Source organism: Gymnogyps californianus, chromosome 5 (assembly GCF_018139145.2).
Source record: "Gymnogyps californianus isolate 813 chromosome 5, ASM1813914v2, whole genome shotgun sequence".
In the NCBI taxonomy this organism is placed as follows: domain Eukaryota; kingdom Metazoa; phylum Chordata; class Aves; order Accipitriformes; family Cathartidae; genus Gymnogyps; species Gymnogyps californianus.
In genome coordinates this window covers 69253201-69397379 of record NC_059475.1, presented here as the reverse complement: position 1 = coordinate 69397379, position 144179 = coordinate 69253201, and the positions used below count along the sequence as shown (strand labels likewise).

The following is a 144179-nucleotide window of genomic DNA, read 5'->3' as shown; positions in this document are numbered from 1 at the left end:
CAGTGGAATTCCCCTGGAGTCTGAAGGTAAATTCCCTTCCTCTTTGAAGTGCGTCCTATTTTTTATTGGCATGCATAATGCCTGCTTTCACAGTTTCCACTCATCTGAATGAGTTTAACAGCTCGCCTGAGTGCAAGATAAAAGGTTTGGAAATTCAGAAAGCATTTTACAAAATGTTTTCTTTTATTATGCAGTAAGTTTAGGGAATGAGAAGCTTTTGAGCAAAGCGAGGTACTAAAGGAAGCGCAGACAGACGAGAAGCAAACCGAGACAGCATTGCAGAGGCACTTCCAGCAATCTTCTCTGAGGTCTCTGGTCTTTGGTCCACAGCAAAGCGCAGAGAAAACTTTTTCTATGCCTTTCCCCATAACTCCAATCAGAGCCTTTGAATTTTACAGCGCAAGATTAAATAGTAGTTGAGCCTTAATGAACCCAGACAGTATCGTTCACTTGTCCTGCCCATAGACTAAGGGATTAATCTGGAAAGCTGGAACAGACCTTGAGAGATCACTTCCCGGGGCTGCAGACCGCTTCGCTGCACAGAAAAGGCCATTTCAGCAGCTGGCAGGGCAGAGCCAAGCGGCAAACTCAAGGGAGGATTTTAGCCTCTGTTTAAAACGCTTGAGGAGCATCTTGCCTGCTCTCCACCAGCAGAAACTTTGTGGTGGGAGAGATGGAAACGCTGTCGACAAGTCTGAGTCGGGTGAAGGATGGAGGGAGGGCAGGGGAGGAGGACTTGGCACAGGGGAACGGCAAGCACAGGTCAAAAAGCAAAATGCAGCCATATCTCCAAAGACTACCTGCCAGAGCACATCTGCTTTAACACTCCTGAATGAAGTGGAATTGCTCCATTTCACTTACAACCAGTTAAATAACAGAGTGGTGCTGTCTGCTGTGTTTAAACACGACCATAAAAGCAGATTAATGCAAAGCCAACCAACAACATCCAATTTTACTTCAAAAATACCATATCTGTTCCTTAAACAATGACAACTCCACTGTAACAACATTATTCATTTCTTAATCTCGCCGTGTCATATTTTTCAAGACCTTGGTTAGGTAAACCACAGCTTGGCACTCCCGGGGACTGTAGATTCTCCTTAGTCAGCTGCCAGAACCAGTGACCCTGCACATCAATAAGCACATCTGCTTACAGGACTATAATATTTGTTTCTTGTCACCAGATTTTCTGATGCAGCTCACAATGAACTTTATTTTTTCTTACCCACACATCACTATCTTCTCCAAAACAAAACAAAAAAAAAAAAAAAACCCACACCAAACCTCCACAAACCTCCCAAATAGCTTGTATGGGGTAAATGCCCCAACTATGCCAAACTGTGCATAAATTCTGTTATTTGGGAAAATTCCTGGAGTTTAAAAATGCTTCTCTGCTTTTCCCGGGAAAAATGAACAATACAGATACCTAATAGCTTTAAAGGGACTCTGTGGACTCAGCTTTCTTTGTAAAGATACTTCCATAGGTTTTGCTAGGTATTTTTTCCTTAAGTTTCAATTACTGAAGCAGATATATTTTGTAGGGATGTGAACCACTCTTGCAAGCAGATGCCCAAGCGGCTACATTGCAGCTAGAGTAATAAATATGCAGAGCAGCTTCACATATTGATTTCAGACCGTGGGAGAAGAGTGCATCAGCATAGCCTGCAGATATTAAAAACACTTTTGTTGTCAAATTCAAAGCCCAGGCAGCTATTGTCGCATCTTCGAGGGCTTTTGGCCTGCACAGCCAGACTCACAGCTCGCTGTTTGGCTGGGAGCCCGCGCAGGGTATTTGAGCCTTTCCTCGAAGAATAACACAGACTCAGCCTTGGGGCTGCGTTCTCCTAACCCCATGGAGCAGAGCTCCTGGAGGGAGTCATGGGTCCAGCACTGAGGAGGAGACCAAAGGTTACCTATATGGGATGGCCAAGTGCTGCCAACACAGGGACAAGTCCATCTGGGAGCCACCAGGTTTCCCTCCACCCCAGCGCACCTCCTGCGAGGAGATGCCACCTTCCCACAGGGTAACGGCCTCCTCGCCAACGCCACTGCGCTCCCCTTGCATCCAGACACCCAATGCAAGATGCTGCTTCAACAACTTGCTCTAGAAACTTTGGTGTGACTGTAAAAAAAAAAAAAACAACCCACAAACAAAAGACCACTTACAAGCTCAGTGCTGAAGCAGTGTTAGGTGCTTTGCTAGACTCAATCAAGGTGTTTAGCTTGTTGCACAACAGTGTTTTAGGCTTCATGGATAACAAAAATATCATAAGGCACTGACTGCTTGGAAAAAAGAATATTAATACTATTTAAAACTATATAATTTTTAGCATTCTCTAAATCTAATTCTTATTTTTTTTTATCAGGCACTTCAAGATTGCACAAAGGGTGGGAGCAAGTCAGAGCAGTGCTCCGTAGTTGATGATCCCACGGGGCTCGTCACTCACAAAGCTGTACCAAGACCCGAAAGTTTTCTGTCATTGATGTGTAACATCTTTGCTGCCGTGCTGGTGCTCCTTAGTGCAATGGGATGCTGCAAGATTTGGCACCCAGGGACATTCAGTAGTGTCCATCTCGCATACGCCGCTTAGCAAAACGCGTGCTCCAGGGGGAGCTGGGAAGTCTGAACACTTTGTTTAAACTAAGAGAGTTTGTTTGATGTGGAAAATTCTCCAGAGATGATGGTGAGAAAAAAGAAGAGGAAGGAAAGAGGTAAATAATTTGGAAGATTAATTGGGGGGGGGGGGCGGAAATCACTGCCTTAGACTTAGAGAAATAGTAATTTATAGTCATTCATTTTAATAAACGTGTTTTGGGGAGTAAGAAAGGATCTATGAATCAAGAGACTTTGGTTTTCCTCTCAGTTTTGGCATGTACTTTTCTGAGGAATCATGTTTTGAGGAAGTGACTTCCCTAACTGCATTAACCTTCATCTGTACGCGAGATGCTATAAAAGACAAACTCACACAAATGCTGGTAACCTACATTCCTTCAGGTCTGTGTCCTAAGATCCAAAAATGGGTGGCTCAGAGAAAAGTATTATCTTGAATTATTATTTGCCAAAGGGAGAAGACTGGTTCTACGCAGAGCACACTAGAAAGCTTAGTTCCCCGCAGAGGTCTTCAAAGCTAAAATCCCCAGAATTAGGCATGAGCAGGAAAGGAGGAGGAAAAAACAGTGGTCCAGGTAGTGGCTTTACGACATCCACAAGTGTCATCCACTGAGTGACACCCAGTTGATTACTGTGTTATAATGATGTTATTTCACAGTCACAATCAAGTTATTCCTCTCCCATCTCAAGCAATAATCCAGCCAAAAAGTTTGAGTTAAGACATGAGGTAATATTATTTCTTAGAAATATACTTCCCAATTTCCTACACTTTAGCTGCTTTTGCACTGAAGAGCAGGAAATAAGTCAATTTCTCACAGAGCTTAAGTATCACGGAGATTTAAACCACCGAGAATCTCATACAACGTATTAGAGAAAAAAATTGTATGGATGTATACATTTGTGTCTGTATAAATGTAATTTATACAAATGTATATTAAACACATGTTGTTAAATAACACACAAGACCCTCATCAATCAGCGTGTGAAGCACGTAGGCAGAGCTGTCGGACCTCTAAGGCCACGCTCCCTGCATACAGCGTTTCCCTCCAAGCTTGTCCTGGTTTCGGCTAGGACAGAGTTAATTTTCTTCCTAGTAGCTGGTATAGTGCTGTGTTTTGGATTTAGTAGGAAAAAATGTTGATAACACACTGATGGTTTTAGTTGTTGCTAAGTAGTGTTTATACTAAGTCAAGGATTTTTCAGCTTCTCATGCCCAGCCAGCAAGAAGGCTGGAGGGGCACAAGAAGCTGGGAGGGGACACAGCCAGGACAGCTGACCCAACTGGCCAAAGGGATATTCCATACCATATGACATCATGCCCAGTATATAAACTGGGGGAGCTGACTGGGAGGGGGATCACGGCTCGGGAACTAACTGGGCATCGGTCAACGAGTGGTGAGCAATTGCATTGTGCACCACTTGCTTTGTATAGTTTAATTCTTTTAGTATTACTATTGTCATATTATTATTATCATTAGCATTGTTTTTCATTCCTTTCTGTCCTATTAAACTGTCTTTATCTCAACTCACGAGGTTTGGTTTTTTTTTTCCTGATTCTCTCCCCCATCCCAGGGGTGGGGGGGCAGTGAGCGAGCGGCTGCGTGGTGCTTAGCTGCCGGCTGGGGTTAAACCACGACAGAGCTACAACCATCCCAGCTGCCCCGCGGCAGACATAGGGAAGGTGTCCGAGCACTTGTCCTTAACACTCTGCCAAGCTCCAGCAATACCTGTGAGCAACCTCAGCCATTACCGTGCCCCTTCCTCCACCTGCATCAGGCCCTTTCTGGGACCCTTACCTTGCCATCTACAAACTTGGAAAATAGAGATATCCATTTTTCCCTTCTTTGAAAAGCAAAAGAAGCTGTTACTGCGCTGTGACCGTGTGGGTTACAACAGCCCACTCTCCTTCCCGGTACTGGAGAAGCACTTCTATCTGTTACTGGGAACACGAGGGGCAGCCTTCTGCCAGCAAACATGTACATCAGATGCGACTCTGCTCCTGTTCAGTGTAGAGTAAACGCATCAAAAGGCAAATGACGCAGACCCTGTGCCAAGAGAGGAATCGGTGTATGCAGAAGGGTCAGGAAAGCACCGGAGAGCTCTTTCCAGGAGGACAGTCCCTTGCAACAGGAGCAGAAACAACGCTGTGCAATTAACCCATCTAACATGACTTGCACAGTTTTGCCCAGACCGTTTATCAGTCTTTCAAACAATTTCTAGACATGGTTCCCAAGACCGTTTTTAAAGGTCTATATGTGCCCACCCTGTTTTGGGGGCTAAAAATGCTCAGTAATATGGCCAACCCGGCTCAATCAACTTCAAGGCCAAAGAAATGTCACAAGCGCATCTTACTACTAGTAAAATGATGGCCTTAGGTCCCGGGGACGACAGGTTAAAAGTTTTAGCCAAGCCCTTCAGCACTCAACTTCTGCCAACAAAGTATTCTTACAGGCTGAAAATTGTTCATAGAAAATATGCAAAAAGTGGAAGTAGCTGTGCAGCACAGTTTACAGAACAGTAATGAACAAAAGGGACCTTCAAAGGTTTTATTCCCATTTTACCACAATCTGTAGTGTACCTAGGGAAAAAAAGGTATAAAATAAATCACCAAATGTTGCTGGAGTGCTAAGTGACACATTACACAGTGATTGTGACTTGCAAAGTCTTTTTACGGAGCCGTTCATCTCCTATCAAAGGATTGTCTCACAAATCAACACCCAAGATAACTGTAATCTTCCTATTTAATGTGCATTTATGCAGCCATATGTGGACACTTCCTCTCCACCCCCAAGACTATCAGCAAATGCACCTGTTTAACATAAATGCAACAGCATTTTCACAAGTTCTGTACAATGAAAGCTTTTGTGTTCTTTGAGTGCTGGCAAAAGACTGTGAGACATTTTGAAAAAAAGAAAAGCGGCAATAAATTTTTCATAGAAATTCATAATGAGTTCTGCTTGGTAGCTGTTAACATGGGCAATATGGATCTTGCTTTATTCAGCAGCTCCTTTCTAAGTTGTAAAACACCATGTGTGACAGCAAATGCATGAATAGTGAGGTACCACGGAAAAGACAGCAAAACCCAACCACCTTCTGACTGCTCACAACAAGCAAAGCCTCTGCCCTCTCAACGCACAGGCTCTCAACTACTGCCCCTCCATGGGGTCAGTCCCTTACGGCTACGTTGTGCTGGAAAAGGCATATTCAACACAGCTTAATGCAAACTTGTCGAGAAGAAAAAGTTTGAACAGCCTCTGCAAGTCTGCGATTCCTCCTTTCCCTCACGCTGCATGTACACCATGCTAGGATCTCATCTCATGGGCTTCAAGACTCAGGGAGGTTCAACTTTTGCCTGAGACGAGCAACAGGAGGGAGTTATTTTATCACTTTTTCCACCTCCTTGATGAATTAAATCCCCCTATGGAAAATTACAAAGGAAGATACACCCATAGATTCTTCTTCACTTGCCTGAGCATTTACACTGTGATTCTCTTAAAAGAGCATAATAAAGACATACAACCAGAGAAAGATATAGGAAAGAGAAAGACTAATATGACCAGATGGCTTTTTGTAGCTTTTAGAGACGAGTCAGAGTGCATTTCATATAATGACAAATGGACAGAGCAGCCAAGTAATGACTTCTTTGTGCCCAGAATTCAAATGCTGGTCCTTTGAGGCTGTTTGCTCGAGCGCTCAAGTGTGGGCTGCTCTTTTTGTTGGACAATTCCTTCAATAATACAGAAAAAAAGAAAAAAGGGAACACAGAGCTACATAAAAAAACAGCATTAAAGGGAAAAGGCAGGCAGATGGACAGGAGAAAAATGCAATGCTGTATAAAAGAGCGTTTTTCTTAGCAACACTGACCATCGCTATTTCTTGCCTATGTCTACCAATTGTTTTGGCTCTGCCATGGCTCCATGCACTCCCTGTCTGCTGCAGGTAGTGGTTCTGCTTCTCTGCCCTCGCGTGGCCTCTTTGGGCTGAAACGCCCTTGTTCAGCATTTATGTACATCTCGGACACGAACACAAACTCCTTGGGCCTCCGCCAAAAGCCCTGTCTTTTATTTATAAATCAGTTTAATGGTTGTTTAATTATTCTTGGGGGTGGGAAGGGAAACATTTGTGTCCTGTGACAAGCACTGTGTGTCTGGGAAGAGAAAGCAGAAAGGTGAATCCTGGTGTATCTGAAGAAAATAATAGTAACTGGAAGCAACAGCTGAAAGCAACTGACAGGACTCTGATTTCATTTATCCCCGAAAATTCAGAGAATAACTGCTTTCAGCACAGCTATTGCCTTGAATACACGCTGCCAGCTGGCAAGCTGAGTGGGCAATTCATTACATGAAATTCTGGATTTCTTCTGCAGCTTGACAAATGGAGCACGCATCGTACACCAGTGCCAGGAAACATAATTCCCATTAAAAGGGAAGGGGAAAGTACCTGTAACTTTATGGAAAGCATATAATTTGTGACTGAACTGGACTTTGCTTTGTACCCTCTCATTGCCTGCTCACAGCCCAGGGCTCTAGGACTGGATTTGCATGCAGGTTTCATATGGGAGGGAAAAATATAATTATATGTACATCTAGATTTCCTGCTAATCTAAATATGGCCTGACAAAGGCTCCGGCAGGACAGTCAGGCGATTCAGAAATTTTATTATCTGGTTTAGGCATACAATTGCTTTTTTGCACATAGGGGCATAGGCATGTAAATCTGCGCCCTTTGGCAAAACATGGAAGTAGAAGTCTTATTTAAAACAGCAGCATTTTTGAGCCAAGAGGTCACATTCCTTCAGCTTCTCCCAAGCCTCTCAAAATGCTTCTGCAGACAAAGGTGTTTCCTGCGCCATGCTTAAATGTTCTGTTTGTGTTAAAGTCAAAGCCAGTGGGAATTAATCCCTAGTTTTACATCCTATTGTACCCAGCCCAAATTCAACTCAAGTCCCAAGTCCAAGACCCACCTAAAGCAAGCGAAAAACTGAACTTGCAGCTTATCTGAGCAAGACTAGTAAGGCAAGGAAAGCAAAGGAAAACTTTCCCCTGGTGTTTCCATAGGAAGAACTGCAACGGCAGTCCAACTTGCAGCCCAACCACGGTAAGACAGCCTGGGAAAGATAAAGCTACTTTCTCTGGATTTTAAGGAGTTAGCAGGGAACACAGAACATTTTCTACCTTTAAGAGAGCCCAAAAGTTACAAGTTCTGCCATTTGCTTTCCTCAGTGCAAATTCCCACACACACCCCCCAAAACAATAACCTCCTTTGCGTTAAATTCAATGAATTTGCTTTTTTCTTAAAGATTAGTTTTCTTAAAAACATGGCAATGCTGATTAGAGCTAAAATGCACTATGCGCAAAATTTTGCTTCTCCCCTACCACCAGTCTGACTTGTGTCTGAGGGACAGCATCCAGGATGTCCTCAACTGTGTAACCTCTTATTATCTAATTATTCTACATTACATGATCACCAAATGAGCTGGGCCAGTCACAACAAGGTCAAATCCACCTGGGACAGGGCAGAAGTGCATAGGGACACCAGAATAGGGAAGAAACAAGACAGTGCAATCCTCCTCCTCCTCGCGTTAGCACAACATGTTCAGATGCCCCCGTTGAGCAGCTCAGAGCTGACCCATTGGGCGCTGCCTCCTGCCCTGGACACCCAGCATTTTGCCTCCAAAAAAAAAAAAAAAAAAAAAGGGAAAAGGAACCAGTAGGCTATAAAGCCTTCACCTTCACTAACTAATACATGGCTAGCACCCATGGCTTGCCTGGCATTACAGAGAGCAAAACCCACCTCCTCTCCCTCTAGCCATGTGTCGTGGTTTAACCCCAGCCGGCAGCTAAGCACCACGCAGCCGCTCGCTCACTGCCCCCCCACCCCTGGGATGGGGGAGAGAATCAGGAAAAAAAAAACCAAACCTCGTGAGTTGAGATAAAGACAGTTTAATAGGACAGAAAGGAATGAAAAACAATGATAATGATAATAATATGACAATAGTAATACTAAAAGAATTAAACTATACAAAGCAAGTGGTGCACAATGCAATTGCTCACCACTCGTTGACCGATGCCCAGTTAGTTCCCGAGCCGCGATCCCCCCTCCCAGCCAACTCCCCCCAGTTTATATACTGGGCATGATGTCATATGGTATGGAATATCCCTTTGGCCAGTTGGGGTCAACTGTCCTGGCTGTGTGCCCTCCCAGCTTCTTGTGCCCCTCCAGCCTTCTTGCTGGCTGGGCACGAGAAGCTGAAAAATCCTTGACTTAGTATAAACACTACTTAGCAACAACTGAAAACATCAGAGTGTTACCAACATTCTTTTCCTACTAAATCCAAAACACAGCACTATACCAGCTACTAGGAAGAAAATTAACTCTGTCCTAGCTGAAACCAGGACACCATGGAGAAGTTTGACGCCTGGTTTGAGCCTGTCATGCCAGCTCTCTTGACAGCCGATGGAGAGGTGAAATGAGTCACTCCCGGCAGGCACCTTGCAAGGACCTATATATATAAAAGGGGATGAGTCACTGCCTGGCTGTGCCCCCATGGAGAGCCTCGCGCAGACCGAGCACTCGCCTCTCGTCACTGATGTCAGCCGGGAGGAATGACATCAGCAGAGCCAGGATCGGCCCCGCAGCAGTAACCCAACAGCACGGACTGGTGCACAGCGCTGCCTGACAGCCCCCACGCTGGCTTTTTGGGGGCTGCTGTTAGAGTCATAAGCATGAAGGCAAGTTGCAATTGCACAGGTACAGAGGGAAAACAGTCGTGTGTGATGAGAGAGGAGCCGTTGTGGTTGGCGCAATCATCTACACGGTACGTCTTGGGGCAGGGCCAGTAGTGGAGCTTCAAAGGTGCTCCCATCAAAGCAGGCAGTGCAAAGACAAGGGAGACTCAACAAGGAGAGACGTTTCCACGAGCCATTTGTCAACATCTCCATCCCCAGCCACCACCAAGGAGATTCCTGTGCTGGACTGATTGAGGGCTGGTTTAAACTGAGCAGCTGAGTAATCATAACAGCAGCAAGGAGTTACCCGTCCCTCATTATCTTCCTCTGCTGCAGCCAGTGTGCACCTCTTCTCCAGCTCATCAAGACAAATGAGAAAAATACCTTTGCAGTCTTTTTTTATCTGAATAGAGGTTTCACCAGTGATTAGGTTTAGCTAGTGAATGCATTTTAAAACTGTAGAAACAAACCATGCAGGAAAGAAAAGAAAGAAAGAAAAAAAACCCCATGGTCCAAGTCTTTAATTAAATGAGCAGTTTCTGTTCCTGGGCATGAGGGAGAATCACCAGCCCATGTCCAAGGAAGTGCAGTCCAGATGCAGTAACATATTCTCAGTATCAAGAAACTTAAAGTGAAACCAAACTCATGGTTACAGAGTTCACAACATGGTCTCTGCTGGCTTTAAGCCCACCTGCAGCATAATAGACAGGAGCCTGTATACCACAAGCAAAGTATCATTTGTGCACTGACTCACACTTTTCTACATCTTTCCAGACTGCTGATGGATGCCCAAAGTCCCACATGGCTGGATATACAAAAATGCCCCAAAACTGAGCATTTTCACAGCTGAAGGTCAGGCATACCAGCCTGGCTGCAAGGTCTGCGCTAAGCACAATGCACAGAGCTGCCGACCTGGTGATGGCCACGCTGAGCCCCACCGACCAGCACTTGGGCAGAGGCTGGAGCACTTGCATGGGCTGGTAGGTGTGAGCAGGGAGCAGACAAAGCGTGTGCTGTGCACCATAGCAAACCCTGAAGTCTGCTGGCAAGACAAATGGAAACGCAGTACCACTCCCTTCACACAACCTCAGAGAAATGAATTTTCCCTCATGTCCAGGGCGGCAACATCCATATTGCCATTGCAATACTTGCCATTACAATACTGTCTCTGCCTCAACCTCCCTTTCAAAGTTACTACGTATCATAGCTGCTGCTGCCTTCTTGCACCAAACGTTTTAGCCGTCATTTTGCAGGCTCTTTCATTAAGCACTTCTGTTGATGTTGCAAGAAATAATCACACACTATTACCAGCCCTAGTCACAACACGCAGCCACACACTCCTTTTTCCATCAACAAACTGATTTCATAGCAACAACAACATCTGCGCTTCAGCCTTTCAAACACAGGGACAATTACCATATCATTTCGCTGCTTGCAAGGGAGAAGGCAAAGAGGGGCCAGCTAGGCTGGGGACGTCAGCACGTGGGCAAGGTGCCTGGTGGGGACACCAGAAAAGAGGCCACCTCCTTCTGGAGAGGGATGGATTGTGGCTCACACCTCATTCCCAAACACCTGCGTGTCAGTGCAAGCAGCAGCACCCAGTGCAGGGGGATCTGGATTCACCCCAACCATTCGAGGGCCCAGACTCCATTAGTAGATGCACAAGCACACTGCGTGGCACCGCTGCCTGAGCCCGTGGTCCTGTAACCTGGCTGCCCGTGCAAATCACGACGTTGGGCAGCAGCCACGACGCCCAGCAGGAGCGCAGGAAGAATCACTGATGGCCCCGAAGTTGCATTGTATTCGGCAAACTCAAATACGTTGCTTTGCTTCACAGCCCTGCAAGCCCAAACAAGGTTTTATACATGGTGACCTGCACGTGCATCAGAAACCCCCCAGACTCCAAAGCTTCTCCTATTTCAGGAGGATGAAACACTGCCAAATTACTGCAGCTCGGTGAGCTGCCACCCAGCACCTGAGCCATTAAGGCCGTTTGCGTGCATCCCCTCAGATCACGAGAAAGCCGGGTAATTTCAACATAGCGGAATTCTTGCTCTTTGCAGCTTATGCCATGGGAAATTACCTCTCTCTGCTGCGAGCTTAACATTCACACGCAAGCAGCAACTGAGGCTCTGCTGATACACGATGACTTGTTAAACTCTAATTTAATTGCACATCTGCCTACTCTTACTTAGGGCTGCAATAGTTGTGTGCTGCCTATTTTACACATTTGTGTTTGTAGATGCTTGTTAGTGCAGCAGGAAAGACAAGCTAGGGCATTTTCTTTCTTTTTCCCTCCCCAATCGAGTTAGGGCTTCTGAAATCTTAGAAAAGCCTTGCAAAGCCCCAGTTAATGATTTTCACTTTAATCACAAAGGTTCACCAGAAAGGTACTCAAGCAAAAAGCCTTAATCATCAGAACTAATCTAACACAAATGAAGACTCCAGCTTTGCTTTGAAAGGCATCACACCTTTAGACAGTCACAAAAAAAACCCACAAAGCATGCACTTGCTTCCACAACCTACATCTCTTCATGTTACGGCAAATTATTTATTAATGCCCCCCAAAAAAGAGGGGGCCAGATCTGAAGAGAAGCAAAAGGCACTTGTTGGAGTCAGATGATGGAAGCGGGAGGTACAGCTACAGAAAAACAAGTCATGCAGATTTTTGAGAGCAGAAGGAGCCATTGCAATACTCCAACCTGTCTATCTGTCATGGCCTGGACATGTGGGTTTGAGCTGACCCACAAATAAAGAGTCAGAAATCACCTGTGCTTAGGCCACTGCCACTTACCTCCCAGGCAGTGCCTTCCTGTCCCTCCATAGCTGTCCCACCACACCCAGCCACCAGCTCTGCCTCGAGCCCACCAACACTTTCCATACTAAAATGTGGGATTTACCCACAAAACTTTCCCAAACCCCTTAGCCTTCCCAGGCCTGCTAATTCCCACCCACTACTCAAAATATCCACAGGCCCTACCTACTCCAAAGCAATATGACTGCACAGAATTTCCCCTTTCCTCCAAGGTGCAAAGTTTCCCCTTCCCCTCCTCCGAGCCTTTCCTTCCTCTACCAAGACAGCTGCAGGCCTGCACAGACCCTCCCATCTTATTAATCAGGTATTGAGATAATTATGTCCCTATAGTTTCCTCCCGCATAATCTGCTCCCAACAGTATCTGAATCTCTTGTTTATTCTCTAATTTTCTTACCCTTTCTCTCCCAGTGAGAAAGAGTTAAAGAAAGTTCCTTCCCGAACTCAGCTCCATTTCTGACCCTCTCCCATCCTTTTCTCACTTCCCCCCCAGGAGGTGGCAGGCCTCAAGTTTTTACCCCTTCTGAGCTGAAATGTCTCTCTTAAGTCTTTCATGCATCCAGATTTTCCCAGACCCTGCCAGTTTTGCAAATCCAGCCATCCCAGAGGAGTGGCCCCAGCCAGTTTCCTGAGGAAACCTCATCCAAACATCTGTCAGGTATTTGTAGATCAGATCAACGTAAAAGACTCCTGCAAACACACGGCAAGGTCCCAGTCTGAGAGTCCCCCCCTTGCCAGGGTGCTGTGCATGCCAGTGGCTCCATCAGGAGGTCCCACAGTGGAAAAAGGGATGCCGGAGTTTACTGCTCCCTCTCTTCTATGTGATATCCTCTTCTCTTGTCAAATTAACTGTGCCTGCAAATTTTCTTGTCCTGACATGGTCTCTTAACAAGCTTCAAGTTTTAATCAAGATCGGAATTTTCTCAGTCATTATTCTCCCTTCCTGATTGTTCGGGGTTTTCTCCCTATTAAGCTAAAACCATGCATTCATGCAGTAAACAACCCTCTAACCAGGTCAATGCACTTTATTCATTAATTATTCCAGAGCTCTGCTGCAGTCAGATTGATTCACTTTTCCTCCCATTTTCAGTCTCCCTGCTCCCCTTTTCAAGCAAGGAAAGAACAGCTCCCATGCTGCCAGTTGCCCATTAGCGACTCCTTGGGTGCCCGCAGCAAAACCCACGTAGCTCTGCCTTGCAGCAGCAGCAGCAAAGCCAGCTCCCGTTCCTGCCCTCCTTCCTGTGCCCCTTAGCAATCCCACTTGGGAAGCCAAGCTGCTTCATCCCCAGTGGACCCATCAGGTTGGACCGCCAACTATTTACTCCCTATCCCGGTAGTTGCCTTCTGCTACTTCAAAAAACATCCTTCTGCCATTGTACTTTGCACACCAGATCACTTTCTGATTTTTTGTTCACCATTCATCACAGATACCGTCATTTCTTAGACCGCTGACAACCCAAGGAGACCCAACATCTGATACAGGCAGTGAAAGGATGAAAAGGAAATCAAAGTACATATTTGAAAACAGCAGTCCCAGGGAGGGAAAGGCTGGAGGAGTAAAGGGTGAAGAACACAGCACATCTGGCTTCTGCTTGTCTTTGAGGGGAAAAACAGGACAGAATATTTCTATGCCAACGTGGGACTTTCCTGTTCAATGCAAACTCCGGCTGTGAACTTAGTTGTCTGACACATCCTAAATGAGCCCCCGGAGAGCTTAGCTAGATCTGTCCCATGCTGTGCGCTTCCACACATACTCATCGTAGCAGAACAAGCAACCTTCGTCAAAGTCTTTTCTAAGAACGTGGTGGCCTTTTGGGTATAGAAGTGAACCGAAATGTGCAAATGAGGATGGTCACCACCAGTTTTACAAGTTTCCTTCTCAACCCTTCAGCTTGAAGTTCAGGCAGCCATCGTCTTGAAGGTCACAAAACTGGGTCAGATGCTGAGTCCCAGTGATATCCTTAAACAACTGAGCATTTACTTGGGTTTGTATTTTACTTAGAAAATAGAATTCCTTGACTTTCTCCTCAGTGCCTGATTTCAGTTTATCGAGGGAGAGTCTAAGTTTGTACATTAAATTTTCAATTCAGCATGGAGCAACCAACAATACTTGGACATATTCGTGGTCCAGATCACTTGCCACCTTTTTCCCCCCCCATCAGCATGAAAGATAACATGACAGAAAGCAAAAAATTGCTGGTGTAGAAAAAAAGAGAGAAGAAATTTAAAAGAATAAGAAAATATTACAATAAACCATCAAATCCATCATGATTCAAGTCCACATCTTCCAGTTCATAAGCACTTATACTGAAAAGGGGGGATGTTCCTAAGTTTATGTTCAGTATTACAGAGCTGGGGGGCCTGGAGGTGAAGCTAGAGGAAAGGAGCAATGAAGGACAGAATGACATAGAAGACCAAAAGATGAGACCAGGGGCAATTTTGGAACATACGTTACTGGGATTAGGCCAGAGGATAAGGCCAAAGCTGACAAAGCCTTGTTTAAAAACACCTGAGGATGCCAAATTTAGACATACACCTCACTTGAGCCTGCATTAGCCCCACTCCCAAAACAGCCTCCTGATGTTTCCCTTAAATCACGTTGCAAGTGTAGCTCGGATGAATGGCAGCTGCTGTTATTGCTGGGAATAAAACAAAAAAACATTTCAAAAGCCTTGAATGGAAAAGGGGGGGGGGGGGGGGGGGGAAGTGCCCTGGTTCCTGATGCGATGAGGGAGTACAAAGCCTCTACCCCACCATCACCTTCCAGGAGAGAAAGGAGCCAGATACTTTGCTGCTTTTGTTTCAGCTGGTTTTCTCCACTCAAAGCAAGAGCACCCCAGGGCTGTCGTCTCATCAGTTATAACTCTGCTGTCCCTCCTAAAATGTCTCTAAATCAGGACCTATGATCCATCGCTGAATGAGCGGCTTACTGCCATTTACCACTGGAGGTTAGCCTTAATGCATAGCTGATAAAATGTTTAGGGGTAGCCAACTGTTTGAAAATGCTCTATCTCCTTATACATCCTCCTCTTCTTTTACCGCACTGCTTATAAGTTTTCATCTTCTACTGTGACCATGACAGTGTAGCAACCAGATCAGACTCTGGATATTGTGCATCTTTCTCTGTGCATCTTTCTCTGCCATCTGCAAGACATATTTTCACTTTGCGTTTCACTCGAAGCTTCCTCTGCAACTTGGCATTTTGGCAGCTTCCGAAGGAGATGTGCTCTTGCTGGAGCTGCAGCCTGTTGGCCCCATCTCCCCCTCTTTGCCTCATGCTCCTTTCCAGACAGCTCACATTGAGGAACTCATCTTAAAGGAGCTCAGCCTGACTCAGAAATCACACCTGCCTGATTTTCTGCCAGTAAGAATAAGCTGTCAGCCCATATTCTTCTCTTCTACAGATTATTTTTGCGTTCATGCAAAACAGTGGGCTTTGAGCTCCAGAGCGGTGCTAAACATCCTCCTCCTGCTTTAATTTCTTGGCCTCTCCATGCTAAAGAGGAAGGTGCTGATCATATATTTTGCTTTCACCCCCAAGGTGTACGCACAGATTCTGTTTGATAGCAGCCCTGCCCTCCTGTCCAGTGCAAGCATCGGGGTTCAGCCTCCTCTGAAATCCTCCTTCCTAACTTGCTTCAAGAATGGTTGATTAAAAATCAAATGAAGACTCTCCGTAGGGTTAAACTCTGGCATGTTGCCTAAATTCAGTAATGCTCTCTTTCCTGCAGGCTTTTCTTCTTTCCTGACACTTCATATCAGTAGCAGAGACTTCTCCTGGCTTGTTATTTCAGATGGGCTGGGACTGGAACATCTATCCTGCCAGGTGCCCTTGAGTACTCAATAAATTAAATAGCAGATATACCTTCGTGTAGTCTGAACACGAGGGAACCACACTCGTTTTATATTTTTTTCTTGAAGTATTGCCTTCCTGTACTTGTAGAAATGATATCGCAGCATCAAATGACTATATTAGAAGTGCTGTGATTACTTCATTGGGAAAGACTGCAGAGCCAGCCTCAAATAAAGACATGTCATTTTGGCACGCTTAGATTGATAATGCACCAAGTGCTAGCATGGGCACTGTGTCCCTACAGCACTGCATTTTAGCAGTATTGCTAAATGCCAGATGACAAGGGCTAAGCAAATAAAGGGCTCAGAATGCTTTAGAGAATTGCAATTAAATTTATGTACAACTTCAAATTCAAACCCTTGTGCAGACCCTACCTACGTTCCCACCAGTTTTTTTGCTCTTTCTTGATGATGAGATAGCCGACTTCCACAAGCATCATAACCATGGCACAAGAGCACATCAAAATGCTGCCCACCTGCATTGCATCAGTAAGCAAGGAAGATTTTGAAGCCCTGCTACCTTCTTCTCTCCTTTCACAGGCTTTCCGACAACTCTGACCAAGCGATGCTGACACAGCACCAAGCTAGCTTGCGGCACAGTTCTTGGTCTTCTCTAATTCTCAGTGACTATCAACACTTGCTCCTCAAAAACCTTTCACTCCTGGAGCCTCAGAAAGTCTTTCCTTGCCTCTTTTGAAGGCTGCTTTGGGGATCTGTGAGGCCTTATAGCCTAGTGCTACAAAAGTATCTGGACTAACCCCCAGATGGTGTCAGCAAAAGTTGGCTGCCTACCTGTCCGCATGGAGTGGCACCAATATTTTTACTGCCATCAGGGCAGGAAACCAGACTGATCCATGGAAGAACCTGCTTAAGGGTATCACAGCAAACCACGGGACAAAGTCAGTGGTTTTACCCCAGAGCTTCTGTGACGTGAAGGATGAAACGGACTGGCTTTGACCTGCAAAGACTCGCTGAAATTAAAACAAAAAAATCCCTAGCAACTAGATATCCATAGGAACACTAAAGAAGCCATAAACGTCTCCACAAACAGAAGACCAGAAAAGGTACCCAGTAAATTAATAGTGTGGGAGGGATCTTAATCAGGCATTGTGGAAGTTGAAGTCCCTTCCCCGCTCAGCCATCTCCGTTGGCTCTCACCCTTGTTGCCTGCTCAAGGCTTGTCTATCCCCGCTACGTCAAGTTAGGCTGCTCTCAAAAATCCCACAAGCAAAGAGGAATCAGGGGGAGGTAAAAATATGCTAGGAAGTCACCAAATTTTTCCAGGACAGACAGCATTGCCCAGCACACCACCTCCCATGGACTGCCATGTTTTAGAATAGGAATTACTTTTGCTGCACCCAGCCCAGGGCAGCACATGGATCAGTTAAGGAGCTCAAGGCACAGCCAACAAGCAAATCCACAAGGAAGAACAACCAGAGAAAGGCACACTTAATTAGCCCCAAAAAACACTGCTCCTTCCATTTTTTTCCCCGTGCATTTTAACACATGTTGATACACTGGTAAATTGGAAGCGTTAACCCTGGGACAAAAACCCCTCAGGTTTTGTGAAAATAATAAATAAGCAAATATGTGAACTGAATAAACAGCTACCTGCAGGTAACTATGCACTGCATGCGCATGGGTGGCTGGCAGTATTTACTTTGGAAACAACAGTTCACATTTTCTCCCTGAAACCCTTGGTAACCTCACAATAATCAAATCTTTAAAAAAGAAGAAGAAAAAAAAAAAGAAGAAGAAGAGGAGGCAGTAAATTTCTCACATGTCTCTTAGTTATAGCAGGGAACCTGAACAACCAGTCGCAGACTTGCAAAAATTGACATTTCCATTCAGAATCATCAGTCACCATCACAACCTGTAATCAGGAGGGATTTGGAAGAGATTTCCTGGGCCAGATATTCTATTTAAAAGCATGTTCATACCCTCTGGATTCATGATTGCAGAGAATAACAAGTGAATCAGTAATTGCTGGCCATTTGTTTTAATGTGTTGCCGATCGTATTTCTTTCTTTTTGCCCTCCTCTGGAAAACTGCTTACACAATTTTTTAAGGATTTAATGAGGTTTCTTTTGTTGCGCCATCCATCACAGATGGTTATCAAAAGGAATTGGAAATCTCAGAGGGATAAGAACAAAGCAAAGGAGCTTGCCCCAGGAAGCATCACATGAAAATCCTTCTTTAAGCAGCAAACCCCAACCGAAGCATGAGGGCTGGGGGCAAGCTGAGATCCACAGGTAGCAAACCAAGCTGCCAACATCATGTTTTACTCGATGCCAAGCAGGATAAACAACCCATATTTGCTCCCGGTGAAGCCTTCCTGATGTTTCAGTCACTCGGCAGAATTACAAGCCATTCACAAGACATTATTGTACATTTTAACACATCTCAATACATCGGTGCAGTTCAAGGGACTGAGAGCGCTCACGTGTCTACACGCGGCAACGGCAAGCAAGGGTCTAGGAAACTGCGGGCTAAGATGTCTGCTGCCGACCCTAAGGAAAACAACAGAAAAGTTGTCATGAGAGCCAACAAATAAACAACTAGAAAGTGACTTCCATTAATACATCAAAACCTGAAGATAAATAAGTGTGCACTGAGAGAGCATAGCAGGACTTGCACGACGGCGCAACAGGAGCAGATGAAGTTCTGGCTGTGGGATCCAACAATACCAAGCTTGAACCTCATTTTACGCAACTGCCTCATTAAAGCTATTAGTCCGCTCAGAAACTCCACGTCTGAGCAGGGAAATTTTTCCCATTAACTTCCACACACCCCCAAAAAGAAAGGCATCTCTTCCTGAAGTTTCCATTTCAACAAATCAGCTGTTTCTGACAGTTTAACACAGCTGTAACAGTGAATGGCTTGTTATCTGCTAAATCCCTGTGGAAAGCTTTAGGCTAACAAGTATGTTACTGCAGCTCTGAGCACATGCAGGGCACATATTTCTTGAGACATTTTCCACTAAAAAGGTTGTTTCTTTCATTTGCCCAGAACTATTAGAAACCCTAGCTTATTCAGCTGCAAAGACAAGAGGCTGTATCCATAATTGCTTTTTCCAGAGCAGAAGATGGTATAGCCTAACATGATGCATCACACAGTTTCCAGTTGCAATAGCAAAAATAAAGGTTTATAATCCAGGGTAGTCTAACAATGGCTGTGTCTACATTGCTTAAGGCATCTGCCCTTGGAAGCAACCCCTGGTGCCACGCTAAGTGTTGTAGTGATTTACATCAGCGCAGCTCAGAGCTGGCCCTCTCTGGAGCAACGCACACCTCTTTCCTGCATCCCACGGAGCACGTAATTACAATACTTTTGCAATTATTTCATTGTAATGCCTAGAGTTAAAGCGATGGCTCCATGGCAGGCCACCACGATGGGGTTTTAAAAGCATGAGAGAAGGTTACACGATGCAAACGTGGGGAGCCCTACAATAGTCCGAATGTGCCGGGGTACTGTCAGAGGACTCGGGGGACAAGGTGGAGCTTGGTGCTCATGCTGCCTTGGTGCTCCTAGTGCCCAGGACAACACCTGGGTTGAATCACACCTCAAAAAAACACCCCAGCAGTAAAGCAGCATGTGCGCCCACAGGATGATCAAAGCATAGGGATTCCAAGAGCAAATTAGGGAGATAAGGTGTATGCAGCATCGCTGCCTAAGAGTAGCGCTACAGGTTTTTTAGTGGATGAAACCAAACACAACCAAACCTGGTTTCATGCCCCACACACCCCTGTGCAGAGACACAGTCCCCAGCACCAGCCCCACAAGCTACCACCGTTTGTATAAGTGAGGCATACTCTTTTGGGTTTTCACATCACTTTAGGAGAACCTTAGCTGCATAGAAGGTCCGCAGCTCAAAGACATGTTCTCATGTTCCCTCGGTGGGGTACTGACAGTGAATCAAAAAAAAAAAACCCACCCACACATGGAGTATATTCTCCATGGATTTCACCAGGAAGGTTTTGCTACATGTATTAATAAACTCCTCTAGGTAGAACCTCTGCAGTTTGCACATTCCTTCTTAAATAGTGAATTAATCATTCAGGGGTCTCAATGCAAAGCTGGTTTTTTTTGCCAACAAGAGGATTTATAGGAAAGTGAATTGAGGGCATGCTCCATGATGAGGTATTGATGCTGTAGTGAGTTAAGATATAGTATTAGTAGGCTCTAATTCTGTTTTAATTACTTAAAAGATATCGTTATCGAAATCAAAGGACTCGCACGCATGGAAAACCAGTAAAAGGGAGAAGACTTCAACACTAGAGGCAACAGAGTGACAGTAATAATATAGCACTTTTGTCGATAAAACATGTTGCTTTGTTAACAGTATGAAGCATTTAATGATTAAAAGGTGGCTTTTTGCTTACAGTATCAAGAGAAGATGTTTATTTTCAGTGAGCAGCTGCTGCTTTTTCATAAAGTGACTCTCCAGCAGAAATAATACAGCAGACTGGTATAGCCAGGAACAGCCTAATGTCTGCGAAGTTTGTGGACTGGCAAACACACCCCTATTCTGCTAGTATTTGAATCACCAATAAACCAAATTGCCCATCTCCAGTTTTATGAGAACTGCAAGTTAAGCCAGGCTGGAAAAAGATCTAGGAAAAAAAATGGGTTGCACAAATTGTTTCATTTTAATGAAAGGTTCATCTGCAGATGTCATATTTTCCTCATCCATCAGGAGGTTTTCTTCCCCCAAATCTTCTCGTGCTCTGCTTTAATATCTTTGACTCCATGCTTTCATTCCCCAAAAGCAAAGTATATGGCTCACTCAGAAATAAATGCAAAGAACACCACGTAATGATGCTTGCAGTAAGCAGAGGCCATAGCTAACAGCACATATCCTCATCTGGTATAAACTAGCATTTTAATGCCTTCTGCTGTACTGCACCAGTCTCTGTGGAGCTACCCTGCCAAAAGTACTTGGATTTCTACTACTAGTTTGCACCTGACCAGCTCCACGACACAGATGTTTATTATTGGTGAGCAGGTTAATGGAGAAGCTCAAGGGACACAAGTTCCAGATCCTTTACAAAATCTGTTTGGTTGCACCTGATGAACACACAGACAGATCTGCCCTGTGTTTTCCACAAACGCAAAATGTAGCTTGATACAGACAAATAAAGTTGCTGGTGTCTAAATTTCCGTTACCAAAAAATAAACAACATTGAAACACAGCACACCAGGGCTCAAGAGAAAATAAGACAAATAGAGGGAATAGAGTAGGTGTCTGGGAATAACATTCCTCACTGTACTGAAGCCTCAAGATTTCCTTCCTAAAATGGCAGGGTAATGAGCCTTCAAATATTACCTATTCTCCAGCAGTGCAGGCTCTAACCTCTAATCCTACAATCACATTATTCCTCAAGTCACATTGATTCACATTTTTTCTTGCAGCTCTCATTGCAGATTTCTTTGCTGCAGGAGGTGGACAGCAACCTCTGCCAACGCAGCCTTCGGAGCACCAAGCAAGCCTTTGTGAAGTCCTTCTAGCAACAGAGGTGGGGAGCAGGAGTGGTAATATCACCCCTGAAGCACCCTAAACACAGAAAGTAGGAAGACAACTAAGGTCCCTTACCAAGTGCTCCAGCAGGTCTTTCGTTGGGCTAACACAGCAGCTCTCTGGACCTACTCATGTTGGTTCTCAGCAGGTCCTGGAGCAACGAGGAGTGAGATGGCCAGAGGGAAGCTGTGGCTGGGTGGATGCTCAGAAGCAGTAGCAGGACTTCCATGGGGAGCTTAGGCAGTTTCCCATCTGCCCACCTCACTGGGCAGGTGTACAGCTTCTTGTCAGCCTGGTTTGCCTGGTAGCGAGGGATGGAGGCAACATCACGGCTCTTCAGCACAGAGTCATGCAAATATGAACAAAGAACATGGCTCCTACTGTCAGGAGCTGGGATGGTACTGTAAAAAACAACTAGTACGCACCTAGAGACTCAAGTCTTCTCAACCCACTAGTCATGACCTCCCAAGGAGGACACTGGGTCTAGGAGGAGAGTGCTGGTGAAAGACACAGAGGGTAGGAACAGAGAGACCAGGTACCCCCGGCCGCAGGCACAGCTGTAACTCTTACAGCTGGGACACCAAGAAGATACTGAAAAAGCAGAGAGGTTAGAGGAGAGTCACAAGGATGACTACAGGATTATGAAAATTAGGAAAACTTGCTTTAGAGAGAGGAGCCAAAGGCTTGTTAACTAAGGGAAGATTGAGGACATGAGATATGATGAAGATAGGGTTGATTTTATTGCAGTTAATACAGAGAGGTCATTAAGCCTATCACCTACAGAGTTCAGATTAGATGATATCTGGGTCTATATTCTGTGAATCCAAAAGCGATGATACTGTCAGAATTATAGGAAATTAATTACTTTCTCCAAACTCCTTGCCACCTGTGAAATACTATGTTATTGGCAATCGGCTTAACCCGAGAGTCAAAATCTCCCAGACTTCACCACAGACCTGTGGTTCTACCCAAGGCAAAGCAAGCATGTTTCCATTGGCTGTACATCATCCTCTGCTTCATGATCACCATCACAGGCAAAAGCATCCATCATGCTGAACATTCCCACAAAATAAGCTTATTGAACAATGTGGGGTAATGTGACAATAGAAAACTTCAACTTTTCCCTCATGCTAATTTTTCCTAAGGTGTTTTATACAACTTGATATCAAGCATAAGGAAGTAAAAAGTCCCCTCTTTCTTTTCAATTTTACTAAAATTTCGTTGGAGTTAGAAGGTTTCTCTAAAAGCTTTGAATCTGGGGAAACAATATTTTCCAAGAAAATGGTTCTAACAAAGAGCACATCAGATTCTTAATAACATCTTGTCATGGTTTTTGCTGTGTGTTAAGAGCATATTCAATGAAATACACAAGCACAGAGGCAGTCAGTCAGCTTCTAGGACTTGTAAGCTATAGCACAGACTCCAAAAGCTGTAACATGCTGGTAAAAGCAAGATGTTAACTTGCATTATGCCTCTGTCTCCTTGAAAGCAGTTCAAGAGAATTTAAAGCCCTCTTTGAAAGTGGGTCTATTTCTTAAGGCCAGAGCATAGCAAGGGAGAAACTTGTCAGCTTTTGTATTTCAACATTTCATGGATCAAATCTGTTTCCAGCACGTCTCTCACCTAGAAATTACATCACAGCTAAACTTCATACTTTTGCCACCCAGCACTGTTCCAACAGGTCGGTTCAAAATAACCCCCCGCGCTAATGGAGAAGTTGTTTTATTTCCTCACTTCTCATGGATTCTGTGTGTCCCTCAGCCTGTCTGGGGAAGGGAGATTTAGATCTTAGGCCTGACCCAGAATAAACATAATTCCTTTAATAAATTGCATACTTTTACTGGCACAAATGACCACCAAGTCCTCCAACAAAATCCTGTATACTGTATTTTTTCCAGCTGCTGTTACATAGAGCCTAACAGATTATACATGACTGCAGAATAATTACATTTTGGACAAAGTATTCTTTAAAAACAGATTTTTCAGTAGTGCTAGGAAGACATCGATAGAAGCCGACACTTACTCTAGCGGTTAACCACATTCGTCTATAAAAAAAATTAGGTCTAATTCATGTTTGAATTTTTATTGCTTCAGCTCCCCACTATCGGTTCTTTCTCTCCTTTTTTACTTTATTAAGACAACTTTAGGAGCCAATATATCCTTATCAGGAAGTCACTTAGACAGATCAAGTCACCTTAATCTCCTTTTTTGATGGACCACACAGATTGTGTTCCTGAGGTCTCTTACTATAATGCATTTTCCACAGCCCCAAGGCCATTCTGTGGATCTTTTTGCCCTTTTCTGCCAATTTTTCAATGATCTTTCAAAAAATTGAGTCATCGCAACTAAGCGCTTTATCATAACATCAGTCAAACCAACGCCTTTTTTGAAGGGTGAATTTCAATATGAGGGGACTGCTCAGGCAGGAGGACAAGCCTGACTTTACAGAACAGTGCTCGTGTGAGCTTTAATTCCTGTAGAATCATCCAAACTCAGGCCAAAGTGTAAAAAAATCCAGTCTGACCTTCCCAATGAGGAATTGCCCAATACACAATTCCAATCTTCAAAACATACAAAAATACCAGAGTGGCAATTGCTTTGCCAGCAGTACACCAAAATTAGACTGTCCCTCAAAAGAAGGTACAAGCCTTGGCAAAAGCCATCTACAAACCAAAAGGTTTGAATAGTGCTACTAAAAATGAAGGCTTTATAAGAATGAATCAACATCATGACTTTGTAAACAATAAGAAATAGCTTTCAAAGTTGACATCTAACAAACTAGATTTACGGTTTTGACAAGTGATACTGCCAATGTTGGGATGGCTTTTATTTTCATGCCCCAGAAGTGTTATTGTGATTATACGTGATCTCCTTTCGGGCCTACTCCTGCCTGGACAACTATTTGTGTTTTTAAATCAACTGAAAAAAATGCATATATTCAACATATATTCAACAGTTCAATCATGTCTGTATGCAATCACATGTTTGTCACCTGACTTATATTTTTCTAAAAGGATGGTGAAGAGGGAGCAAGTGTACAGTTTATTATTTGGATGGAAAGATTAACTTCAGAAAAATGTTAGGCCTATACGGCACTTCGACTTTCTTGAAGTAACATCCAAATTAAAAGCAAGAGGTTCCTGGTATGGAAATCAGATGCTGAGTCAAATCCCCAAATTCCCTTTATGCTAACTGGGGAGGGCCAGGTGCCTAAATACCAGATGCACAGCTCAAACTGAGAGGGGATTTTCAGTAGGGAGAGGCTTATGTCAACCAAGAAAGACAAAAAACCTAGAAGAAACTGTCTTTCACTCAGTCTTAGATTGCTAATACTGGACTACATTTAGACATCTCTTCCAAATAAAGATTCAGCACAAAAATCCATTGCACTCACGCATCTAAATCATCATAATTCGGTGCAGACAAATGGGACAGTTTTCAGCTCAGTTGCTGGCAACAGCAACTTACAGTGAAAGCAGATTAGAGAAAGGGGAAAAGGAAGTTTCTTTTCAAATAAAGGGGCTTTCTGGCTTCAATATATAAGCCTCAGACTACATCTGTCAAAGGCTTCAGAAATTCAGTGTTTCTTCAGATTACATGGAGTTGGATTCAATGGACTTTGATCTTTACGTACTGAGAAGTCCCAATTTGCAAGTTGTCCTTAACCAGATTGCGATGCTTTGCTTCAAAGACCAGATGAAGATCCACAAAGGCACTTGGACAACTGGCAATTGATTTCTGTAATGGAAGTTTGAGGGTGCACAAGAAGCACCTCAAGTCCTCTGAAAACCCAAGTGCCAGGTTTTGGGTAATGAGCAAATCTTGATCCTGGCACGCCACAGAGTGAGATATCATGATTTGCAAACTGCATTCTAAGCACATGTTCCTGCACTGAGACAAATGTACATATATCCACATAAGCCAGATTGCAGCATGGAAGTTAAGATCATAAAACTACTAGCAACCAAAAATATCTATTTGAAATGGAAATATCTTTGAGTATCAGCTCCAGTCCTGGCTCAAATGTAATAAGATTTTTCCAAAGTAAGTCTTGATTATTTCTGGAAAAAAGAAAAATATACAGCAGATTTGTTTACACTGCTTGAGATAGACCATTTCTTTTTTAGAAATGGAAACTAATGCATCTGTTGAATGCAGATACAAAAACATTTGCAGTATCTCTAAGCTCTAACTCCTCCATTTAGCTATGCAAATAGGTATTTGAGTGTGCGTGTCTTGCACACAAAGGTGTTTACATATATACTTTCTGCTTAAGTAAACTCAGTGCTCGGATTAATATATATTCTCAGTATGCACAGAAGTATTCATTTGAAAGATCAAACTTACATCAGCCAACAACACCAACACTTTCATCTTTTAAAATTTAACTAGTTGTACATGTGGGGGAATGCTGCATAATAGGTGTTTTAAACATCCAGACTCCTGCTATGCCTAAATCCACCTCTGAACAAGTTCAGAGCACCCCAGCACTTTTGTTGCGACTGATAGTCATCTGCTAGGAATTGTTGCTAAATTAATAAAATGCAAGATTTCTACAGAATGCCCAGTATTAATTGAAGCACTCAGTATCTCATTAATTCTGAGACTATAATGGGTTTTTGATTAAGCAGTTTGTTAAGCATCTATTCCCCAGTGTTCTCACCTGATTACAGTCAGCACCTCATCAGGTGTTGCAGCCATACCTGCAGGGTATGAATTGTTGGTGCATCCTCATTCCAGGAAAAACATGTTAAAGTAATCCTGGAGCACCATGCTGTTGATTGGGGAACAATTCAGTTCCTACAACAAAATTAAGTTCAAAAATGACTAATTGATTAAAATTGCAGACCAACAACATACTCTACTTAAATCCAGATCTCCTTATTGTTTTCTAACGCATTACCTAATGGTTTTTCTAAGATGAACGCTTCTAGTAGAACAGTTTCAGAGAAGATACCAAATCTGCCTTGAAATTCAACCAGTGCAGATACAATTGAACGGGTGACTGGATATCAACAGCCCCGTTCCTCTCTCTGGATACCAACACATGAAGGGAGGAGAACAAACAGGAGACACACATGGTTCACTAACTTCAGGCTCCCTGTAGAGTCATTGGGGGAAGGAAAAACAAGATCTCCGTTTAGTCACTCTGCTTCCCTTCTGGCAGGAAATACTTGGACTGCCTTTACACCAGATTTTTTTTAATTTATTATTTACTTCTATTAGAAGGCATTACTTTCTTCTTTGTCATATCATATTTATCAGTCAATACTGTCCTACTTCCAACTGGTTTGCAAGTCTTGGAAGCAAGACTTAGTGGTCAGCAATGTCTCAGTGCCCTGAACTCTCAAAATTAATTCCTCCAATACTAATCTAAATGAAGAATTATCTACTACTTTAATGACTGGGTCATTTAATATTTGAGGTTTTGTGGGGTTTGAGTAGATGGTAGGTACCTGGGCCTAACAATTCATTTTACCGTTTCCCTCTAAACATTTTCATTGACACTAGATTTTAATGCCATTTTCCCTTCATGAAGAAAGGGATACAACTCCAAAACAAATTGTCAAAGCTCTGTCGTGTGAAAGTGATAAAGAAAGTTATGCTGGATTTTCTGTTACACCATTATCCCTCCCCTTCTCATCACCACCATCCCCCAAGTTCATTTTGCATCATAAACATTGGCTTGACTTTAAGCAGGTTTACAGTTTCTGAAAATGCTTTGCGGTTTTTGCAAAGTGTTGATACTTGTGTTTCTTGAAGACAATACTTTCTTCCTCTGTAAAGTTGGACAAGTTTTCTCTTGTCTCTCTCTCCTTCTACTCACTATAAAGGAAGCCTAGAAACCAAACTTTTAGACCCCTAAAGCCCTTTTCAGTACATGGTATACATTTGCTGTATATCACTAACACAGCATCTTTAAAAAACATCCATTCCACCCGCAAGTGTTTTACCCTTTTAGCTGCTTCTCTTTTTCAAAGAGTGGCCTTTTTGTACACGCAATAACCACAAGGCACTGAATTTGAAAGCATTCTGGTCATTAAGACAAAGGGTATCTTTGATATATCTTGAACCAGGTCCAATGCACAAGCCCGGATACAATAGGACACTTCAAAAGATAGTAACATTGCAATCCAGATCTCTACAGTCCAATTTAACAGTTTACACTTTACCTCCAAGGCTAGTTTCCAAGCCCCCTAGCATTTTTGGCATCCACTTGGACCACAAGCGTTTATAATTTTCATCACTGTGAACCAGAACTACCTCCCCTCCCCAAAGGTCTTCTGCACCAAGCTGAAAAGCCACTGGTTTTATAAATCCAGTTATCCAATGCTTGATATCAAGATCTCCTAGCACCACATTCCTGCCTGTTATCAGTTTGCAATCCCCAAACCAGGGACCTGTATGCCAAGGGATACATGGCCACCATCTATTTTCTGTCCCAAAATGTTTCTTCTTTTCAGCAAGGTGCAGCTAACCTGGAGATGGAGCTTGACTATAACGTTTTCCACCACAGATCAACATACTTGAGCTCCTGCAGGCTGGATACCATGGGGCTAAGAGGCAGGATTATCTCTGGAAACCATCATCTCCCTGCGCACATGAGTAAACAAATACCAGTCGCCTATAGGGCAGGTAATCATCCATAAAGTCACACTGGGTGGAGAAGCCTTCACCTTCCTTTTGGGCTTCTGCCTGAAGGTACGGGAGGTTTTTTCTTACCTTATACCCAGGGCTCCATCTTTATCAGGTCTTCTCCCAACGGTATGTCTAGTTCTGTGAACACCTCTCAAAGCAACCGCTGTGATGCTGAATTTACACAAGACGACTACACGGTGATTGACATAGTCTGCTCCAAGGCTGCTAACATTGCATAGAACCTTTAAACGTCATGGTCCTGGGCTGCCAGGGGAGAGCCATTTGCTTTGGAGATCTCTACCATGAGAAGCTTTTGAATCCCTTAGGAAGTAACCAACCATACAATGGTAGTACAGTTCTCCAGCTGTTAGACATGAGCAATAATACTTTTTCCCAATATTTATCTGACTTGTCTACCATATGTTACATTTTAGTGCAAACAACCTTATGCTATTTTCACCAGAGTTTAAATACTTAAGTGATTTTGGTAGGAGAGTGAAGTATATTGCACAGAGAGCTGCAAGAATAATTGATTTCTTTGGTTTGTTAGTCAAACCAGTGACACTTGCTGAGGGGCAGAGAAACTTACTCCAGGTTAAATAAAACATTTTGTTTTGGTAGTCAAGAAAAGCAGAAGAAATTCAGCAGGAGGAATTGCCTGGGCTAATAGCGCCATCTCAGCTCAAAACCCTTTTCTACTTGATCAGTTCAGAAGACTTTTGAGCCAAACTCTTTTCCCACTTTCCTCCAAAATTGTTTTTTAGGGTTGTCTTTTGAGGACATTCTCAGCTGTTTCTTAATCCCTCTTCTGATTACTTTTGTTTAACACTGGCTGGAGCCATGACCTGCATTACCCTATCCCAGGTGATTGCCTTTACCTAGTCTAGAAACTACTCATCCTCCTTCACAGCCTCAGTACAGAGTTGTTCTGCTTTACGTAATTAAGCAAAAGAGACCATCTTTCAACAGCTAACATGTAGGATTTACTCATACAGAAAAGGACAGATTGTGGTTCAAAACCTGCCTCAAATACAGACCTGAAACAGCATCTTGTGCATCCTGGATGAATAACCAAAGCACTAGAAGATGGCAGGGAAACAAGCCACACTCATTTGTTTGAGACTCACAACTACAATTCACAGAGCCTACATTTCATGCAAGTCTCCATCCGTACAGCTCAACACATTGGCTCTAGCTAACCTAGATGGAAAACACTGACAGAAAGACTTAGTTATGACAGAACAGCTGAACATGAATAAAATCTACCCATGAATCTCGTCTAGCATTTCTGGGAGGATTTTCCAGCTAAAACTTCAAGTTATGTCTGCAGTAGTAAATAAAGCTGGCTAAGTGCTGCTCCCGGGCCTGCAGCTACACGGGAAAGCACAACTCATGTCTATGTACTTACACTTTCCCATCTCAAAAAAAAAAAAACGAACAAAAACCCGAGTGGCCAGCTACAAAGTGCCCAGGAACCAGTCTTTTGCACACAATGCCCTGAGCCATCCAGCCCTGCCCGCCTGGCACAAAGCTGCACAAGGGATATACCAGCATCTACACAACATACACAACTGCTGAGAAGGACCTGCCATGACCTAAAGGGTTACCTGGTCTGTGGGTGTATAGAGGTAGTCAGCCATGGGTTTGTAGGAGTCCTTAATACACAAGGACAGAGGCTTCTATCTTCTAAATTTCTCTACTTTATTCCAGTTTACCACAAACGCCACAAAAAAATCACCACTAGCAAATATACCTATGATTAATAAAGCAAATATATAGATCAAGCTATTACTATATTACTGATTGCTGATAGTAATGTGTAACAATCAATAGTATGGCAGCAGTTAATATTAGTAGCAACCAATCATATAGCAACAACCAGTAATAGCAACAACCAAGTAGGTATATACTATATTACAGGTTACTACAAACGTATTAGTGAAGCAACTTATCAACAATATAACAGCAGATAGATTACTTATATGGATATATAATACCAGTATCAAGTCAATCAGATTTCAGAAGGGGCCAGACCTTCCCAAAGGGGAGGATCATGTGTGCAGAACATCCACACAGCCTTGGTGACAAAACCCAGACCCTAGATGAGATCCAGGCATCCAGAAGCTGCTTCCAGACTCTTGGCCTCACTGATCCAAGAAGCCACAGCCTTGAGGCAGCAGGATGAGCCGCTCTTTCTTTACGAGCCAGAGACTTATCCTCCAACACCACTGAGACAGCAGATCCACCTCTCTCCTTCACACATGCCCTTTTTATGTTAATTACCCAAATCATAAGGTTTAAGCACCAAAGAATCCCAAAAGCCACCATCCATACATAGCACTCCCTCCTCCTCCTCCTCATCTCTAACAGCACGGGATGCCCACTCAGCATGATTAGATGAAAGTCATGTTCCAGTATGGCAGAGGCCCTTGAAATTCTCAGCTCCCATGTAAAACTACCAGGCTTGAATGTTGTTTGGCAACTCTGAGGACATCCAACATAATCTGTGTGTGTCAGGCACTGCTCCAGCAAGTGCATGTCCAGCACAACGTTTGATCCAATAGGAGAAGCAGGTGCCTTGGGACAAACAGAGGAACAAAAAACAGCCGGGCGTGATGAGACCTGGAGTTGGTTTCCCAGTTCAGTGCAGAAGAAACAGGACTAGACTCCCTTGACTTTAAGAAAAAGTAGAAGGAGGTACAGAAAGAAGCATCACATGTGTCAGAACATCCTTGCTCTTAAGTATCTTAAATTTGGAGTTCTTGGGCCAGCAGGAAGTACCCCAAGTTTAAAGACAAGGCTTGATGTGCCTGAGTTTTCTCTACTCAAATGTTGAGCAAAAATTTCAACCAGAGCAGAACCATGCTTCAAAATAATAGAAAAAACTCATGATGCAAGAAAAAAAAATACATGCTTTAATTCTTCAGACTCACCTGAAATTAAGTCTGGGTCTGAATGATCACACTCAGACTGAACAAAAGCATACTCCTCCAGTTACTAGCATCCAAGTCCTCCATGTACTAGCATTACAAGTCCTGTGCTTAAGATTATGCTAGCATCAATCACTCTCCCATTTCCACAAGCTAGAGAGATAATGAGAACAGGTAGCTTTGTGAGCTGTGGAATTTTCTGTTTCCTAAAGTTTAAGCGAAATGGGCCCATGTATTACATACTGCTTCGGATGTAGGGGAAGGAGAAGAAAGATACTAAACTTCCTGAGCTTTGTTTCCTTAGGAAAAGAGGAAAAAGCATGTGCAAAACTCATGTGCAAGATTTCATGTAGTTTCCCAAATACATAATCTGATTCATATTTTTTTATGAAGAAACCTCAGTCTGGTACATGAATTAACATAATTGTTAAACCCTGATAAAGAAATTAGATTGGCTTAAAATTTAGGTAACATCTATGTAGTCTTGGGAAAATGCTCATTTCATAAAGAATTTCAAATCTCTTTGCAATTATTCAAAGAATTAAGAGGACCAGGCTGGATTTATTTATTCCAGAAGATCCAAAAGCTGTTTAATACCTTCCCAGAAACCAAGTATCAAAAATTTTTAAAAAGGCAAAAGAAACATGCCGGTAGGATTGTTTCACACTCTCAGACAAGGCAGCCATGAATATTTGCAGAGTGTAGGTTATTTATATGCAATTTAAATTGAGATATTAGTACTTCAAAATGAAACATAAGAGACTTCCAGACCTCACGTGTTTGGTGTATGAGGTTAGGCCCTAGTTCATCAGATACAAGGCAGACTCTCACAGTTGGGTAGATGCTACCAGCAGCAAGGTCTCTCCTTGACCTGAAAGCACGAAAATAAATTATTTTCTCTCTGCCCCCCATGCCTGCAGCAGCACAGAGGTGACATTCCATATCCATGCCTGAAATGAGCACTGGCAGCAATATATTTTAAGCTCTCAAGTACCAAAGGTGTTTTATTCATAATTTAATTCACAAAAGCAGCCTCCACGGCTGCTGACCACACATGCACTCTGCACTCCTCCACGATGCAAACATTTTAGACAGAGAACTCCCCAGGTCTCAAGCAGACTAGTTAGAGTACAGTTTACTTTTTGATATTGGAATATTATTGTCCTTCTGTGCCATGTAAGCTCCGAATGACTTTTATAAATAGGACAGAGTATAGGATTTAGGAGTATCCAGATGGATGTCTTCAATTTCCTTTTCCAGAGGCACAGCAGTCATTAGAAGTGGTCCGTCAGGATTTAGATACTACTAATTGCCACTATAGACCCCTGTATTAGGCAGTACATGTCCTTCTAATCTTCACGGCAACCAACATAAAACCAGCCAATACTGGGCCACACAAGTTTCTAGAGACAAGAAAACCTCCTGGAGTTTGAGAGACAAGTTCAAATGTGGGAGAGGAATCTAGCCAGCAGGACAGAAACTGCAGAGGAACAGACTTTCATTGTAAGGTTTCCCGTGCTTCTGAGGTGTTAGAGCAAGTAATAAATAAAGAGCTGAAACTTTTCACTTTTTCTGTCGGTGTTCACACTTCTGGTTGCTGGAAAGCACCAGGAAGAACAAGCCACATAAGCGCAGCAATGAAGACAAAACCTTGTTATTGACTCATTTATTAGCGTGAAGGCACAGCGCAATGGATTACCGTCATTAAGGAAGATTGAGCCTGGATGATTTTTAATTATGGGTGAGGGTTGGAAATCAGTCTTGTCTTACCTGGGTTGCCAGAGAGATGAATGCATAGTTCTAGATTCGCCAGAAAAACATGCCAAAAGTGTGGTAGTTCTTATACAAACCATGATTTCACATGAAAAGTAGCTAAGTGACTCTAGAAAAAGCCAAGCCATGTCACATAGTTGTCAAAGGTAAGTGAGAGTGTTTAAAGAGCAGGTATGAAAATTAATAGATTGATGAAATTGTAACAGATTTGTAAATACAGCTTGCAAACTTCTTTTGCTCAGTGTAACACAGGAGCATTCAAACTCCAGGGAAATTTGCATCATGATCAGAGTACCCGGGGCAGCACAAAAGCACCTGTTCAGCATACAAGGTCCTTTGCTTCTGAAGTAGAAACAGCCATTTTCCTGCAAAAACTCCAGGTTCCTAAAACATGGCACACTGTCACATGCTGGGAGATGACGCACTTTCACTGCACCTACCTGCAGCACTGCAGTGTGAGCTGCAATCCCTCACCACACTGCAGCAGAGAGCAGCCCCTCTGAATAATTCAGTTGTTCAGCCCCCACGTAAGAACACCTCATAAATCTGACGGACCATCGCTAGATGCCCGACAGTTTAACAGTGACCCAGCAGTCCCTCCCCTCACACCCCCTCCTGCAGACAGCATGCAGCACCCCGGAGATCTCTCCGGTCCCTGAACAACAGTTGGACTGTTTGCAATCAAGTGCTTTGCATATTGCATAAGGCAATTACTTGATATTCTTTGCTTTAGAAAAATCTTCTGGAGATACTTTAGCTCCGCAAAAAACCCTTCGATATCTCCCATAGGGCCAGCCAATTAACAATCTCTGTATCCGACAATGCACATCTTTTCTCTGCTGCTAACACTCAGTTTCTTTGGGCAAGACTGCCAACAAAATTATACAAGAGGCTGTCATTCAACGGCAGAGACCTCTCTAATGACGAAGGCCCTGATACTTAAATACTCACAAGTTCTTAATATGCACAATAATCAACAGGCTTAATTACCCACAGATATTTGAACACCTGGACTCAGACAGTTGCACGAGGCACCGAGCCCCAGCGACTTCTGTGCAGTCAGGCACTGCCACTACCTATTGTGCTACGAACGTTTTCTCCTGTAACCGCGCCAAATACCGCTTGGCTCTGCAGTAAGAAATAACTAACAAGCTCCTGTCATGCCTATTAAAAAGCCAAGTGATGTTACTAAACATGAGAACTGGAGTTGTATTTGAATTGGTCTTTTCTCTTGTTAACTAGGCATATCAGCCAGTACTAACTTGTTTTTCTATTAGCAATTACATTCAGTTACATACTAAACAAACTAAATGAGAAACCTACTGCTTTGTCTAGACCAGCTCATTCCTTCAGAACTTCAAGATCATGCTGGGGGAAAAAAAAAAAAGAACAAAACAAACACAAAAACCAGAGGAAGACTGTGTTCATTCACTGTGCCAACACCAAGAAATAGCTAACAAAAAGAAACCAGGCATAAACGCTTGCATCGGATTAACATCTAAAAAAATCTTTAAAAAATAAGTATCAATCAGGTTTGTCTAGATCTGTGCCAAGACTTTATCAATGCCATCAACTGGCTTTCTCACTTGCCTTCTCTTTTGTATATATTTTTAGGCTTTTATTGTTAGGTGATTTCCTGATTGAATTCAAAGATCTCACGGAACAGCATATTAGCATATCTTGAATATAGATGCAGACTCTGTTATGGGATTCAATTTCTCTCTGAATTTTAATTCCAAAGCTGTTCTTTTCTACATTGTTCATATGAGTAATCAGAATTTAAATCATTTTCATGTACCTCTGAGTGTACTGTGAGATGGGACAGCAGAAAATACAGCCAAAGGAGGTGAGTTTTTCAGTTTCAAGTTTCTCCCCAAGACCACACCGGCAGCACTTTCCATACAGCTTCCTGCTGCAAACAGAGTTTTAATGACCATGAGCCCAAATACCACACAGTGACATCCAGAAATGTGCGTTGGCAATTCATACTGGCTATACGTTCAGCTTGCAGTACAAGTAGTGAAACCCCAAAGTCGTTTGCATGCCTCTTCATCTGAGTGACCTGTACCATCACGAAGCAACTGGTCACAGCAGGGGTCAATAACAGCTTTAGCTAAATACAAGCAACACCATACTGAGACCTACACCATCACTGCCTCCCCCATCTGCAGAAAGTGTCTGGGAAAAGATGGTGGAGGATAGGACCGGGAAATAACTATTCATATGAGATGTATCAGATGGTGAGGAGTCAAGGAAAGGAAAGGGCCAAGAAGCAGGGAGAGGAGAGGAGCAGAGAACAGGACTTGGGCAAAAGCCTAGGGCAGAGAAGAAGGTGGGTATGAGCAAGTGGAGAGGCTCAGTGGGCAGAGAAGCATGAACAGCAGAAGGTGGAAGAGCATCGGAGTCAGGAGAACATTAACATGGAAAACTGAGGAGCAGTGAAGGCAAGTGGCTGCTAAAGGGACGGGCACAGTCTTCACATGGACTTTAATGAGTTCCTCACCAAGGACTCAGCACAGAGCCTGTGACAGTCATCCTCTTCCCACTGACTCCAGACCTACATGTGCAAGCAAGGAGTTTTCAGAGGAATTAGGCATTCAAGTCCCATTACGTCTCCACTTGAAATTATCTCCCTTGAACACTGCAGTCTCCACCCCTCAGGGAAAAATAATTGCTAGTTAGGAATTCGCCATTTCTGATCATCCCTGAAGTGTATTAACCCAGAATGGAAGGAGAGAGAGGCTTCACTGCTACCTGGTGCAAGGTTTCTCCCTTCATGGGTGTAAGCTGATCAATGGCCAGTTAGCAAAGTCACTTTAACCAAAACTGACTCTTTCAGTCAGGTGAATCAAAATCAAGTACAAATCAATTTCCTTAGAGCAATGCCAGTCATTTAGCACTTTAAACACAAAAAAAATGTTATAAAGAAAACAGGAGGCAGAAATTCTGATTGTATTTTCCTTTTGCTTTCCTTTGGGGTAAGGAAGTACAGTGGTAAATGCATTCATTACTTTTTCATCCAATCTGTAATCTAAGGGGTATAGACTTCACTGGGAAAGCATTTGTAGGAAAGAAAACGAGAAAATATGAGAAGAGCCCTTGTTTCTAGAGCCAGCTGGATTTCTTTGACGCTCTAATACTAAGAAAAAGTTTGCCTTCTGAGCATTACTTACCACACCCAGTTCACCATTGATAAGACAGCACTGCACTCCAGCCCAAAGCTCCCCATCCTAGCCAAAATATTAACTTCTGTCATGGCACACAGAATTCAAAATTTGTTAGGACTTTAGTTCCCTGTGCTTATTGCCCAGGTTTCTGAGATGAGTCACTGCCTTAGCCCCCCCAAAAAACCCCAACGCCCAGATAAATTATATAAACTACATCATTCCTTATACACATGCTTAAAGCAAAAAAGCCAGGTATGCCATTTTTCTATCATTTCAGCAAGTCCTCATGCACAGAGAGGCTACAGCAATGCAAGGAAAGGATGTGCAGATCCTGTTTCCTTTAGGAAACTCTTCAGGCATCATCCCCAGCCTCAAGCAACCTGCTGCACAAGTAAGTCTTTAAGGAGAGCAGGTCAGTCAGGCCAGCGTCCATCGCTGTTGGCATTTGCAGGGCTAAAATCCTTCAGACTGACTGCACCAGCTTGACCAATCCAGGAAACTTGGATCAGCAGCTGAGCAGGGTTTTAAGGACTGCACACCAGCAGCTGTTTGCACTGCTTGTGAGATTTGGGTGGGCTCCAAGAAAGCAACAGCTGAATAAAATAAACTACCAAAGTCAGAAAAATAGCTGCCCCAGAGCCCAGTGAATCCCTGTCCCATGGCGGTAGGAACTAGAGGTTTAAGGGAAAATTGGGCACACCTAGGGATCCTTTAACTGCGATACCCAGGGGCTAGTGATTTTATGCATTAGGGTGAAAAGACAGTTCCTTTGATTGGTTTTCGGCTTGCTACTATGAAATTATGCTCTGATCCTGCTGGATCTTGTACCCAGCCTGGTGCTGCTAAATTTCTCTCTGTTACCTATGGCCTGAAGCTACTTACTTCCCAAAGGATTTCTTCGGTAAAGGAATAATCAGGTGGCCGGGTCATTTCAGAGAGCTACAACACAGCAGGCCTGAAAGCAAAGATAATTTGGCAAACCGCTATTGCAAATTTTTAACTGAAGTCGCATTTAAGGACTCTAATGAGGGACCACAGCACTGTTAGAGCCAGTGTTGAGCAAATGAGATGCACCAATATTATCTCTGCTCTGAAGATAATCTTGACAATCTAGGATTTAAATGAGTAAATGGGCAGGTGGCTGGTAAAAACAGGAGCCTGCAAAGTAATAGGATGGACATTTATATCTGTGTAGGCTACCAAGGCCAGAAATTCAGAGCAGCTCAGTCAGAAGCACGACAACATAAGTAGATTTGTCCGTTCGTTCTTTGTGGATTCAGCACAAAAACTGTCTCAGTAAGATGCCAACTGTCTCTTTCGGGATGCTGTCTGTACCCAGCTCCGTACTTCTGCCTCAAAACACATTTGTGCGAGTCACCTACGGAGAAGCAATTAATTAGCGCTCTGTAGCTTCCCACTGGACTCCTCAACACAGCAGAAAACATCCAGCAAGCAAGAGACAGAGGAGCCCAGCATACAGAAAGCAAAAAAAACAAGACAAAAATCTAATCCACAATGCAGGGAGCTTACCTTCCTCCAGACCCTGTGCCTCCCTCTGCTAGCAAGCAGCCCAGGAGCTGTTTGCCCAGCCCCTCCAAGCCCACTTCAGCCAAATTCAGCTGGGTTAGCAGCCAGCCTTTAAGCAGCAGGTCTTCGTTAACCTGATTCATTTTGCCTGAAGCAATTAAGGAGGGCTGACACAAGTCATTTCTATGGGAGGGGCGGCGAGAGTAGACGTTCCCCCCCGAGAGCACTTCTGTGAGGGCATGCCCACCCCTCCGAGGTGTTGGACAGTGCACAAACACGAGCTCTCTCCTGCAAACCCTGAGTATGACTTTGCTCTCCACCGCCTGTGCCACCAATGCCACTTCTTAAGGGAGACTGCTGGAAGATGAGAAAGAAAACGTGGCAAGTTTTCATAACGATCTGATGACTTTTTCAATGGCACCAAGTCTTGCTGTAAGCACTCGCTATTGCAGTACACGTGGGCCAATACCTTCCTTTCCTTTCACTACAGCCTGCTGGGAACTGGAAATTCTTTTTGCTGGGATCAAGCAAGCGCTAGGATAGCAGTAACCGCAAAATCTCGTGCAAATCCTTTTAATTTGTTAGGCTTAAAATAGCTCCTAATCCCCCAGTTGCAGTGGGTGAAGGGGATAAATAAGGAATTGGACTCCCGCAGAGCTCAGCCGTCCTGTTTTGAAGAGTCTGCAGCAGCGACAGCCGCAGCACTGACAGGGCAACCCAGGGATGCCAGAAGTGATTCACCCAGCCACCACTTAGCAAGACACTAGCCAATGCTATAGAAGTACATCATTTACTACCTCATTAACCCTCAAAGAGGTTAGTCTAAAACATAACCAAGGGGGAAGCTGTACTAAAAGGATACCAGGGGTGCATTTTGTTTCCAGCTCCCCAAAGGGAGGAATGCTGCCTAGGAATGGTTTGAATGCTGAAATTCAGTAGTTTTCTGATCTGAGGCTTGATTTATCCCTCTGTGTGTTGAGAGGAAACTCTGCCTAGCATAGGGGAACTGGCTAAGTTTTAGTTGTTATTAGGACGGGTTTCCCTTTACAAATCATCTCCCAAAACGAAGCACAGCAAACTGGAGGGATAAAACTTCAGCGTCATATCAAGGAGATGGGACTGTTATGAAGCAGAGCAGTGCTGGCAAGATTTACTGGCCATGTTGCCAGTTTCATTAGGAAAAAACAGGAGGAATTGTCATTTAGACAAAACCAACTGTGTCCCCAATGTGTTTGAAATACACTGGGGACAGGACAAATGTTCTTTTGGGACAAGGCACTGGGAGAGGGCTACTCTACGTGTAGGAAACATGCTGATCAGCCTGGAGTCACCTCAGTTTCAGCAGGGTAACACTAATAGACCTTGTTCCCCGTATCCTCCTGCTGAAAAAAACTAATTTCTGACTCTAAACGCAGTAACCTGATTGTCCTTCTTATTACTAATAATCATATTTCTTCAAAGCAGCGATCCAGCAAGAGTGGGCACGTGAGCCTCTAAATAAGGGTCTGGCTGATACACGGAGAGAAAGGAGAACTGGTGAGCAGTATTACTAGCATCACAGCAGCAAAGGGAAACCAGAGCGAGTTCTAATAAAGCTCTTTGAAGTTCTCCGGATGGCCAAAAGTCCCGTTTTGTCAATTCATGCAATGCTTTGCTGCGGGAACCCTTGCCCATCCCGCTCACAGCCCGAGGCAAAGGGACAGGGAGACTTGGGGTCCTGCTGATGCCCTCTCCTCTGGGTCCCGACAGTCTCCTTGACTTTCCAGTCCTCTACTTTGTGCTCTCTTGTGCTTTCCTACAAGCTAGCCTGTGTGTTCCTAATGCCACTTCTACCTTTCTGTCCCAAACAAGCACCGTCCTTGCCTGCAGTTCATGCCCTGCTCCTGACCCACAGCAGCGGTGTTCCCAATACTGGTCTCTGCTCCCGGCCACAGACGTGTGAGCAGCACAAGCGCCTGTTTGATGGAAGGAGTAGGAAGGAGTTCTCCTTGGGGGAAATGTGAGGCTACACAAAACAAAGCTTTTTTTTTTTTTTCCTTTTGGAAACTTAAATATTTGGAAGAATGGGATTATTCTGCCTAAAGTAGGATTTGAATACAATAAAAAAATGTTCATTGTTTCAGTCCTTTTCTTTGTTTCTCATTTGCAGTGAGTGACTTGACACCACCAGCCACCACACTGGCTCTTCTAAGAACATCTTTTCCTCTCAAATGTCATTTCTCCCACATTGCCCATCAAGTGAGATATCACTTCAGTTATCTTGCTACAGGAAGATAATAGGTTAGCCTAGCACAGTCTACCTTTTGCCATCCATCACAGTGGGTTTTACCCTGGTTTTTATTTCCCTTGATGCCGCTGTCTTGTAGAGTACCAAGGTCAGACCAAGTAGGCCACAGCCACCCACTTCACTTTTTTCCTTTCCTAAATAAAAGGATTCAAGTACTGTGATGGCTATTCTCCAGTTATACTGTACCATCCCTGATTTAGGAAAATTCATAGACGTCCTTGGTACCAGACTTACAATTGGTGATTCACTCAGCTACCCAGTCTCTCTCTCTCTAGTCTAATTGAGCCTGAGTTGAGTAAGGTCTCCTTTGAAGTCATGATCTCTTTCTGACTCTCAATATCTGTTTTTTATTGCTGATCAGTCCCCTTTACTGCCCATGTACCTCTTTACTTACTCCTAATAGTCTTTCCAAGATGGCTATTCACAGTCACTGCAAAAAACCCTTTTGCCTGTGACATAAACGTTAAGTAGTTTTTCTACCTCTGGCTTCCAAAGTTCCACGTCTCCTCCGCACTGAACCTACTGCAGCTCTGCTTCACTCTTCCCTCCAGACGATTTCACTGCTTCCCTTCATTTCTCAAAGTCTGCCCTTAAAAGAAAAGACAAGCCTCTATTTGTTTCTCCTCCTACTTTATTTCACCAGTTCATGTCCATCAGGTTATTTGTTCTGGTCAGCTCTTCTACAGTGTTACCTTAACCAAAGCGAAATCTAAAAAAATTGCCTCCACTTGTCATTGCTTCAGTGGTTGATGAAGATATCCATCAGCTTCCTCTCTACAAACACCTGGCTAGTCACTAGCAGCCATGCATTGACTCCTGCTGTTGAGTGATGTTCTCCCTCTCTCTCATTCTAGCAAGGCAAGTGGTATCACTTGTTTTATTGTCACTAGTTGCTGACGGTTGCATAAAATCAAGTTATACCAGTTTTCCCCGCATAAGCTCATGGTGGATCATCAGCTGCTTTCCTCAGTCATTCTTCAGTGTGCTCATCGCTATTAAAAACAACCCTGAATTGCTTACCATGGACCAGCCCTCCAGAGCTAACCAGCCAGCCCACCATGGAGGGGCCACCAGCCCACCAGCTCTTCCTGGTGCTGCTTGATGTTGCTTCAGCTGAACCCTCTCACCTTGGCTGGGGAGGGTGTAAAGACAAAAAGGCAACAAAATAAAACCCAAAAATGTCTTTCTCATTTGAACAGTCAAAGCATCATGAGACTGTGGCATGTTGGGGACCATCACCTCAGACACCACAGTCTGAGATGTTGGGAAACCTCCTGCAGCCGTTAAATCAAAAATAAACACTGCAGCTTAATTTTGAGGTACAAGGCAATGCATGTGGCACCTCTGAAAATATAATCTCGCACAAAAACTGTTGCTAGGATATCCCTAAAAATCAAGGAACTGAGGGAGTGGTTTTCAGAGGGAGCAAACTCATTTAGCAGAGGCGTGGTGGGCTGCCTAACCTTGTAACCAAAAGGGAGCACAACTGACAGAAAAACTCCAGTTCCAGAAGAGGCTTCGGGGTGATTTTCATCATAACGTGCTGGGAATCAGGTGTGCAGCTGCCCTTTATAATACAGGAATCACATGTCTAATTCCCTGCCTATTGAGTTAAAATTTGCCTCCTGATTTTACGCGATGCTATCTAGAAGACATTATTTCATTTAAGTGCATTCTCTTTCATCCACATGCATTTTTACTGCAGTCACTATTTATTTTCTCCTAACGCATCTTCTGCATTAACATCATCTTTGCCAGGTGGAATTGAAGCAATAATTCAATCTGAGTTAGGTTCCAGGAAGGACCCGTGGCCTGGGTGTCTGCTAAGGCTTGGGAAATTGATTTCTTGGCTTGCAACAGGCACTAAATTCTCCTTATAAACCACTGAGCATCTTCTTACAAGATGTGAATGGCTGGTGTCACAGCAGGTGCAGTTTGCCTAATAAACTTAATCACTCTCAGAGTTAGACGGCATGGGCATCTGGACAGGAATCAACAAGTGAGGTTATTTGCTGATTTTCTGAGCTCAGGCTGTGTGCTTTGGAGGCAAAGTGTGAACAGGCAGAACGGGAATAGCTTTTTCTTATGGCCAAGGGATGGAGGAAGGAGGAGGGGGGAAGGAAGGAAAAAGAAACCAACTATCAACTCTTTTCACATGATATTTATGAAAAATCCAGCTTAGGAGACAAGTCTTTGATATGTAGGTTGCCTTACCTGGAGACTTGCAAGATCCCCAACGCTTTACAGTTTCTTTTCGAAACTCTGTTGAAGCCATCTTTATTCATGATGAGGCTCATCAAAGAGAAGCGTGGGCGACCCGTCAGATAAACTGGAGTTTCCCTTTGAATATTTTGAATGTAAATATATAAAGCCAATTAAGTTTCATGGATTAATTTCCCAAACTGCCGGATAAACTGGCAGATATTGTTAGCCAGCTAAGCTTGAATGATGTGGTTTCCATTAACCAGATCTTCAAAAAAGGCTTTTATTGTAGGAAAGACAGCCTTTGCCACCTGAGCTGAATTTTTTTTTAGTGTTCAGAGTAAAAGCTTATTTTTTCATAGCTTATAATTCTGCTGCAAAATATGTTTGGGACAACTACAGAGTGAAGGTCTTCTCTTCAGAGAGATGACTGGGGTTTAGTTGCTTAAAACTGAGAAGGATGAGTTCACTCGTGTTAAAGTAATTTGAGCAACAACAAAGTAAATCAAGAAAATAAAATTCCCTAATGAACAGCTCAGAAAATGCTATCTGGTTTCTAAAATTGAAATACGGCAAGTGTTCATCCTTTGATGAGATATAACTATTTTGAGGGTAGTACTTCCATAAAAAGGCAGAAAACAATCAAAGTAAAAATGGCTTCAGAATATGTTTGCACTTCATAGCTTCTTGGGTAACTTGTTCGACTCCCTTGGCTTAAACATTTACCAGATATGTACATTTCAAGAACAGATCAATTTCCTTCTGCAATATCACTTTACATTTTCATTTCATCTTAAATCAGAATTATCTTTCCCGTTTTGAAATCATACTTTATTTTGATTTATCAGCTCATAACTGAGGATGTCAGGCTCTACTGTCCTGCAGAGATACAGAGTTCCTGTGCCCATGCTACTGGTGCCAATTTAGCTAGAAATCCTGCATCACAAATACACATTTGTCCTACTGGCTTCAGCTCGGGAGTATCAAAAGAAAACGTTTATCTCTGAACTAGAAAGAACTAGAGACAGAGAGAAAGTGAGCGCTCACAGAGGAATGCCAGGGGACACCTTCTCAGGAGGAGACGGGCTGAGCTTCGCAATGCAGTGAAAGAACTAAGGCAGCTCTCTGGCTTTTAACTCTGCTTTATCACACCTTGTCCACAAAGAGGACAAAACTCACATCTATTTCATAAATATCTTAAAATTAGTTGCAGCAGCTTTTCAATGGGGATCTCAGATTCTTCTGGTCTGGAAGGGCACGTGTTCACTTCAGCTGGTGAAAAGCCAAGCTCATGGTACAGCTCCCACCTCCCTCCGACAGCCGTTGGGAGGTTTTCCCCTCCATTGGCACTCATCTCTCTCCGCTGCTGAAAAATCAGGCGTGGACAACCAGCTGATGGGCAAAGCTGGAAGAGACATTTCCAGGCGCTAGAAATGATCTGTGGTGCCCCCATGAGACAGAAAAAAGTTTTCTGGGGGCAGCTTAACAGCTGATTTCCTCTACCTTGGTAAATTAACATTTGTTTTAATGTCCATCCTAACTCTAAACAAATACTAGTGCCCTGAGTAGCTCATACTGTGCATTGCTTGCTTTGAAAGATATTGCAGTGTCATTCCTGGGAAGAATTTTAATCTTAAATTATGAATACGTGTCTTCAGCCACAACTCCAGATCCACGTAGACTTTTACCTGAAAATTTCCTTGTACCAGAAAACAATCAATATTCTGATTCATTCACAAGAAACCCAGAAAAATCCTTCTAGGTGATATTTCTAGTCACTGGAAAACATGCACTGCAAGCTTTTAAAATATCTATGTCTATAGCTATTTATCTCTGTGTATATATACATTTATATATTGCTCTTAATGTTTAGGGAAAGATTCACTGATATCTCCCGGCTGCAATGGAACTTTCTCATCACTTTATGTTGCTGCAGGAATTAAACTCAATTGAAAGCCTTCGCATGAATTAGCATTATGTTCAGCAGCTAATATAGTGCTTACTTCTGCCCGTTATTAAGTGATGTGATGACAGTATGCAACAGCCATACAGTTAAAGTATTTCAGTGTCTATATCTCTAAATGTTAACGGTTTGAAAGGCACTTCAGATTCCCGAGCTACTATCATTTCATAGATTTCTCTTAAATATAAATGCCAGTAGAAACTTTCCTGAGTTTATAATTCTTGATTATGAAGTACTTACTGAACTCCATAATTTAATCTCTTTTTCTGTGTTTCTTGCTGCATTTTCTTACACAGGAAAGGACACCCAGGAAACTTCAGGCTTTACTCAGGAAAGCCTGAATACACATCGTTACCAGAACAAACTCACCAAAAAGCCCAAACAAACAACTTTACTGAAGGAGACAAAAAAAAATGGGAATTATAAGACTAAATAGTTCTGAGAGTAAAAATTTCCAGACCCCTCTTGTTTATCGTTAGTGACTTGCAAGTCATTAAAAACCAGCATCAGTGGGTTCCTTGTAGAGGAGGGAATGAGAGAGGAAAGTCAGGACAAAACACACAAGCAGAGAGGAGGTCTCGGCCATCCCACGAAATCGTGGTTAGCAGATGAAGCAGCGCACAACACGTAGAAGGGAGGACGGTTATGTCTCATGTTTTGCCCTCTCCAGCACTTTCAGGATAGCTCATAATGGGCTGATTGAGGGATAGGGACTGATATCTTCTGCATGCCAGAGAGTAATAAATACACCCATTGTTAAAGACATGAAGATTTTCAACAATCAGCCAGTAACCCAAGAAATTTCCGATGTGCCCGCACAGACATTCACCTTTTCACTGATTAGACAGCTGCTGCAGAATGAAAGATTTCTCAGCACCATGTGCACTTCTCAAATGTCAGGTTTGGGAAGCAAGAAGAATGCCTAATTCTTATGTTACAAGGCATTGATGATGAAATAGGGTCAGCAGTCAAGAGCCACCTCAAAAGCAGGCATTGGCCGTAAATTGTCATCGTTGAACAACAGTAGCTCTCTGCTCTCCTAAGGCAGCTTGGTGGGGAACTCTGTAACGTATTGCAATGAGGATGACGAGCATGTGGCAGGTCAAAATATAGCACTGTAGACCCGGCCACCACAAGGAGCAACAACTGGGGTGGTGGCTACTGCAGCGCTTGACTTTTCTGTGCCTGTAACAACATGCCCCCAATAGCAAGAATTTAAGTTTGGGGCTACTGGGCCCTGATCACAAAATGTCCTGTCTCAGACTCTCTACCGCAGAGCAAATGCAATGCAGGGACTGTTGTAAAATAAATAAATAAATGAATGAAAATTAAAATTAAAAAGCACAGAAGAATCTGAGCTGTTTCAAAAGAGGATTTCTGACTTGGCTCTTTGACGCACAGGGAGCACATCTGCAATTCTCAAGCCATAGCATTTAATATTAAAATGTCATTTTATTTATTCTTTCCCTGTGATATCAAAAATGGTAACTAGGCAACATCTCAACTACTGAGTGGACTCTAAATCTCAAATCACTTAAATATGAGATCAAAGTGAAAAATGGCAAACAGTAATTTATAACCTGTTCTTTTCGTTTAGACCTAGCAGAGCCAACCATCCTGCCCTTACAGCCCCTGTACTAAAATCTTCATATGCATAAGGACCCTCAAACAAACAAACGCTGCAGAAAAGAGAGGGAAAGGGAACTTGCAGGGTGGTTCCCAGACAAGATGCTAATGGCTCCTCCGTGGATGGATAAACCCCTGGATTCAAGGACAACCCAGTGATGTTGGCCCCAAAACAACAGCTTGCCGCCGTTTTGAATCTCAATAGCTCAACTGGGATTTTCAGTACGAGAGAGAGCAGAGAAGTGGCAGTAAGATATTAGTCTACCATAGTGTATGAGGACTTCTCCAAACCCAGTGTCTTGATCATGCAAAGAGCTGCCCCTCTGCAGAGAAGGGACCGAGGCACAGGGACATTTACCCATCCATTGGGCACTGGCGTCCTGTGCGTGACACCGCTACGTCTCCACCGCCAATAGAAGACCCATCTCCAAATCCTCCTCCAGGAATGCACATGAACGTTGCACATGGGAACGTTCAAACCACCACTTGCTGCTTGTGTTAAGCAGGACAGTCACAAGGTCCGTTTTGGCCAGAAGAACGGGAGAAGGAGCAGGAGTTCGGTTTACATGCCTCAGCTCTTCCTGAAGCCTCACCTGCAGGTTTTTCCGTGTTTCACTTCTGCTCTGAAATGAACTTTGATTCATTTTGCTTTGTGCAACTGTGCTTTGATTTCTCCAGGTATACCCTGTTTCATAATGGCTTGAATAATTAACGCACAAATGAGGAACAGTGGAAAAACTTGGAGGTTCAAAACATGCACACCTCCCTTCTCTACAGTGAAACCGTTTAGCGCGCAGCATATAGTAACACCATCTGCACGACTTTAAACACAGTTGCTCACATTTCCATTTAAGAAATGAGCTCCTTCCCACGAGTGGATGAGGGGGCTGAAGCAGATTTTGTTTGCGGAGATGCTGGAGACAACTGCTGTTAAAAGATTTTGTTAATAGAAGGAAAAAGCAGCCATTTGTACTTTCTAACAGCCCCAGAGATGTCTATTTTAGCTTATAAATCAGATACCACAAGAGCTATTTGGACTGATGGATCAAAAATGCTATGAGTTTGAGAGCGCTTCACGGGAACCAGGACAGAAAGGCAGCCGCGTGAAAGATTCAAATAGCCTCCTTTGATTTCAGCAGCCTTTATGAGTGACACAATCAGCCACAGAAAACAGTTTAGTGAGAGTTTTTGTCTTCCTAAAACACAGCTGACACATGGGAATGATTTAACTTGCTAATGAAATTACTCCTGTGAGTTGATATTTTCCCCCTCTCATGTACATATCCTGGTTGCATAACTGATAACTAATTTAGACACGCACAGAAAGAGCTCTGCCAGGCTGCTTCCAGCGTCGTCCCTTCGAACAGCAAATACCTGCTCTGCAGTCAGGCAAGACGTGTAAAGGATAAGGGCCGGATCGCTGTGCAGGAGGAGCTCATAGAAATAAAACTCTTGACCACGAGGAGGTCAGCAGGGACAAAGTTCCAAAAAAAGACTGATGAGTTTTTGACAAATTAAGCCTATTTCTTCTCTTGGTCATTTCCAAACACAGTAATGTGCACATTAAAGTACTTATTATCATTCATGCAATATTATGAATAAACAATTTATACACTACGTGGGTCACTGGCTGAATTCACTATTGGCACAACGACCCTACCCTATGCTTATAAATGTCCACAAATAATTCACAAGTGAAAGAAGATTTTTTTTTTCCCCCCCACCTATAGAGCTCAGGTTATCTGATAAACCTTTAAAACAATACTTTGCCAATTAGTAGAGTCTTCACCTGATTAATAGTAAATACACATAATAGCCCTCTTGCAAAACAGCTATTCGTTCAGTACAGGCACAGAACTGCTCCTTGCAGGTATTTGTGAAGGCATAAAAATAGCAGGTTGCTCCTGGACAATGCACAAACACGAGAAAGGAATTAAGTTCACGGAATGGTTCACAAACCTTTGTTCACAGCACAAAAATCAATGGGACGCTAAAAAGCTGTAGTGCTGCTCGTGTGTTGGACACCTCGAAAGTGCTGAAGCCGTTCCTCCCCGGTCCAGAGGGATGGCACAGAGAGGCGCTAGGCAACGGGCAAGGTCAGACCGCAAATGTCCCTGCGATCAAGTTGATTCATTTTGATAGCTTGATATGAGCAGCTCTTGAAGAATTTCATTTATTTTTATTTATTTATAAGCTGCTAAAAAAGCCGTCGTCATCATATCATCTCTGGGTACACGAGCATTGCACCACAAAAAATAACTTGCTGCCAAGTGCAATCTCCAATTAATAGCTCAAATATTAATTTAAGTCCATAATGCATGTACATATCATTTTAAACTTAGGGAAAGAAGCATGTATAATTGAAAATCTTTAGTAATTTTCCAAAGAATTCAATATCAGCGCAGCGGATTCATTTGTTAGGCGAGCTGTCTTGGGGAGGTACAGCTAATACGATGAGTAATTGTTAAGAGCTGTAACAGCTAAGGGATCTTTTCTGTACCCTTTAAATTACTTGAGAGTGCAAAAACTGCAGAGAAGCAGCGAGGTCAGTTCTTTGATCCTGTTCCAGCTCCCAAGCAGCGATCAGTAGTGCAGACGACATGAAAGACCAGAGGGTTTTCAGGGCTAATTAACTGATGGTGCCATTTCTGCACACTCCCCCTGCTTTGGTGCTTAGGCCAGGGTTTCCCACCACCCATCAGAAGAAGAGGGTGATTTTTGCCCTCTAGACCCAGCTACCCTCCCTGACTCAAACTGGCTTGCTGGGAAATCTCGGAGCAAGTGAAAAATTGTTTAGATCAAGTGACGTGGAAGTCAGGGGGGAATTTTTTTCCCCCCAAGAGATAGGGAAGCCAAGACTTGGCAGAGCTGGGCAGACTCAGCCCCAGCCCCTGGGTTCCCTCTCGTGTCCCGCAGGTCTCTCACAAACCACAGACCATAAGCAATACCTCAACAGGGTGCTGCTGAAATCCTACCAGTATCGGCACATCCTTGCTGGAAAAGGTCAGGCTGCCCATGCAACCTGCCAGCATCACGTCCTTAATCAGGAAGGGGGAAAATCCATGACATTTATAAGCTAGCAGCGATCCCACGCACCGGCCAGCTGGGCAGGGGAGAGAGCAGCCGCCGTGCTACCACACTGAACCAACCTTTTTTCTGCAGGAATAGCACAAATTCACTCTTTCCTTCTCCAGCGTTATTCCTTCTGCAGCAGCCTTCCCGTGCTAACGCAAGGCAGGTACAAGAGGACACCACCCTTCCCTCCTAAAGAAATCGTTCTTTCCTTTACATTAAAATCATAACTTTTAATGCATTCAGCTGCCGCAATGAAATTAAAACCCCTAACCCTCAGAGCGCAGGATACAATTAAATAGTTTCTTTGCCATCAGTTAACGTAATGGAGTCTGAGCATGGCATTAAATTCAGCAAATAAAGCCGGAGCACGTCTCCAGCAGCGGCGCTCAGGGCAGGGTGCTCAGCAGCAGGCCATGGCTGTGGCACAGCTGCCTCTTCTGCTCTTAACTGCGGGGGGAATCGTCACATAAAGGCAAAATGGGGGCGATACGTAAACACGAAGACTAAAGACCAGGGATTTTTTTCAACCTACTATTTGAGGTGGTTTATCTCCTACAAAAGACACGTAACCATCCCAGACGACAAATATTTATTTGAGAATATCTCATTTGCCTATTGTACTATGGGCCAATAAAAAAAAAAAAATTAAAAATACATTCAGAGACATAAACTCTTTTTTAATATGGCTGCATTTTCTCAATACAAACAGGTACCACAAACAAATTACTCTAACACATCCTCCCGTTGATTAAAAAATGATTTATATTGAATTACACCTTCAGGATTGATTGGATGATGTGTTTAATCCCACTCCCTGCCCTTTTCCAGCCTAATAATATACAATATCACCTCTGCGATAATGTGATTATATTAATGGATCCAGTATTGCCATTGTGTTTGAAAGCAACCGTTGTTAGAGGGCTTGTGCTTCCCAAGGAGATCAATATTTTTAATTCTAGTAAATGAAGAGCAGAATAAAGTTGTGTCTTGGAAACAATATGGCACTTCCTATGGGGAACAGTGTCCTGCAAACTATTTCCCATAAGTATATTAAAATTCCAGCGTAGTGACAAATAATCCATTATACCGTGTTCCTGTCTACCACCAAGAGAAATATGTGAGAAGTCGTTGGTTCGTTCAAGTGTGCTACGGCTATAATTATTCTCCACCGTAATTATTTGTTCCTACTTTTCCTACGCCAGTGGGACAGGTCCATCAAGAAGATGCTGAGCCAAAACGTGAGCACGGTGGCTTTGCCCCCACAGACCAGCCAGCTGCCAAGGGATGGGGCCAGGACGCAGGGAGGTGGCCGCACACCCCAGGCTTTGGATTTTGGAAATTACCTTAGAAAAATGCACTGATTTTGGTGCTGTGGCTTCTGGCCACCTCTATTCAGAATGGTTTAAACCCTTTCGGGTCACTTTGCTGTCATAGCAGAAAAATAACATAAAAATAAACTTTCTTTTCCAGACCTCCTGCCTTTTTGAATAGTCAGTGGCAGTTCCAGGTAGGTGCAAAGTTGTCTGGTGTGTAATTCGGGCAGAAGTAAGGGGAGAGGGAGGTAAGGCCAGGGGTTACGTTGGTGTCAGACAGTATAATTTTGGTGTTCAGTAATGATGGAGCCCTACGTTGATAATGCTTTTAAAAACTCATGGAAAAATGCACCTCAGGTACAACCTACCTATCAGTATGTTTCTTTGATAGATCCCATTTTTATTTCCAATTAATTTTCTTGCCGTAACCTCATTAATTTGTTTATAAACCATTTTCTGTGCTTGTTTCCTATCAGCATTCACTTAAATGTCAGGCCTTTTGTTAAAATGTATTGAGTTATAGATAAACACAACTCTACATTATGAGATTGAAGAAATAATGAAAAATGAGTGTTTTATGGTTTGGAAACCATGTAAACATCATCGTGTTTTTATTGCTGGAATGGTAGTATGGGGGAAGGGTAAACCACTAAAGTCAATGCAATCTTTAATTTAAGGAGTATTTTTATGATGTTTTCTGTTAATCTTCTAAAGCTGTTTGCAGAGTATAAAAATATGTTTGCTATAGGGAAGTCTTTATAGTATCAGTGATAAAATACTCTTATGTGTGTTTTGCATCCATTGCATCATTTGAATTTGGTAAACCTTGCTCCTTATGAGCAGAGCAATTATGACTATTATGATATTAAACTGGGAAAATATTCTGTTTAATGAACAGCGAAGAATTACAATGCATCGCCGCCCTTGGGAAAAGCAATGTGTTCAGCTCACAAATAGCACTAACAGCCTCATCGACGCCAGATGTCCAATTTTCAAAAGTAGCTTCCTAAACTCTGAGTGCAGCGCTGAGGTTTCTGCTCCAACGCAGCCCCTCGTGAGAACAGAAATGGGGTCCTCACCCATCGGAGAGCCTAAAAAATCAGTCGTATGGCTGTACCGCAGCCTCCTTCTGTCTATTAAGTGTTGTGCTCTGGATGATTCCCCTTTATTTCATTGAATAAAAGGAGCCAAGATTTGTGTGGTCCCAGCCTGGTTCCTGTCCTGTGTTTGCAGAAGCCACTTACTCCACCACCTACCAGTCTGGCATGACCATCATCACTTCCAAATCTCCAGAGCTCCCAGGTATTAAACAGCAAATTAAAGCACTTCAGAACCAACCTGCAAAATTCTCCCTACATCTCGGCATGTTACAAGGGAGGACTTAAGGAAAAATGCACTGCTCAGCTCCTTCTCACTAGGTGCAGTATAGAGTAGGAATGGGAATTCAGGCTCCCCTTCTGCACTCCCATGCCCGAAGGACATGATGCTGCATTTTTTAGGCAAGGGAAGTAATAGACCTTGAAGGGACAATCCAAGCCTGGTGGGAAAGCTGCTTCTAAAAGCATCGGAAAAATGTTTTTAAAATGTATCTTTTAATTCCAAAGCAAAGCAGTGACATGCCAGTTTCTTTTAAGTGTATTGAACAAATATCAAGAAATTATTTCTCAGGATTTACTGACTTTTTAAGTGTCCTTCTCAGTGTTTAAAGGGCAATATAACAGGACTCTGAAAAGAGTCTGCTCATTGGTACTATTAATTCCTATCCTTTACCTACCAAAGAGTGCCTCACCCCGAAAGGAACAGCCTGGTTCTGCCACCACATTTCTCTCCCATGGTACCCTTCCATCCTTCTTGCCCTGTTTGCATGAGCTCTGTCACATTGATTTGGTATCACGGGTCAAACAACAGAAGTCAAATGATTAAAGCAAATCAGAAGCTCCTGATTGCTCTCTTAACAAGAGGGGGAAATGAAGGAGGAGTGCAGCAGGGAATGGCTGAGGGAAGGGAGACCGACGGAGGACAAAACCAATCCAGCTGTAACTCCATCCAGACACATGGGTCTGAACTAAGAGGAACTTTTTTCCATTTTTTTTGCAAAATGGCACTTCAGTACACAAGGTCCAAAGGGTCAGCTTCGTCCACCCTTGCTCAGCCACGTTGTGCTTGTTGCTCCTCCATCTTGAGCTGGTGCACTCAGGAGTGGGGCTGGCCAAGCTCAGAAGATAAATGAGTGCAGCTAGCGTTATTCCTGGGGAAAATTATTCCGTGACAAATCAGGGTAACTTCCATAGCACAATGCTTATTTAAATCTCATGGTGGGACCCTGAGTGACACCGGACTGCCTTGCACCAGCAGCACCCTCCAGGCGCTGAACGAGCTAATGGGAGAAGTGAGGTGCCATGCCATGTGAGCGGAGCTGATGGATGTCACTGGCTTTGTGTTCCAGGGACAGCTCCAAAATCCTCGATAAGCCCTACAAATTCAGCATGGGCACTTCAGGGATCACTCATCAGTTGCTTCCCCAGGGCACTGCTCCTCGGCACAAACTTGCCTTGGGGTATTCCAGCAGCTTTTCTCACATCTTACCCAATGCATAAGTAAAGCACAAAAAAGTGTTTCACATTTTTTTGGCATTCTATGATAGCCTTAGGAGTGAGGCCATTGTGGAGGTTAAGAAGTGAGTCTTGAGAGGAGACGTCTTCAATCTGTAATTTGTGGACAATATTGCATCCATGAACCTCCTGCTTTTCTTATCCCAGCACATTACAAGCTCAGGATTGTTACTTATTACTAACCCTCAGGTGCAGGTAGAGGCATATCCCTCTACACGTTTGTCCTTTTGCAATGTGTATATAACCTCTTACTGGGAAGTCTGCACAGTAGTCTCGAGGAAAACAAAGAAAATGGATATGAAGCGTCTACTGCAGTCAATGCAACAAGCCAACAAGAAAACTGCCTAGCTGGCCATGTCGCTTTCATGCTTGTGAGTTAACAAAGCAAGCACCAAAGATACCATCCTGGCAGAACCCACTGTCCCTTAAACGTGGTGGTTTACCCCCCCGCAGTTCACCTATTTAACGTACATTTTTTCTTAACCATATGCACTCACGTTGCCCATTTAGCTGAGCGCTGCCTCCATCACCAGCGAGTTTGCACCATTGCTACATATCATTAATAGCGGTCATCCTGCAGCCGTGTAGCCCTGTAACAGGGTATTGCCATCGCTAGTTACAGGCCATAAGCTTTGCCCTAAGTTTGCATGGCCTCAGCTCTGCTCTGCCTGAACTTTCCCTGACCTGCCTGCAGCTTTCTCTGTCTTGGTTTAGCTGTAACGGCAGTTTTTCTAATTGACCAGCTGTCTGTGGCTAATTTGTTTTACTTTTGTTTATCTTGCTAGGGTAAAACCATAGTTTTATACAGACAGCAGTAACAACCGGTTATTCTAGGTAGAACAAGATATTTATCACCAACGCACTGATGAGTAGAGAAATCCAGACCTGCTACAATAGCAGAGGCTTTGAGAAGTGGGGACCCAGGATGGAGCCAGGGGCGGGGGGTACAGGCACCAGATGGTAAGAGATGGGCACAGGCTGGCATGGGACACCCCACGCCTGCACACAGCTCACCCACGGACAGTCGAAGAACTGCAGAGCTAGAGGTGGACAAAACTGGTTTCTGGGGTAACCAAGAGAACGGCATCTCTGTTTTCTGCATTTCAAATACTCTGAAATCGTATCTAACATGCGTAAAGAGCACCACACGTAGTAAATTGGGATGCGACACGGAGCTAAGGACCAATGAAGAAAGGAAAAGGTACAGAAGTGTGTCAGCAAACGTATAAAATTGACTCCAAGTGGTGAAGAAGAAGAAACCATCAGCATGGACATCCTATCCCAGCAAAGGTCCGCTGATGCTGACACTCGCTGTGAGGCCAGCCTCAAGGTGAACCCCCCAACTGTAGCACCCAGAGGAGCAGGGGAAACGTATTGCCAAGAAAAGGGGTAGAAACTACAGAGTATGTGAGTAACAATTTTAACTGTATTGTTATTACTATTATTATTATCACTATTAAAAGGTTTTCTGCATAGTTATATTCTTTCTCTTTCTGTGACAAATACATCTGGGCTAATAATGACGATTCTTGGATCAGACTGTTAAGATTTCGGTAAATCTTAAAAATAAATTCTGGTCTTTATGTGTAATGTGTGCTTCCTCTTTGCTCATAAATGAGGTTTTGAGAGTAGAAGTACTGTGCGTGGTAGCCTAACAGCTGTATTTCACATCCTCTTACCCAGTGCTCACTGATTTATACCCAGCAGCAATCGCCCTGCCCAGGCAGGCTCTGGGGGGGCATCCCATGGGTGATCTTGCCCGTGCCCCCATCTTCCCCAGACTTTGCCAGATCCGCTGGGTATTCACACCAAAGTCCACACCACTGCAAGCACCAGCAATGCAAGCAGCACTTTGTAGGTAAGGAAGAGTTAAAGGACATGTTGGAGTTAGGTGCAATTTCATTAAGCTCTTCCTCATCACACCATACCATGGCTTAGAGAGAAGAGGGAGTTAATCCAATTCATAAATTATAATTATGGTCAGCGTCTATTGAATAGAAAATCTATGGAATTACAACAACATTGACTCCCCCCACCAACTCTGCTGAAATAAAATGCAATGATGGAAAGGAATTTCACAGGCAAATGTTTACACCGCACTGACTCGTGCTCCTTCCAAATCAAACGCTTCATTCCAGCTAACTTTTAAGCAGGGAATCCTTGGCAAACAGCCAAGAAATAATGTGCTTAAACGTACAGCACACAGCATGATTGCTCAGGAATAAAGGGAGCTGCTTTATCTGTAACGTTATTCCCAGCACAAGTGCACAAGTAAATGCTTGCCTTTCGATTTTAAGCAGCAAAATAAGAACACTAATGAACGCCCTTCATCCTGCACTTCGCCGTTATTTCTGAGGCTGTTCTGCACTTACAGGGACCATGGATGCTTCTCACTAGAGAGGGTGTAAATGAGAGAAATACCACACTACACTGTCTGAGCAAAAATTTTCTTTGAGAGTCAACATATAAATATTTCTGCTCAAAACAGCAAAACGTTTTGCTCATCCAGAAGGATTCCTCTGGGAGGAAGAATTCCCTGTTTCTAAAACTAGGAAAGCCATTGATCCTTTATCTTCCTTCAAAGAGTCAAGAGTTCATAAATACACCAGCTGTAAGCATACCACTATGCATTTCAAAAGCATTACCCCAAACACAGAAACAGAGAAGTTCCTCTATTATAATAAATGCGCTGTTTGCACAGAACCAACTCCTGCTCTTACATTATACCTAATCCTTGTAAAGTCCTTGGCATAAGAGGTACAGTTGCTTCAGCCACCAAATAAATTAAACTGAGCGTGAGTCTGTGTGTGCATTACACATTTATGAGCAAACTTCTCTCAGTTCCAAAAAATTTATAAACATCTCATTTGTATTGCGGTGGTGTATGGGTGCTGGATCCTTTTTGCACGGTGCTGTACAACCAGATGGGCCCTAATCAATCTGGTTTTCTATTATCCAAGTATAGCAACTTGGATACAGCAAGTACTACGCTCCAAGCAACAGCAGATGAATGCAAGGCGAGGAAATGCAAGGAAACGATGATAAAGCTTCAGTCAGGATGGGTGGTGATGCTCTGAGCACGCGGGCTCTTTGCTGCTGCCAAGAATTGATAAGCAACATGGCCAGGATGACCCTCGGAGAGGGGCTGATATCCCTGAAAAAACAGTAAGTCGGGTGGTGCTCTGCGTGGCATTCTGGCTAGCAACTGGTGAACTGTCAAATAGTATCTTAACGGAGCAAAAATTTTCTCTTTTACTGACGCAGTTCAGTTAAACTACTATAAAACCCTGCAGGTTGCCTCTTTTATGCTGCTCCATCTCTGTTTCAGCTATCTATTTCTTGTGGCTAAGGGGACAGATGTAGCCTGAGCCATGATGCTCCTCACCCAGAGCCTTGCTGTAATTCAGCTGCAACAAGCCTCTGGCCAAAATTTCCTCTCCAAAACAGAAGGACCACGTTGGAATTTGCAGAGATCACCCTCAACATTTTGGCTATGATGGAAAACGCTAACTGCAGAAGAAAGGGCACCACTGATGCAAAAGATGATGAAAAGATGAAGTACCTGTTTAGCTGCTGTCTGGGAACGGTCCCAGGCAGCTCCTCCGTGTCAGCCCTGGCAGCTGCCCAGGGAGCTGGCTGCACTTGACATTAAGCAAAGGATTGAGTAAGGCAAAAGGGTGGCCAAGTCCGCTGTCCAGGCAAAGGTGGAGAAGTCAAAAGTAACTTTAGCAGAGCCACCAAAGCTGAGGAACCAACAAGAGGGAGGGAGGAAACTGCTGGGCCACCACGCACATCAAGCAGAAATGGTCCAGGAAAAAAAAAAAAAAAAAAAGAAAAAATTTTTCAAAGTCGTGAGTTAAAAAATTAGTAAATTTAAAAAAAAAAAGCTGTTGCTACCTTTCCTAGGTTTAATAGATGGCACTGAAACTGTCATGCCGCCCAGCCGGTCTGCACTGAACGAACAGCTTTTGCAAGGAGCAGAATTTCTGTTTAGTGCTGAGATTGGGGATAGAGCCCTGCAGAGCTTCTGCTCCTGGAGAGTTACCTTGGTTTGATTTCAAAGATTATATTGCACATGAACCTGCTGGAAATGTTGTGGTCGAGAGAAGGACACATTTCTCATGCTAGCCCTCGTCCCCGGTCAGCTTTGGTGCTGTTTCTTCCCATGCCAGGCCCTGCACAGAGCATCATCTCAGCGCACAGACTTTTTCCGCTTGATGCAAACTGCTCTGCCAGTAAAACCATCACTCCTACCACCATGATTCTTCTTGAACTTATGCACTAGTAAAAGCTTTCCAAAGGGCCTCCAGGAAGACGTTAGCAATACATACGAGTATCCCTGTCTGTGAGCGCAAGCGGAGCGTTTTGCATTTGTCTGCCCACCCAATCCCTTGAATTTTATCCTGACCCAAACCCGAGCACGGCCCCAGCAGTGACTCAAGCCAGAGCCGCACACTCTCTAGGATATTAGTTGCAAGCAGGGAACAAGGACCAGATATATCTTAGAGCTATTCAAGTTCATGTTCTTTAAGCAGTGGGCTATTTTTTAAATTCAATTATTCCTTAGTCTTTTTTTTTTTTTTTTAGCTTTAATTAGCATAACTAGGCTTTCTCCCCACTTAATCTCATTTCTAAAAAGACTGGTTATTTCTAAAAGATGCCATTGGCTATGGGATTCACCCAAATCCCCAATTATATTACTCTACACCTAGGTAAATTTGAACTTGATTATATTATATAAATGCAGGATAATCCTTATTTTCTTTCTGTGTTTACTTTGGGCTCCGCAGTATTGATGGTATTTTCTCCTCCTGAATTTATTCACAATTTAAGCCAGCAGATTCCTGCGACCAAAGTGAGTCAATGAATTTAAATCTAGGGTTTCTCTTTTGTGAATAGTAAATTTACCAAGGAGTGGAGTTTTGGTGAAACTGAAGCTATTTTGAACTCAGGTCAAATTCATCAGAGAGTTCAGACTGCAAATTAGCCAAGGAAACATTCTTCATGTCGAAGTATTTAATTTTTTTTTTTTTTAGGTGAAATATATTTCAGCTGAGATTCGTTAAGAAGTGGATGGGCTTTAAGTAAAGTACGAGAAAGGAAAATAAGACTATTGTTAGGAAAATACTTTTAAACAGTAGTTGTAACAAAGCACTAAAATAGTTTGACAAGAAAAGCTATGGAGTATTCACCACTGGAGGCACGTTAGATATATGGGACCAGACTAGACATCCTGAGGTCTCTTCCAGCCTCTTTCCATTGCCATGATCATATCTAACATCCCATATCCCAGGGAAAAGTTCTCCTCCTCTCAGGTTCCATAGTGTAAAGTATCTGGTATCCATAGGATTTTTGTATACAAATAAAACCGGTAAGTCACTAGTTTGATTAAGGCAATGGTATGGAAAATCCTGGGTTACATCTAGACCTAAGGGCTGTTTGTTTCTATCAACAGAAGCACAGCACTAGACCCCAAGAAGCAACCTAGGCACTCATTCTGTATTTTTTCCAAGGAAAACAGAGGAAAACAGGAGCTCAGGTGAGACACCCCACCCTGTGATGGATGTCTAAGGTAGGATCCGCTGTCCCCTGGGGTGCCAATGTCCCCCATCACTGCGCGGTGAGCTCCGGTTAGCTGGTAGCCAGTGCACGGTCACGCAGCACGAGCTTGGTGACAGTTGTGGGAGATTTAACCAGGGATGACAATTTCTTCATTTTCAATGTACACGCAGCAGTCACGGGCTCTCTCTCGGATAAGATCTGATGGAGCAAGTGGGGGAAAAGATGAAGTGCAGTGCTTCAAAATCTGTTTGCGACGGTAGCTGCCGGTGGCTGCTCTGAGAGAGACATCTGATAGGGAATTCCTTTTCTGCAGACATAGCATATTCATCGGGCGCTCCGTGCTTAATCAGATTTGGGCTGCTATCTTTTGATATTCTAAGAAATCAAACCTCAGATATTCCCCTGGGGATGTTCCAAACCTGTAATTAGTTTGCGGGGGGGGCAGGGGAGGATGCGGTTTTGTGCACCGTTTCTTGCAAACAGAGCTGAAATAGTGATTAGCTATTTAGCAGCCATGTCCCCCCTCCCAGGTCTGCCCCCGGGGAGAGAGCCTCGAGGACGTACCCCCGCAAGGGGCAAGGTCAAGGACCCCCATAAAGCACACGAATGAAATCATCTCCTGGTTTGGGGTTTATTACTGATGTCGTTCACTTTTTAAGAAAGGCTGCATAGGTAGGTCACAGCAAAGAAGGATGCAGTCGGTTCCCCTGAATGTAGCTGTATAGCTGGTGCAAGGATAGTTTCCTCCGTAGCCGTAGAAAACCCGAAGAATTTTTTTTGGTCAGCACTTTTTTCACACTAAAAACTGCAGGTTCAGATACATCAAAATGTTTCGCAAATGCATATTGGCTTCTCTGAAACTTCTGCCTGGGAAGAAAGGGCAGAAGAAAAAAGAATAACAATCTGGGAAAGTGAAAATGTTTCATTTTCCCATTTCTTGAATGAAACAACTTTGCTTTTTTTTTATCTGTTGAAACAAGTTTGAGCTTTGGGGTTTTTTATTTATTTTAAACAAATTCCCCTCAGTTGTTGTTTATTGGTTTAGGTCTTCAGGAAAACAGTAGAAATAAGAAGGAAACTGCTTGGTGTTAGCTAAATTAAGTATTCCACGTAACCCAGTTTTTCTCTGGAATCACCAAGGAACAGCAAAATTAGTTATTTCCGCAGCTGGAGACACAGAATCCCCCAAACCACTTAAAAATCAATGAAAAGACGCTGCTGACACCAGCCGCAGAGTAGACCAAACACGCAAATCCAGTGACTCGCTGCTGGTGGAGCCCAAATACTTTTTAAAAGCAAATTTGTTTTTGTCATCGAGTCTGCCTAGCTCTGGGGAAATCTGATCCAAGTGTGCTGGGGATGTGTAAGGTCTCTGAGTGACACCGTGCATTATCCTCCCTCCAGTTCATTATGCTCTTTCAAATCCCTATTAAAGTTAACCTTTGCCTTGATACCAAACAAAGACTTCACAGTAGCTTGCTGTTGGTAAATGGAAATCTCTTAATGTGGCCTTTGCAGTACATCATTGCCATTTTTCCATTTGTATAGGTTAGTAATTTTTTTCTTTTTTTTTTTTTTTTTAAGTACCACCATTTTCTGGTCAAAGATTTCCAGGTTTTCACTGAAATGAAAAAAAAAAAAAAATTATAGGATTCTACATTTTTGACAAAAAGACAGAAACTTTCAAGGAAAATACTTTCCCTAAACTTTCCACAATGAGCAAGCCTCAATGCACAGCATTAACACAACAGCAAGGCAGTAACTGGAATGCAGAGGTGGAAGCAGTGTGAGCATCCTTTCCAGCTAGCAAGTCACAACTGGGATCAGCCCTACCTTTAAAAAAATGACTATTCTATAAAATAACCTCATAAAAGTTTGCTACCCACACTTGTGTAAATACATCTGTTTGATTTAATCCTTATCCCACCTGCTCTGCAGAAGGCATTGCTCTACGAGCAGCGCGATCGCAGCACTTCAAACCCCATCACCTCATCTCATGTTTGCTTAGACATGTCAGTAAATGTTTAATCACCTTTGGACTGAAGCAACAAAATCCCATCTCATCAGCTGTTAATTCAGTTTTGAAGTACGTGCTTATTAAAGCAGAGGCTGGGTGGACTGAATAGCATCTGCTGCCCGCGCCGAGCACGGCACAGCAACACGCTACGTGCGGAGGAGAGCGGAGAAAGGTATTTGTGCTTTTTCTGCTTTTATCTCCATCAAACAGCTATGAAACCTACATTTGGTATTTTTCCTCCAAGGGTGTGAAGTAAGGAAAAGAGGTTGGCGGGAAGGAAAGTAGCTTCTAGCAGGGACTTGGCTACAGCGCTGTAAGACCCGAAAGCCTCACACATCACTGCTCCCATTTTTGGAATACACCAGAGAAGATCTTCGCATTATAGAGCCCTAGGCTTTCAGCCTGTGAGTGATTTCAGACACATACCATCGCGAAACGAACACCTTTTGCCCTTTTCTACCCTGTCAGTCTCTGCCACCTAGGTGCTGCAGTGAAGACCAATAATCTAAAGTCATTGCGAGGACGCTCCGTGGGAGAGCGGCTCACTCACAGCCCCACGCAGTGCTGATTTGGGAAGGGACACTTGGTGTACCTACAGCCTCAGGAGGGCAGCTCTGAGGACAGCGGTGCCACGGAGCCGCTGCAGACATCCTCTAGCCACCCTTCACATCCATCCCCAGCAGCTTGCGAGGATGTCCTGGCTCGCCATGCACCAGACCCCGTGGTTTTGGGGTGCCCCCGCGCCTTTCGTTGCCCTCCTGCACGGTGGCTGCAGCACGCCCAGCAGCCTGCAGAGCATCCCAAAACGCTCAAAACATCACTCCGTCTTTCCAGACATGCTGGCTTCCCCACCCCACAGAAACATGTTATTACTATCAAACCATTCTTTTTTTTTTTTCAAAAGAAGATTTCCCGTGAAATGGAAATACACGATTTCCAGCAAAGTCTATCAGCAACAGAAAAGGAGTAAAGCACGAACCTGCTCTCCTTATTTCTTCTTTTAATCTTTCCAGTGGGGAAAGAGCAAGGAAAAAGCATAAAACGTGATGGAAAGGAGGAGGTATTGCTTTTGCCATTTCCCCGCTCTTTCCCTGTCTGGGGTAAGGGGGGTTTTTAATACCTTCCTTTTGTTCTAATGCCAAAAACCAGCACAGAGTAAGCAAGACAAAGAAAAAAGCGACTGTCCTAAAAGAAAAACAGAAACGTCATCGTTCTCAAAAGGAGAATGCTGTGCACGCAAATGCAACGTGAGATCATTCTCATTTTATCTTTGATGTTTCTGTTCCAAACTTTACAACTGAGACCAAAAATCCTGACAACGAATGTTTTGCTCAATGCATCCCGAAGAGAGGAAATTTTGAAGAACTTTGGAGGATTTGGGTATTTAAGACATGCTGCCATGAAAGTTTATCGCTAAATGTAAGTTTTATTCCTTCTAAAATCTACTTTGGTCCCTGGGAAAGCCAGCTAAGTACAGCCCCAGCTGTTTTCACCCTGAAAATCAGATCAAGGCATCAAAGCAGAGGAAAGGAAGGCTGTTGCAGCCACACTGGGAAGAACAAGGTATTTGCAGAAATGTGTTTCCATTGTCAGCAAAACAGGGTCAATGTGGGAGAATTCAAGGAATATTTTTTTCCCATTTTGTAAATGTGAGGTGGGGCCGGGGACCGGTGGCTGAATTTCGGTGCATGGAGAGGTCAGACACGCACCAGAGACCCCGGGGTCGGACAATGCTGGGACGGTCCCTGCCAGGAACCTGCCCAGCATTCAATAAAACAGCAGCTTTCTCCAAAAGGGACTCCTTTGTGAACGGCTTTCTCTCCCCTTACATTATATAGCTGCCCTCACCGAAAAATGCAGCGTGCCGTGAGAATATATATGATGCTTTGATATATAAGCTGTTTACAGAGAGTAGGTCTTTTAATTAAAAATGACTGCTTGCTTTAAGCACATTATTTTAATAGATTTGCTCAAGGTGTGGGGTGCTGCTTTTCAAACTGTTGAGAAATGTTGCATGTTCCCTTTTCACTGTCAGAAAATAAATTGATTTTATTTGTTCTTCTCTTAAATGGAACATAATTAAAGAGTGGGAATGTTCCCAGTCAAGGAAAAAAACCCAACATTCAATTAAAAAACAATCTACTTTATTAAGTTAAAATTCAATTTCAGGTTTTCATTACATGCAGCTGCATTGAAGTACAATGCCGATAGTTTACATCTGCTCTGAGATACTTGGATGCTACTTTGCTTTTGTAGATGAAAATTTCTTACTCTTCAGAGGAAAAAGGGCAGACTTTGAAATGTAATTTTATCACCTAATCCATTCTGCGTTGTAACCTCTATCAGCAATTAATGACCTGAAACATAAAAGCAAAGTGATGAGCCTATAATGAATTATACCTTATGATGACACTTTCATTACGGAGAACACTACATATATTTACTACAGACCTTTTACATTTGTTGGTAGTCGGTATTTCATCAAATTAAGTTTAAATAGTACGCAGGGCATACGGTACATTAACTTCTTTTGTCTTAAAACGCTTTAATGCTTTGTGTGTGCATCTATTGAGCATTTGTGAGAAGTACCGCAGAGTCTTTTTAGCACGGTGAGGAAGGTGGAGAGGAATCTTTTCTCAGGGTGAGAGTTTCCAGCGGTGAAGGACTGCTCTACAGACCCTGCTCAAACAATTATAAAGGTGACATTAATTGAGTTCATTTAACATCTCCTGAGTTCCCGAGTCCAAGGAACGTATACACCTTGACTGCACTACGTCCAGGAGCTCAGAGCCTGGATGGGCTTCAAGAAACCAAAATCTGTTGTTTCAGACTCTCAGGGCAGGTACAGAGCTGTAATTTTGCTGAAATTAGTGGAGTTTGCATGGATTTCTATATAAAATACAAGGTGGGGTTTACCCGTTTTGAATTTCTTCACCAAAAACTAAGCATCTGGTCAAAGTTACTCAACAAACAGGCATGGGTCAATGGAGGGAGAGAGGCAGCTTCAAAAGGCAACTCATCCTGTGCTACAAGAGAGTAATGCAGCACCCCTGGAGGTGCCACCTCATCTCTGCTGACCACCGAAGAGGCTGGTGGCGAGAGTACACAGCAGCCACACACAGCTGTGTGTCGGGTGAAGCGGGATGAGTGTCTCCTTCGTAGAGTCTCTCCATGTTTCTAATCACATCCTCTACTCCAAGAAGATACGGAAGAGTAATCCCTTCCTAAGGGTCAGTTTTACACTGATGTAAGCGGCAGCAGCTTCGCTGACTTCTGAAACCGAAGCTGATAACGTCAGCTCGGTATGAAACGATGCAGAGGAGCTTTGGGAAGACAGAGCAGAAGAGAACCCTTCAGGCTGTAATCCTGTATTTATTTATAGGTGAAAGTCTCTCTCCCAACGTTCCAGCAGCGTGCAGGTTGTTTCACACTGCAGCTGAAAAAGGAAAAGAGGGATTAAAAAGTGAGGTAAAGCTAAAACAAGATTATTTTGCATAGGTCTTAACCAGGAGAGGTGTCAGTAGATGCCTGTGAGCAAAGCTGAAGTACTGGCAGAAACTCAGTGTAGGTAGCAAAGACCGGAGCCACCTTCAAAGCAACGAGGTTTTACCGCAGTCGTGGTGATCCCAGAGGGACATTATTGCCTATTTCAGTATCATGTAAATTGATTGAAACATCTTACCGGAACAGAAAGAAACAACTGAGAGAGAGATGTAGCAGTATAAAACAGCTAGAAGAGCAGACACTAATGGCAAAACAGACCTCTGTCATTGAAGGACACTGCTTCTTCAGACCTTTTTCAAGTACATTAGCAAAACGCTGGATAAGTGGATACAAGCTCCTGACACTCAGGGTCTAAGCCATTATGTACTTTCTAGGCTTGACACAAAAACTTCCCCTAGGGAAAAATCTCCCCGCACATGTTTAAAGAAGGGTTCTTTTGACCATTCCCAAGGCAGCATAAAGGTTTCCAGCAGTCCGTGAGAGGACACAAGCAGGACGGTCCCTGCAGCGGTCCCAGCTGCTGTTCCCAGGTCTGCATGTTCCCCCTACCAGTGGCTGAAAACCCAACACAAAACCCTTTCTTCATCTGCCCATAATCACTCGGCACTGAGGACAGAAACCTTCTCTTGCAGCAGCTTCGTAGGAAGAGTTACCACTAAGAAATAGTAAAATTGGGTATTCCTTTCTCCAAAGCTCTGCTCAAAAGCTCGCTGTATCACTGAGCTCTTGCAAACCACCAGACATTAACACTGCGTTGGCTACAGGCCGTGGGGAAGCCACCAAAAAGACGTGAAATGAGAGAACACCCAGAGACTAGCATCAAATGTGGCTTTCGGTTGAAGAAATAATTCCACCAAGAAAAACATGCACAGTTCATCCGCTGGAGAGATGGGAGTCATGCTGGGATGGGGCAACATATAATAACTCTCTGAACTGTCCCAAGGGTAGAAGCTATTGTGGATGGCACTAAGGGGCAAAACTAAGCAAAACAGCATGAAATAAAGCTAGGAAAAGTTTATGCTAGTACGGGGAAAAACCCTCTTCCTGACAGAGATTTATTAGATTAAGGAACAGGCTCCGAAGGGAAGTAATAGCAGCACCCACCATTGCTTGGGATATTTAAAGCTCTGCTGCAGGAAAAAAGTAGCACTGGGAAATGCAGAGCTGAAAAACGCAGAGCTGAAGAAAGAAACTAGACAGGGAACAGCCTATTTGATTCATTTTCCCTCTTTCAGCAGTGGAAAACCCACGAGCAGCCTGCAGTTTCCTTGCGTGGATTCGTTATTCAAATGCATTCAATGAATAGTGCTTCAAACCACTGCTTCATGGGTCAGTCGTGAATATCCTGAGCAGAAGCTGTGGCTGTCCCGATTTCTGGTACCATCCCCAGGAAGTGGTGAAGAAGTTTCTAGGCTGTCTTCTTTGGAGCTGGTGGCTTAATGGCCTTGAAAGGCCATTGCAGCAGCATCACAGCCTCCCTAATTTTGCAAGTTCTCCCACAAGGCAGCCCCAAACTCCCTCCCTGCTCCGCCATGTGGGACGCGACTGATGGCTTTGTCCCCAGACTCACTGCATGGGCTAAACCCAAAAGCCATGCAGCGGGTTCGCTGGTTCCTGACGGCGGTGCCTTTTTGAGGAGAGCTGCTCGCATTAATGATTTAGCCAGCTTCGCTAAATGCATGGTGGTCTTGACATCGGTGGCATTAGCAATTCATTGCATTTCATTTTATGCTCTGTAGGGTGAGAGAATACTGTTGTAAATTGAATTAATGCTTGGTTTTTCCTTTGAAATAGTAATACCAAATAAATAATTTAGTCCATGTACAGAGAAAAAAAAAAAGATAATAGGAAGAAATTGAAGTCAGCTCTAATATGCATTACAAAAAGGGGTGTTCACTTCAGTATTCCTAACTGTGAAAATGTTTTGTGGACTTAATTCCAAGGAAATTAAAACTTTTGTCCACAGTAAAAATGTTGTGCTAAAGATATAAAAAGTTTATGCTGTTAAAGCAATGTACCATTTAGCCTTCAGTTACAGCATTGGAAAGACAGGAATATTGCTGTGCAGTGGACTGGAGAGAACTTGAATTAGTTCAGTCAATTAAGTCATGATTAATTTATGTTAGATCTTGTTCTCTTGAGTCTATAAAAACAAAGACTTTAGTTAACTGGCAGCATTTAGTTTAATAAAAGTAAAGTCTTTAAAGATGACTTCAGGAGGGGAAAAAAACATTGCTGACAAAATCAATAGACAGCAAGATTCCTGTTTAATTTGTGTCAATGCAAGTTAAAATAACTTCGGAGACTAATACAAAAGGGATGCTCCCTTCAAATGAAGAACCAGATTCTCCAGATCTTGATTAGTGCAGCTAATCCAGCAGCTCCACCGGTACGTGTGACAAATCACAAATGCAGAAAGCTCCCGCACCTCTTTTCTTTTCACCGTTTCTCTAACTTTCCCGTTGGGTCACCCGTGTCCTGATCTGGGCAGAGAAAGATGAGTTTCAGTACTAGTAAAATCACACTAACGCAACCCTACACCCGTACCCAGGCTGTGATTACCCTAATGATCCCTCTCTAACGCAGGTAAATGCATTCTGCACATTTAATTACCCTAAACCACAGAGAGAGACTTCTGGGAGCCAGCTACTCTCTTGGTGATTGCTGGAACCATACAGATGAAAGCTCCATTTGCTTCTCTGTAAGCATGGAAAAGATACATACATATGCGTGTATACATATATATTTATATATAGATGACAATATCGGTACAGATGTTGGTCTATTAGGTAAGGCATGGGGATTATGCTGGAGGGGGGCATCAAATCAGATGCCAAATCCATTCTCCGCACTTAACCATCTCAGAGCTGGGCATGATGTGTATGCCGGCTCTCCCCATGGTGTGTAGGTCACCTCCTCAGGTACCAGGGCACCCATCGCTTTCTGGAGGCATGGCCAAGAGGTTGGCCTCTGCCTAGTGCGACAGCCACCACTCAGAATTGTTGCCCAAAGACACATCCAAGGCAGAGCACAGCACCAGGGTGCATTTGGAGAGCCATCAAAAAAGTCCCTCTTCCACTAGACAGCCAAGAAAGGTAACATGAAATCTCTGCTAACCGGTTGTTCAGAACCACAGAAGTTTGATTCCAGTTGAAGTCAACAGGAGTTGAACTCACATGCGTACATATCTCTAAAATCCTGCCTCATGTAGTCTGACCCGGTCTGTAGGCTGGGTGTTAGACCTTCAGCAAGCCCATTGCTGCTGTGGGATTAGTGCATACCCTTCAGAAGAAGCCATTGTCATAAAATGTTCCATCATCATGATGTGGATCATTAATATCTCTGTATTTCGTTGCTACCATTTTGGGTCCACCTTCAAATCAGACAGACAGCAGCAGCACAGGATTAAATAAATTGAGCAGTCTTAAATTTACGCCTGTGCGCCAACAACCAAGGATTCAGGGCATGACTCGGGATTTTTCATGCTGGCTATTGTTATGCTCTTGATTAGGGTCCTGCCTCCCTCCCAAGACCAGACAAAGTATCTGCTCCCAAGGAACAACAAGGGGAAAGAAACATCCCGACAAGGGGAAAGAAACATCCTCCATGATATTTACTGCACTAGTGCTTGTGCTACCCCTTGTGAAACCCACGCTTGTGGCAGGAACCAAGCCCTGCCACCCCGAGTGCTCCAGGCATGGAGGAAGCCACGCTCCATCTTCACAACATCTCTCCTTTCAGCTGCTGGCATGAAAGATTTCCTCCCTGAAAGTCAGCCGGCAGAAAATGATGCAGTAGCTCACATTATGTTATTTTTCAGCAGTAACTGCCACAATTTCCAGTGGTCCAGAAACTCAACAACCTTTTTTTTGCACAGTATGTTCAACCACGAGGCAAACTGCTCCGCAGCGTTGAAAAGGTACCTAAAACAGCATGAGGGCTGAAGAGATGAAGCAGGTTGAAGTGGCAAATTCTCAGACTGAAAGACTTCAGAGTCAGAACAGCACAATGAGCTTTGGCTGGTTCACAAGGACTTCAAAGAAAACACAGGCAGGAGCTAAAACACGAGCTGCTGGAGAGAGGGAAATCAGGTTGTCAACAGCAGAGCGAGATGGTGACAGCGTCAACAAGCTCGCAAGGCCACACGTGCTGAGACAAGCAGGAGGCTGGAGGGAAATCTGGGTGATCAGTCTCCCATCGTGATCTCAGGCTCGGCTTTGGGGAGAAAAGCCCGCGTCCTGCTCAACAATGGAAATTTCATGCTTCAGCCCCCATCTCTGTCTATCCACCCTCCTTTGGGAAGTCTTGTCCCATTGCATGGTGTCAGCGAAGGTTTGGGAAATGTGCACCAGCAGAGCCAATTCTGCAGTCTCAGGGAGCACATCTGCTCCCCTAACTCCTATTATCCTCATTACCGTTATCCTATGGGCACCAACAGGGCTTCGTGGCCCTGACCAGCCTCACTGGGACCCCCACCCAAGCACCCAGACCTTGCTGGAGCTGCTCCCTAGGTGTGCCCGTGCTCAGCCCTGTCTCCTGGCTTATGGACTGGGCTTCCCTGGAGGTACCCCTATGCTGTAGCTTTTCTGCAGCCCCATCTCCTCTGTCAGCACCACGTCTCTCTACTACAAACCTTGTGATTTATGCAATGCGTCACACCTCCAGCTGATTCCTCACCAGTTTTTTTCCTTATCGTGGGGAAAGCAACAGCCGCGCTGAGGTGCACCTCTACCACCTGCCTCATATCTCTGCCGAGACAGGTTGAATTCCTCAAGTAAAGGTCCAAAATATCCTCCTGCTTCCCCTCCTCGTATCAGCTCAGGCAGCATTTGGCTATCAGCATTACAGGAGTCTGAAAACGATGTTCTCCTCTGCAGTATCTCCAATAAATCGTTAGCTAGTAAGAGGTTAATGGCAGGTCATTGCTATTCCGGCTGAGTGAGGAAGAAGCGAGCGCTTTCCCTGGATATGGGGAAGAAGAAGGAGCTCGGGCCCCTCCTGCACACCGACTGCAGAGCCCTGCACACCACCAGCTGCTGATGACTTCTCCTGGCCCCACAAATGCAAATGGTTTTTTTCCTCCCAGAAACCACAGGCGCAGCTGCCCTGCACAGCGGGACCAGCAGCAGAGATGCTCAAGGTAGCAGAGAATATGATAGAGGTGAAAAAAATACGGCATGGTGTCAAAGCAACTGGGCTGACCCCAGGATTGTACACCTCCCCACGTCTCCCCAGCCCCACAGAAATGCCCAGATTACCTCCCAGCTGCAGGAGAGGAGCTTCTGCTTGAAGGTGGATGACCACGGAGCAGTGAAGAATAACAGTTAAAATAAAGGCTCTATATGTCCTATTGCTGTGTGCCAGGCTTTAAAAACCTGAATGTTTAACCCAGTTATTCTCAGAGCAAAACATTTCATTATTCAGAACCAGCGGCTGGAGGACTGCTATCTATTTCCAGTTACCTGGCCATGCAGAGCATTTAATTCTGTGACATATCAATCAGACATATAGCGTGAGATATCAATTATACACCCGGAGGGAGAGGAAGCAAACTGAACAAGCCGAGTAATTTGAAATGTAAGGTCAGAGAGGTGAGGTTTTTAGGAAAAAGCTGAATGTCAGCTCGCATGGGCTCCTTGTAGGACTTCAGAGAAGCTACCAGCCCAAGGCTCGGGCGTCCAGGTCCCAACTGGGGATGCTGAGAAACCTGTGGTATCCCCAGCCAGCAGCAGGATTTCTCTGTAAATGCCTTCGGGCATTTTTTTTTTCTCTATACACATTTGGGTAGCTATGTCTGCCAACTTAGAAGACGCCAGAAATGGGCAGCAAACCTGCACTGAACGTGTGCTGCCGTGGTGGGTCCCTGTCCCATGCCTGTCCTGCTGCTTCTCCCGCCTGCCTCTGACTGCACAGCTGAGTCGCCAGGATAAACACAACCAGGTTCCCTCCCGTTTGCCCACGTTAACGGTTTATTTGTTACCAAAACATGTTTACACTCTCTGCACTAAAATCAATACTTCCCACCTGTGCCTACACAGCAGAGTCTGGTTTTGTGAATAACTGTAAAGAAATTCAGTCTAAACAAATTAAAATATAAATAAAGTAGCGTTTTCTTCCCAAATGTATAGCACAAATCATCTTTATGTGTTTATACACTAGCCCTTACATAAGGATTTACAAACAAATGTCAACATTTAGTGACTACTTTCTCCCGCTGAGTCTCCTGCATCACTCATTCCTCATTAAGAAAAACTCCTTTCCAAAGAGATGTCTCTGAAATGCAGTGCTCAGCTGTTTTCTGGCACATTTTGAGCTCCTCTGCACCACCCCGTATTTGAGTGCTCTTCAGAGCTGCAGGGAGTCTGAACCAAGGGTGCTTTCATGTCTGTGAAATTCAGATCTATGCGTTCAGAGCTGGTTAAAAATATTCCTTTATTTTCTTAGGGCACCACTGCTCTTCATGCTTATGGTAGAAATGCTTTGCACCCCTAAAGAACTGGGGTAGGAAGAGAATGAGCTAGGCGCTGTACAAAACACACCAAAAAGTTTGTTTCTTCTCCAAACATCAGGATAAAACAAGGTGGGGACAGGCAGAGAAGAGGGGTTTCACTCTCCTATTACCGGGCAATATTGGCCTCTCCTTTTGCACAGACAGTGGTGCCTCCTCTCTACCCAAAACACACGAAGCCTGAACAGCAGTACTGAAGAACAATAAATGAGATTTAAAGGTCCGTACCCAAGGGAAGGAGTTGTTATTAAGCAGTAATGCACACAATTAAACCCAAAACATAACAATGGCCCCGAGGGCTTGCAGAGATGCTGGTTCTTCCAAGACAAAAAACAATCACAAGGGTCACCGTGCCCCGCTGTGGGATAGCAGAGATGGTGGAACAGGCTGGGTGTAAAACAGGCTCGCTCCCCCCACCGCAGCAAAGCATCATCACCTCCACTGTAAAAGGAGAGCTGGTGGCAGCTCGTGTACAAAACTTAGTGGGGAAGCAATAAACAAAAGCCTGACAGCTTCAATGGGAAACCAAATCCTGGGGACCCCCTGACTTGCTGATTTAACCAACTTCTCGGGCTCGTTAGAACAAAGCTGTATTCACGGGAGAGGGGTACGATTGCACGCAGGTGATAAATCACAGCCCTCCCAAACTTCCCAGGTCTTAAAGAGAGAGGCATGAGCGCCAGCAGCAGAAAGCTCTCTGCATCCTCGCCAGGAGCTCGAGCAACAAAGCACTGGGGAAGTTTACTGTAAAGACTTTGATGTCTATAAGCTTTCTTCATAGTAAAGGTGTTATACGCTAGCACTAAAGTTTGAAGTAGGTTTTTTTCCTCTCTTACCTCTGGTCTTTGACTCTCAGTCTAAACTTTGATACAGAATGAAAAATTCTAGTGGTTTTGAATCGAGATGTCTTGCAAGTGCACATGCCCCAGAGTCACCAGTGCAGCAATTAAGGATAAGCACTTTCTAAACAGTTCCTCTGTTCACACAGCCCCATCCTCTGCCATCACTGTTAGTGAGATTATCTACACCAGGAATAGCCATTCTGGGTCAGACCCAAGACTGGAGACATCTAATGCAAGTTCCCGTCCCTGAAAACAGGCTAATGAAACAGAGAAGAAGCATGGTCAGCAGGTCGAGGGAGGGGATTCTCCCCCTCTGCTCCGCTCTCCTGAGACCCCACCTGCAGTCCTGCGTTCAGCTCTGGGGCCCCCAACAGAAGAAGGACATGGACCTGTTGGAACGAGTCCAGAGGAGGGCCACGAAGATGATCAGGGGGCTGGAGCACCTCTCCTATGAAGACAGGCTGAGAGAGTTGGGGTTGTCCAGCCTGGAGAAGAGAAGGCTCCAGGGAGAACTTACAGCAGCCTTCCAGGACCTAAAGGGGGCCTACAGGAAAGCTGGAGAGGGACTTGTTACAAGGGCATGTAGGGATAGGACAAGGGGTAATGGCTTTAAACTGAAAGAGGGTAGATTTAGATGAGATGTAAGGAAGAAGTTCTTGACTGTGAGGGTGGTGAGGCACTGGCACAGGTTGCCCACAGAGGCTGTGGATGCCCCATCCCTGGAAGCGTTCAAGGCCAGGCTGGATGGGGCTTTGAGCAACCTGGTCTAGTGGAAGGTGTCCCTGCCCACGGCGGGGGGGCTGGAACTAGATGATCTTTAAGGTCCCTTCCAACCCAAACCTTTCTGTGATTCTATGAAGATTGCTGTGATTCAGGATGTCCAGGGGGAAATGCAGCTGTGTTTGCCTCTTTGCAGTAATACCAACGCAAAGCATATATGCTTTGCTCTCTATTTTGTTGCAACTGAACTCCAGAAGCCGCATAGGATAATCTCATTGACAGCAGAAACTGAATGACGGAATTATGCTTAATGAAAGTATATGGGCTATTAAACAAAAAGCTTCTTCCAAAATAGGATTATTTCAGCTTCAAAAGTGCTGCTTTATTTTCTCCTTCTGCCTTACTAAGTATCAAGGTCTTTATGAAGCCAGGAGCTGTGCAATACTTGGCTACAGATATAATTTATAGCAGATTGCTTTTTTGGTTAAGGTAAAAGAATTGGAAAGAAGTTTTATTTATTTATTATATGCTGTCTGGGAGAATAAGAGAAAATATGCTACCTGGTATTACTCTAGACTTGACTTACAGACTTAGTTGTTAAAAGAAGGGATATTAATTAAATTTTGAAAAAGAACAAAGAAAGTATGGCATCAAACTCAACAGCTCCAACCCTGCTCCTAGGTTTACTAACTTAACAGGAACAATTTGAAATGCAACAATGAATTAAAACCATGCCCAAGTTCTTGTCTGCAGCTGTGTCAAAAGCTGGATGCTTGGAAAGAATTTATAAAAATTCTGCAGTTGGCAAATGAGGAATAATCACTTTCCATATACATCCTCGTCCAATATCCTAAAAGCAGAGAAACAGCCGGCACAAGCTATGCTAAATAGAGTATAGTGTATGCCAAATATGCAAAGTAAATAGTACTCAGGACTGCAATTTAAATTTTAATGAAGGACTTTTTTGAAAAATACATATTGCAAAGACAAAACATGAAACAGCAGGAACTAATAGCCAGAAGGTGCTTTGGGTTTTAAGTCTTTCCAGGAAGAAAGGAAAGAAGGAAGGGTAGGAAAAGGTACATATTAATTCAATTATTCTTAATTTTCTATATTTTGTAAATTTGCAGATACTTTTTATAAGCATGAAACAAATCTGGGTATTTATAGCAAATATATATCACATACTTTACAAAACAGAAGTTGCCAGTGTGACCTTTGCACAGTTTGAATGTGTCAGAGTTGCTACCTACCACACTGCAAGCGTGCTCCATAACGATGAACGTATTGCAATACAAGAAATATCACTTCTTATATGGATATCATCATATCAAATAAAGTCATTACAGCAAGCTACGCTCCAAACAAGGTGTGCAATTTATAAAGCTGTAACAGATGCTCAACCACAATAGAAATATTTTCCTTGAAGGATGACAGATAAGTGATATGCATTTCCAGATGCTGCCCTGCGGGGAGTAAAAAAGCAAACTGGGGTATGAATTAATGGGTCTGTGGTACCCGAGTTTTTACCACGAGAAAGTGCCAGGGGATTTGGCAGGCAGATGGCAGTACCAAGGTGCGCAGGCTGATGGTGCCCAACTTAGTACCCAAGACCGAGTGTCTGTGAAAGGCACTTGGTCTTTGGGAGAAGGGAGCATCCACCCACATAATTTGGGATCCGCATTGCTGGACTCATCTTATCTTTGTGAGCCATCTATGAAGCTGAACTACCTGGGGTCAGGTACAGCATCGCTGGTATTTTATTTAAGTAACAGGAAGCTCGTAACTGCCCAGGTGGGGCAACACTCAGCGATTTCAATAACTGCATGAGCTTAATTGCTCTTGTACATGATGCGCTGGGGGGTACAAGGCAGGGGACCACCACCAGGCAGTCATATTTCCTAACCAACTTGACTGACAGCTCCTTGCCAGGCACTAGAGCCACTCGGAGAGCAGCTCGTACCTCCTCATCTGTCAAGGTTTTATCTTGCACAAAACCAAAATGTATTTTTGAGAAACGGAGCAGGGACAAGCCTTCAACTTCTCACTCTTTCTCTTCCTAAATTGAAAACGCCAGACCTTGTGCCCATCACAGCCCATGCCATTGCCAAACTGCTAACGCTCCCAACTCTGGAGGAGCCGTGCCAGCTCATCATTCTCCAAACCCTGTTCAGGATCATTTTATGGCCCTATGGCATGATAGGCATTGCTAGGAAAAAAAGAAGAGAGGTTCAAGGATATTTCACCTCTCCTCAAGTGAAAGTGCATTGGCACTGGCTCCTCATCTCTCCAAATGACTTCAGTTTTGTGCGGATTATAAAGTGAGTCTCCTACTCCATAAAAAAAGATCTCTTTGCTCAGGCACAAATTAATGAAAATTAGACTCAGAGCTGTATATTACAGTCTCCCTTTTGAACAGAAAGAATTGTTTAAAGGTTTCCATTAGAAATGATTGGTTTCTCTGTGTGGTGGAGCTAACGTTTTTTGTGAAGCTAATAAATCAACATAATGATAATTTGACAAAGATTCAAGATATCTGTAAGACTTCCTAGAAATTAAAATCTATTCAATTGGAGGAGAAAATTAAGTTAGTGACCTAGGTACAAAACGAGAGTATTTCAGATATTTATTCTTTAGTTTTCTTTTCCTGCTATTCATTAGTTTCTTTCATTGGCTCTTGGCTCCTTTAGGTACAAAGCAAAGCAGAGGCACATAGGCACACCTTCTTATATATATATATTGGCATGTATTTCTGTGTTTGAGGATATGCATTTGATCAGTCATAACTAATTATATGAATTACAGCTCATTCAAAAAATGAAAATAAAAGGCAAGACAAAAATCTAACTTGCAATCACTTCTTTCTCAGCAAATAAATCCCTTTGCATGAACATGTCCATGTGAAACCCATGCACAAAAGAGGGCATTTTTAGAAATTTTTTGGCACTCTAATATTTGGACTGGTGGTGTTTGTTTTCTATAAGACCAAACATAAGATTAAGTACAACACCTATGCAACTCAGGCAAACCTTGTTCTCCAAATGTCAGAAAAATTCAGTGATGCTTTCCTCCTTGCGTTCAAAAAGGCAGAACATAAATTTTCCTCCACTTGGGTGCCTAACAAGGTGATTTTTTTAGTTTAGTTGTTTGGACATGATGTTGGAGAGTGTCTGGGCAGAAAAAGCAGAATATTAATTCCACAGAAAAGAGTCTGGGATAAGAACAAATGAAGGATGACACTGGAAGAAATCTTACCCGTGGGAAGGATGGCTTTGGGCAAGGGCTTAGAGCAAAGGCAGAGAAAAAGAGGGATGCGTGGGATCCTCTGGGAGAGGAGAGCCAAGCCAGGCTGCTCCCTCCCTTGACCCAAAATTACTTCTCCAGCAGCTGCAGCTAAAAGACTCGTAACTCAGCAGCATCTGTGCAAGCCTCGAGCGTGGCTCTGCATCGCAGACCTTCCCACGTGCTGCTGATATCGGGGTCTTTGCAAATGCACAGCACACAGTGAATCTGCTCAGGACTTCAAGCGCTCCCTGATAAGTCTTCTCAAAGTCAAGCGTCCCTGAGCATGGGTGATTTACCTGCAGGTCTTCACACTAGACCGTGTTAACTGAAATGACCTGCTGCAGAGATTATGGATCATCTTCCCTGTGTGCCACATGGAGAGGGAGAAGGAAACTGTTCTTCACAATTATGTTGGTTTCCAGATCATCTCCTCCAGGATGGGTGACAGGAGCATTTCACCCCAATAAACCTCTGCTTCAGCACTTGATCTTGCTCACTAATTAAAGCATGTAGTCAGCTTCTAACCAAAAATGGCTGCGTACACGAACACTATGCGGGAAAGAAAAATAGCTATACATAAAGTAGGGTTAAATTCAGTGTTTTGCAGAGAAGCAAAAGGTTATCTCGGCTCCCCATCAAACGTAGTTCATAAGCAACGTGACTCTTCTTACTACCACCCCTCTCTGTACATGCATCTGGGTGTTTGCAAGGCTTTGATATCCATAGCAAGAAATGTTCCCAGTTGTCAATGAATTTTTACCCTCAAGTGTTGTTAACCTCACTATCCTTTCATTTACAACAACACTGAAATCAGAGACGGGCTGCTGGAGTTCAGCAGCAAAGGGCTGTGTCTGTCTGTGATCAAAGCACCCAGGATGTTATTTCTGTGATTATTCTAAATCTCCATCCGCACTCTTACAACGGATTTGCAGAGAGGGAGTGGACAGCAATATGAGTAGATTGCTAAAAATTGGGCTATAGGTCCAGTTTACAAAAACATGCAGAGGTACAGCTGATATTATGTCTCCTGCTATGAGAAACTCAAATAATTCAACATTAAGTTTCCACTCAGACTGGAATAATAAGTCAGAATCTCAACTTTGCAGTGAAATGAAATATTCTGAAACAAGTTTGGTATTGTCCTTACGCCTCTGCTTCTGATGAGGTCAGAACATTTCTTGTAGGTCAAAAATTTTAAAGTTTCATTTCATTCTGCTTTTTGCCCTGGCTTTATCATTTTGACTTTTACATAATGCACAGCATCCCTGAAGAGTTAAAATAACAAAGTTGAAGTAAAACATCCTGATGATGCCCTTAGGCACTCTTACAGAATAAGAATTTAAAAACACAGCATCAGAAAATCCTCCATCAGAAAACTGCCAGCCCAGCCCTGCTCACCAGCAGCAGCTCCCAATAATATCCGCTCAGCTTCGCTCGTCTACCACCGTCGGCCTGGTGTTCTCTTGAAAAATTACTCCCACTAAAGAAAGAGTTTCTGGAAATCCAGCTTTTTAATGCACTGCGCTGAAACACAGTCTAACAAAGAAAAATCATCTGTGTGAGGAGCGGGTCTAAATAAAAGCAATCAATTACTTCTCTTGTACTTAATAGCATAGATGTCAAAGCAGTACTAACAAGCTCTTAGTACGGTGTAAAAAAATAAAAAACCCCATATACTAAGGACAATTACAGCAGCGATGCAAAACTTGGCTGCAATTCAATTTATTTAAAGTTATAAATCCTTGTCTCATGCATCCCCCAGCAGTAGAGCTCTAAACTCTTTAACTGATGAAATTAAGCACTCTTATCCCTATTTTACACATGGGAAATTGAGCCAGGTATAACTAAATAGCCAGAAGGCTGGAGGTCAAGGGGAAATCAAGGTTTCCAGAGTCCTAAGTCAGGACTCTGTCCATCAGGAATGGTCTCTCAAGCTGAAAAGGAAGGTTGCCCGTAAAACCATGCAGGCTTAAATAACAGGTCTATAGGTGACTACAGGGTCTTTGCTCGCTAGCTCTCTTTTTCTGTCTCCTTCATTTTAAATTTTATTTCACAAGAAGAATAAAAATTAAAAATATTCAAGTTCCTACAAGGCTCTTCATTACAGTCACACCACGAGATCATTTTTTGAGAGAAATGCTGAAGAAGCAAGTGCCAGAGATAAGACATAGAGCAAATGTGGGGAGTTAGTCTATATTGTATGCTGCCGTATTTTATGCCTTAATACCCCTCCACACAGCTGAATTTCTGTTTCCACGCTCCCAGAGGCTCACTCAGGTGCCAAAAATACACGAAGGCAAACCCTCCTGCCTCTGTTTTATCATATCGGACCACCTCATTTCTGCCAACGTGGCCAAGTTGAGATCAACCGATTTTCTGGAGCTGCCTAAAACCAGACCTGAGTGAGGTGGCACCAGAGATGGTACAAAGCGGTCCAAAAGCCTCTCCAACAGAACAGGGTCCTCTTTCTTTAGCTGAAAATAGGGAAAAGGGCTGGAAGAGGCCATCAGGATCACTGAATTTTCCTGCCATCCAGGCCACGTATTTAGTGCAGAAGATTCTTCAGGAAAATCAGCATCCAGCAGTGAGGAGGTCCTTGGTCTCCATATAGCAGCGCTTAGCAGCGCAAAACCAAGCTACTATCACTCAATCGAGTGCAGTAACACACAGATCTGGAAACAAGCAGGACCAGTGGTGACAGCATGAAGGGTTGGGCTAGGAACCCTGTTAAATCTCAGGGTCTTGGGATAGTTGGGGTTTGGTGAAGCTGCTGCAGCCCAGGGGTTGGGGATGGGCCATCACGTCCCCTTTCCAGGCTGCCACGTGCCCTGCAGCTCTGAAGATGACGCTGTGACTGGGACCACCGGCAGCGCTGATGGGAAGGAGCTGCGTAAGGACAAGGCTATTTTTGGAATAGCCAGGAAGACTGAGAGGAGTTTGCAGATTAAGAAAGAGCTTGATGTGCAAACAAGATAAAGTCTCTGATCAAAAACATTTTCGGGGAGACTTGAAACGTGCCGAGAACTGGAGGTTTAGTACAGAACTGCATCTCTGCAGGGGAGAGGGCTGACCCCTCCTGTGGGTCCTGACCCCTTTATGTTCAGAAAGACACTTCAGCCCTCTTCAGCCTTCTCTTTGCTGCTACGGAAAATGCTGCAAACCTGTGAAAACACCAGCCACAGACGTTATATCTAAAAGCAACATAATTGTGAGTCTTAGCCACATCAGCCACTGCTCCTGGTTTGCCTTCCCAGCCATTACTCTTCATTAATCCTGCTGCCCTGTTCATCAGGTTGAGAACTCCTCCAGAGGATTTGAATTAAGTAGGTGGTCTCCTTTAAAGATGGAGCTGGAACTGAATAAATTGGGAGAGTGCATTATGAGAGCACGACCGGCGCACAGCACAGCATCCCCATTTATCTGATTCAAAGTTTGTTTAGTGGGTTTTTTTTACAGGAGACTCAGCTGTTTAATTCTTTCCCGTGGGCACACTCCAGAGGTAATGGACAAAATGCCAGGGTGAACACAGAAAAATGATGACATCCCCCAACAGAATAAATACATTTTTTACAAAAATAAAGAAATAAATAGAATTAGGAATGGCTCTGCAGGCTGCAGACTGGCTCAGCCACCCGAGTGGAAGCAGGCTGGGAATGCGGCACAAAACCTCTCCGGGAGCCAAAAAGCAAGAGGAACAAATGGGTTTGGAGTAGGAAAAACTTTCTGATGCAGCACAATTTTACAGGCACTGACTGTACGTGTGGGATGGGATAGGATGGAGAAGAGTGTTTTTATAAAGCTTCCTCTGGTCCCTCACTGTGCACCAAAGCACTGGGGAAAGGCAGAGGATGCTCTGCCTGTGCCGACACCATTACACAGAGCATCGGTGTGGGCAATGAGAGGGGGGAAAAATGGGGAGGTTATTGCCACGAGGACTTGTACTGCCCCAGGGCACAGGTTGGGCGATTGCCCCATGCGGAGGTGGGGAGCTGGGTGTGAACAGTGCAAGGATCAGTGCCCAAGGGACACCAGTGCCCACGGCCCTGCCTCGCTGTCACTTGGGGGTTGGAGGCAGCCCCATGTTCCCAGTGCTCCATGCAGATGGAATAAGATTACTCCACCACTCACCATGCTCCTTCCCTGAGCTTCTCTGCATGCAGGATGGACCGAACCAAGCTTGCCTCAGTCTCACACACCTCCCCTGGGTTGTGCATGGGATGTGCAGAAGGTAGTCCCATCCCCAGGGCACCTGGAGGTCACTAAATGCTTTGGTGCAAGAGGAGGCTGAAAGCCAACTCCTTCCTGATCCACTTGCACCAACGAGGGGGGGCAGCTCCTGACTGTGGGTCCTTAACTAAACAGCAAGACCCAAAGATGGAGACTAAAGTTGCAGATTGAGGGGAATCAGTGGAAATTAGCTTTTGGGGCTGTGGACAGCTCACAAGAGGCAGTAACTCCTCAAGCGTGGAAGCTCGGTAGTCAGAAGTGCCAACCTTTCCAAAAACCACACAGCAGCTCTGCAGGAAAATACGGCCTCGATGCAAAACTTGTGAGTGCAAGTTCATGGCTTCCTTCTTCTATAGACAGAAGCAAAAATCAACAGATCGAAAGGCAGGTTGTTTCTGAACGTGGTGGAATTGGCCAGAGAGCAGGTCCACAGCAGCAGCCAGAAACATCGCTGTCACTACAGGGAAGGGCTGCGCTCTTGCTATCACACTTTCCCTGAGCTCTTGCTATGACAGTTTCTAATCAGGATTGGGTGCTTATGATTAAGAGCTCTTGGTCTGCCCATTCCCTTGACTCCTGGCTCTCTTGTCTCAGAGCTCAAATACCAAGAAGGAACAACCCAAAAGGGATGCTCTGTGCTCAGCAGCACAGAACAGAAAACATCGGACTAAAAAAACAGACGAAAACTACTGAAGGCATAAGAGATGGCCAAACATTTCTGCATGATGGAGTACCTGAGTGGAAAGACTGCTCATACAAGACTGCTCGACTAAACCTCAGCAGAAAATGACTCAGATAACTATGAGGGAGGGATAGGGGAAGGGGAGGGGGTTCTTTCCCCTCTATACAGGCAAATATATGGGAGCAATCACAGTGACCCCCTCCTACATTGCCTGCTCCCTCTTAGACATCAATTCCTGCCTTACTCCTCACCACAGAGACCCTTTTATAGGTCCTGCCCTTTTCAGCTCTCCTGACCCATCTGGTCCCCTCGAGTCCTGCAAGCGAGCACCCCACGTTCACACCAGGTCGGTGCAGAGGGAGCCCAGACACTTGCATGGACGACGGGAAATCACCCAAGCAGCTCTTTGGAGCCCCAGCCCAGTGCCTGCAGCACAGGGAAGCGGATTTCACTGGGAAAATACTTTTACATTGTTGTCGCTGGTGAAATTTCAGCTTGGTAGGCCATTACCTGTAAAGCAGTAATTATATTCTTCACAATACTGGGAACTGGGCCATGATTGCCTGGTGATTAGGAGAAGCAATGTGCAACCAAAACTGAACATTGCTCCAAATAAATTGGGTAGGTGGCCACAAAGCCAAGGCTCTTCTGGGTAATCTTAATGAGGACGCAGTTACAGCAGGTGAGTGTAGGAATTTCATTTTCCAAGAGCATTTCATTTTCCAAGGACAGCAGACCACAGAGCTGCCTTCCAGGTAATGAAGTCGATGCAAGTGTCCAGGGGACAGATTTCTAAGGGATCAGGGATCTGACTAAGAGGAAACATGAGGCAAAAAGTAAAAGAAGCCCTGAGCCACAAGGCCAGATGATGAATCATTCAAAAACTATCTGTTAAAAGCCCAGAGGATTTGTTTACCTGCTGTTCCTGAGAGTTATATAGCGATGTCACCTTGAACTCAGAGGAAACAAGCTACATTAGCAAAAAGAAAACCTTGTTATTTGTCACTGTTAAGCACGTCCAGCCTCATCACCCTGTTCATGCCTTCACTTTTACTTTGTAAGATCTAATACTGCAAACTGCTTAAGCAGGTTTTTATTCCCTTCGAATTCACAGTCTGTGGCACCCGAGAGTCAGACCAAGGTCTCGCCTCCCTCGCAGTTTATGCACCAGCACACCTTGGCCATGCTCTGGGTCTGCAGCCACACGCGCTCTCCCAGTGTACCCTGGCAGCAGCCAGGAGTTATTGCTGAACATTAAGTACCTGCAATTTAAAATCACAAACTGAGGAGTATGAGTACTATGGTGTTGGAAGGGAGTAATTTAAAAGACGTGGTAGCAAAGCATCCGCGTTGCACTGTCTTGTTACGCTGCTCATTTGAATTAAATCATTATTTTTATTCCATAGATCATGTATTATTTTACTAAAGCTTTCTGTAAATGAGCCTTTACAAATTCACAGGGAGAGGTCTTATCTTCATTCCTTAAACTAAAAAAAAAAAAAAATTTAATATTATGGCAAACAACAGATAGCTAGCGAAGGAGTTCACTTGTGTGGGGACAGAGACTAATTGGAAACCTCTCCCTTCCAGTTCTGCTTTGCACTGCTAATCAGGATCATAACTCCATCTGAGCACGGCTACAGATGAAGAGTGGCTGTGGGATCAGGGCACAAAAGGCTAATTAAAACACTTAGACAAGAATGAGGAAGATGATTGTAAAGCAACCCCAAGCAGCAGGACTACCTTTAGCTGTACAGGATATTCTACAGCTGGTCTTTGTTAAATGAAACACTATTTTTACATTGCCATAAATTGCATTTAATTGTTTTGTTCGCCACAGGATTTACTGCATTACTATCTTCTTTCCGTTCCAAATTTCGCTGAACTTTCTCTGAATTCCTTGCAATGCCTTTTGTTTTTTCCCTTTTTTTGGCTGAGTTTTGCTGAGCTGAATCACTGCAGGGACTATGCCAGCCGCACACTTTGTGTTTATGGCTACGTGCCTCCTACTAAGGACACTGGGCATATTTTGAGATCCTCTTTCAAAAGCCCTAACCAGCTGTCATCTCCGCATTTCTCTTCTCCAACTGATCTCCTTCTCTACCTCCAGACACACAAACTCTCAGACAATCTGTTATAAAACTGTCACTTGCTCCTCTGCTGCACAGTCCCCATCCCCATCATAGGAAGATGCCACAGCACTGAAAGAAGCTTTTGTTTTATTTTTTTTGCATTTTCTTTTTTTCTTTTTTTTTTTTTCTTTTTTGTTTAATGTTAAAGGCTGTGCAGAAAGCCTGTTACACCCTGGGCTCTCTGCTAACGAAGGGGCCATCATGCTCTCACCATGCCAGACCAGTGCAGGGCACCAGGGAAGGATTGCATCGTCCCTGTGCAGCTGTGTGGCAATCACTTTCCGATGTTTCTCTTTGGGGGTTTCCTTTTTTTGGCCATCCTGAGCCTTAATTTCAGTAACACAAAGCACATGCCTTATCCCAACTGAGCAGTCCCAAAAGAGAAATCTGAAGTGTTTCAGGCACCCAAAAATCAAGTGCTCTGTAAGCCACTATTGAATATTGAGATGTAATCACTCTCTGAGTACTGACACCCTACTTAAACCCTGCAGGAATGAGACTTCCCTACAGTTATGTTTAATTATGGTATCACTTTTATTGTATCACATGAAGCCTCCTTTGTATTGACACAAACTCAATACAACAACCAGAAATGTATTGCCTTTACTTTAAGCTACAAGCAGGCTTTATTTTTTAATAAAGCCATATGTTGCGATCTGTTGTTAAGCAGAACCTCCCCACTAGACTACACACAAACAATGTTAAACAAATCCCAATATATCTAAAAATCCCAATGTAGCTTGTTTTCAGAAGGAGCGAGAGTCTCTGTGGGATCCCTTCAGCCAGATGGAGACGGCTACCGCGTGGGCTGAGCCGGGCAGCGAGACTCCAGCGGCGTGGGAGGAACGAGCCCCTTCTAGCACACGGTCTGCCTCCACCTGGAGCAGACATCCGAAGCGGATTAGGTGAATCGTAACCCAAAACACCTAATTTCTCTGCCGCTGGCACAAAAGAAGCTGGGGCCGTCTCGGTGTGGTGGGGAAGTCCGCAGCCCACGGTTCAGCCAGACACATCCTATGCTCCGGGATGAATTCCTGCTGCTGAATGAAAGCACTGAGGGAGATGGGTCCCCAGGTCCACGTGGAGCAACAGAGATGCACCAAACCTGCCCACTACAGGGTGCTCACACGCCTTCGCTGCACCAGTCCAAAGGATGTTTCCTTTTGCTATGCCAACACGTTAGCCAGGGAACAGCAATAAAACCAGAAAAACAGCTAAATACCAAGTAAATGGTTCACTCGTCTCCTACTTTCCAGTAACAGCTACCTGGGTACGCTGCAATAATTATACACTGTACTGAATAATCCAAGGGAGGTGTCACAGGGCCAGAGGCAGAACACTGAGTGGTACAGAACAGACTCCAGGAGCAGAAGGAAAGCCCATGAAAAGCAAATGCATCTGAATCCTAAAGCTCAGAGGGGGTTCAAGCCGACGGGGACCCCCGTGAGCCAGGCTGAGGAGCAGCAGTTTGGCTTTCGCTCCCCCGCAGCAGCAGTAACCTTCCCTTCCCCTGAATCTCGTTTCCCCCAAAACGCCGAGCAACAGACAGGAAAAACATTTTGTCTTTCTTGGCTTGCCAATGCTGTGAGTGCTTCTCCATTTGTCAGGATTTAAAGTTAAACAAAAGATTTCACTGTCTTATTTCTTTAAACCACAGAATCTATTTATAGTCGGCTGCTTCTGTTTGGGTAGGAAAAAAATGAACCCTCCAACACATTCTTTTCGTTCTGATCTTTCCTGATCGATACAAATCCCCTCAATCCTTACCTCTCTGTTTTGAATGATTCATCGCATTCATCATTGAGGCCGACTCTTACGGCATCAACCCGGTTATCCCAGTTGACTTCCTCAACTTTATCAAAACCAATCCAACCTGTCAAATATATCACAGGCATGGTCCTATGCCAGGGCAAATCTGAAAAATTAGCTTGGTCGAGGTGTTCAGGAGATAAATGGATACGTTATTTTTTGGTGAACATTTGAATCTCCCTTTTGTTGTCAGAAATCCAAAGCCCTTTCCAGTAGGTATACCTGGTTTTTTCCAGTCTGCTGGCTAGGAGGACACTGATGTCCCCAACAACTTCTGTGCTATATAAGGAGCAATTATAGGTTATGAAAGGCAATCTCTGAGTGAATTAGGGGGCTGTGGTGATGTGGAGGCTACAGATAGCGTCTAAACAATTTAGAAGGGTGACTTTGGTACTTACGGGGCATGTGGTAGCACGGGTCTCTGTCACTACGTCCATCCTTGCCTCCTGCAGTGGGTAAATACATCCTAATTTGGGGGTAGGAGGAAGGGGGCCTGAAATATCCTCCTGCACCTCCTCATCGATGGTCTGATGATGTCTTCTGTAGAGACTTGCAATTATTGTTGTCTTGTTTGCCATTGTCCCTTTAGCAAAATGTAATCTGGAGATGGGGTAAATCAATCCCGATAGGTCATATAACCCACATGAGATCATGCAGCAAATTGGTATAAGAACTGGGATTAGGGCTTTTGCTCTCCCACTCGCGTATCTAAGAGCGCCTGAAGATAGAGGATCCAGATAAAGCACACTTTTCAGGGGGAGCAGGATTGTGATGGTCATATTAATTCCTCAGCTTTCATTTGTATTTCATAGGAGCTTTCCTCTCATCAAAAACGGCTCTGGCATTTTCTTAAACTAACTGAAGTTGTCTTCATTAATAACATAGTCACATCCATGCAGTATCAAAATACGTTACTTGCTCCATTATTGTCAGTATTGTTTGTTTCATTTGTATGAAAAAGTCCATAATTGGCAATATTTCCATAAATTAGTTGATATCGTCCTAACAAAATGTTACAGCTTGGCACAAATGAAAAGATTTATGTCTACAAAGTCTCAATTCATCTTGAAGTTTAATTATAAAAATTTATTGTTAACTTTCTGAGCTTTTTCCTTAGTAAATGCCCCAAGACAAGAAGCAATTATCATAAAATGCAAACATGGCTCCCGGAGGTAACCAGCACAAGGGTTATTTATCAGCTAATAGGGTATCTTAGCGTTTGATATCATGCAAATCCCTCATCATTATGGAGATTTAATTTACACCTTTCATTTCTTTTTCTTTTGGTAATGCTTTACTAAATCCATTTCAGATGCTGAGTGTTATCCGTTATCACAATAATTGTACCTCTGATTTATTCCTTTCTGGACATGTGGCATTGCCAAGAAAACAGCTTATCACTTAATGATATGAAGGGTCCAGGGTTTTGCAATGCTTTCCTGAAATTCAAAAGCCATATTAAATAATAGTTTCCACAAGTGATAACCATTCTTGGGCATTTTGATCTTTGTGCGAGGGTCTCTGCAGCTCACCAGTTCTCACCCCTCCTTCCAGCAGTCCAAAAATCACAGGCTGCCAGTTCTCCTTCCCTTGGAGAAGGTGCAAAATCGATGTTCTCCCCTTGCCAACAACATTAACCTCTCCAAGCTGCGTAATGGCAATCCCCTTGATATTAGCTGTGGGACTCCCAAAACCTCAAGCAAACTACCCTGCAACTGCATCGCTCAGATTCATTTACGCCTGTGGGCTGAAATGAGGGAACAGGCAATCATCTCGGCACGGACTGCCAAAGCCAATCAAAAGATTACCGGGGTTTTGCACCGCCTGATGGCATGGGCATTTCTTCCTTCCTCTATTTCTTCACAGGGAACATTTGGAAAACAGCAAACAGGATGATAATTCAGCTTTAAAGAAAAGTCAGCTTTCTCTTCCAGCACGTGGCAAGCCTTGCAAAACCCTCACTGATTCGCACCGAGACAGCAATCCCATGTGAGCAAATGCTGCTCCGTGCGATCAGGGTTATATCCCGACCGCTGCCAATATGTCACTTGCGAAGACCTGACCTAGCTTCACACTCGGCCCAAAACCTCCAGGAGAAACTGAGCTCCGTGCTCACCGCTTGTGGGACCTGCCCAAGCCAAGCAGAGCTAGCTCACAGACATCTGCAGGAGCTTCAGGTCCGGCTTTGCTGTGGGCATAGGCAGCACACCGGAATTTACGGACCGCGGAGGGCAGTCTTTCCAGTGCCCAATATGCAAAACCCTGCTTACAGTTCACAAGCAGTGCAAGGAAATTCAGGTTGGAGATGAGACTGTCCCCGATGCAGCTCCTCTCCAACTTCTCCCCTCTGTGCATCCCATATCGTATGTATCCAACAATTCCTGCTGTCACCTGGAACCTGCACACAGCATCAGCCGATAGAGAAATCAAATGTCCATGGGTAATACACACCACAAACAGCCATGCCTTTCCCAATATAAAGCTAGTGCAGTTTACATAATTATTTCCAGTCCTTGACCAGAATTAGCTGCAGATGTAAGTGCTACATGCCCACCGTCAGCCATTTTCTAGCTGCGGCGCAGATGCTCGGACCATATTGTTGTCAGTACAGTTCCCCATCCTGATATTGTATCCTAATGAAGCATATAATGTGCCAGTTTACAGTATGGATGGGCTGACATCTTCATAAGGAGCAACGCTGCACACCGCGGTATCTGAAACACCAGCCTGTGTGCTGACTTGCTGCTCAAAGAGGGGTTTCTTTTCCATTTTCTCACCAAAAAAGACGGAGCATCCCCCAGGAAGCCCTTGGGACTGCGCTTGCCACATCCCCAGGGTGTTTGCCACGCACCTTCCAGTCCACACCAGCAGCACGTGGCAGATTAAGGCTGCCGCATTTGCTCTTCAAAACCCTCTTTCAATGGCCATCTTCAGCAAACCATTCCAGTTATGAACAGACTTTGCTGATGCTTCAGTTTTCTTCAGCTGAAGGTCATTTTACTACATGTAGTGAGAAGAAACGTGGCTACGGGTTTAACATCAAGAATAGAGGTCAGGACTCCTGGATTTCTATTTCCAGCTCTTACAGAAATTCAGGGTACGCCCTAAACAAGTCATTTGGACCTTATTGTCCGAGAGCCCACACAGAGTCCGAGAGACTTGCAAAGGCTCAGCACTTCTGAAAAGCATAACCTTGCTTTGTGCCTCAGTTAATCCAGCTGAACAAGGGCATTGTGCCGTTATAAAGCTCCAAGATAATCTTTAAAAAAAAAAAAGGTGGCATAAAAGTGCAAAGCACTGCTAAGAGCACAGTCACGCTTGCACACTATACAACCCCCTCGGCAGCTTTTTCACACACTTTCACCCTCGGCTTTGCTCTCTAACGCCAACCACAAAGCCATAACACGGTAGCCGCAATCACAAAACGCCAATAGTAACTCTATTTTTTTTTTTTTCTTTTCTGCTTACAAAGCTGGACAAGTGCTTTTTAATTGCAAATGAATATTCATGTCAAATAAGGAGGAGTGCCTAGAATTTGTGGGTATAATTTTTACAGGATGACAAAGACAACCCTGTGATGGTGATTCATTTTGACACGACTATAAGTGTACCGCCAGCAGTGCCCAAGTTTGGCTTTTGCTAACACAGAAATGATTCATATTTTTGACGTCGCTATCAGATAGAGGGTATAAACTTATGCGGTAGGAGAATAAATAGCATGAGTCATCCTTTTTTCTTTCTTTTAGAGACACTTGTTCAGTGCTCTTAACCTAATTGTGCCTGCATTTCTATGCGTAGTAAAGACAGACAGAAGAATTATGTTCTCTGAAGACTTACGCTCTGCCTGTAACTCCTCCTGTGGTGAACTGGAAGCGGCACAAGCATGAAACCTACGGGCAGGACAGCAGCTTCTCCTCAAATTTTGTACTTTCATCAGTTCCCTGTACATCTAATGACCTTATATGGCTTAATACTCAAAATCAAAATGTACTTAAGATACTCAAAATCTGTGGCATTTGTCCTAGACACCATCACACAACAAAAAATCACTATATGGAGATGTCCAACAAAGCTCTTTTGGGACTGTTGTAAAGACTCCTAAAAATGTAGGATTTTCCACAGTGGGGGTTTTTCAGGTAATGACACAATTAGGAGACGGTGGATGGGGAGGTGTAGGCGTACAGCAGATGCACAGACCTGCCCTGCTCCACTTTGTAGCAGTGTAATTATGCTGCCCACTTCAGAATAAAGGCTCAGCTCAACGGCCACTGAAACGGACACCCTCGGAAATCCCCTTCTGTGCATGTCCTGATGCTCAGACGCCTCTGCTTCCAAAAAATACTTAAAACACAGGAACCAATCCATTGCAAAGATGTACAGAGGTGCTAGAAGCATAAAACACGGGGAGTAAATCAAGGCAAATGCAAACTAACTAAATGACTCCTTTAGAAACTTTTTCTCCAGTCCTAAATTTCCATGACCCATTGAACAGGAACTCATGCCAGCACTTCCATTAAAAGAGGTATCATAAACAAATTTTTGTCTGAAGAAGGTTTTCTTTTTTTTTTCCTTCTGTTTCACTATGATCGCTATTCATAGCCCACTTCTCACCTTCAAAGCACATTAATTCTCCAAATATTCTTGTGATGTAAGTGATTATTAGTCTCATTTTATGGATGAGGAAAATGAGGCAGAGAGGTTAACAGACTTGCCCATAGGCCCAGCTCTATAGATACATAAAGAAAGATCTAGAGAGATGTTTTACATTTATTAGTTTTAATATCCTCTCAGTCCTGCAGAGCTGGGCTTGTGGTAATTAAGGCAACTGGCTTTAACAGGCAGTGATGTGCAAGGTAAGGAACCAAGGCAGTTCTTTAAAGCCACTACAAAGCAATTGTAAAATAACTTTCTTGTGCTGTACAGGCACGTGCAGGGTGGCAAGCTTTTTATCCCCGCTCATTTTGGATCGTGGATACGACCTGCCTGGTGCTTGGGTGCTCAGGACCAGCCTCCGACAGGCTTTGCGCAGAGGAGGTGGGACAGCAGTGCTCCATCACGGGAGCCCTGCAGGAAGGCATCTCCTGCACTTCTCAAGTGCGAGGGAATGCTCCCCAAAGCAACGCTTTTCTGCAGCACTTAGAGATATCTCACCTTATAATTCAGTTAATTCACGTTGTCCCTTCCCGAGCTGTATTGTGTCAGCTAAGCCTTGCCATATGAAAAATCAGAATTTCCTGCATAATCTAGTGAGTGAGTGAGAGTGTGTGTGTGTGTGTGTGAGCACCTCTACCAAAAAGCACCTGAAGAGCTTCTTAACTTCAGACTCTTAAGAAACAATTTGTGTTTTAACGTAGAAATTCCCAGAAGGGCAATTGAACAGAGATAACTTCTAAAAATCAAACTAATCATAAGCTAAAATCAAGTTGTTTTTATGGCTAATTTTCTCCAGCTGCAACCAGTGCATGAGAAATATCATAGAAAAAGACTTTGGCTGTTAAAACAACTCATAAACCTCTAACAGCGTCTTTCAGATCCTTGTAATCTTTGTTAAGTGTCTCAATGAGTACCACTACAGCATCGTGCTAGGCTTGCATAAGAAGCCAGGTAGAACGCTCAGACCGCTGCAAATGGATCCGCGGGTTGTGGTGTGGTCCTTTACCTTCCTGAGAGACAGTTTTTGGATAATTTCAGAAGTAGCATCCCCTCCTGAGCAGGGGAGCTTTGTGCTCAGCACTGTGTGCACAGTGCTGCACATATTCCCGGAGGCACCAGCTGTCCCTTGGTGAACCAAAACTATGCCAACCATTCACTCTCTCCAGGCAAGATGAAAAAAAGTCACTAAAGAGACGGCTTAGATAGTTATTAAACACCAAGACACCAATCTTGGGTCAGGAAATGCCTAAGAAGCAAATTCCTGGAGTCTGGGAATAGTATTTTGAGGACACATCTCTACCTGCTTGCCTTGCTCTCTTATTCCCTGGGCTCTGCTTTTGATCACTGCTGAAAACAAGACACTAGGGAAGATCAGGATTTTTCTAATCAGGTGTGGCTGATCTACTGCTTTTATGTTACATATTACAAAGTCGGGGTGCAAACAGAAACAGTAAGACACAGAAATGGGCAGCCAATGCATTTGCTACCCACGCTGTATAGTCCAAGAAAGCTATCACTAGCAAAACCCTTACTTAGAAAGGAAGAGTGGAAAGTGGCATTCCGAGAGAAAAAAACATAAACTTTCTGAATAAAGCAACATAAAAAACCCTAGGAACGACTGTTCTGGAAAAGCACATAACCCATTTCACCTCCTCTTGTGAACTGCCTGCAACTCTTGCATGAATAACACAACACGCCTGGAGAAAGTTGTAGCCAGCCTCCTGTCTTTATATTCAGAAACAGAAGCAAAGTATGTGGTGCTTTGCCTCTTCTTAAGCATAGAAATGAAATACAGCCCTCACGTACAGATAACAATAAGTTACTTGAACTCAGCAACAGCCTCCTGCTGCTCTCCAGACCTCTAAAGGGATTCCCACAGCAAAAGCCTGACTGTCCACTGGTGCTAAACAAGTATTTCTGTTAAATATCTCTATTCAAGCTCATCAAAGGCAAAATGGCTCTAATTGGACTGCATGACAGTGTTTTAAACTCACAATCCCAAAAAGATCTGAAGATATCCAAGTAGAAGGGGAACATCTTCCTGAGGGAGGTCATGTAGGGAAGCATCTCGCACCGGACTGGGTGGCTCAACGTGACCAGAGACAGGATATCACATAAAAGTAGTGATTTGCTACAAATGTTCTTGTAAGCCATACTTTTATAATTACGGGGTTTCTAATATACTGCCATTTCATTTCTCAGTGCAAGCTCTGGAATAAATTAATTACACAGTGCCTGACCCACACCCTTTGGTCTAATCACCCCAATGTCAGCGCTCCCTTGTATTTTGAAGATGTAGTTGCCATTTGATAAGGATCCTGCTACCCACTAACTGTCCCCTGTAATGAGCTTTCATGAAATTTAATTTCTTTAATGCATTCCTCTGATCTGACTGATTTGGACAGTCCGACACTTGACTTTGTGTCAGCGTTTATTAGAATGCCTGCTCTGCTTGGCTGTTTCCCTTTTAAAAACAAAAGTAGTAGTAATGTTTAAATGCATATACAACATCGATGGAAACGGTTTGGAGCAAGTCTGTAAGAGAGTGACAAATCGGAGTGGGCCCAGTTTCGAGCAAAAGAGCAAAGCTCTTCACCACCACAACAGAAGAACCTTTTCCCGTACGTCCCCACAGGTTACCCCATCTAACCTGACAGATTGAGTTTGCAGTAGATGCAATGATGGCATTGATTAGCACATAGTGTATTAATTAAGCAGGTTTCTCCATCTACCTGACCGTGCTGAGCACCTCTGCTGCGTCCCACGTGATGTCCCAACCACCCGACCGACCCCTGTCTCAGCCTGTCCCTTCACACCCCTCATTCCATCGACAACAGCATTTCATTCACTAGGCAAATCAAGGAGGTGAACGCAGAGTCCGATTTGGTTTTATACTTTAGCTAGAGCGCAAGGCACGGGGCCCATCGGGTCTGCCAGGTTTCTTCTGGAGCACAAGGGCAGCACGGCTGCTGAGCGGGAGCATTAGCCCGCCTGCCAGAATACATGGCTTTCAAAGATCGTATTTGCTTGAGTCTTAAATTATTAATCCATTCTCTTCAGGTTTGCTATCAAATCATCTCAATTGTTTTGCAGTTTATTAAAAATGTCCTGCACATCTGGTCTAATCAGCCAGAGGAGAATCGACCGATTTGATTGTCAATAGCAATCCCAGGATATCAGCTTGGTAATCACAGCATTTTCCACCTCACCAGCTCCTGGAAAGGGTGGTTTAATCACCACTGACGTGGAAAGCACTCCCAAGTGCTATAGGCACGGTCCAAGCAATCGTACTGCTCTCCGTAGCACCAAAGCCAGCCTTTTGGGGTGGAAAATACGGCACGGCAGAAAAAGCAGCCATCACAATCATCGGCAGCGCCCATATAAAAGTCCACCCATATCTGCCATCCCAGACCGACCCCGGCTCCTCTTCTGGACCATGGGGTATCGGACAACACAACTTGTGGCACTACCTTTCCTACACACCACGAAACCCCTCCGAGTCTGGCGTTTCATGTGCTTACATCTGAAGTCAGACAAGCCCTGCAAAGACAGCAACCCGAGACAGCACGTGCCAAGGATGAGCCATCCAAAGGAGACTTCTCCTGCCTCTTTTCACACCTTAAATGTATGTTAGCACATGGAAAATATGAAAAGGTTATAGCAATACTGGAAAGGTTTGAAACCCTCTGTTCCCTCCTTTGCCAGCCTGAGCTGGAAGGAGAGATTTGATGTGGAATGAAGAGTCTGTTCTCTATACATTATCTTTGTATTTCTATATATATGTTTACATACACACATTATCCTTGACACTGAGGAGTTCGTAAGAAGTTTGAGAATAATCACTCGCACCACCTACAGCTATTCACAGGAAAGAGGAAAAATAACGGGTTAAAGATATCAGCAGGAAGATTTACTTGTTGCCATTAGATGTGCCTCCGCCTCTCCAGTAAAATGCATGGGGAAAGCCGGAGCCTCACCAACGACAGCAGGATATTTATCAGCACGTTCTTGAACCTGCCATTGCTCCGAGCACGAGGAGCAATCCATTCAGAGGATGGAAACACCCCGTTTATAAACATCCCTAAATGAGTCATAGCTTATACGTATCTTTCCTTCCCATCTGGGACAACCTTCCCTTCTGTTACGTCTTCTCAACCGATCTCCATATTTAAGAAAAGTTTCCTTGATGCTTCAAAGAGTTCATTTGTGTTAAATGCAGGCATAAGGAGTTTGCCCTAGGGAAAACATAGGGGACCATGGTATTCCTGTTGATGCATCAGCGTAGAAACCGAAACACATTACAGTACACAATCCGCCTCCCGGCGGGAGCTGCAAGTGCATTGCCTCTGCCGTGTAGCATAGAAAAAGACCTTGTTAACGTTTTTGAGAGGCAATGAGTTATCTGAGGGAACTGAAGCCTTAATGTAGAAATATTAAGAGACATTTGCTTTCTAGTTCAACAAGGAGAAGCGCAAAGTCCCACACCTGGGGAAGAACAGCTCCATGTACCAATAGATGCTGGGGCCACCAAAGCAGCTTGGCAGAAAAGGACCTGGGGGTACTGGTGGACACATGAACACACATGGTTGAACATAAGCCAGCAATGTGCCCTTGCTGCAAAGGGGAGCAATACCCTCAGCTGCATTAGACAAAGTATTGCCAGCAGGTCGAGGGAGGTGATCCTTCCTTCCCCTTTATTCAGCACTGGTGAGGCCACACCGGGAGTGCTGCGTCCAGTTCTGGGCTCCTCAGTGCAAGAGAGGCATGGACGTACTGGAGAGAGTCCAACGAAGGGCCACAAGGATGATTAAGAGTCTGGAGCATCTCTCCTATGAGGAAAGGCTGACAGAGCTGGGACTGTTTAGCCCAGAGAAGAGAAGGCTCAGGGGGATGTTATCAATGTGTATAAATACCTGCAGAGAGGAGGGAGCCAGGCTCTTTTCAATGGTGCCCAGTGGCAGGACCAGATGCCATGGGCACAAACTGGAACACAGGAGGTTCCCTCTAAACATCAGGAAACACTTTTTTGCTGTGAGAGTGACTGAGCAATGGAACAGGTTGGCCAGGGAGGTCGTGGAGTCTCCATCCTTGCAGATATTCAAAAACAATCTAGACACAGTCCTGGGCAACTGGCTATAGGTGGCCTTACTTGAGCAGGAGGGTTGGACCAGATGACCTCCAGAGGTCCCTTCCAGCCTCGGCCAGCTGGTGATTCTGTGATTCCACATATGTTTTTGTTGTTAACATATGCACAGCAGTTATTCTGCAATAGAGTTAGTATCCAGACAGCTGCACGGGACAGACAAATCAAGCTTAGCCAGCACAAAGCAAAAGCAGTGAGGCTTAGAGAAAGCACAGGCAGGAGCTGCTCACACCCTGTGCTGTTGAAGGGCTACCAGCATCACAAGCAGCCAGTGAGTACCTACAAGTCAGAAATGGGCCATTATTTTCAATGAACAATTTAATTCATTAAACACAGCATTTCCCTTTCTGTCGCTGAACACTCTGCGATCAGATGATGATGCTTTTAAACATGATTGCTGTTTACAATTGTCTAGAAAGCCTGTTGCTCCTGCACTCCACATTTCTCATTATTTTCCCCATGCGAGAGTCACTTCTTGGGCAGGGTTATTTTTCCCTAGCTGCGTGTTTTGAGAAAGAGGATTTGTAAAGTGCCAAAGACTGGCAATTATCATAGAATGGTTTGAGTTGGAAGGGACCTTAAAGATCATCTCGTTCCAACCCTCCTGCCATGGGCAGGGACACCTTCCACTAGACCAGGTTGCTCAAAGCCCCATCCAGCCTGGCCTTGAACTCTTCCAGGGAGGGGGCATCCACAGCCTCTCTGGGCAACCTGTGCCAGTGCCTCACCACCCTCACAGTCAAGAACTTCTTCCTTATATCTAACCTAAATCTACCCTCTTTCTGTTTCAAGCCATTACCCCTTGTCCTATCCCTACATGCCCTTGTAAAAAGTCCCTCTCCAGCTTTCCTGTAGGCCCCCTTTAGGTCCTGGAAGGCTGCTGTAAGTTCTCCCTGGAGCCTTCTCTTCTCCAGGCTGGACAACCCCAACTCTCTCAGCCTGTCTTCACAGGAGAGGAGCTCCAGCCCTCTGATCATCTTCGTGGCCCTCCTCTGGACTCGCTCCAACAGGTCCATGTCCTTCTTCTGTTGGGGGCCCCAGAGCTGAACGCAGGACTCCAGGTGGGGTCTCAGGAGAGCGGAGCAGAGGGGAGAATCCCCTCCCTCGACCTGCTGGCCACGCTTCTTTTGATGCAGCCCAGGATACGGTTGGCTTTCTGGGCTGCAGACGCACATTGCCAGGTCATGTTGAGCTTCTCGTCAACCAACACCCCCAAGTCCTTGCTTGTACAAAGTACTCATAAATCAAAGTGAAGGTTACAAGTACAAAGTACCTCTGTCCTCCGCATGTCGCCTGTGTCAGGGACAGCCAGGCTGGTGACAGAGACCAGACCCTATCAGCTCCAGTCCTTTTAAGCGATTATTCTTTGCAAATTATATCAGAAATCCTAGGGGACTGTATGATGAGTAGCCTACCTTAGCTGGGTGCAGGCTCTGATTCAGGAGGTCATTTCCATGAATTTATCTTTTACATTAAGCCAATTAATCATCCATTAAGAATTGCAGTTGCACACGAGTTGAAAGCACATAGAAAATACTATGGGCAATACAGTCTTTAAAAGACCACAGGGAGAGCTGAGCTTTTCAGTGCTGCATACAGGCGCTGAAGAGCAGTGTCATTTTTTGATGAGTGGTATTAAACACTGTACTTCCAGTTTGGGGGATTTGGGGTGGGGGAGCAACAGGACAGGATAATCCTGCCTGTGCCCTTCACCTGGTAGAAGCTAGTTCATCCCTCCATATCCAGAGAAGCAAACGAGCTCAGCCACATGAGCAAGAGATAATTATCACTTTAGAGGCTTTGCAGGGTCCAGTCCTTGAACAAGACCAAAAGGAAAAGTTTCCTAGCTCATTTTCAGTTAACAGTGAGAAGTTGCACGTTGGGAACAGTCAAGCCCTACACTGATTTCTATATAATCATTTTTAATTATAATTTTGTAACAGCCACCTTGCAAAACAGATCCATCATCCCATCCAAGCACCTAAATGTTCCAGTAATGAAGATAAAACTAAGACCCTTAATCTGTTTTTTCCTCTTCTCACTGCTGCCCATCCCATCCCTACGAGGGCTGGAAGTCTGCAGCAGCAGAGGCGGCAGAGTGTTTCATGGCAGTCTGTCACTTTCTGCTAATCTTCCAACGCTGAAAATCTTTTTAAATCCATTCCTGTCTTTTTGCATTTGCATAACTGTCTAGAAAGAAAACTCTAAAAAGACAGAGTCTGACTTAGTGTGAATGAACATGTCATAAAACATTTCCAACTCTGCAGCACTTGTGTAAATCTTTCATGATTTAAAAGTTGCCAAGTTACCAATACCATGAGTATTATAAAGTACCAGGCTTCGTGCTCAGTCTACACACAAAAGACAATTTCAAGTTAGGCTTCCCTTCTCAGAGTTTCCTTCTGAAAGCAAAGATGTTATACACTGAAATTACTTATCTTCAGTGCCAAAATAGATTCTGGGAAGGTTAAGCATCTACTGACAGTTTTGGTGAAGAGTAAGGACGTTCAAAGCATTTTTCTCTTTGGAGGAGAATTAAGGGTAAAAAAAAATTATTTTCTTTTGGTGCATTTAGATTGTCTTAAAAATGTGTCTACACTTTCCTCTCCCGAGCACCCACATGAGGCCCCTGGGCTGCTCTAACCCATGTGGGCTGCCCAGCCTAAGGGTAGGGTCACAGCCAGCTGCTGGCCATCACAAGAAGGACCCAAAGCTCTCCTCAACAACAGGTATCAAAAAAAAATCCAACTACAAACTAGCACACATCATCTGTGAATCCCAGCTTAGCTTCCCCTATTTACCAGGGTCAAGACCCTGACAGTGTGCTGCACAGCATGCAGGAGAGCCATGCTGCAAGCAAACCTGGAAGTATTTATGTCACCAGAAGATCCCCCTGCATGTACCTATGGATCCTAAACAGTGAGCAACCCTCACCCTGCAGCAAACTGCGCTGGTGCCCATTAAATGCCTAAGTACTGGCACAGAGCGCTGTGAATAGAGCCAAACTCAACTTTTGGCATCTAACAGAGGGAAACGTTCCAGCAACAGGCACCCACCCATGCTGAACATCACACACGAGGACCATTCAGAGGTGCTGCGCACTGTGAAAAAGGGGATCTGCTTCACACCACCCCCAAAAGCAAACCCACCTCTGCACCTGAAAGCTTGTAAAAGCATGTTGACAAAGGAGCTCCCTCCCCACCTGGGGGCCGGGAGCAGCCTATGGCCTGAAACAAGAGCCTTCATCTTTCTCCCCGTAAACAGAATCACTCAATATGCTTTATTTCCTATTGCCCTCTGCACTATAGAACGCTTTTTTCATTTTTCCAAGTACAAGTCTTTTTCCCCAACATTCCTCACACTCAGATACTTGCTGCAGGATTTATCAGAACTATTCTTTTCCCTCAAACTGGCAGAACACCCCTGGCATGAAAGCTGAGAGATCTCAGAAACTGATTTTTCAATGAGATTTTTCCATAGCAAGAAATACCTCTGCTCCTGAATAAGAGATGATCACAGTCCCTAAAGTTTCTCTCAGCACTTGCAGCGTGAGTGATAATAGACTTTTTTGCTTTGTATGCCAGCACAGTAATATCAGGAAAATCACTTTAGTCCCCTCTAAGAGAAAAATGTAAACTGCCAGCACTGTTTGTTTCCATTAGCTTCTGAACATTGTCATCATAGGTCCATGTCCTGGTTTCAGCTAGGACAGAGTTAATTTTCTTCCTAGTAGCTGGTATAGTGTTATGTTTTGGATTTAGTAGGAAAAGAATGTTGATAACACACTGATGTTTTTAGTTGTTGCTAAGTAGTGTTTATACTCAGTCAAGGATTTTTCAGCTTCTCGTGCCCAGCCAGCAAGAAGGCTGGAGGGGCACAAGAAGCTGGGAGGGGACACAGCCAGGACAGCTGACCCAAACTGGCCAAAGAGCTATTCCATACCATATGACATCATGCCCAGTATATAAACTGGGGGAAGTTGGCTAGAGGTGGGGAGCGGATTGCTGCTTGGGAACTCACTGGGCATTGGTCGGCGAGTGGTGAGCAATTGCATTGTGCATCACTTGTTTTGTATATTCTCATTCTTTTAGTACTGTCATTTTATTATTATTATTATTTTTCTTCCTTTCTGTCCTATTAAACTGTCTTTATCTCAGCCCACAAGTTGTTTTGGTTTTTTTTTCCGATTCTCTCCCCCATCCCACTGGGTGGGGGGAGTGAGCGGGCAGCTGCCTGGGGCTTAGCTGCTGGCTGGGGTTAAACCATGACAGTCCATCAAACCCCAACACCAATTTCTAACCCAAGGGGTATTACAGCCTCAAAATCCCCACTCCTCATCCAACATGCATTGAGATGTGCAGCATATCTGCTTTACACCTCTAAAGATTTATTGGACAGGCTAGGTTTTCAGAAAGAAGCAGTATCTTGGATTTAATCAACTGGATGCAGCTGAAAGTATAATGAGCACACTCACAGGCACAGGAGCTTCTTTTCAAGTGTGACACACAAGCTGAAAACCTCAAGCTAAGCACAGATTAGGAACAATTGCTCCAGGTTTAAGTTAATTATATTAACCAATTAGACAATCTGAGGGGAAAATGCACCTGTAGAGCACAGAAATGGTGATCAGCCTTTTTGTGATACAGAAAGGCAAGAAGTTAGCATAGGCGAGGGGTAGCAAAAAGCATGCAGTGGGAGAAAAAGAATTGTGTCTTGAAGCCAATATGTCACTTGAATTTAGGACTTTTTATATTCAGAGCTATAATTTTTTACCTCTCTGGCTGGCGTTAGAAGGCTTTATAGGTCTCCTTTGAAGAATGAGTTGCAAGTCCTAGTGTTTGTCTTTCTCTTATAGGTATTCAGGCTGGATCGGGATCATCAGGAGGTTTAGTTTAATTTTTATCATACTGTATTCCAGTACTGTACTGAAGGGAGTCTCTAAATGATGATTCTCTAAGCCTGCTCTTAAGCAAGCACCTCATGGGAGTGATATGAACCGAGCTGACCGTGCCATGGCATAGGAGGCTGGACCAGAGGACTCCATGTCCCTTCGACCACCTACCATTTGCGGGTTTAAGTACTCAGCTGAGAATAGCCATGAGTTTGTTTACTAGATGAATACATGCCTCGAATCAGTGCGGTTTAAATATAACCTATAATGCATTTTTTCCACCTGTTGTCAACCTAACAAAGTTCTGAGAAATTCTCCAGAGATTTCTCTTATTATAAGTTTATTGACTTTATGCCAGAAGCGCCAGTGAAAACAGAGAGCAGGGTCTGTTTAAGTCAGACAGATTTCACAGCAGAGCTGCTAAAAATAAAACCCAGAATATGAAACCGAAGTGTTTTTATCAAAAAGCAGTAGGCTTGTTATAAGTATTTTTGAAGGAGAACCTCTTCACAGCCTGCACTTCTCCTGCTTCCCAGGAGAGCAATTGCAGCATGGACTAGGCTGTGGTTCAGTCCTACAAGGGACCACTCCTCACGAGCAGACTACTCCATGAAACGTGGTTAGCAGCAGTGGCTGCCACATTTACTCTGATGGTACCTACTCCCTGAGTAGGCTGTGGATACCCTAACCCCGGAGAGCAGGACTCCTTATAACTAAGTCATCTTTTGTTTTTTGACAGCATTGCATTATTCACTTTTAAAAGCCAAGGACTCTAATGCAACAATATAGGCAACTACTTCAGCATGCATACAGAGGTCTTGATTTCCCCCAGCATTGCCATCAACGGCTACATTAAAGACATATTTCCCAGAGCATCACAGCAAGTGAAGAGTCCGTTCGCTCCCATTTGCATGTCCTGCTGTCCAATAAAATTGGAGTTGAACAAATTGGGGATCTGCTAGGATCTTGCAAAGTCAACCTCAGGCCTGTGCCACCTGCGTCCTCAACATATGTGTATTTTTATGTGCATACGTAGTCCTGTTAGTGCTCTCTGCGTGCTCGCCTGGTCCCATCACACAAACAGGATCCAGGCTAAGCTCATCCTGGCTGCAGACAGGTGTGATGCTACAGACCACGCTGCTGCCCTGAGGAGGTGCCAGCAATCCTCCTCCATGGCCAGCTTCTTGTGATGGGTTGCAAAACGTTGGGGTTTCAACACTGGGCTCAGCAGCACAAGCTCAGTATTTCCCCCTCTCCTTTCCAACAACAAATCTGTGCACCACCTCCAATGCAATGCAAAAAAATAAAATAATAAAAGGATTCAATAGAACTAGGAAAGGACAGATTCTAACACACAACTCATTTTCTTTTGCAGCTCACAGAAACCAGTGTAAGAGCAATCATTAGATGTGGTGGCTTAAAGACAGCAGAGCACCACATTGAGTTGTATCCACAACACTCTTGCCCTCTCTTAGAGGGGGCCAGTGGCAAAGCTGAGCAGCTGCTGGTCCTTCAAAGCTCCACAGATACTTTTCCAGGTCTACTTCCACCCGCTCTAATCCTCCCCAAACTCTGGCTGCTGCCCAGGTCTCTTCCTTCAGCCATTCCCTTGCTGCTGACCTTGCCTTCCCATTTGCTCCCTCAGAGATGCCTTGCAGTCACCCATAAAACCACTGACCCTTCCCAGTTCCCAAACCTCCCAAGGACCACCCTCACTTCCAGCTCATAATCTGTTCTGCCACCACCATAAATTTATTTAATTCTGCTCCCCAAAAATTCTTAAGTGGACAAAATGGAATTTCCTGATGCTGAGAGGAAACCCTGAGGTGACTCTGAATGTACTGCCCGATACCATCAGATTCCCGAGACAGGAACAACCTGGGTTTTAGATATGCCCACATAACACAAGTTAATATGGCACTATTACGTGTTGCATTAACGATGACGTAGTTATAAACACAGAATTTGGCAAAGGTTTGAATAAGCTTCCCTGATTAAGAACTGCAAAGAAAAAAAAAAAAAAGAAAAGAAGCAATAGCAATTTTTCCAGCCAAAGGGCAACAACCAATGCCTGTACTTGCAGAATAGGCCTGTTTCTTGTTACATTACATTACTATGGCTGCATGCTGAGACATGTCACATTATATGAAAAACAACAAAACCTGCAATCTGTTTCCAGATCAGACATCAATAAAAACAACTGTAACAATCAGCACTCTGGGTACCTGTGAGAAAATTGATAATTTAATACCTCCAAGAGCTCTTTCCATTACACAGACACTGGCAAAAACAAAAACAAACAGCATCTCTGAACATACGCACTTCTGAAAGCCTTTCACAGTACACAGGGATGAGATCGACTGAATGGGACTGGAAAGATGGGTGCCAGCCACTGTCCCTGCAAAAGGCATGACAACCAGTAAGGAAGAAAGCTGGAAGGATGCTGTTGCATTCTTCCAAGTCCTTTCTGAGGGTAGCAGCAGGGAGCTTTCATTGAGCCACCCTACAAACCTGAGCACAACTTCCACCCCCACCACCCTCCGGACCCTGTTGGCCTCAGAAGTACAAAAAGGGCTCACAGAAGATGTGCTCCATCGTGCCCTACAAGGGGAACTAGAACAGGCCAACTGAACTGAGTCTACAGCGATAAAGGCGACTAGATAACTAGCCCAGATTCACAAATGACATTGCCCATGCCTAAAGGCAAGTGAAAATGACTTCTGGCCTTCCTCTCGGTCTATCTCCTAACTAAGAAGTATTTTCCTGATCAAACTCACTGCTTCTTGGTCCTTCTGCTGCTTAGCTCACTGGAAATGTCTGTGATGGAGCTACCTGGATGCCAGGCTCCTCCAGCAAAGAGCTGTAACAGATCAATGTGGCCACACTGGCATAGATGCAATATGGGATTAGTGCCCTGAAAAAAAAAAAAGAAAAAAAACACCCAAACAAACAAAAAAAACAAACCACTTTCATCTCAGACTCAGAGCCACATTGGAGAACAATGCTGCAGGAAGTCTCCCATCTGCTGGGACCTACCTCAAGAGGACAAGGTTACAAAGACAGAGGATGTCCATTTGATTTGCTGCAATGTGAGGTATGATCTACAAGCTGCCTTAAATCAGTACAGCTCTTCAGAGAGAATATGAACATGGAGTAATGACACTGCTGCTGATTGCCACCTATTCCCAGCCAGCCTTCCCATCCTAAAACTTAACCTTTCTTCTTTCAAAGCCGTGCGACTCAAACATTGGGCTTTTCCACACTGTTAGTATACTCCAGGAGGTTCCTTTGCAAGTCTTTGATATGTGGCAGCGATACAGTTCAATATCTAGTTGTAAAAGTGTTTCGGCAAGGCAGTCTAACCATGCCCCCATACTCTTATTCTCTTTGCATTACATCCTGATGAGAGAGCTGAAACCTGGACCACGGATAAGAAGTCACGCCCGATAAGATGTGGGATGGTTTACCCTCCAGGAACCTCTGTACCAATACCTCAAGAAAACCAGCTTTTCTTCTCCAAGCACATACTGTCCTCCAAACTTTTGGGCTAGAGGCTAATGAACTCAGCCTTTTCAACGGCTAGCACATGGGCTACCCAGAGTAAATACCAGGTAGGCAAAAGTTGACTCCCCTCAACCTGGAGCAGGTATCTGTGGTCAGGAAGAGCTGCTTCACCACCACCTCTTTGGTTAATGGCTCACCGAGTCCTGTTTTAGCAGCTAATTCAAGGCCACATTTGTGCTAATAGCCCTAAACCCAGACACAGGTTTAATTTGTTTAACATTAAACTTAGGGCTTCAGGGGCCTCTATAATGAATTTCATTAAACAGAAAAATTCTATAATGTAGTATTTTACGATTAATTAACTGTGCATAAAAATGGTAATTATAATTATGCTCATAATTCCACTCTTGTGTCATTATCATAATAATTGATCAAAATGTTTTACCCCACAAGCATTTTAAAAACTGCAGCGCAAGAGAGAAAAACCCTCTAAAGCCCACACCAAACACAGCTTTTGCAGGCAATCCCCAGACACTGTCTCTCCATCCCAGGACTTCTAAGGCAGAAGCCTTTTGAACAGCCATCGCAACTTTACCAAAAAAGCTGTTTGTTATGAGGGGTAGGGAAGGAAGAAGAAGAAAAAAAAAAAAGATAAAAGTCCATTTGTAGATGGAAAAAGCCTGTTTCTGATCAGAACAGAGTCGAGGAACAGACTGTAGCTTCGCTTTGAAAATGGCCAGCTGCCCTACTTTTCCTCCTTTCTGTGTGTGGCTTCTGATCACAGGCTGCATCAAAAGCACCCATCGCCTGTTTTTGAAGATAATGGAGATTAGACTAGTGAGATCAAACAGATTAGATAGGCAGCTGAATAATTATCCCCCTACCTTTATGCCTCCATCATATCACAGCCAAGGATTGGAACATGCTTTGAAAAGGTGTCAAAGTATCACTGACCTGAACTGCCAGCAGCTCTAGCTCTGGAATAGAGGGATTAGACAACTCCCTATGGCAGCCAAAACCTAAATCTCCTCATTTCAGCTCTCTTCTCCAAGCCACATAAAAGGTACTGCTCTTGAACAGCTCTGCTGCCCCTGCTTTGGTCCTGGCTCTCCTCAACAATGTTTCTTGACAAGTTTTGATCACGTCATGCTTTCCTTGTGTCCTTCCTTACTTCTGCTGGCATCTCTGCTGCCTCTCTGGATGATTTTACTTGGAAATCCATAACGTTCCCCAGCATCCTTCCCATGGCTACAGTGGCATGGGTCAGTTGCTCCCTAATTTCCACCAGAGCTCTGGTAACAGAGATGAGGACACTGTACTCAGTGGTTTAAGTAATCCACTACAGGCAGCACCACGCTGGAAAAAATCCAAAAGATGGACATTCACCTTGGATGACCATGAATACACCAGAAAATAGGCCATTTTTGTGTCCTGACAGCCAGAGCTTGTTAGGAGCACATAACATTTTAATTGTGTGGTTTGCAGCCAGCGTGATTGCCACTTCAGCAAATCCCTTGCTACAGACGCAGGAAAGCAAGTTTTGCAAAGCCCATGAGCACCAGCAAAAGCTGAGAATCGTCCAAAACAAATGTCAGTGACATCATAAGGCCGCTCTGTGGTAGTGGGCAGTGTCACAGGAGAAGACCTGTGCCTGTCAAAGGCTTTGAGGGCAAGCAGAGGAGGCAGGAGGAGCTGACCCAAATGAGCCAAGCTCTGAATGTGCCTCAAAAGCCACACAGCTTGGCCAGGCATGCCAGGAAGATGTTACCCTCACAAGCTACCTATTGGCCAGGGAAACTAGGGCAAAAAACACAAAGTGACACACAGCAGGACTTCTTTTATCTCACCACATCTTCCTAACTTTGCTTTTCTACTCCCCTCCCTTCAGGTACCTGTTTTTCCTCTGACCAGGGCTTTGTATCTCTATCCATCCCAACAGCCAGCTGTGCCAGCCTTGTATTTGCTCCCCCATCTCCCTGGATCTTTCCTCCCTTCCTCTTCTCTAAGCGCTCTTTTAGGATCACTCAAACATTTTGGGAGTGCAGTGTGAAAGGGCTGCTCTCCATCACATCGGTCACCCTTCCAGCCCACCTCCAAACCACGTACACTACTCCCTCTCCCGCTGGCTTCCAGCAAGCTCTTGGATCACTGTACGATGCTGTGGCTCTTCCCAAAGCACTGCTGCCCATCCCCACACCAAAGAGCAACCAAATTGGTGGGATGAACTTCCTTGCTGTCTCCGACAGGTAGCAGAGGTTTGGGATGTGTTCAGCTGCCGGGATCCCTGTGCGGAGCTCATTGGTAAAACCAGCCTCTGCAGGCGCAGCTCAGAAAAGGCTTCTTCACCTCCACCATTAGTCACGCTCATCAACCTCCCTCATCCCCAGCTAACGCCAAAGCACGGGGTCCATTTATATCACTTCTCTGCACGGAGCATGGCTGCCTGTTCAGGAAGGGAGCAAGTCCTCTTTCCAGCGCTAACGTGATTGATGAAGCCTCTCTACAGGCTCCAGCTACGCATGGATAGGACCAATTTGTATTTTAGCTTTGGTTCAGCTTGGGCAGGGAAATATTAACTGCATTGGTGGGACAGAGAGGCTCAGACACACACCACTGCCCGTGCTCAGCGCGACATGGTGCAAACAGTGCTTTTGTGAAGTCCTGTTCAGGAGTGAGCGAGTTCATGCTCCTGGATATTAAACTAAAATTGGAGCCTGAATTTCAGCAAAGGGACAGAATATCACAAGCCCTCACCAATTACAGACTTAACAGTTGTTCTCATATCAACCTTCTCCTGGACTTCTGAATTTACCTCTCCCTCGATGCAGAGTCCACCTTTTCAAAAATAGCTCCTAGACACTTACGTGGGCATCCCAGTTAACTTAGGTCCCACTATAGGATCGTGGCTCCTTCCATCCACATGCTAAAGTTGATGTGAGTGCTGAGCACTCCTGAAAAGTCAGCCTTCCCCAGCAAGGAGACCATCGGTGAACAGAGGGGAACAACTCACCAGTCTCCTACCAGCAATATTTTCAATCTTAATCTTAAAAGATCAAGCAACGGGATGTGTCTGGGAAATTGCAGGGCCCAGTATGCACTACCAAGATCACAGACGCACTGTGAGCCTCCCTGCAATCCCTAGTAGCGTCAACTCAGCGCTAAGGGGGCCATTTGTTACGACCCAGACCGGACAGACCAGAGGATCATAGAGGTTCTGGGATCCCCCCGGGCTAAATTAAGGTGAAACGACACCAAACGATCACTTTGAACACTTTATTCGAACAATCCAAACTGCGGAAGGCGTAACGGTGGGCAGCATGGGTTGCAGCAAAACGTTCACAAGAAGAGAGAAAAGAGAGGAATAAGGAAAAAAAAAGAAAGGGGGGAGAAAGAAAGAGATAGTCACCACCCTTGGATCCCGCGGTGTCGGCGACGAGCGCGGCAATCCTCCGGTGATGGCGCAACGTGGCTCTTTGCAGTTGTGTCTTTTATAGTCCAAATCTCCGTCCACAGTCACGCCTCTTGAAGACTTATATGGGTTCATTCCAGACAGTTCTCAACATATATAGCAGTGTTCCACAGGGTTCTTTATCTACTGAGCATGTGCGGTTTATCGGGGTGGTGGTCTTAGGGACTTGCTAAGGAGCTACAAGCCCCTCTCAGATAAGCTTTGGGTGGCCTCTGGCCATCTGTGGTGGGTTCCCAGGCTGGTTCTGCCAGAACCCAGGACTGCACACCCTCCGGCACCCCCACTGTGTCCCTGCCAGCCAACTTGTTGCTAATGGCCCCTTTGTTATGCAGACCGCACCTTGGTTGCTGCAATGTTTGAGACATTGACAGACATTAACTCTTCCAGTCCCTCACACCATTTCATGTGCATCTAATCCGATATAGCCCCCAGCCACCACCACTGCCCCGGCTGCCTCTCAAGGAACTGCAAGAGGCAGTACATTAGCCGCAAATCTTGCTGCCTCAAGCACACTCTGATATATCCCAGAATTAAAATATCACCAAATGCGTGGGGTTTGCAGCTGAAAGGCAACGCATCGATCTGCCCCCAGACTTTCTTACCCCTACAAAGCAGTAACCAGCCTTGTACTGGCAGTTTTCTCAGCAGAGAACCAAGTGGGGCAACTGGCTGTAAAGCAACAGCAAGCTTGACAATTCAGATTTCTGCTTACACTTTAGGTCCAGCCCTTCTGGCATGTAAATGGTTGAAGTCCAAAATTCAGGCTTTGGTTTTCCCAGATCTGCCTTCAAGATACGTTGTTCCCGTCTTCCCCAGTGGTTACACCATCACCTCAGTCTGGAAGGGCATCTTCAGTGGGCTGGGGCAAGCTGCTCATGAGGAACAGGCTGGGAGTTTCTCCCACATCCCTGAGGCCCGTTTGTGCCAAGATAGCACCTAATCCTTGGCATCACAGCTCACAAATTATCAGATCAATTTTTAAAAGTCTCTACAGAGTTTTAAACTAATTGTCAGCACGTAGCTGGAAATCACCAGCAAGGGTCCCTCCTGAGGCTATGCCTGGGGCAGCACCACTAGGTTATATTCATCCGTGCTCCAGCAGTCCAAGGCTCAGGAATGGCTTCAGAGGCAACAACTCTGCATTCAGGCTTTGGCTGAGGCTTCCAATTATTTTCAGTTAAAAGTTGGGTGATGCAGGTGCACAAAAGATCACAGGAACACCTGACTGCTGACAGCAGGCCGCCAGTCCAACACGTTTTGCAGCTATGCCCACAAAGCCTTCAAATGTTTGGATGAATAAGGAACCAGCTGGACAGCCAGAGCTGCTCCCTGAATTGCCAGGACAGTTACACCTTTCCTCCCTCGCAGGGCAGACCCAAACACTTACCCACAGAGCTCTATTGCTACGTTGGACTCCCAGAACAATTCGTTTAAGATATCCAAGACCTCGTTATCCCTATGAAACTGCCTGAACCAAATACCTGTGGTGGGCTGCATGAAACAAGATATTAATCACTCACCAGGAATAACCAGAATATCTGTCAAGGGGATTGCAAAGGAGTACGGCTCGCTGGGATGATCAGTCAGTAACAATAGCAGATGCTGTAGCTGTGCTCTGCGAGCGCGTCTGGCTATTGCAATCCTCCAGGAGCTGTCAGGTTTCGAGAGCTACACTGCAAATTGATCCCAGCCACCATTCAAAAGTATTCAGCGATTTGTTAATATTTTATGTGGCAAAGCTCCCTGCTGCGCATGTTCACTGCAAGTTCTGAAGTGTGACATATAGCTAAAAAAAGACAGTACAGAAATACAGAAAGCCAGAGCAGTTTAATAGGACTGAAGAACAACCCAGTACCATGCTGAAGGCAGCAGTTTTGCTCCAGTAAATGTGCTGGGAAAGCTCTCTGCTTGCATAACTAGAAAGAAATCCAAAATGCAGATCCTCATAATCCTTGTACAGCTACTACAAAACCAAAAAGGAGCAAAGACTTTCTATTGGCATGAGCTTTCAACCATAAAGTCCTCTTGGTTCCTAAAGATTTGCTGCAGGCATATCCAGGACTACCATGACTTTGGCAGGACTGAGCAGTTCAGCACATTCCTGAGCAATGCACAACTGGGGAGAAAGCTGCAGCGTCTTCTCCCTCTCTTTCTTGAGCTAATTGCTGCTCTTGTTTAGCTCAGAGTCAGAGCTCTCTCAGGGTCTCATCAAAATGGGTTTATTTTCTGAGGAAACTAGGATTTGCTTCTTCCTCATCACCGCGTAAGCATCCTGTGCGCAAGGTATTCCAGGGACTGGACTTTTGGAGCTGCTGAACCCTTTTTGCTTTGCCTAATTAACCTGGAAGCCTTATGCTGAGGGTCTGGCCCAGTGACTTGGGCAATCATTTGGGCAGGAGGAGACCCTCACTGTAGTTTCTATACCAGTAAATGTCAGAGGAATTAACACTGGGTAAGTTTAAACAGCTCCTTTCATTATGTATGTCAGTGCCTCACCCAAGGCGCTGCATTCCTCAGGATGATGAGGCTGATGAAGAGGTGCATCTTCTGCACCCCAGGTCCCTGCCCACAAAGGGCAAACCTGTCCTCTATCTGTGCGGGGTGCCGAGACGTTCATCAGGGAGGGGAAGGCACTCAGACAACCCGGAGCGTCTCTGGCAGATAAATGCTAATCCAAGTCAGACTCCTGGAACGGCTCAGCCTGCCTGCAATTGACAGGTCTAATTTCCGCTAACGTCTCACAGCTATAGCTCTGGAGGGTGTTTAAAGATCCACAGCCTTAAACTCACCCCTCCTCCAATGCAAAGCTAATTTTAGACACGAGAAACCAGAGCAAGGTGCCCAATACAGATGGAAGATGCCCCAAAAGCTCAGCGGGGTACCAGATGGGTGGGAGGGGACAGATGCTGAACATTGAGACTAATGCACATAGCATCTTCAGTGGGCTTTGATCAGGTGTTTGTAGGAGAGACACTACACACCACTATTCTGTATACCATATATATTTAACATCATCATGGGCACATCGAATTCCTCTGACAATAATCCAACATGACAACTGTGCTCAAAGCCAGCAGTTCCTCATGCCCACGTGGTCCCCAGCAAAGCCACTGCCAGCACAAACAGGAAATCAGCCAGCAGGTGACTGCCACAAGTATGTCGAGAACATCGTGAGTTGCAACCTTGAAGTCTTGAAAAAATAAGTTTGTCCTTCAAAATCAGAAAGCTGCTCACTTTCGAGACAGTCTGTTCCAAGCGAGCAGCAATGTGCTCACACACTGCGGAAGGAAAGAGTGATGAAAGCCACAGCGCAACGCTGCCCTGCCTGGGAAGCCTCACGTCCAGCAAAGAGCTTGCAGCACTGACTGCACGGAGCCTGAAGTAGACACTTTAGGAAAACCGTGTTTTGCATTGTTAGACATCTTCTAGGCCTCCTTATTCTAATAAAAAAAATTTGTCTTCTACCTTTTCTTTGTAAAGCTACCCTCAAAGTATAAATTGAAATATATCCATTTACAGAACAAAACACAGAGGAAGGCAGCTTCCAAAAGCTTCCAAGGGCTTCCTCCTCTGCCTTCCTCACCCTTGCAAGCACAGGACAAGCAGAAGAAAACATGCATGCAGGTTGTTAAAGCCTTTTGTTGGCCAACCCAATCGCAGAGAAGGGGCCGCAACAGAGTTGTACGATTGACTGCGCAGTTTGACTCCAGGCTGTAGACATCCTACTGCATGGGAAGGTACAACCATTTCCTATCAAGATACAGAGACATCCTATAGACATCTTACCTCAGACTCACACCATCTATCTTTAATTTTGTACCAGGTCTTTTTGGATATTTGGGGTATGGTTATGTGGCCTGGGAAAAAAATCCCTCCTTGTTCCCCAAACTGCTATGAATACTTATTATAACCTCCCTGGAATGAGCATCACTAGGTCCCCGCTTGGCCAACGTGGAGACCGACCTGCCTTCCTGCTGAAGCTGCTGGTGGTAGACAAGGCTCAGCTTCAGTCTCAGCAGATAGTAGGCATCCCTGGAAAAGGTGAAGGTCTGTCCTACGTGGTGCCTTGATGTACCAGGATAAAAGGGGAGCAACCTCTGAAACAGGCCAGCATGCTTTGTAGTCTGCCCATGGAGATGGGAAACAGGTCATATTTTAGATCCTACAACTGAAGATACCATAAAAATCTCTTCTAAGTGACCACAGATAAATTACTGTTCTGAAGCCATAAACTTTAGTACCTATGAGTAAATACACTATTTGACTCGTTCCACAGGCTACTTTCATGAGTAAAGTCAAGTCCAAAATTGAATTCTTGAAAAAGTAAAGATTTATATACTCTTCTTTTCCCCTCCATTAGTCTTACCAACTGTCAAAGCGAGTGACAATTTTAGTGTAGCACAGTATTTGAAACCTGGATGAGCAATAAAAGCTACCAAAGCACTAATACAGCCATTTCGGTCTTAAAGCCATCCTGGACAACAGCTGGAGATTCTCCGGGACTTCGTATCCCTTGACGAGCTGAAAAGAAGCAAAAGAAACCTCATAACCTTGTTGCTTTGGGTTACTCTAACAGCACCCACATAGGAATGCCCTGCTTTAGGTCAGGTCCCATCTAACACATCCACACTCATCACTGCTGCTGCATTCCTTCAGCTGTTAGCTTTTCAAGCCATGGAGAAGCTGGCAAATCTCACAGTCAAATCTTGATCACTTTAGAGGTTAATTGGCTCGTTTTGGTTTACTTTTGGTTTGTAGGCTGTGAGAGCTTCTCTACTCAGGGCAGGCACCAACACCAGGTGCTGGCCTTCGCAGGGGATGTGTGGAAGCGGATGCCTGGGTTTTTGTAATCACTGCGACTCTGAATGTTTGAAAGGGATTTATTTATATCCTATAGTCAACGTATTTCCTGAAACGGGCAGAGGCTTGATAGCTGGGTAACAGCATCATCCCTGCCGGCAACTCAGATCAAACACAAGGCGCTTTGTTTGAGAAGTACTTGAACTTTAAGAAACCTCTGAAAGAGATTTTGGCAGCATCATTAAGCAACAGGACCTTGCCTCTTCTTCTGCCTCATGTGCAGGAGAGAGCTGGCCAGGAAAGACTATTAGAGAGGATCTCAGCAACTCAAGTGTATGTGTCTCAGATCAAAAGAAGTGCTATATTTTAGTTGAATACCTGATTCCATGCCTAATGAGATATCATTTATCGAGATGCCACAAAGTCTCATCTCCACCTCATTGTAACTATAAACCACCACAAATGTTTCTATTGCTTTTCATTATAAAACAGACAGTCTCAACAACCTCAAAACACCACTAACAGGGAATAAAAATGTATATTTAAAGTATAGAGTGATTCTGGCATAAAAACAAATGGGACAAAATTGACTGTGAATATAGCTAGGCTGGAAATTAAAAGAAAATTTCTAACCATTAAAGCAGTGAAAATCTGGAACAGCCTTTCTGTGAAGAGTAGTAGAGTCTTAAACTACAGAGCTTGACATTTTTCTGAAAAGGATTATGTGACACAGTCTCCTTGGCAGAGATACTGGAGCCAGCGATCCAGAAGGGAAGGACGTTCCCATGACTTTCCTCCGAATCCCTCCACGGGCAAATGCCAGGTTCACGATAACCTTAGGACCAATAGCTGTGCTAAGGCTGCCCATCAGCCCTACTACACTGCATATAAGTAGATATACACAGCATATTATATTTATATATTAATTACATTTATAATATACAAATATATATTATATTTATTATATTATAAAATAATATTATATTTATCTAGCCAGAAACAGCATCTGATATTACTCTCCATGTTTCCACTGCCTAAAGGGGGTTATATGTCAGTGGCACCTACTTTTTCCCTCTACATACCGATGGGAGCCCTGGATGCCTAGCCCATACGTGCTCTCTAAACTGTAATCCTCTACAGCCAAGGGAGTCCTCTACTAGTATCCAAAGGCTTCAGGAGCATTTCTACACTTCCTGAGGGGTTTGCACAGCACAGGCTTGCAAGTGCCCAATTCAATTAGTCATTTTCATGGGAAGTGCAGAAATCCCAGGGCAGGCATTATAACTTTGGATCTACAAGTAATTTAAGTGAATAAGGTTGTGCAATATGTTTTTGTAAGTAGCCTGCGAAAGGGAATCCTCCTTTCAAAATTCACTTACATAGTGTCATCAGATCTTCACTTCCAAACGTCTTTAAGATGAGCTAAAAAAAGTTACTTGAACACTCCCTAAAATCACAAAGACTGTGCAGAAGGGCCCAGCAGGCATCTACTTGAAATTAATTATGCTTCTACAATATTCTGATTTCTCACCAAGCTGTCAAAGGGAGCAAAAGCACAGGCTACAGGACTCAAAGGCATGGGAAAACATCACCCACAACTTCATTCAGTGGTGTCTGCTCTGGCCACATGTCACACATGGAAAAATCACTCCATGCTTCTTGAGCGTCCTTGAAGGAAAGGGTACATAAAACAAGATCAAGCTGGTCAAGATCTTCCATTTGACCTGGAATCACAAACTGGTGGGAAAAGCCTATTCCATTTCCTTGAGGACAACTACTATCATAGTATTTACACAGCATGATCACCAGCTATTTCTCCAAAAAGGAAATGTATTTTAAAGAACTTATTATTTGAAGTAGGCAACTAAAAGCTTCCTGCCTCCTTTCCTTTCTGCAAATGCTCCGGATATTCTTGCACGTTAGGATAAGGGAGCATGCATTTAATGAAGCGACAGGTCTTGGAGCCAAAGACCCCTGGGTCTGCCCCTAGGGCTCTCACAGCTGTGATATGCAGACTGGAGGAGCAGCAGACCACGAACCTTCCCCTCCTGAACGGCAGTAACAGAACTTTCTCCACTTTCCCTCCCTAGAAAGGAGATGCCAGAGTCACTTCCCCCTGCAGAGCCTGCCTTAGCCGGCAATATTATGGCTTTGACATATTATTATCCACTGTAGAGGCACAGCGCGGTGAATATGCCTGAAAACGGAGCTGTCTAGACAGTCTAGTCTGAGCGACAACGATTCCAAAGGGAAAGGCCATAAACACTCTCATCCTAGAAGAAACCATTACTGCAGAAATAAACCCATTCCATATAAATTGGGCCCAATTCTAAACCAGCTTGTGCTCCAAACTGCAAAGCTCTTCAGACTGAGTAACCTCATCCCTGTTCAGGAAATGCTGAAACAAAGCACTCTGAACAAAACCACTTTGGCGGCTCTGCTGCGGAAAAGCTGTTCTCCACTATTCCCTGGTGGGACCCTCCTCTCTGCGGAGAGGCTTTGTACATTAAGCTGAGCTGCAGGAAGCACTCTCAGCACAAACTCACAAGCAAGATGCTGCAAGCGGCTTATTCCAGCTGCTAACAGCGAGTCCATTGTGCAAGAGCGATGCATTCAATCTCAGGGCTGCTGCAGAGCGACACGGTGCAGCCAATACTGTTTGCACTGAACCCTGCTCACTTCATTCATGCAAGGGCATCCTCAGCATTAGCAAGAGGTGTCTCCACGTGTCCCCAAGCTTTTCCTCCAGAATCTGCAGTCAAAAAGCAGGAAAGCACTTATTCTAAACTACTGAATATTTATTGCTCATAAATGATTGAAAAGTAGGATGCAGTCAGATTTTTCCAACGTGCAAATCTGGTACATTGGTAGACTCCATTTTACTAGTGTGCCGTTTGGATTTTAATGAGCCAAATCTGAGGCATTAGCTTCTGGGAATGTATATGAAGTCATTATGTATATGGATTTTATATGGAGGCATTGAAGCCAGCCAGCCACAGTAAAGCAAATTGCTGTTCGCACTGTTTGACCTCCAGCAGAGGCAAGACGGACATGCGTGACCGTTGGGAAGTGTCCTCTTCTCAGCCACTTGGGGCTTCACTGGACTGAGGCCGTACCGTTTCAGGACACAACCTCACACCCTTCAGGTGTTGGTCAGTGATCATGTGGGAGAAGCCTTCTCCTATACTGGAATTGTCCTATGATCTCCCACCTAACACCACCAGATTCAGTTTTCTCTACCAGTATTTCTTATCCCTAGCTCTTATCTACTGCTCAGTGAAAATCCACGCTGACTTCTTTTCCTTGCCTTATTTTTTTTGTGCTCTGAGGGGAAGACTATTCTCTACTGGATAGAGAACTGAACTGCAAGCCACAAGTCTTGGATTTTACTCCTAAGCTACTAACCTTGGGCAAGTCTGACTCCTCTCCCAACCTTTTGTCTCTTTTTGTCCATGTGGACTATCCATTAACACACAAAAATTTGGGTGCTCATCCTAAGCAACTCTCCAGAACGCCTTTATTAATGGGGAGAGAAAGATAATTCCATAAGATAACTCACGTTCTGCTAAGATAAGAATTGCTTTCCGTATGTTCTTTTATCTCCACTGGTTATAAAAAGAAATTAATGGTTGGTTTGCACTAAAACCTAAACTAAAGGCGGGTGAAGTGAGTAACATCCTTCTTGGGTATTTTTATGGTACCTGCCCTAATGGGAGTTCCCATTTCAGCTGAAACCTCGGCCTGCTACAGGAGCACAATAACAAATGCAAAATTTTGGGTACTCACAGCTCCACCTTCCTGCAACCTGTGGAAGCTGCTCTACACAGCAAAGCCTCCTCCCTGCCTCCAAGTCATTTCTTCAGTGATTTCACTAAATATACTACTGAGGCACACATGTGTTAGAGCTCTTTTGTATTAAAAGCATTTTAAAATGCTTATTTCTGTTTCCTTTCTCCCAAGCCATGGGAAAGCCTCAGCATCCAAAGGTTCTGGAAACCAGTTCCCAACTCCAGCAAAGTTCAAAATTCCCTGATGTCAGCTCCAAAAGTGTGGAAGGCATGCTGAAATTCAGGAATCAGGAAATGTGCTCATGAGAAACTACCTCACCAAGAGCAAAGGCTGTCTGTTCATTGAGATGACAAGTCTGGCCACCCTGCTGTTGTTGCTCGGCTGCTTCCCAGACCCATCTCAGCCCTTCGAGCCTACAGCAAAGCACCTGAGAACTTTTTTTTTTTTAATATATATATAAATCTCAACATTTTAAAGATGATGCTTGGGCACCTGCTTCCTCAGGCAGCACAGAGCCATTCACCTTCGAAACAGCATCTAAACCTGCTGTGTGAAGCTGTATTTCACAGGCTTTATTACACATTTCCTTTTCATCACCAAGATTCAGTTATCTGATGCCTTCTTATGGGTACCAAAAGCAGAAAAAGGCTGAAAAAAGGAGTTGAGAGACAAATGACTACTAGATTAGCTGGGAAATGAGGACATTGCAGAAGAAAATATGAAGCCTGTGGCAGAAAGACAAATAGGCATGGGAAACCAGCAGAGAGAATAGGAGAGGGCAATGCCCTAGTGTGGTGGGCTGACCCTGGCTGGACACCAGGTGCCCACCAAAGCCGCTCCATCACTCCCCTCCTCAGCTGGGCAGGGGACAGAAAATATAATGAAAGGCTCATGGGTCAAGATAAGGACAGGGAGAGATTGCTCAACAATCACCATCTCAGGCAAAACAGACTTGACTTGGGAAAAAAATTAATTTACTTTATTACCTGTCAAATCAGAGTAGGATAATGAGAAATAAACCCAAATCTTAAGAACACCTTCCCCCCACCCCTCCCTTCTTCCTGAGCTCAACTTCACTCCTGAATTCTCTACCTCCTCCCCCCCAGCAGCACAGGGGGACGGGGAATGGGGGTTTGGGTCAGTTCATCCCACGTTGTCTCTGCCGCTCCTTCCTCCTCAGGGGGAGGACTCCTCACACTCTGCCCCTGCTCCAGCGTGGGGTCCCTCCCACGGGAGACAGTCCTCCACGAACTCCTCCAACATGAGTCCTTCCCATGGGCTGCAGTTCTTCACCAACTGCTCCAGCGTGGGTCCCTTCCACGGGGTGCAGTCCTTCAGGAGCAGACTGCTCCAGTGTGGGTCCCCCACGGGGTCACAAGCCCTGCCAGCAAACCTGCTCCAGCCTGGGCTCCTCTCTCCACGGGGCCACGGGTCCTGCCAGGAGCCTGCTCCAGCGCGGGCTTCCCACGGGGTCACAGCCTCCTTCGGGCATCCCCCTGCTCCGGCGTGGGGTCCTCTCTCCAGGGGCTGCAGGTGGAGATCTGCTCCACCGTGGACCTCCCTGGGCTGCCGGGGGACAGCCTGCCTCACCATGGTCTTCCCCACGGGCTGCAGGGGAATCTCTGCTCCGGCGCCTGGAGCACCTCCTCCCCCTCCTTCTCCACTGACCTTGGGGTCTGCAGAGTTGTTCCTCTCACATCTTCTCACTCCTCTCTCCGGCTGCAATTGCTGCTGCCCAGCAACTTTTCCCCCTTCTTAAATCTGTTACCCCAGAGGCGCTACCACCGTCGCTGATGGGCTCGGCCTTGGCCAGCGGCGGGTCCGTCTTGGAGCCGGCTGGCATTGGCTCCATCGGACATGGGGGAAGCTTCTGGCAGCTTCTCACAGAAGCCACCCCTGTAGCCCCCCTGTTACCAAAACCTTGCCACACAAACTGAATACAACTAAAGACAGGGAAGGGAGAGGGGAGGAAAGCTTTGAAGTTACTTCAAAGTAAAGATGGGATGTTTAGAAGTGTGATGGAAGGGGGCAGCAGCAGCAGAACACAGTAATACTGTGACTGGAAAGCAGCAAAAGCATCACAAGAAGTGGGTCAGGTGGGAGAGGAACACATCAGAGCAGCCACGACATAGCAGCGTAGGGGGACTGGAGTAAAAAGGAGAGGAGGAACTGTGGTAGACATGATGGGAGGAGACCAGATCTGGATCCTCCTGCAGTCGGCATGAGAAAGCAAGAAAGGGCATCTGAGGTCAAAAAGAGAGGAAAAAAAATATAATCAAATAAGGAAGGCAAGGAATATTTAGGAAGCAACATTTGGCCAAGCTCAGTACACCGTTATGTTGCATTTCCAGGCAAGTCTTGAGATGTGCTATAGGAAGAGACAGTTCACTAAGGAAGGGCAAGTAAACAAGTGTTTGGCACAAGAACTTAGCAACCTGTGGGGATAAGATGTCCCCCCAGGACAGGGTTAGAGAGAAAACAGTGGGCAGAGGGCATCATCTGTGTGTATGTACATATGTATATGTGCATATATATGTACCTACACATGTGTGTATGTGTCTGTATGAGAAACTTTAAATATGTAAAATTTGAACAATATATAACAATTTTTTAATATATTAAATATTTAGAATCCTGAAGCCAGCAGATCTGGGAGGAATTTTGCAGTCAGGTCAGCAAGGTCAGGATTCTCCTCACCTGGATACCACACTAGATTGTTCCCTTCTCCAGGGCATCTCCAAAAGAGAACTAACCTACCTCAGAATGACCTCTGGGAGAGCATTTCTTTGCAAGTTAACACCCATTGAGATCTTCCACCACCACATTTCAGGAAACAGCCCTTCAGTGAGCACACACAGCCTTTCCGCACAGCTTTGCTCCACCTCTGCTCGCCTTTCAGCTCAGAGTCTTTGGCCCATGGCAGGTTTGCTGCATCACATGGACATGTTGGTTCTGCCCACTCCACTTCCCTCCAGGCCAGCATGATCACAATGGGCTGTGGTCACATCCCCTTTCCCTAGCCTTCCAAGGAATATACTCCTAAAGTATTGACACCAGACACACGCCAAATAGTCCATATTCAAGTATCCATCACCCAAAAGATTGAGGCAGCTCGATTCCTACTCTTGTGTGCTTTGTTTCCTGTTCTTCCACAGATCTGCACTTAGAGCAACTCAACAGTCCCATTTAGATATCTGCTGCAAACCACAGATTAAAAACAAAAAATCTCTTGAATCTCTCACAGTAATTAAATCAAGTATGAAGACCAGGGCAACAAGTAGTTTCAGGCAACCTGATCTTTCCTTACGGTCGGCACCCTCTGCCCAGCCATCCAGCAGAGGAGAGCAGGAGAGGTTATCTCCACACATAGAGAGCCTTAGCAAGGGGGATTCCTTCTCATTTGAAAGGAAGGGTGGTTTACCTATCTTTATGAGAATCTACCTATGGAAACAACTTTTTTTAGGTTTCATCCCTCTTGAGATCATATTACACTGATAATGACTTCTGAGAATAGGTAGTGAATGCCTATCAACATTTAAGGGATAAAAAAAGTTGTTCTCAGGTTAAATTTGCATCCTTCACCACTCTTCTGGTGTTAGTGTGAAAAGTTTCTGCTTTTCTTCTGCGCAGGGATGAGGGGGCCAGGTGGGCACCGCTCCAAGGCTTCCAGGGTAACATAAAGATACCATGCAGGCCTATTTGGTGAACTGATATTCTTCAAAAGAAATTTCGTTTGTCATCATTGACTAAAAATGAAATCTCCAGAGGCCACAGAACCTAATAGGCATTATTTAGAAATTGAGGCTGAAAAATTAAGGCTGTCTTGTGGAAATTATTTCCGCATAGCTTTAACATATTTCTTCATGAAATTTAATGTCACCTATAAGGGCATTCAGTGACTAGATTTTGTTATTATTTACAGCCCATTATCTAAAGTACAACACACATAATAGCGCCATACAGAGTGTGAGTATTTAACAGCAGTCAATGAATAAAACTGTCAGCTCACCGTACCTTACCGACATCGGTGTCTTTGCAGAATAATTGGACATCACGAGGTACGAAAACATTGAGCTTCATTATCCTAAAGGAGAACGCTTTGAACTCAGCAAGCGATAAAGTGAGAAGTATGATGGTATAAATAACCCTGCTTAATAGTACCATCATAAAACACACCACCCTAATTAGCACCACTGCCAGTCCTGCCTGAGCTATGCTGCATGTTGGGGGTGAGCTCCCAGGTTCGAGTGAGGCCAGTGACGAGCAAAATTGGCTTCCCGTACGGCGCATCTGTTCTTGGTATCATTACGCTTTTAGCCATCACGTTCTTTTGAACATTTATTACTTGCCCTTGGTTGATACCATCTAGTTTCTCTGTCCCTGCCCCTATCGCATCCTGCAACCTGGTCCTTTTCTAACCCATTATCACTGATGGAGAGCCTCTACATCTCCCATTTCACATAGAGATGTAGATGTACGTACAAGCTCCTCCACCCAGCCCCTTTCACGCCTTGCACTATGTGCAGTTATGTCTTCACCAGTCTTCCCTGTAAAGTTCTGGTGTTCAAAAAATCCAACCAACACAAAGCACAGAACACGGAGGGTAATCCATGACAAACCTGAGCCAGAACCCAAGCAGATCAAAGAGAAGCTTTCCAGCAGTAGCACAGAGGAAGTACAGCTTTCTCCTTTCTCAGATTTTATGACTGTTCCATATACAAACTCCTAGGATTGCCCTCTGCTTGCAAAACGATGGAAACTCCTCATGAGAGAGAAAGCAGTACAGCCACGTGGCTGAAGTTGCATGGGATGCACAGCACTGTCTGCAAGAGGGAACTCTTTTTCACTCCTTCAACATTTTTCTCAAACTCACTAAAGCTCCTACCTACAGGCAGAAAGACGTCTTGACAGAATAAAAGTGATGACAAATAGAAATTCACAGCACTAGCTCCACAGCTGAATTTGGATACTTCAAGAATAAAAAAAAAAATTAAAAAGTCACATTCATAGGAAGGTGTCAGCATTTCTTTCCTTCCATGTTTCTAGCAAATAACATGAATATTTAAGTTTAGGTGGAAGCCAGCTTTTTTCCCCCCCACACTGAGCTGCAACTTCTCTTCAATATCTAACTGTTCTTGCCATAATGGCTTCCCCGTGTCGTGTCCCCCCCCCCCCAACATGTGCCAAGGGTTCCCTTAAATGGTTCACGTAGGCTGCTGCTCTCAATGCGGTCCTTTTAACAAAGAATGGAAGAAACCCTTCTTAAACATAATTTTCATTCTTCTGCGGTGGCAGATATATTCAAATTGGCTGCTGCATTGCCCTACAGTCTAAACTAAGGTTTGAGTACATTTGCCCTCTCCTGTCCCATCCATGAAACAAACAGTGAGCTGTTCTTGAATCTAGGATTTTCCTTAGAAATTACATCTCCCTCCATTTTATTGAAAAATCAAGAAATTTCCCAGTGAGACCCCTCTACCAATTGTTATTCTATCAGATCACGCGAGTCCTGGCAAACAGAGAAATTGAAAGAATATTTTTAGCTGTTGTGGTCTAGTACATAAATAAGTCTGCCTAAGAATATACAAATAAAAGCATCCTTTAAAAAAAAAAATCTCTTTGAGCAGCTGACTTTTCAACCCACAGACCCCCAAACACAAGACTCATATGTGAATCCATTGTGCTTCCAAAGTGGAGACAAACTGGGGTACTTATGGGAAAGCTTATGAAAGTTTCACACGTGTTCCCTTCTTTCCCCATCTTCCCAGATGGCACAGATCAACATCTTTCTTGAGAGAAGAGACCTAGCTGAAAAGCTAAACTGGTAGTGTCTTCCCTCTCTTGTTTGAAGTCATGTGGTTTATTCATCAGGGAGGGAAAGGGTTTCAATCCATAGGCATGTAATTGTTTTGCTTGCACATACTCTTATTTTGCAATTTCTAGATCCATTCAAGCATTCCTACTGTCTTACCAAGGATTTGCATTCAACATGGGGAAAAAGTTCTGACGGCACTGAATAGTTTAATCAGATCATGATTTCTCTATGCTTACTGATTCTTTGAAATTAAATTATTTGCTCACTTGCTAACTAAAAGTAGGAAAACTGTTTCTGGAGAGCAGAAAGTTTGCCAAAGGATGCAGTTTGAAACTATTAAAGAATTAAACTTAAATTTTTACTGAAGTGTTTTAGTAAATTCACTAAATGCTTTCAGATCAAAAAAATAGGAAAAGAGGAAGGACTCAACTCCTATCAAGATGAAGGCAGTGACAACAGTCACCATAAACCCCAGTCTTCGATCCTATAATTTGGTCATTAAACTGCTTCCTCCAGATTAAGAAAACAAAGCCCAATTCCAGCCTCTGTTTGTGCTGAATTTCCCCCCCCCCCCTTCCTACTTTTTCTCCTGTCCAAGGCACTTTCCTCCTTCCTTGGCTACCAGGAACTCAGGGCGTAGGTGCGGGTGCTGCCAGCTTCCATCCTACCTGCAGGAAACAGCCTCTGCTTGAGGCGTTGCATTTTGTGCGAGGCAGTCCTACAGACAAGACGACCCACAACCATATCTACAGCTCTACTCCCAGCCGAAACGATTGTGCAATTCCGGGGCAGCAGAAGAGGCTGAGCATGCACAAGCTCACCAAGTATTTTTGCACAGTGGCGAGAGCCCCATCCCGGGATGCAGGGGCTCAGCTCGGCACAGGCAGCAGAGCTACTTGAACGAGCATCCGCAACATCTGGCTGAACAGCTCTTGCTGCTAAAACACCGTGGGTACGGATTTGTCCTTTGACCACTTGCTAACTTTAGTCTTCTTGATCCTTTATGAATACTTTTTAATCTGCCCAAAACAAAGCTTTTTTATTTTTTTTTATCTGCTATATGGAAGGATTATGTGAAATCAATGCATTTTTTTTCTCCAAGTCATTTAATGGAAAAAGATGATCTAAGTCAGCTTGGTCCTAAAACTGATCTTGATGTATTCCACCTTTTTTGAGATTAAAAACTATACACGAGCAGCAAGCACCAATCCCTGTGCTCACTGGCATGTATTACAATCAATGGTGCTGCACACGTACACAAGACACTGCTTGTAATCCCAGACCTTATTTCAACAAGCCAGCCTTATTCAGAACATTAAAGTGAATTCCATCCTATCACTCTTTACTGATAAGTTTTGTGCTTAAGGTCCTCATCTTGAAAAAAACGCAGATGCACACACCCCCGATAATATTTTAAATGCAGATACTGGATACAAGTGTCTGCATTAAGCAGGCCTAGATCCAAAGCCTAAGCACGGGAAACAAAACCAGCAAACCCAGGGGGAACAAAACAGAGCACAGAAGGTGAAAAATAAAGCTGCGAGTACCTGGTCCATGAAGATGACCACTGAAGTGAAGAAGATGCTACAGAGAAAAAGTAGAAGTCTCGGGCAACTCTTAACACAAGACCAGATATTTCTGTCCCATTAATTTGACAGATTCGGAGCCCCTGGGAAACTTCAGGCTGAACTCTGTATCAGCATTTTCTTGCTCCAACTTGTTTATAACCAAAAGGAATGCACGATTGGTGTGCGTAATTAGTCATGGTCACAGCAAGATGGTTCCATAGACACATCAAGATTGAGAACATGTATGAAGTGATTAAAAACAGCCGCTGTAATACCTATACCTTGGGCTGCATGTAACCAATTTTTTTTTTTTTTTAAATATCACTGTTTTAAGCTGTATTTTTTCCCTAATTGTTTTCATTTTGCTGTATATTTGCCAAGCCGTAAGTGATAAAAATGTAATGGTAGCTGCTCGCTAATCCTAAAGAATGGGACACACATCATACAGTCTGGCATCACTTAAAACACTAATTAAGGGAAAGACTGTTTTGAATATATCATGTGCTTTTCTCTCTGGCACCTTCCTGAAAAATTATTCAGCTATTTTCTCCTAACCCACTCAATGCTCATGTTGAGCTTTTCATAGCCACTGGGCCAGACACTCTGTCAATTCAAATTGATGCAGCACCCACGAAGCTCTGCCAGCATGCACCAGCAGAGGATGTGGCCTTTTGCTTTTCCTCTGACTGTCATCCAGGAGAAGTTGTCACTCGTTCACTGGGGCCAGAGAGGATTTTTTTTTTTTATAACTCCAGAGAAAGGAACTTTAATGATTCACCAGAATAACCATTCCAGCTGGTAAAAGTTCACATCACATATTTATGCCCGGAAGGGTGACAGCAAAGAAACCTTAATGTGTGCATTTCTTATCCTCATTACACCGGCCACAGTCAGAAGTAAATAGCGGCATATAAAATTTAAGACTGTTACAAGAAACTAGGGTGTCCATTAATGAGGCTAACTTTTCTATCACTACAACTGCCATCCTGATTTTATCTATGTACATAGAAAGAGAGCGTTAAGTGCTACCGGTCAGGTATGTGACCTCAAACCTCTTCAAAGCTACTGGTAAAGCTGTCTTTTCCACTAGTATTTCTATTAATTTCTCCATTACAGCCAGTTTATACAGGACAACTGCCTGACCTGTATGTGTCCCAGTAAACTGTCACATGCACTCCAGGATTTAAAACCTCTTCCATTTTGACTACGGCATTTGATATACAGTTGTTTATCATTCATATCAAATCTCTTCCAGGGAAGAGACAAAACAATACCCTTCGAGATACAGCAGTGTTCACGCCACCTCTACTCACATTTGAAAACCTTGATCCCATTACCATGACTGCAGCTCACCTCACCTCAATATTAGATCCCATAAATATTTTGTAGCCGAAATCTGAATGCAGCAAATGCTCCTTATAGCAGAGAAGGCCTGATAAAACCAGTCTGGGCATGGGTTGTTTCAACAATTGCCACACAGAGATCCTTAGGCTGTCTCATTAGTAATTCACAGGTTATTATATTCCCAAATTATGGTGGCCTCAAGTTTGCAGCAAAAGCTGAATCTCACCAAGATGATGATTGTGTCATAAAAGTGATCAATGAAAATTAGTATTAGACCATGAGAAATGCAATTGCACAATGGCTCAAGTGTTTTAAATTCTGTTTGGTTAACAGGCAATATCACATTGCTATAAATGCGTAATAGAAATGCATTTCCAATTGGACCCTTATCACTGAGGCTTTAAATCTTTGTGACATTTATTTGACATTGAGCCCGATAAGAAGTAGGACGATCACTGAGGTGGGTTTGGCGCTCTCCTGCACTTCATTTGAAGTCATTACCAATGACACAAGAAAACTTCAGACCCACACAGTTTGCTGTTGCTTCCTTCTTGCACATCTGTGTTGAATTGTTTAATCCCAACAAAGATTTTCCCAATTCACAGCTCAAACACAATTTTCTTATCCATCAAGTTCATAATGATTATGGCATACTGTATATGACAGCCATCGTTTTAACCTACACTTTATTTCAAGAATGTCACAAGCAAGCACACACTTGGAAAAAAATGCAAGCAAGTTTTTTTGTCTCTAATACACACATTTTGTGAATTGCATCTCAAATAGTCTTAAGAATTTTTTTCCAGTCAGAAAGCTACTTGTCCCTGCTTGGAGCACGTTGTTCTAGAAGCTATAAAATAACATATGCTCCTACAAGGAACATTTAAATTTTCATGTTGTCTTTACCAGGTAACCTGGGATTTAACATTTAAAGATCAGAATCACCGTTATGTGAATAGCTAGTGTAAAGTTAATAAACACATTTCTTACTCAAGTCCTGTTTTGGGGACTTTAATTAAAGCACCATATAAGTTTTACTGTACAGCAAAGACATCTAAGCATAAAAGAAAAATTGTTCCTGAGCCCTATATTCACTCACAATATATATTTCTCCTACCCCCTACCTTTCATCTGTTTGTGTTTCCTAATGAGCTTGCTAAAATAGCAGTATCTGGTGCATGTATCATTCCCAGCATAATGGATCCCTATTTTGACAGGACTCGTGCAATCCAAGTAATGGATGCATTTCATAATCATCCTCGTCACAATTAGATAAAACTGTACTCCAGGAGGCTTTCACTTAGCAGGTGCAGTACGCTCTGGGAAAGCATTTCAGAAGCAATCACAACAGCTCTTGTGGTACAGATCCATTTGTCAACCTGAATTCTTGAAATTAAAAGCCATCATTTTCAGGACAAGACACTGAATCTTAACTCCTGTGTTATCCTTTCCTGTCAATAGGATTCCTGGGGTCAAAGCATTCAAGCAAATCAACACACCAATTGATTTCAGCGACATAGGTCACAGACTTAGGGTTACGCATGTTCCTGGGACCCTTCCTGGCACAGATATCCAAGAAATATAGGCATATACTGATGAAAAACTGGAACAGATACTGAGCACCAGTATCTGTGCTGTGTGTATTAAGTATTCCACGGATACTTAATTATTACCAAGTTTAAAAAAAGGTATAAAATTATTTTTATCCCTTTGATATTTGCTTGTCAAAAATCCACTTTTCAGGACTGTGTCCCTATTAAAAAAGCAGCTTTTTTTCCCCCCAAGACATGTTAAATACTACTAGTACATCCATGGACTGTCCACTAACAATAAACCCCAAGCTAATGCACCTGGAGCAGTAATAGCGACTGCAACCTCCACATGTCCAGAAAGGATACTGGCTAGTTCGCTGATGTAGGAATATCTTGATTGATCCACTGCATTTTCCAGTTTCACACAATATTGACATGTTTTGTGTCATAAGACCACTGGTGCAGTTCTTTGCTCTTCAGATTTGTTATGATGGGATCATTCTGCTGAACCGCAGGCTGCTGACGTGTTGTGCCGACTACTGAGATTCCCTACAGACAGCCCAAAAATGCATACAGAAAGTCTGCTTCGAGAAAGAGAGCCAAGTTCTGCCTTAATTATCCCTTTCCCTGCACTCCCTCTGGTACCTCAGTGCTTGCTGGTGCCACTGTAAATTGAGCCCTTGAGTCTTTCTGCCTTTGAATGCTCCAAGTTCATTGGCTCCATCCCTTTTCTCTGCCCCATCCATCATTGCTAGTTTATAATGATTATCAGCAGTTAAGCCTGTCATGACATTACACTGTAATATATGCTGCCACATGCTGAATATTTTGAGCTCCTAGCCTTTATTTCCTACTTAAATATTAAAAATTAAACTGAAAAAAAAACCTCAAAGCCAAAATTACAGGGACTTAACTAATCTTTTTTTCTTGGTCATCACAAGGAAGTATGTCTCAAACTTTCATTTAACTTTTTATCTTATCTGATTTTCATTCAACATTGTGTGTGGGCTTTGGAGAAGTCAGTTCACAAAGGAAATGCTTCGGAGTCTGTTAACTGGAAATAACAAGAAAGAGTCCCCAGTAACTGTCTTTGACAGAAGCATTGACCATGCCCATCCTTCCTAGATCATATGTGACCGACCAGCCTCAGCCATTCTCCTTTCCAGACACCAACTAATCTTCTACTGCCTTCAATAACTTTAACATCATGCAGTAGGTCAACTTATTTCACTGGATGTCACCCAGCCCCTCTGGCACCTTTTTGGGGTGCAAGTGCATGACAGAGGTGGCCTTCTGACCACATCTGGATGTGACTGTTCAAGTGATCCTCAGCCCTTTGGAGGGGAGCATTTCCAGAGAGCCAGATGTTGTCACTGCAGAAACGGACCCAGCTCTGGAGGCTACGATGCAGAGGCAGTGGCTTACATGCTCCGTAACCCTTCCCAGAGTGTTCAGAAAACAAAAGGCAATTTTGTTGTCCTCAGGCTTCTTGTCAGCACTTAGCAGTGAGGTGCGACTGCACCAAACTACTCTTTGTGCTTCACACAAGTCAAGCCAGGTCCTTTTGTCAAATCTGTGCAGGGACTGACTTCTTCCTGTCTCCTATGAACAGGTTTCTTGGCCACCTACCAGAACAAGCAATTGTACTATAGTGTCAGCCTTAGCATTAAACCAGGTTTAAGCAGCTGGGTTGATGCTAGACTTTGGCCTTCTCCTGCTCCTCAGATTTACAAAGGGAACATATATAAATACAGGAAACATTAGTGAACAGAACAGTGTAGAAACATTAGTGGCTGCAGTGGCTGGGCGATTTAAAAACTTGCTCAGAGCTGAACAGTGACCTTCAAAGCCCATCTCAAGATCAGGTGCAGTTTTCTTTCAGCTCTATTGTCACAGGGCTGAGTCCAAGTATCAGGCAATCACCATCAGCCAGCAAGGGAAAGGCAAACCATCCTCTAAGAGGAGCTTTCAGGGATACACAGAGCTGTACAGCACCAGGCAGTCCCTGGTAGTGCAATCTTGGCAACCTGACATCTTGGGAACCTGAAGATGATCCACTGAAGGGGTACGTTTGGTTCTCGTTTGCTCCGAGCAAGGGATCCCCTACAATAATCTTCCTGGTTGTTTGAGGTTGGTAATGCCTCTGCTTACTCATCACCCAGCTTGTTTCTTTATCTCCTGTCTTGCTTAGGAATTTGAATTACTTAGCGGCAGCTAATCTGCTCATTCCTTGTTTTGCTCTGGGCTCAATCACAGGTTACTCACACTAACTGTTGCTTATCTCAATTATAGGCTCGTCAGCCTACAGGCTGACTACATATATAGACTATAAATATATTATATATATAAAGCACCTATCACCATATTGATAAACATTCTTTGGAACCACTCTGACAGCAGAGGTAAGAACAGGAGTCAGCCTGTCAGTACCTCAGCACTTCTGTTTCCAACCAATTTAAAAAAAAAAAAGCCGCAAGACTTTGCTGCCAGCCTGCCTGCCTGGTGTTTAATACCGCTACTCCATCAGGGTTGGAGGGAGACCTATTGTGAATGGCAGCAGTTTGCACTGTGACTTCTCCAACCGTGCTGCAGAACAGTGCAGGCGTTGCAGAAGGGCAGTGGGACATGAAGGCTCAGACCCGTTACCAGTCAAAACGTCTCAGCAGCAGGGAGCTCCTGCTAGCCTATTTCTCAACCCGATCTGGTTGAGAAAAAAAGAGCTTCTACCGAAAGAGAAAAAAAAATTTTTGCTGACGAAGTCTGTGGAGAACACATCAGAAGCGGACAGACAGATACAAGGGGTTTTGTAGAAAAAAGTTTTGACAGGTTTTCACTTTTTTAAAATAATGCTATAAACTTCTATTGGTGCAAAATGCTATGACATCTGTGATATTTATGGAATTTACACAATGGGTAAGATACATCTCACATAATTTCATATGACCAATAGTTATACATCTGACTTGGCTGCTCTTCCTCATTCTTGGAGTTCATAGACACATGCAAAGGGCGATTCATCTGACTTGACTTAGACATCTGCCAGAAGAGGAGATGAATCACTCTTTGAAGGCAAGTGTTTTACTCCATTGGCTATAAATAAGCCCAAGGTGACTAGCCCACACAGAGAGGCTTAAAAAGACTTACCTAAGGCAGGGTTGGTGAATCCCAATCCATCAAAGGATTTGGCCCTATTCACAGAGAAGTTGAGTCAGGAGGTCCAGCGCTGAGGTAAGGATTCTCTTGCCAACGTTCAAGGGAAAGCTAATTAGGGACATTTAAAATGGATCTATCCAGCTGAGGTACCAGGATAGCCACAGCAAATGTGCACATCCACATAACCACCTTTCATCTTGTCTCCTTCCCCTACCACCAAAACCACGCAGGGGACAGAAATTACCGTGCCTGTTCCCCAGGGCAGGCCCTGGGAGACCTGGTTTCATCATTTCAAACTATTTCTAGCAAGAAAAAGATCCAAAACACTTACCAAATTTTAGACAGTCTTTTAAAGAAATGTTGCCAATTTGACCTACTCACAGAATATCTACAATCTCCCCCCCCCCTCGAAAATGCTTTTAAGAAAAGTGAATGTGATTCTTTCCATATGTATATGATCCAAAGTTGTTGCAGGAGCCATTGGACCATCAACTCTGAAGGGACCATCACGATGCTTTTCAGAGTGTATTTCTGCACAGCAACGTGAAATCAGGCTTGCTCAAAGTCCTCCAACTTCTGCATTGACTGTCCGCACAGTTGACTTGACGGCATTCAGCCCTTCCTTAGTTTGTGTGTACAGCCTCCACTTTGCACTTAACCAGGCCCAGACCCAAGGGAGATGTCACCACCCTTTGCTAGCATACATCTGAAGCCTCTCTAGAAAGGACCACCAGACCACATGGCATGTCTGCTGCTAACACGGGCCTCAGCACAGCCCTAGCCATGATTAACCAGCCCAGGCCACCCCAGCAAGCAAGAATGGATTGATGCTGAGGTGTCTGAGGGGCTCTGTACTTCCAGAAAGCTCCAGAGTCAGAGGAAAGGCCACCTCCCACTACAGGCTTGGGAAGCGGCCAAGGCTGCTCTTGGGCACACACTCAAAGTGCTGTTCAATGAGCACTGTAGGTACCTCCTAAGAAAAATTATACATCCTCCATATCTATTAAAGTGACAATAGATACCATAAATCTCAGTTTGCCTGTTCTTTGCCAAAACCAATTCCATTTCACAGGGCTCAGCCACGACTGACCTGAGTTTAAGTTACCACATAGGTACTGAGCTAGGGTGATTTTCCTCATAAGCAGCGTTGACCAATGCCACATGAAAAATAACACTGTTGAGCTTATTCTGCACTGACAGAGAATTAAGTGGTATTATTTTGATTTTGCTGCAAAGTAAGAACATGCATATAGGCTGCTACCATACCTCAGCTGATGTTTGGTAGCAGATTATTACACTATGCTAACGATAGTTTGCCTGAGCCTTCAGTGCATTATATCCTCTATAAAATTGGTAGGGGCTTCTCTTCCGTACAGATCTTCACAAAACCAGCAATACACCTTGCTTTTGAGAAGCCATCGGCCTGCTGAAGAAGTCACTTCAGCCTTCCTCAAGAAAAAAAGATGCCCCATCCTGTCACCCCCCACTGAAAGCTTGGCTGCTGAACTACCTCTTGCTATAAAGTGGAGACTGGGTCAGAACATCTACCCATAGATCAGCCATGGCCCTTTACTGCCTGCAGGACTCACCCAAGATCTACTCAGATCCAGACAGAATATACCACTTGGGTGTCCACATTTTTAGCCATCTCCCAGGCTTGTGTCTCTGGTTTAAAACTACCATTCTTATACTGCTAATCATTATATACATTTCATTAAGTTCCCATGGGATCACTGAGGTTGGAAGGGACATCTTAGGATCACCTTGTCCAAGCCCCTGCTCAAGCAGGGGCAGGTAAAGCAGGTTCCCAGAAGAGGGGTCTGCATGCACTCTTCTTTTCTGGGTCCACACACATCATGTGTTCCATTTCCCCCCCGCCTCAAGTTTTTCCAGGGCCTGCTCAGAACAGAGCAGAGAGCTCAGCGTAAAGTTATACACAGATTCCCACCCAGGGAGATGCGAAGGATGAGAAATGAGAAGCACCATCGCTCTCAAACAAGGTTATTTACGGCACGCAACAGGAGGCGGGGGCATGAACTCTCCAGAAATGTTGAAATATAGATCTGACTCTAGGCATTGTAGTGCCTCACCCACAGTGCACTCAATCAAAATCAAATAAGAAAGATTTCACACCGCTGCTGCCGCTGTTGCTTCTATTTTACAGCGGCATTACTACCTGGCCTGGAGCCTACAAGAAAAATCTCTCTGCTGTGAGCTCTCAGGCAGCAAAGAGTTAAGAAGATAATCTCCAAAAACTAAAAAGCTTTCCTGAAATGGAAAACTAGGGGGGCTTGCAAGGCCAGTAGCCATACTTTTAAAGTGGAAAGTCAGCAAAATAGCTGAATCCACAGCAAAAGAGTCCCCCCTCTTCCCAAAGGGCATCACTCGGCCGGCTGCACTGATGTGGGATGGCCTGAAACCCCTCGCTGTCCAGACGTGACACATTGCTCATCACACGCGAAGGAATGCCCTTCGCCAGCTGTGGGGCAGCTGCTGGCAATGACTGTTGGACTGTGGGTTATCCCAAGGAGCGACCCACAGCAGATAAGAGACAGAGCTGAAGCCAAAGGAAGGTGAAAGCTTTGGCTGGGTAAGACAAGCATCTTCCAAACCCAGTCCTGCTGGAGCACTGGCATTATGGATTCTGTCAAAGTCCCCTCTTCGCACAGACCCGTGGGTCCCCGGCAGTAACTCCTGTGCCAGGTGATGTTTCCAATTGCTCTTGGGATTAACGTTACTATTTCTAGTACATGTAGCAGGAAGACACACAAACCCTCCCATCTCAGGGAGGAATTACTTAAAAATAGTCCTTATCTTCTGGACTGGTCTATTACCAACAGAAATTTGTCTTTCAGCAAACTGCACTTTTCATCCAAGATACTCTTCCAGAAAGGGTACAACAGCATTAGGATGAAGGTGCTGAGATTGTATGCAAGGGTTAGCATGTCCTGTAAAATGCAGAATATGTGCAGAAAAAAAAACCTGAACTTCCCTAAAAGCTTTGCCAGCGGAAGGAAGAATTAGGCAAGATGCTCAGGAGCTCATGGCTGGCTTCGAACACGTTGTCCCAAGAAAGAGGACAGGGTAAAGTCAAGCAGGATGTCCCACTGCCGGGCAACACAGACATCTCCTTTCTGACTCAGGGAAGGGTGACAGGAGGCTTCTTTGACTCCATGGGGCTGTGTTAGCCAGGGAACCAGGCACACACACACAGGTCTGCGGCTGGTAGCCAGGAGTTTGCCTACACACAGCCAACTCAGAGCCAAGACCAAGGTGTTCAGGTCCCTGTGCCCCATACGTGTTGTCACATGCCTCTTGCCCAGCCTGCCACAACCTGTGACAAGTGAGGTAATATGAGCCATGCACTTTGGAAGCATAGGCATCCCCTATTACATCAAGATTCAGTCAAAGTAAAAAAAAAAAAAAAAAAAAATCCAACAGACTCCTTTCTTCAGAGAAAGATCTCCTACCGGTCTCTTTTCTTGCCCATCACAGACTTTCCCATTCAGCAACAAAAACCTGCTAAATCCAAAGCATCATTCTGCAGTGGTAACAAAACCAAAACTGTCCTGTGACCAAGATTTGTCATGGAGGACCTTCGTGAACCTCCTCCAAGCAAAAAAAAAAGCACCTGGTCACGGTCTGAGCTTCTGGATACTCAGTTAAAGATCATGAGATACATTCCCTGTCCTTCCTTCCCTGACAGCAGGAAACACCACCAGAACAAGAAAGTAATTTTAACATACTGAATTAAATACTTTGCAGTACTGAACACCTTCTGCACCATCTGCCTGAAAGACCACTGAGCACATAAGTGCAAGATTAACAGAGAGTTTCCTTTGTTGTTTTCCAGGCCACAAGAAAAATAGCCTTTAAGCTAGTTATTATCCCATGTCTTATACCCAGCTCAAGCCAACACAAGCAGCATTTAATGCCTTGCACTTCAGCTGGTACAAGTCCCTAAATCAGCTTGCCAACAAGTGGACTTCAGAGCAGCTTTACTCTCACATTTGTCCTCACCTCACCACTACGTACACAGGAGCTAAAGATGCATCTCCCGTCTCCAGCTCACGTCAGGAAATCCAGGTTCTTTGCTTTCCACAACACACTTTTGCCAAACAGGGCTGGTTATGCTGTTAAGTAATATATCAACAGAAGGACGGCCTTTTGATCAGAGTTCATGCAAATACATCATTAAAGCTCTAGTGATCAGCAAGCTGCTTTTCTGATGATGTATTAATGTAATACACCATCAGGATGCTATTTGGGAATGATGAATTACTGGGATATGCTATCAGAGCTCCGTTGTTGTAGGGACGCATTACTCTCCAGCAGGCACTGGCAAGTCCAGAAGCACGACAAATAATGTTTTAAAAGATTTTCTTTAAAAACATATAAATGAGATGTGTGCCAGTGAAAGCAAATTGCACTTAGAGTCAATAATATGCCTGAGGATCCCACATGCCTTTTGTTTCATATTAAGCACCAGCATCTCTCAGCTCTGTTCTAATACGAGGCTGACGAGAGATTGCGATAATTTGATCTGCTTCTGTTAATACCCAGCCTGGCCTTGCCGTCGGAGCTGCTGAGCACGGACTTGGTTGCAAACCTCGAAAGGCGGCTTTGCTTTCCAACCATCACCTCTTCATAGAGCTCAGCTAATAACGAATATCAGGGATGCCTTAGCGTTTTTGCATTATTCCTCATTTTTATTTTACTGATTAAGCCCCCGCCCCTCAGCGTTACGTGGCAGCAGCCCTGGGCTGTTATCCTTTAACACACCAGCACTGGGAAGGAGGGCATCGCCATCCCGCCAGCTTCTTACAGCTGTGCTGCCAGATGCTGACCGGGTCCAAAACGGGAAATGAGGAACAACAGGTGGATGCCTGATGTTATAACAGATTTTTGGCCCAGATCTAAGCAGCAGCTATCAGAAAATCTGTTCCTGCTAGGACAGTGCACAAATCGTCCAGACTCCTGAGCCCCCACTAATCATCCAAGCTGTTGGGAGTTATCTGATGGGACCCAGGTCTCAATCAGGCTGTCCAGAACCCCACTGGAGCAATGAGAAGAGCCACCCAGAGGAGATGCTGGCAGCAGGACAGAGGGATTTTTATTATCGCAGTTGTTACTGAAGTCACAGTCCCACCGACTGCTTTTCTGCAGCTAAGGTGGCAATCTCCTGTCTGAGACAGAGATCAGCCACACCATCAGGCAACAAGATGCAATCACTCCCCAGGAGGCAGACTCATCCCCACAGGGCTGACATAGACCACCAAAAGAGCAGGGAAGACCCTATAATCTCAGGATTCCCACAGGATGGGGAAATCAAGCAACCTGCCCAGTGCTGGGATGCTCTCACATGATGGGGAGCCCATTTGGGGTTCAGACACAGCTGACGGGCATGATCGGCCATGGCCATATTATGTCAGTACCCCAAATACTAGCAAGATTTAGACAAAAACCAGGGAAAAGGTGAAAATGCAGGAAGCACTCTGATAAAATGATTTAAAATAAGTTTTAAAAGCACAGGTACCAAAACTTCATGACAGAGAAAGCTGAGCATCCTCCCCCCGCCCCCAATCTTGTTCCAGCTCTCCCAGCACTGAAACTGTCACCATCTGCATCCCTGAGAGGTATCATAAACAGAAAAGAAATCCCTGCCCAAACTTGACGGCCAATTCTCTATTTGATGCTGCCCACCAGAAATCAAGGGAGCTACAGAGATTTTCTCCACCTTTCATTTCGGTTTGATGCCAGTGTCCCATCACACTTATGGATGTAACACAAGCTGTGGAAGCACTCACAGCGTTCCAGCTTAACATACAACCTCTCAAGCACTTCGTTTAACTACTATTGAAGAGAAATTAGAGTGAAACAATTTTAATTTTTAAAGACTCAGATTACTCACACAGCATTTCTGTCTTAAGCCCATGCCAAGCTCAGCCTTGTTAATTGCTTATTTGGTCATTATTATTGGAGCTGATAATCATAAATTAAATGAGTTGACAAAGAGTGCGTATCATATTATAAGCCTGCCAAGACTGAGCTTGTTTTTTGAATTTTGAGTCATCCCTGCATGTGAAACTGGAGTCAATTTCTAAGTTTTGATTTTCATAATAGGTTAACATTTATGTTGCTCAATGCCTTAATGCACAGGCAGAGGAGAGGGAACGTTGCCTGTACCACAAAGCCACTTCCTAATGAATCTCTTATTGTCATGTAGGACACGCTGGCACTTGTGAGCACAACATTCACGGCTCTGTAATTAAGTTCCTTCTCCAATGGAACAAAGCAAAACACCCATTTTTACAGCTGAGTATGGCAACAATTAGAGATCATCACTACAAGACTGCATGCGAAATACTGTCTGATGCCCTAGCTGTATCTATGGCAAAAAGAGGAAATGTTCTGCTATACGTTGCGGTTAGGGTGACCGTGCGTTCTTTAGGAATTAGGAAGTCATAAGGAACCAAGTAGAGACGATAATCTCCCCATAGCAGAGCAGCTCACCAGAGGGGGAGCATAAGGAGCCAATTAAATGAGCAGGAGACACTTACTTTTCCAGTTCGAGTCAATATATCCTCATCATTGTTAATGGAAAGTACTTTAGTTTGAAATCCAGGAACGCAGCAGTCAGCACCACTGTCCTCTTATCAAGTCAGACTAAAATTAGCAGCTTAATAGTGCACAGCCTCTAGTGGAAGAGGACTACTATAATTTATTGCCCTCTCTACTCTCTTAGTATGCTTCTCCAATGACAGCAGTGCAGCTCAGTCCTCCTCTTTCCAGCCAGTACCAGTTCATTTCAGTATTGAAAGAACTGAAATTGTTGATGGCATCATATAGTCAATGCCATCGACAGGGTACAGATTACTCAGGGAGCGCTACGCCTAATTAACTTACCACCACGTGATCTACTTTTTCTTTTTGTTTCTTTTCAAAGCTTGCAACCTAGACTTTGCTTCTCATAAAGCTAGAACTACCTCCAGCACTGTTGGGGTTTTGCCACCCGCCTTTTGAGCCAGTTTCTTTGCAAAACAGAAGTTGCAAACCAGGAACATGCGAGAAACATTTCCCCAAAGCTTTTTCGGGGGGGGAATTGATCCAAGGAGCAGAAAGCCCTGGAGCAGCTCTGGGACCAGCATGGCTGGGCCAGGGCAGAGCAAGAGCCACTGTCACATACCGAGGACAAAGGCAGAGCTGTTCAGCCTGGGAACAGCACCTGCCTAAAGCACATCATCCGATTTCAACGGCCAGCAGCATTTCGGCAGAGCACTGCAAAATGCACCGGCTGCGCTGCTGGGTGCAAACACATCTGGCTCCAGTGACATGCCCAGCTGTGGTCCAGCCAGCCCTGCCATCAGCCTCCTTCCTCGGACAGGGATCTGACCCTCTGATGCATTGCTGGGCAGAAAAAGTTCTGCTGAAGCCTTTTTCTAGCAGAAAATGGTTTTTCTACAGAGACAGAATCAGTCCAGTATTAATTGCATTTTGCTCTACAAAGGAAAAACCCAAAATATCACCTTCAAAAGAATCAGCGTCCCATCTTCTGATTTCTCATTTTTAAGCGGCATATATAAAATAAGCATTTCATAATGAGACATTTGAAAAGTGGATCAGTGATAAGAGACATACCGTAAACCAAACATTTTTCACTGATAAATTGTTGCTCTTCCATTTCTGTAAGGTCTTTTAGCTTTCCATTTTAATTTCTATTGACAAAGCAGCCAAATTTCAAAATTCCCTCTCCCCTCCAAAAACCTTTCATAAAGCTGAACCTCTGCTCTCTGCACAGCTTCAGTCTGGGACTCTAATAATCAAAAATTATTAACCCTCACGAATCAGCCATGTAAAAACCGGTGGAAACCCTTATAGCCACAGCTATGTCTTGGGTTTGGCATGAAACACCCACACCTCAGCTGACTCCAGTACCATCCAGATATTTGTTTCGTGATGGCTCTTGATGGGTTAGATCAGGATCTGCAGAGGTGAGACAGGGTGGGAGAAAGCCTCTGGAAGACAGCAGAATTATCTACGAACCCAAAGCGGTCACAAAACACCAAATTATCCCATCCTTCCTCCAAAACATATTCAAAGCAATAGTGCCGAGGTGCAAGGATGCTGAAGCCATTTTGCTCAGCCCGAGAGCTACTCAGCTTACTAAATATGCAACCCACAGTAAAGAAATATAGCCTCCATACATCAAATCGTAGCGAGATACGGCACGCAACTATTTCAAACGAGTATCTCATACAAGAATAAGGGTTCGCTTTAGAAAGTGATGAGTGCCCTTGTTTCATAGGATTGAAGAGTACTTGTGAAGAGAGCGTGCTGTGAGCATAGGAGGATGTCATGTATAATAGAGCAGCCTGCTGCTGATGGTGATCTGCTGAATTACCAGACCTTTGATGTGGGAAGAAAACAAAAAAAAAAAAAAAGAAAAAAGAGCACTTCATATCTCCCACAAAATACTGAAGCCTTCATAAAGAAAGCATCCATTTGAGAAGCACAGCTGATAAAACACTGGGGCTTTGTGCAGCAAGGTTGTTATCATAGACAAAATAAAGACTCACACAAATACCCGTCGTGGAGTGGGTGGAGTGGAGAGAAAGTAGTTACAGCTGATCTCAAAAGAGGATTTGAGTAAGCTGCTGACTCTGGCTAGGAAATATCTCCAGGGCCAAGCGATTTTATAATCTCACACTTATAGCCTCAAATCTTATCTGGCCAAACAAGAAGGTAATCTCAAGTACAGGGAAAGCCACGTGATAAGGGAATTTCTGGAGCCATACCTGTCAGAAACAGGAATTAGTACGAGAGATGTCTGCTTCAGATCTCAGACCAAGAAAAGCTATTCGCCCCACCACGCCCATACACTGACCCAGACTCACGCCTGCAACCAAGTTGTGCAGAAAACACCTCAAAAATGGGTTGAAATCAGGTGAAGTCCCACAGGCAGCATTCGCCCCGTCACCTATGCTGGTTTAGGGCTGCGGTGACCAAGCTGTGCTCTGCCCTTTGCTCTGTCACAGAAGAACTTCCCTGCTGTTTTGCAAACAAATACCTTCCCTGCAGACCTAACTGCAGAACATTTTGTGTAGGTTCCTATAAACTTTCCTCCACCCTTTACTATCACCGTCTCTCTGATGTGCCTTCCCCTCATTATCCAGCAATATATCCAGTGTGACCCCAGCAAAACTATCCAGCTGCAATAAATGCCTCTCTGTGAATCGTCAATCCATCTCCACAATTCAGCATCACCCAGGACTGGCCAGCATCCTTCCTGGATCGCCCAGTGAGTCCCACCTGAGGGGCACACATTTGCCCTTAGCTACAGCAGCTGGAGTCAGTCTGACAAACAATACCAAAAAAATCTACTCTTCAAAAGTGCAACTTGACAAGAAATGTTACCAGTGCCCACCTTTCATTCTTGCTGCTCTGTATAATGCATTTTCCACTGAAATTGAGGGGCTGGTTTTGAGAATATTTTACAGGGGATTGCATTAGACCAGAAATCAAACCCTGGTATCTTTGTTCTGGCAACAAGGAAGTTTTGGGGGCTGCTAATGATGTTCAAACACTCTGCCTAGGTTTTCTCAACTGTAAATAGGAATAGTAAAACTGATCACGGAATCAGCCCAGGATATTACTGACTTCCTGGGCTGGAAACACACATTGCCAGTTCATATCCAATTTGTCATCCATCAGTACCTCCAAGCCCTTCTCCACAGGGCTGCTCTCAATCCATTCATCACCCAGTCTGTACTGATACTGGGGACTGCCTTAACCCAGGTGCAGGAGCTTGCACTTGGCCTTGTTGAACTTCATGAGGTTCACATGGGCCCACTTCTCAAGCCTGTCAAGGTCCCTCTGGATGGCATCCCTTCCCTCAAGGCTATCAACTGCACCTCTCAGCTTGGTGTCACCCACAGCCTTGCACTCAATCCAACTATGTCATCAATAAAGATATCGAACGGTACCAGTCCCAATATGGACCCCTGAGGGACACCACTTGATACTGATCTCCATTTGGACACCGAGACATTGACTGCAACTCTTTGCATGCAGCTATCAAGCCAATTCCTTATCCATCCATATCTCTCCAATTCAGCAACAAGAATGTTGTGTGGGGCCATGTCAAAGGCCTTACAGAAGTCAAGACAGATGACATCAGTTGCTCTTCCCTTATCCACCAGCACAGTCACTCGGTTGTAGAAGGCCACCAGATTTACCATGTTACCATGTAAAGCCATGTTGGCTGTCTCTAATCACCTCCCTGTCATCCATATACCTTGCTCGATGTCCTTTATCAAGTGCTTTGGGACTGGCAAGATGAAAAGAAATAAAGGGGGACTAGGCAGGAATCATCACTGACAAAAACAAAAAAACAGAACATGTTCAGAGCTGGTCAAGGCATGGGCTCTGGTGGGCAAAGAAATGCTGAAAATGAACAGCACTTCCCAGCAAAAGGGGAGCTGCTACCACACGAGGGAGTTTTGGTTTTAGGCAATTCCCAAATTCTTAAGAGATATAGCTAAAGAGATACAGAAAGCTCACATAGAAATTGAAAATCTAATTTTATCTTGTCCTCAGATAAACAGCAATGTTGAGAAAATTGCTGAGATTTGTTTGGCCAGGAAATCTATGTTCTTATTCAAGTCTGTTACTGCAGCCCTCCATTACAAGAGGATATAAAATGCATACGCTAGAAAAATAGATCCTCTTGAATGTATCAAGTCTTTTTTCACAAGATACAGCATATTCCACATAGCACTACACTTGTCCATGTTTAACCTGTACATTGATAGCTTGTACTTCTGCTTGAAACAACACTTAAAAAGAAGCCCTCAGACAACTTGCAAAAAACTTGAGTTCAAGCAATTCCCAATAAAGACGCTATTGCAATATGTAGCCACAAGACATCATGATCCCCAGACTAATGGGTTTAAGGAAATATAATAAACAAAGTTGTTATCACAATCAGACTCTGATCTGCATTCAAAGCTCTGCAATTACACAAGAGCTCAAGGAAAACATGGCTTGGCACCCACAAGTAAAACCTGGTCACAGACGGGGCCTTTTGTCCTTTCTGCAAGAACAGAGCAACACCCAGAGGCTTGGGTTTGCACCAGCCCACGCAGCACAGAGGTACCACCAAGTGATGTAGGGTTTAACCCCTGCATCCCACTTGTATCAGCACTGCATCGAACACCTCTGCACAGAGCCCACAGGCACCTACAGCAGCACTTCAGGACCACCACAGCTTTGAAGCAGACACCCAGAACATCTCTTTTATAAGGAAACCCAAAATTAAAAGTGGGTTTATCAGAATATTAGTGAGGATAGGCAACACTTAAAGCAAAGAAGCACTAAGCAAACTGGGTCAACCACAACAGAAACGTAAAGGATTTAAAAGTCCACATTTTCCTACCACGTGTCTCTGCAGAGAAGATTCTTGCTTGTAGGTTTGGTTCCCAGCACCTCTGTAGCTTTCCAAGATGCAGCAAAGCCTGTGCAGACATCACTTGCTCCGGAAAGATGCCTAACTTCCCGCTCCTAGCAACAACCAGAGGCAGACAACCCACCCTGGTGAGGAAGCACATCCAGCTAGCACCAAGTCCTCGAGCCCCTCGACTATGCAAAGCAGCCCGGCTGGGGAAACCCATACCTGCAGCTCAGGCAGAGCATACTCCAGCCACAACAAGCTCCTACCAGATAGGAAAGCCCTGAAACCAATTTATACTTTCCCGGTGGGTTGATTCAGAACCATTATGCACCTGTGGTTTAGGCAGAAAAGCCCTTTAGGGTGTTTTCCCTGGTAGCACCAAACACATTCCTTAAATAGCAGCTTGATTGTAATTAGAAGAGTCTGACATTTTTCCAAATTCCCTCCTCGAGAGGCTGAGGCTAAAATAGTCTGATTGTTAGATGGGGAAAAACACAATCTTAGAGGGGAGCTTTGACTGTAGACCTTATGTCCATTCTTCCATGTTGCTGCTTCGCCAATAAAATCTGATAAAGGATGAACTAAGCAGGACAGGTGGTGTAGGAGGACGTGGTCGTGGTCGCACCACGCCATGGCCTTTCCTGGCGTCCTCCCTAATGGCTTCGGAGGGGACCATGGCACTGGGTGCACAAACCAGGGAAAATCTCCCTCCAAATGGGGATCGCAAAGAGCAACGGAGGTGCAGGTGAGGGAAGATGAGCTCCTTGGGTGCCCGCATGCAGAAACAGGCAAAGCTGCCAGCTTGGGGCAGCAGAACGCCCTTCACCTTGCTCTTCAGTTTGCACCCACACCCAGTTAGAGAGCAGGACTGGATTCACGGGGACAGATCACTGTTCTACCCTAGAGTCCTCCGGTGGATTATTCATGCTCGGGACCCCTTAAGTCACTTTTGATCTGCCTCCTCCCTGCAAGGAAAGGGTTTAGACTTACCTCTGCCCAGCCTCTACCTCTTCACCTGCTTCCTTAGCACCTCTCAGGTGTGCGGCACAACACCCTCACCCCGGAGCAGCCCTCCAGGAGTGCTGGGGCTACCATCTGTTATCACTGGAGGTAATGAGATTTCTTCCTGAAAGAAGAAAATGACTTGTCAGCTCAGACCTGACAATATCTGTTTAGCTCCAGAGTGAATATAAGTCACTTCAGTGATATCAGCAAGAATGTCATTTTCTGACAATGCACACCAAGAACAATCATTTCAATTACTGAAGGAAAGGCTGCTGCCACCTAAAACCAGACGTCAATCTGCCCAAGTACAAATTGGCTTTCTTTGACACAATAATTATGACTGGCTCAATAACCCATCAACACAGGCTAGCAAATGGCGCTTTGAGCACAGGCCAGCACTGCCCTGCTCGGGATCATCCGGCTTAGAAAGCCTCAAGTGATTTATGTTGCCATCGCACGCAGTGCTTCGGTAAGGGGCAGATTTACGTAGCACCTTCGAAGGCTTGAACTACTTGTGTCAGCAGAGCAGGCACCATGGCAGGATGGTTTGGGTTGCGTTTGCTCCGGGACTGGCCCCCTGGACCTGGAGCTGCCTTGGGCAGGGCACTGCCAGACGATGCTGGGGTGGTGACCCACTGCTGAAGCACTTGCAGTTTAAGGATGGGATTGATCTTATGATACCTTAGACATTTAAAGGTAGACTTTTAAACTAAACCAGTTGTCTCAGCTTCTTCCATGGTCAACAGTGTGAGACACACACCTCAAAGGACAACTACATCTGTCTGAGATGCCTGAGATGCACCAGAAAACATCCATGTAGTTGGGCTTGAGTATAACTGAATTAACACCATTTTGTGCTACAGACTCCATTTTGCATAAATGAGGCCATGTGCTGCAGTCTCTCTCTCTTATGCTCCCTTTTAATCAGCAACACATAGAAAGGTAGATTAAATCAGACTCTAGATTACGGTGGATGGGATACTGTAAACAAAAAGGCACAAAACAATGCCAAACGCTGCTGTGATAGATATGCTGCCAAACAAAAGACAAGGAGCTCAGGATGCAGAATTTCATCAGAGGAGAAGTTAAACAGAAGAGTAAATATAAACCAGCTTTACTTGGATCCCTACACAACAAAGACATTTAAATGTGGTCAGTTAGATGTTAATGATATTGCAGTTTGGAAGCAAAAACCCAATACAATGAGAAGCTGAGCACAAGCAAAAAAAACCATCCTGTACATTGCAGGAATGCCCCTTGTCTTGAAACTGGAAGCCTGGCCAGGAGGTCAGGGACAAGGAGCTGCTTATGCTTTATGTGAATTTAATTTAATCCAGCTGTAAACCAGTATGCCCCATATGACCAACACGATCAGAGTTCCTAGTAATGTATTCTGTATATGCATCCACAGCTGTTGGTACAACAGTAAGCTGGAAGGAACCACCTTTGCACATGTCTTTTCACCACTTCTTGTTGGAGACCCCAGATGAGCAACACAGGCAAGACATCAAAGTAGCCTTCATCTAGTTGATGAGATATAAGCCACCCTCATATCAGTTTTTTGTTTGACATGAATTGCGTCATCGCCGTGTCCTTACCAGACAGGTACTGGTTATGAGTCTCAGTTGTCTCATCCGCCTTTGCCTTAACTTCCAACAGAGCCGTAAAAAGCATCTTGCAAAATGATAGTTGAGAAGAATTTCTCGTTCTACACTTACTGAGCCCAGGCATTGTGTACCCATGAAGGACTGACTCTTGTGTGCACACTAACTTGTTTGTACACATCTTTCTTTGTTTCAAACTTGAACAGATATTTAGTCCCAAAAAATGACCCACAAACATGACGAGCAAACTGCAAACTATCTCATGCTAAGTGTAAGGGATGCTTTTACTTCTGATAAATCTATCATCGGCTCACTCATGAATCAGATCCTAGGAAAACTCTCTATCAGCAGGGATAAAGTATTTGTAGAGACTGTAAATCTACATTAAATTCAATATAGCCATTTAAAAATCCCCTCTGAGAGCTACTGCTTTTCCAGACACAGGCTGAAGTGGAAAACACCTTTGAGCTACCCTCAGAAACCACCACCCCAGCTGTACCCAGACACGGCTCATCCCATTTTCCCTGTTTTCTTCTCAGGATGCAGTAAATGACTATTGGCTGCAGCAGCACCAAATTACCCCTTCCCACGCTGACCACTACTGCCAGCTAATGGTCTGCAAAATCACACCCAGCTGCCCAGGGACACCCCGGTGCTGTTTCTTGTACCTGAGCCTTGGAGCCTGGGCCCGCCGCATCTTCAGGAAGAGGTGGACATGTTTTATTTGTCTGCACAGGATGCATCATTTGAATCACAATCCACCCCAAGACAAGTTTTGCATTCAAAGATTTGCTCACAACTGGATTTTTTTAAAGATCTATTATTTGGATCAAGCCAGTGTGCGCTTCTTTAATGTTCCTCCATCACGGTCTGCTGCTGTATCCATTAGTTACACCAAGACAAAAATATAAATGGATGCGGGAACAGAAATCATTTTATACAGTCAAATCCTTTTACATAAATAAGTTCCCCACATCCAGGTGGATTTGCTCGGAAGATATTAGCTGGCTCCTTTTGTGGATATTTCTGGAAGCCAGGAATTGCAGGTCTCTGCAATACCCTTTGAGGAGCACGTTCATTACTTTTTCAAAAAAAAGTCCTAAGTGTGTGTCTATATGTGTGTGTCTGTGTGAAGGAACAATTTATCTGGATGACTAAAATTCCAATATGAGTTGACAAAGGATTGACTGCTTGTGTATTTAAAACCATGACAATCCTGACATTTTATAAGTTTTTTGCTCCAGGCATAAGATAATTTACATTACAATTTTAATATTTTGAGATATGAAGGCCTGAGAGGCTTTCCTGCTCAATTATTTTGTTCAAAGTATCTTGGAAAAACTTGATAGGCTGTGATCGTATTTCTTCTACAAAGATCAAGCTCCTGTTTTGTAAAGACAACGCAACGAACTTTGTTCTTGGCTCGTGGTGCAATTCCCCACCCTCTTAATGACTGATGGGGCTGGAATGAATATTCGTACCTCGTCCAGCTTTACAGATGCTACCTTGCTGTGAAATTCAGCTGTTCTGATTAACTACATCTTTAATGTGCCTGGAGGTGAGTTTCCAGCAGGGCTTGCAGGAGCCATAAGCTCTTCAAGGCTCGGCTTTCTCACAGGTCTGTACAGCACCAGATGCAACGAGCCCTTCGTCCTGAGCGGTGTCTCTAGCACAACCTCACTCAATGCACTAAAAATCACACAGCTCAAAAAGGACTATTCCATATCAGTCTTGCCATTGGCACTTTTTCTCCTTCCTGCTGTAAAACTACAGATCTGCTGACCCGTACAAGTGTGCAGGCGTAACACGTTTGGAGTAAACAAGTATTGCACAGAAGAGAAGAGCTCGTGAGGACTGGTTTTATATGGATTTACTTCCTCTGGGATCAGCCTCTCCCATGCAACACAACCATGTCATCTCCTGCACCACGGCCCCGTTGCTGCAAGCAGGGGGGAGCTGGCAGCCCCCATCTGCTGCTCAGCCGAGCCGCGGGCTGTGCATGGGCTGTGCCTGCCCGTCCTCCCAGCCCCTGCCAGAAATGGGGTGCTGGATTTTTTTATCAATATAGACATTTCTATACATTTTGCACATTTCTGGGTGCTGAACTGGAGCGCCTAAAGCCAGCTCGGGTACCTCTCCCATGCACTGTAGCAGGGGGTGTAGACGTACACCCATGAGGTTCAGCGGGGCTGAGACCTCAATAATAGCGGCAATGCCACAGAGCAGGATGTGGGAACCACATCACGCCCCACAGCTTCAGCGCACGTCCAGCTTCAGATACCACACGTTGCGTTTTAATTTCTTCATTCAGTTTGTTTTCAATAATAAACAGATTTCGGAAGGATGCACCTACAAGTTTGCTCCATCTCTTAGAAAACCTGCGATGGGCTGCTCTCACTCTGGGTTTGTGCTGTACGTTCCTGTCGACAAGGGCGGATGTGAAGGCAATGAAAGATCCAGCACCAGGATTAAACACATATTTAGAAAACACCACTGGCTTTGTGAAGGGATACAAGAAAAACAGACCCAGCCTAACC

At 44.3% G+C, this 144179-nt stretch overlaps 2 long non-coding RNA genes across 2 annotated transcripts; both read right to left on the bottom strand.

Moving 5' to 3' along the window:
- Positions 1–22879: 22879 nt before the first annotated feature.
- On the bottom strand, positions 22880–26305 carry LOC127016855 (uncharacterized). Its single transcript, XR_007766522.1, has 2 exons — positions 26185–26305; positions 22880–25582 (listed from the first exon to the last, which is right to left on the bottom strand). It is a non-coding gene; the product is annotated as an uncharacterized LOC127016855 (long non-coding RNA).
- Positions 26306–65966: 39661 nt separating this feature from the next.
- LOC127016854 (uncharacterized) lies at positions 65967–139241 on the bottom strand. The gene is made up of 2 exons (XR_007766521.1): positions 139019–139241; positions 65967–66201 (listed from the first exon to the last, which is right to left on the bottom strand). It is a non-coding gene; the product is annotated as an uncharacterized LOC127016854 (long non-coding RNA).
- Positions 139242–144179: the final 4938 nt, after the last annotated feature.